Below are 141,861 nucleotides of genomic sequence, written 5' to 3'. Positions count from 1 at the left end.
CCTTATCTCTAACACATGGAAACCATTAACAGCTTTGCTCATTTGTTGTTATTATGTGCTGGAACCAGAATTCACTGCTTGCCAAAACCAGAAAAAGATGTTACTGATTCCGTTGGGTGCCAAATCATGAGTCGCTTACAAAGATAAATGATTACAGAGAATAAAACAGTTCTACAGCCACCTCTCTGGTGTTCTAATGCATGTGAGATTAGTACAGAGCATATCAGGACATTCCCTATCCTATGCCTTTGGGCCTCGACAGTCAGAATTTGAAAACTTGGACTTTCCTTGGAAAAAACCACTTGCAGCATCTGCAGGGTCTGATCACCTGACAGCTCGAAAGCCTTGCTCCCAGTGCTCGGGAATGTCAGAATTCAGCTTCTGCCGATGATTATTCTCGTCAAACTCCAACTCACCAGCTGACATAACCGGCCATCAATCCATTTTAGTGATAATATGCTGATTTCATGAGTAGGCGTAACGCTGTAGATCATATACATCACCCTGTCCACTCGAGCAAACACACTGGCTTTGGTGCGCTTCAATTCTTGAGCACAACCTGGGAGCGATGCTGGGCTGCTGGGTGCTTTTTTTTTTTTTTAATGGAACAATATTTTAAAGTGATTTGTTTCTTAGTTACAGGATGCAGATAACGATAATGCCGTAAATATCGTAATGTGCAGAAGACAGTAACTCAGGAAGATCCAGTCATCTGTATAAACAAGACATACTTTATTGCTGCCGTCGCTGAGAAATTTGCACCCGGATGCTGAAGCATCTTTCCAGGTCTGTTGTATGGGAGTTAATGGATGGAGTCGGATTCCCTCTGTGAGATTTATTTCAGAAGGCATCTGGTAGTTGACCTGTGTTTGGACAATTCTTCAGAAGTACCGCGTACGCACTCAGAACTGCCAGAGTATTAATATTTTATGTACATTGGCAGTCCAGATAGAACATCAGGGTTCATGTCTTTACCTGGTAGGAGCTAGTTTGTCATCCTACTGCCAGTCCAGCTTCTGCGCCGTGCAGCTGAGTAAATCATTTGTAACGAAGAAGTTCTTGGAAGGAGAACAGATTTGTTTTCTCTTTGCACATTGTATGCGAAGATGTGGCAATTTTCTCTAACGTGCTTGCTCTGGAGGATTATCCACACGCAGGATTTGAAGGAAAATTAAATTATCATGGACGTTGGAAATCAGTTACACACAGCCTTTGTGCCGATAGTGTCCACAGGGCTGATACTCATCCCTTGCACTAAGGATTCTTCAGGTCGGGGTGCCATAATATGTTTGCATGTGGTCGTTAAAAAAATGGTCAAGGCTGCTCTGCTGGGAGAGTTCTCTCACTTCTCAAGGATCAGCCTGAACCAAGCAGCTCTGAAAATGGAGCTGGTAAAGGATGAAGAAAATGTTGATGAAAGAGGAATAGTGAATTTGGGTTATAAAGGCAAGTTGGGCTAAGAGGAAATGCAGAGTAAAGCAAAAATTGTAATAACTCAGCTGGAAAAATGTATTGTTAGCTATTTATCTGGTTTATTTCATGAACATGGCAAGCACAATAATTTTCATTAATTGTGATTACAAATATAACTTGTCAGAAAACTAATAGACCCCAACATTTTCAGCATACCACAGTATTTTAAATACTCCCCACCCCTTAAAATTCTTTGTTCAAAGGACTTCTTTCCAATGAACTTTATTAATTATTCAAAGAAGCACTATTTCGTGGGGCTTTAGATTAGGTTTCTAAATCTCCAGCTATGCAAGAAAAAGAAATATTTAATTATAAAAATTGAATCTCCCCCAGTCCTTTCTCTTAGAATAAAGGTTGCGGGATAAAGGGTTGTCGTGGAGGAGAAAGTCTGAAACAACTTCATTTCATTTTCACTTTTCCATATTAATGGTATTCATTCACATATCTGGAAGTAATTACAGTCAGAGAAGAGGAATCAAGAATTTAAATAATAACTATTAACTTTTCGCTAGGTACATTAATTTTATGACAAGTCATTTGCCTATGATAATTAGTTTGGTGATACTGATGTACTTTCTTAATAAATCATACAAAATAAATGGACTTGAAAGTTACATTATTTCAAATTAGAAATAAGGTTTTATATGTAAATGGTGAAAAACGGTGACTTCTGCCAGATCAGTGGGAATGAGGACAGTATAAAACATTGACAGGGAGAGCTTTATGCTGTTCTTCGAGGGTCTCGGTCTGACACTAATGTTCTGGGGAAAACAGAAAAGCCTCCATGTGGCCTTCCTCGATGGAAACCGTCTTCTTCGAGCTGCCACAGTTCAGATCTCCTAGGGCCAAAGACAATTTTAAACGCCAACGTGAACGGCGTAACCTGGCTGAGCCCTGCAGGGAACTTGGGGGGGGCTGCCAGAGCGCGTTGTGCCCTGCGTCACGACGGGGTCCGCAGCGATGGAGGGGTCCTCTCAAATCATGCAGAGATGAAAGCCACTCTCCAGGGTTGACATTCAACGTTTTCTGGTGTCACCTCTCCACAGTCATCCAACCTCAGCTACAAAGCGCAGCGCATCCCGTCTGGGCTTTGCCCACGCAGAGCCTGCGAGCCCTGGCAGCATCTTCTGCGTCCGGCATGGCGGGGCTGGAGACGGACACCCCCAGAATGGAAAACTACCGGCACTGCAGCGTTCTCCCACCAAACCACCAATGGATTCACTGCCAGTTATTGAAGGAGGGATGTCAACTGAAGATAAAAGTAGTCAGAAAATTAAAAATGTAATGCTGGTGAGAGAAAACTGGGAGAAGGAGAAAGTTATTGCATCCTTATCTCATAAAAAGGAAAGTTTGAAAAACATTCTGGAGGTAAGAGCTGGGATTTTTTAGGGGCAGAAAGTGCTTAAATCCGAACTTCATCTACCAGGAGTTTGGTGGGCTTTTTTTTTTTTCTGTTTTATTTTTTCCTGTGTTATTTTTATCTTGTGTCTACATGAGCTGTTTTTAAATCATATAGATCATATGCCCTAAGGAAAGCTTATGGGCTAGAAGTGTCTTTGCTGAATTTTGCATTGCTTTTTGCATTTCATTTTTTGCCTATGTGAGATCCATGAATAAAAATAAGGAAAATGAAAACAGACATTTAAGGAATGTGAACAATCCTATTTACTCCGTTTAATTTGCCAAAGTCTAGTTATCAGCACTTTGCATAAATAAAGATGCTACATCAAGTCTCTCACTGGTTTACAAGTAAAATTTAGGATTGATTGTTACTGCTGCCTCAGGTTTGATGCTATATATTTACACACTTCAATTTACAGACAGGTAAAAGATGTGGAAATTTTTCCTTTCCCTTGTACCTGGAAATGAGTGGAGTTCACCTGGGCTGGTGCTGTGCGTGTTCCACGACACACGCACAATGAAATTTTACTCTCACAAATGCCCACAAAAAAGAATTTTAATCTCACGTGCTCCTTTGGCACTTTTGTTGATGAGAAATTACTGCAGTCGCTAGAATACAGCTAGCTGATCCAGCTCCTGTGTAATCACTGAATAGCTGTGGTGGCCTGCTTGCAATCCATCCTTGAGGAAGGGAGGGAAAAGCAATATTAAAAATGTGCAAGGAAAAAAAAAAAACGAATTAACGTATAACTCAGGAAATTCTCCATTTGGCAAATTCTCCGTATATGGCAAAGGGAACTGTATTTATCAACTGCATGCTCATTTAAAATTATTCACTTGGTCCTACTTACAAAATACTGAATGGTTATTACATTGCAAGTGTCTCCAATTCGATAGATAGCAAAATGCAAGTTCCACGCCAAGCTGCTTTAAAGCTGGCACCCGTAAATAAAGGTGCAACACCACGCGATGACTGGAACAGCCAGCGAGGGTTTACAAGGAGACAAGAATTAATGTGGGCAAAGGTACCAAGCCCCGTGCGCGCCGCTGCCTTCGCTCCTGTCGCAGGATACCAAAGCTTGGGGGTTAACGCGCCTTTCAGCTGCCAGGCACCTGCACTCCGAATTCCACGGCCAAAACACCACCTCGACGGAAATAAAAGTCAAAATTCCCCTTTTAATTCAGCGGGTCAGGATTTTCTCCTGTACTTTTTGCAGGTGTCAAAAGAGAAATGCAGCAAGCGCGCTTTAATATACCCCCCTCCCTTGGCTCATCCTTTTCCGTATGGATATCAGCATGGGTATCTTTATTTAAAATTAAGAAGCCACTTTTGGCATCCACAGATGGAAATAAATTCTCTTTGAAAACAGAAGAGCAAATCTATCAAACACTTCACACGACTAGGAAAGCCTGCCTAGAGAAACAAGCCTGGGCTGGCCCACGGATGAAAGCGGAGGAGGAGAAGCAACAGCGCAAGGGCAACATCGTGTGTGCTCTTCCCATTTCCCCAGGAAATCTCCATCCCTACAAAGCAAACAGAAGGGCCTTTGTTTCAGATGGTAAAATAGGATTAAAAAATGCAGCTTTCATTTCTATAGCGATATCTGGCTCTTTGTAGAGATGCCCAGGTACTCCTGGTCTGGCTGTGCTGGCACATCCACTTGTCACCGCTCAGAGAATCACAGAATCACAGAATGCTCGGGGTTGGAAGGGACCTCTGTGGGTCACCCAGTCCAACCCCCTGCCCAAGCAGCGTCACCTACAGCAGGCTGCACAGGACCTTGTCCAGGCAGGTCTTGAATATCTCCAGAGAAGGAGACTCCACAACCTCCCTGATGGCTCGGTGCCATGCAAAGCCGCTGGCTTGGACCAAGGAGCAATACAGTCACACTGACGCAGCGTTTAATCCAGCCTAATAAACCGAGTCACAAATCCTTACTGCAGCTCTACCGTGCCTGGCTCTGGACAAAATCAGTCAGAGACGGTCCAGGTATCTGCAAACGGCTGCTTTGCTCCATTTAGACGTGCCACAGCTGTCCCCAAACCAAAACGAGCAGCAGGTAATAACAAGCACATAAAGTAAAATAAATTTTGACTGTAGCAGCAGCCACCTTCTCCTGAACTATTTTTTTCAAAACTTCCCCAGACCCACAGGAGAAATTTGTCTAGCAAAACATTTTCCTAAGCCACAGAGTAGAGGTCACTGATTTTACAGCACGAAGAAGCCCTCTTTCAGGCTGGGAGAGCTGGGGCTGTTCAGCCTGGAGAAGAGAAGGCTCCGGGGTGAACTTAGGGCAGCTGCCAGTACCTGAAGGGGCCGACAGGAAGGATGGAGAGGGGCTTTCACAAGGGTCTGTAGGGACAGCACAACAGGGAATGGCTGTAAACTAAAGGAGGGCAGATTGAGATTAGATATTAGGAAGAAATTCTTCCCCATGAGGGTGGTGAAACCCTGGCCCAGGTTGCCCAGAGAAGCTGTGGCTGCCCCCTCCCTGGCAGTGTTCAAGGCCAGGTTGGATGGAGCTCTGAGAACCCTGGGCTGGTGGAAGATGTCCCTGCTGATGGCAGAGGGTTGGAACCAGATGATTTTTAAGGTCCCTTCCAACCCAAACCATTCTGTGATTCTATGATTCTAAACATCCAAGAAGCAGGCAGGTGAGACACTCGGTAGCAGTACACGCTGACCTGCACCAAGAGTGCGACCCCATCCATTTCTAGACGTGATGCAAAATCCGGCACGGAGAAGAACTTTGTACAGCAATATCACGTGCCCGCCTGGCTCCTCTTTCATCATTTGTGCTTGGCCTCCGAGGTAGACGTACCATGAAACACCAACAAATTCTTCCCTTTTTCTTCTTACCCGTGGCTTTGGCGGAGGGAAGGATATCTCTGACAGACAGAAACGTTGACGTATTTCGAAATGTGATTTGCAGCAGAGAAGTTCCTGCCATGGGGGAGAGATGGAAGGGGCAAGATTTGCTTTCACCAACTCTTATTAAAATGGAAGAAAGTTCAACGCGACGGAGAAGGCCACAGCGAGCCCTGGGCGACGAGGCATTAGGGAAAGGGAGCAGTAGGCAAGGTGGGTGATTTCACAGCTCCCCTTTTGACGGAGCGCAGCGGACTGGGATAGAAAACATCTCTCAGCGAAATGTAGAACCTGTGGGAAAGGAATAGGCACAGAGGCAAAGATTTTGCAACAGTGGACTTCCTTAAGGAAAAAAAGCAGTGGGATTCCGAACACCTCCTTGAAACCATTCACCCAGCTAGCACCAGACCTCGCAAAACTCACTTTTAAAATGAGTAAACCAAGTCCCAGCTAGAAGCAGCATGACCTAGTCTAACAAGGGAAAAATGAGATGGAGTAAACTTGCATGATGGAAACTCTGAATTAAATAGAGCGTGTGGAAAAGAGCACTTGATTTAGGAGTAGCACAAGCAATTTTTATTTTTCCTGCAACAGAAAATGGGATGGAGAATTGAACTACACAGCTACACAGCAAAGAGAGTATTAAAGAAAACCCTAAAAAACTGAACAAGATAAAAAGCTTTGGAATTTTTGTTCTCGCTTTGGCAGCCGTGCCCTTTGTAACATCTTCCTCGCCTGTTGCTGTTCACTCTGCAGAGGAAAGGAATTGAAAATTGCTCCAGCAGAAGCATGCATCACAAGGACAGATGTCAGTCGGGGAGAAAATACCAGGTGCCCGAATGAAAGGCTGGGGAGAGCTCTAATTTGCAGCAGGCATTGCTGAAGGTGCACGAGGAAGCATGGAACTCAACATATCGATTTGTTGACGGGGGCATCAATTTTTACAGATCAGAGCACAGCAGCCAGCGTAGCACAAAGAAGGCTAAAACAAGAAGTGCAGGTGAAGAACATGATGTACTGGCAAGTTTACAAGTAATGCATTTTGGCGGAGTCTGAGCATGGTTTGGAAAGTCACGTCTGGCTTCGGAAGCCCAAATGGACAAAGGATGTTTATGGTTTTTTTAAATGCTAGCCTTAGCGCTGAATTTAGGCTAGGCAATTAGAAGCTTCTATGCTACGGGGAAGCCTGGAATTGTATCATTTTTTAAAACAATAGACTGCTCTGACATTATTAATATAAAGCGAATATAAGCCAAAATAGAAATGATCAGCACAATATATTCTGTAATAAACCGTGCAAACCAGATGTTGGGTAAGCAACATACCACTTTGTTTTCAAAGCACTAGGACTGAGCGTTCCCATGTGAGAGGAATAGAACAGGCAGCAGGAGGGCAAAACTGCAGTCAGTCCATTGCATGAAAGAAGCACCTTCAAGGACTTATGTCATGTGCTGGTGGGGGTAGGAGAGTTCTTTACTTTGGGAGGGGGTGGTTTTTAAGAGGATATATGGTAAGGTCTTAAAACAACTGAAGACAAGATTAGGACTCCCTCTACCTGAGGAGAGTTAGGTGTCTCGGGATGGGATCCAAAATTGCCGTCCCTGTAAGACACTCTCAGCCAACAGCAGCAGCTGGCTGCTTCTACTCGGCCCGTGATAAATCCCAGGTAGCGGAGGGACTTACGGCCCCCGGAATAAGCAGGTTGGATTACCGTGTATCTGCGCTGCCTGAGCCTCAGGATCCTTTCACACAACCATTCGCATGCGGGTTGCGTCCAAACGCGGCTCTCCTGTAAGCCCGTTGTATCTCGGCAGGACATGTCCTCCCTACACTCCATTGCTAAGTCTGCTGGGAGATGGGAGGTCTTGGAGGTCTTGGAGGTAGCCTAACTCAACCCGTCATGGCATGCATCCATGCAAGGCTGAACCCTGGTGCATATTCTCATCTGCTTCTCAAATAAAAAAACACAGAAAAATTGCTTGGTTTGGCCATGAGAAGAGCCCCAGTCTGAATTAAACTGGGAACAAGAACCACAGAGAGTTTCAGTTTCAACAGGTCTGAGCCCGTTGCTTAGACCTAACACCCAAGCGTGGCAAAGGACAAAGCAGAAGAGAGATGCTCAGACAACTTCGACTAAATTGATTAAACCAGAAAATAACTGAGCTGGGAAAAGAAGTCTCTCAACATTTAGACGTATATAAGGTCCTGTAGGCGGTATTTTCTCCTACTCAAATGTGTTGCTTTTACCATGTGTTGCAATATACCATTGCCTGGATGCTGGATGCTCTTTAATTGACACTGAAAAGGTGGCACGTCAGGGGAATAAAATTTTTAAAAAAAAAACTTTCCCTTTTGAGAGCTGAGCAATAAAGACTTTATGGAAGAAAAGTGAAAAGTGAATGATTTTTTTAGCGCTGGTGAAAGACGCCAATAGGCCTAGAAACTGAACTCCTCAGTTCTCCATGGTCGGGAGAGTCTACAGCCTGGAAAACCAGGAGAGGCCGAGAGATGTTGTTTATTCAGCCTGAGAAGGGATTGTTACGGGGAGACCTTGTGGTCTTCAGTTAACTGATGGGAGCTGTTGGAGAAGACAGAACTAGGCTCTTCTCCATGGTGTGCAAGGGTAGGACGTACGGCAAAGGACCCAAGTTACAGTATAGAAAATTCCAGCTAAAAATAACGAGAAAAAGTTTCACCGCACAGATGGTCAAACACTGAAACGTACTAGAGTGGCTGTGGAGTCTCCTTCTTTGGAGATACTTAAAAATTGGCTGGTCAAGATTTTGAGCAACTTGATCTACTTGGAGCCTCTTGAACATGAGGGTGAACATGACGACTTCCAGCGGGTCTCTCCAACCTAAACTGTTTTATAATTCTGTATTTTTGTGCCATCTACCCAGCAATAGGATTGGGACAATGTAAGAAGACTCGAAAGTACTTACAACCTCAAAAACATGATTTTCAGACAATTTTGAATTAGGACATTTCAACAGAGGAAGCACAAGCCTTTCGCCACCCAAGGTAACACCACGCCAGGCTGCAGCCGTGACAGGACTGCCGTCTCCATGGTCCAGCCACTCCATCCATCCAAGCTCCTCACAACCATGCAGCTGAAATAAGATCTTGTCAGGGCTGAAAGCGCTGCTCTCAAGCAACTTAAAAGGCATCTTGCAAGAAAACACTCTGGGAAAAATTTATCGGGATGGTTAATTAGTTATGCACTGCCATGGTAACATGTCTACAGCACTTCTGATGCTGACCTCGTGCCTGTATTCCTGTAAAGCTCTACTCTTAGCCCCATTAAAAAAACAAAAAAAACCAACAAAAAACCAAACAAAAAACCAACTACACAAAAGTGTTTGCCACCTGAGGCAAATGACTAAAATTAGGCAAAATAGACATGTTTTTCCCCTTGAGATTTGGCTCATGTAGGATTTAGATGCCTTTATCATGTGCAAGTAATAAAGCAAAATTAGGCATAATTTTAACCCTGCCGTTTTCACATTTCCTGGCCAAAGGACTCACAATGGGTTTCTTTAATTTAGTGCAGACCACCTGAATTTGCAGAGGGTTCCCAGTCAGCCTACCGTGGGGTGATGGGCTGTCGTTATCTCTGCTGATTATGGCCCCTTCCATCACACCACACAGCTGGGGCCCCGCTTCTCTCAATCTTATGTTCCTCCAGAGAAAGTTCTGACTGAGCAAAACTGCAAATAAATGACCTTCATTAGCCATCTTTCTCACTCTACCTGTCAAGGATGACCCTGACAGGGCAGGCTTTTTGGAGAACAAGCAGCCAAGATCCAAAGCCATCTCCGGGTGCGGCGCAGGCAGCCTCTGCCTCACTGTTTACTTCAGCTCTATGACAAACTCTTGCCGCTGACATTTTCTGTGTCTGTGTGGGCGCGGATGGCGAGGTGGGAGCTGTCAACATGCAGCAATTCAAAGGGAAATCCAACTTTCACAATTCGTGAAGACTTCACTTTTCTTTCCTTTCTCTTTTCCGATAAAAAGCAGCCGCTTTGGCTCCCTCCTACTGAAAAAAAGGCTCATGACCTCCCTCTTCTCCACCGGTGTAAGGATGCTGAAAGACAGGACACATCTTTTTGCTCTGCGTCCTATTCCGAGGGTCAATCCTGAAAGCCTTCCCTTTTTCTTCTGCCTTTGGCAGCAGAGCCAGCCCGGCTGGTTTTATGGGAAGAGCCCTGCGTGATACACTTCTCTTTTAAGCAGCTTATATCCGTCATAAAAACTCCAGGCAGGATGTTGTTCCCATTTCCCTTTTATTAAATTTCATTGAAGTGCCTCAACAGCTGCAACGCAAAGAGAAAAGAAACATAAGCAAAGATGTCACCAAGCACGGATTTTAAAAAAAAGCAGTAGAGTATGAGGCACTATAAAATCTTCTGGTTTGTCAGTTATTACTTGGGTTCTGCTCCAGCCTACCTCGTTCCCTCCGATTTCATGCCTCAACCACGAAGAAAGTGGCATTTTCTTCCTCTGGGCCTTCTCTTACCTTCATTTCTTTGTCCAAAAATTCTTTGCATTTTGATTTGGCCATAATTTTGTGACCACCAGAGTAAAACTCCAGATAAGGAACCTTCTCTGGTATCCTCAGCGTTCCTTTCAGCAACCTTCCATCACTCCCTGTTCCCCCAGGGCAACAGAAGTCACCTGCTCCCTGCTTTGCCTTGGCCACCTAGCAAGGTGTTTAGAAGCCAGCTATGACTTCAGGTCTTACAAGCATTATTTCAAGTGTGGCATCTCCATTGTACAAAATGTCAATTTTTAAAAAATTTTTCACTTCTGGACTCAAAAGTTGTGCTAAATCGTAATGAAAAATGCCTTCTGGGTACCTGGCTGTAGTAACACAGATGCTAATCATAACAAAAAATGCCTTGTGGGTACCTGGCTGTAGTAACAGAGACCTTGATGACTGGTTCTGTCTGCATCTCCTTCCTGGTTCTCCGGAGCTTCGCTGTGGCATGGATGTGAAGCCACAAGCCCTTAGAGGCACACATCTTGCACTGTTTATATTGCAAATCCGGATGCTTTAGAAAAATCCAAAGAATAACAACGGACTATATATGAATTTAGTAATAAACTGATGCAAACTGTGTGTGTAATGAGTCATTTAGGGCCGTGGCGCTTTCTTGGATTAATAATCCAAATGCCTGAATTAAGATTTATATAATGAAACCTTAAGGGGGCTGTTACTGTCATTTCTGTTAAATAATTTTCTTCCAAGTTGTACAAATAAACATGTTTTTTGCATACTAAAACCTAATAGCTCCTAAGAAACCATTTCACTCATCTGTGAAATAATATGCATGTTTAAATGCATCTAAATACATTTTTAATGTATTTGTGCTATTCCAAGGGAGACCGTAATGTCTCTTGTGCCAGCAATAATGGTTTATTACGTTGATTTTCATATAAGCAAGCTTGTTTCTACCTTCCTAGTACAAAAGCAGTAAGAAATGAAGCCGCAAAATCTACACTCAAACAAAAGCATGGATTTCACCTAATCCCACAAAATAGAGGAAATTAAGACTATAAAATTACCGGGGGTTTTATCCTTGGCTCAGCTCATTTTGCTTGTAATTAAAGCAAGGTTTGCTCAAGGAGGTCGCCCCTGCCTTGACTCCAGAGCCAGGTGAGCAACATAGTGCCATCAGGTCAAGGGGGGGTGATCCTTCCCCTCTACTCAGCACTGGTGAGACTAACCTAGAGTAGCGTGTCCAGTTCTGGGCTCCTCAGGACAAGGGAGACATGGACATACTGGAGACAGCCCAGCGAAGGGCCATGAAGATGGTGATGGGGCTGGAGCATCTCTGCTGTGAGGAGAGGCTGAGGGAGCTGGGGCTTCTCAGCCTGAAGAAGAGAAGGTTTGGGTGGAACTTATCAACTTCTACAAATGTCCAAAGGGAGGGTGCAAAGAGGATGGAGGCAGTCTCTTCTTAGTGGTGCCCAGTGACAGGGCTAGAGGCAATGGGAACAAACTGGAAGATGCAAGGTGCCATCTGAACACCAGGAAACACTTTTTCACTGAGAGGGTGACTGAGCCCTGGCACAGGTTGCTCAGGGATGTTGTGGAGTCTCCACCCTTGGAGATATTCAAAAGCCTCCTGGATGCGGTCCTGGGCAACCAGCTCTAGGTAGCCCTGCTTGAGCAGGAGTTGGACCAGGTGATCTCCAGAGGTCCCTTCCAACCTTAACCAGTGTGTGCCTCTGTGATCGGCCAACCCTGACGGGTGATGTGAGCATGCGATTTTAAACAACATTACCTGAGAGTTTCCAGTTATGGAAAGTGTGTTGTAAGGGGTAAAAAAAGAATGCTTATTTCAGTAACAGTAGTTCAACCATCTGAAGTTCCACTGTTTCTATTCCTGTACTGAAAATGTCAAAGACCATGGCTGTACACGAGGAAACCCTCCAGGAGAGGACCACAAATAACTCATGCCATGACCAGAAAGGATTTAAAGTGCAACGCAGTAACATAAATTTAGCAAGTGGGTGATTAAAGCACAGTGGAGCCAAGGCCCAGTGAGATTCAACAAGCAGCAAACCTCCTCACTAACGAGGTGGAGCTGGAGGCTCAGAGGCAGTGAGGGACCAGCCATGGTGAAGATGAGCTCGGTGACTTCTCTCCCCAGATGAGAGGGTTTTAGAAATGGTAGGTACCCAACCAGCAAGCAGCCCATCTGGTAAAAGCTAGAAATAGAAGAAATTCATCAGCAAATAGTGGAGAACCCCAGAGCCACCCTGAGCATGTTTTCTGGTTGTCTGCGTTGTGTACGCTGCTCCCATCCCACCCTGGTCTGTGAATTGCTCTGCAGTCACGCCAAGAAGAACCAGGTCTGCCTGGTGCTTTCCCTCGTTTGCTCCTATATGAAACCACGTTGATGCATTGAAATAGAAATCTGTTCATCTGCCTAATGTGTATCTGCAACTAAATGATCCATCCCCACGGCCAGGCCATGGGCAATAACCCTGAGGTGATAACACAGTACCCGTGCTGCCTGCGCCTTCAGAGAGGGATTCATCCCACCTCTCCAGGGCACTGCTTCGGGATGATGTGAACGCAGCTCTGAAGCCACCCAGCTCTTTCCTTCTGCAGCACAGGGAGAGCCTGTGCCAAGTCTCCTTTTACCTAGTTTAAAAGCTGGCTGCTTTAAAACATGCTGTAGAGTAAAGCAGGATTTTAGTAGACCCCCACTTGACCAAAAATCTCAAGTGTGGGTGTCAGGAGGATGGGGCCAGACTCTTTCCAGTGGTGCCCAGCAACAGGACAAGGGGCAATGGGCACAAACTGAAGCAGAGGAAGTTCCAACTGAACCTGAGGAAGAACTTCTTCCCTCTGAGGGTGATGGAGCCCTGGCCCAGGCTGCCCAGGGAGGTTGTGGAGTCTCCTTCTCTGGAGATATTCAAGACCCGCCTGGACGCGGTGCTGTGCAGCCTGCTCTGGGTGACCCTGCTTGGGCAGGGGGTTGGACTGGGTGACCCACAGAGGTCCCTTCCAACCCCAACCATGCTGTGATTCTGTGATTCTGTGAAAACACAACTTCATTGTGTGCTTTAATGACAAAAAAGGTGTTTTGCTGTTGTCTCCATGCTTACCGTTATATCTACCTGCTTGTAATTTTCGTTGAGATCACTCTGTCCTACACGCTGAGTTTTTAATGGTTCAGGCATGGGATGTATCGCATGCTCGCAGCTGAAGGCATCTTCATCAGCTTGGTGTTCCTCATCACCTTGCACCTTTATGAGAAGTTAGAAGATCACTGTGGTTTCCGAGCCAGGGGCCTTAGAACCAGACCTTGACAGCACTGTGCTACGGTAACCAGTAAAAGATTTTCATCCGTTTGCACATGAGTTAATAATGTCTACTTCCCGGTGCATTGAAGAAAATCCACATCTTCATTCCCCTCCACAGCTATAATATAGCTAACGCTGACCTCCTTATTCCCCATCAATAATTCACGTCGCCTTGATTAGAGTAACATTCTTCGTGCCAACGTTACTGCCGCTCCGTGCTCGCTCTTTCCCGCAGTTGGACTGTGGTGGTTAGATTTCTGCCATGGACGAAAAGCACTGATTTGCAGAGCTTGCTTCTTGTGAAACACTATACTCCTCTGAGCTAAGGAGACTTTGCTAATCATCGCTAAGGAGACTTTGCTAATCATCGCTATTCAACACCAGAACAATTAAGCAGCCTTGAGGAAGCCACAAAACACATGGGGTATGAAGTGAATGACTGTGACTATGTCTCATGCTCTTCATTTATTGTTTAGGGCTGTCTTTCAGTAAAAATTATTGAAAATATCTTCTGTTAATGACCCCAGCCCCAGCTCTTACTTGCGCTGTAGTTCTGTAATCCCAGAGCAGCCTCACAAAGTTCCGTGCCTTAATGAAGGAAAGTCGCTGAAGTGTTTAACAGATCCGCAGAGCTCCCACTGCCTTTGTGGGACTGAACAAATGTAATTAAATGGAATATTCCCTCTCTTCCCCCAAGCCCTTCAGATGCTCCCCTGTGATCACCACCGAATCTTCTTTCACCAGGTCTGTACATAATCCTTCTGAGAAAGACTTTGAATGGATAAAATCCGATGCACTCTATATGCAGCCAATTCAAGGTTGCTGCTAAGTGGTTTCCAACTCATTCTGTTGAACATGAACATAAAACCAGATTTATTTCTCCTTCAGATATACTATCTCCTTCTGCCTATCTTCACCTTTCAGTCAAGATGTCCTTATCTCTGGTGAATTAAAGTGAAATAACAATATTGAGAAATTATTCATGTCTGGGTGAGTCCTGGTCCTACTGCTAATTACAGATATTTAAAATCTAGGTACCGTTCAGCCACAGAGGAAAGCCCTGCCGCTGACCATCGTTCCCCTTGTGCTCCCATTTCTGCTGTCGCTTGTACCTAACCACCACAGCTCAGCACAGGGCGAGGAAACTCCCAGGGAATACCTCCTTCTGGCTCCGTGGAAGAACAACTGATGACCCAAGCACGCGGAGCTTCCCCCAGCAGTTCATGTCCGTGAGAGCTAAATTATGGTCTGGATTTTGGAGACGAGTTTCTCCCTTCACGCTGCCGTAACACCTTTGAGGGCAATTTAGTGTCTAAGTGCAAGAGTAAGGCAAGAAGCAAATCAAGATGCTATCCCTTTCAGCTTGAAAGATGAGAGGTAAATATATAGAATTTTTAGATTAAAAACCTGTTAAAATAAACAAAGCAACTGCTGAGCGTACCTAATGTATCTTTCATATCTTTCAGCTACAGTGTGTACATTTGTTTAATATTTCTAAACCTTTACTTAAAAAAATTACTCACCAAAGAGACTTGCCCTGTATTTTGGTCAATCACTGCTTTTCCTCTTGGGGGTTTCAGTTCAGTTTTGCTTTCCAGGGCTGCTGGGAGCAAAGAGAACCATTAACAGAGAAATGAGGGGGTGAAACGAGTGCCAGAAGGACACGGGCTGAACTCCTGTCGCAGGGGTCTTAGATCACAAAAACACAATAAAGAAAGAACACTTAGGAAGGGTGACAAATCCTGAAGCCTCACCTCAGGTAAAGAGGAGATGCTCTGGCAGAGACGAGCACGGATCGGCCACGGAGCTGTGAGAGGCTCAACAGCGTCACGAGGGGACAAGGGGCAAGACACGGGACTCACGCCACGGTACCGGCTGTCCTATGAACACCCTGAAAAGATTAATTAGTTTGGATAGACAGCATCCTAATTATGAAAATGTGAACGTATTTCATAAATCGGGAAGTGCTCGTAATAGCTCTCGGCACAAAGCCTCCAGCGTTGTCAGACATTAATGGGGTGGGCTGAGGTCCCCAGGCTGCGCAGAGCAGGGCCAGCCAGGGCCCCCAGCACGATCTCCTGCTCCGCCACGGTGAGACGCAGCATCTGAAGGAGATAACGAATCTCCTTCCTGATACAGAAAATGATGCAAAAGGGCCATCATGGTTTAAGGGAACCGAACGGCGTAGAAAACAGGGGTGAGACAGACCGCTGCTGCGATAAACACACTGAGACCCACCAGAGCAGGACTCTTCCCCTGGAGCGTCTTGGTGCAGAGTCTTTATTGCTGCCTGCAGAATTTACCCTATTTCTGTTTGCAAATCATTTTATTTACTATAAAAGCAACAGCTGCTGATTTCCAAAGTTAGCTCCATCTCCCAGCGCAGAGCTGGGGAGTGTTAATCCACTCCCCCACCGAGCCCACAGTGCTCCACCGCTGACATCTAAGGACCTTTTCTACTCCTTCTTCACTCCCTACCTTGACTGCAGCCACTTCTGGACCAGCACAAAGAGCCAGATCCCTCTTGTCATATCCACGTAAGCACAAAGGATGCAGCAACCCAGAGGACGACTCACTGCTGTCCTTCAGGTGTGACTCCCCGCCCCACCGTACCTTCCTCACTCCTTCCCATGGCTTTTTCAGCATAAATTCATTTATTCGGAATAGAGACCTGGCAACGTGTACCAGCCAAAAGCTCACACATGCGAGCAGCTATTTCAGATTTGTAGTGTTCGACATCCTTTATCTGCCCCTCGACAATCCAAATTCTAATGGCTATGCCAAACACCTTGTTAAAACTTTTAAAACCGCCACGAAAACTGTCAGGGGAGATAAACAATCTTTAAATCAGAAAATAGCTTCTTGCCTGCTATCTTCTCAGCCGATACCACCCACTTCTACAGCAAGCGTGCCTGCTGAACTGCCTCTGCTGGGAAGCCATTTGCAGAAGACCAGGAGCTTGGAGACCTGCCCTGAGTAAGAGCCTGGCTCTCTTTTTTTGCAAATTTACAGCTTCTTTCCACGAGCTGTAGCCCAAAATGGTCCCTTTAAAGCCAGCCAGTCGCCATCAGGGGCCTTTGCAAATCTCTGCCTTTCACTGCCTACAGCTCCTCCTTTCCTCCAGGAAAATTGCTTTGTGCTTCCAGGTATTTCTTCTACTCCTTACACACACACCCCTCTGCTTTTGTTTCCTGCACTTCTGTTTTTTCCTTCTTTTCTTTTTTTAGTAAGGCTTCTCATCTGAAACGAAAAATAATCCCTTATTCTAGCTTAACTCCAATCTTCCTTCTCCCAAGGCTTGTTTTCTGGGGAAGAAAATGCACGTCTCTTCCTCTAACTGCAAATTGTGATGCTCATCGTTTTATAACTCCTGATTCAGTCTGCCTTTGGAAAATAACTGCTTGGCTGTCCATCAAAATATCATCTAAAGCTGGAAGCTGCCGCATAAACTGCTCTTGCTGATAGGGGGAATATTTCAAACCCAGTCACACAAATAACAAGAACAAATGTATCTCGATAAATCATTCAAAGCCAGGTTTTCTTCCATTGCCGATAGCAGCGAACGCTAACAGGTACAGGAATACATTTTAGCTATGGAAAAGAAAAACAGATGCGCAAGAAGTCAGCGTTTTCAGACCTGCAGCCCCCCGAGGTGAGCTGGGGCAGCCGACCTGGGTCACAGCTTTGAAGAACAACTGGCCATTTAAGCATCCGATGGACGATACTTCGGACCCGGCGTTCCGACTCGTTGAGATTCATGCACGCCCGCTCCCAATGAATTACTCAGCACCTTAGAAAAATGGATTCAGAATTTTAGGAGCGAAAGTTAAAGCCTGTGCTTGGAAAAAAAAAAACCACAAATAGCTGTTAAACCTCTGCATCCCTGCTCGCTTCCCACCGAGGAATGGCAGCCCTGATCTCCCTCCTAGTGGTGGATGGCGAAAGAGCAAACCCAGAGATAGAAATTGCAAAAAACCCGCAAAATATTGGTGTTTCTTCAGGAAACTCTGTAGTTTAGTCCTTTATATTTGCACGGTAGTTACAGAATCCAAGTGCTGCCAGCGAGCCAAGGTGTCCCACCAGTCCCGGAACAGTTCCCGCTGAAGCCAGCACAGCACTGGAGCGGGACTGGGCACCAAAACATACCCATTGCCCCAGGTCTCCTTTAGCACGGCCAAAAAACCTAGTGAGTCCCTGCCCCTGGTCCACAGGGACACATTTTGGAGATTAATCAAAAGAAAAGGCTGCAAGGAAACTTGGCAAAGAGTAGTCTGGGAATCAAACGTGACAAATCAGCAACCGTGGTCTGATGGTACACGGAGAACTCACGGGGCGTACAGGAACTCGATGAAGACCTTGATGATAAAGAAAAGTTTAAGGTATTTAGCTATCACAGATTGGAGGTAAGAAAACAGACATTTGGGCTATACTCAGAGGGCAACTTTTCTCATGGATCTACAGAATTTGGAGCAGTTGCTTGAAGAGTAGCAGAGATAAAAGGGCGGTGGGGTGGGGTCTCCTGACAAGGCTGGAGGTAGCTCTAAAATGCAAAATGGAGGACTAGGTCCTGCAACATCGGACGGACGAGCTGACAGCCTGTCATCCCCAAGGGCTTTTCAGGACAAAAGAGTTTAACCTCCAGCTGGGCAATGGCCAAGATCCCGCTGCAGCAGCGGCAGAACGTCCATGGTTAAACGAGATGAGAAATGGCCAATTCTTGTTCCCCTTCCAGACACCTCCTCCATTCTCTGTTTCTCTTCTTTTCTTTCTTTTCTCTTTAAACACCTGGGAGGTGCCCAGCTCTTCACTTAGGTACTCCTGTCTCTGTAAAGAAACTTCTTCCGTTCCCTTCAACGATAAAACTTTCAGAAAAGTTCTAAAGCACTTTAAAGCCTATAACCTTACAAAGTTATAAGGTTCTCCTGTCCCTAAGCTACACTGTAAAATAAGTCCACTGCACAAGCTCGTTTCATTTTTAATAATTCTATAGTTATTGCCCCATAACTTTCCTGGTCATGAACTCCAAGCATAAAACTGAAAAGAACGAGAAATCTGAAGACTTGTTAATAAAGCGCCCTCACACAATTTCTTCACTCTCCCTAATTTAGGGACAGATTCACCCCTTGGGTGGACGTGAGCAGACCCTGTCGGCGAATGGATTTGACCTCGGAAAACTCCAGGTGAGGTGTCATGGCAGGGAATTGGTCTCCCTACCGTTACTTTTAAGAGGACGTAAGACTGCTGATGCATCACAGGCACACACAGGCCCCCTCTTCAAAATGCATCAGAGGGTAAAATAGGCTGTGAGTGCCAAAGGAACGAGATATTGTCATTTTCAGAAACAAAAAGAGCACTTTTTGTAGCTTTAAATGCAGAGAGGAGTCTATGCGACCCGGTGCTGGGATTCAAAGCGCCGTGCAGGAGAGCAGCCCTTACCAAGCCGTGCCGTGCAAACAGCTCCAAGGACTGTGCCGGGGTCCGTCAGCGCCTGACGAGCTTCTACCCCCGAGCAGCGGCGTCCCGAGGGTGCCAAGCCCCCCCACTGGCGGCGTGTCCTGCGTGGGACTCGGGCACTGCCTGGGCCAGGGGCACGGACTGGCCCCCTCTGTTTGCGCACCTCCGGGCATGCTCCACAACACCTCCGTTCCACTCCCATTCCATTCCATCCCATTCTGTGCTATTCTATTCTATTCTATTCTATTCTATTCTATTCTATTCTATTCTATTCTATTCCATTCCATTCCATTCCATTCCCTCCCATTCCCTCCCATTCTATTCTATTCCCTCCCATTCTATTCTATTCCATTCCCTCCCATTCCATTCCCTCCCATTCCCTTCTATTCCCTTCTATTCCCTTCTATTCCATTCTATTCTATTCTATTCTATTCTATTCTATTCTATTCTATTCTATTCTATTCTATTCCCTCCCATTCTATTCTATTCTATTCCCTCCCATTCTATTCTATTTCGTTCCCTCCCATTCCATTCCCTCCCATTCCATTCCCTCCCATTCCCTCCCATTCCATTCCCTCCCATTCCCTCTATTCTATTCTATTCTATTCTATTCTATTCTATTCTATTCTATTCTATTCTATTCTATTCTATTCTATTCTATTCTATTCTATTCTATTCTATTCTATTCCATTCTATTCCATTCTATTCCATTCTATTTCGTTCCATTCTATTTCGTTCCATTCTATTTCGTTCCATTCTCGTCAATAAATCTCCAGAACAGGTGATCTGCAGCATCCAAGACTTGCTTTTGAAATTCCATAAGGAAAAGTCTAGAATAAAGCAGAAAGATTTAAGTCCTCTACTAAATTTCGAATTTGGGTGTTAAAAAACTGCCCGTGAGAGACACCTCTGAAAGGTTTCCTGGGGTTTAACTGAAAAAAATGTTTTTGCACATCCACATCCGTGTCATTTTCAAAATTACATTTTACATCATAGCATTACAAAAATTGGGTTCACACTTATTGATCAACCAGCTATAAAAACAGCAAGAGATTATAAAAACCTCTACGGGATTTTTCCATCCGAATAAATGTTTCACACTATTCTGCATTGGGAACAAAGATGACACAAGCGTAACTGTAAGCACTGATGGAGCAAACATCAGGCTCACACCAAAGATTATTTATTACATTAATTACATCTTGCTTGAAATGCATAGAATGAGAGATATTGGGAAACATTATTTTCCTTGGAAATGCAAAACATTGACAATATTGATTCGTTTTAAGTGTGGCGATAAAAATTCTTCCGTCCCCAGAAACCTGTTCTGCTTCCTTCTCTTTTTTTCCCTGTTATCTTTTCCACCTTCTGATTTTAACATTTTCATTTTAATTCCATTCTTCCATTAAAAGCAAAAAAATGTAAGTCGCATTTGTTTTGGCCCTTCCGGCCCGACCCTCGGAAAAGCAGAGCCGGCGGCTTTAGCGGTCGCTGTGCAGGCAGTGAGGTCCGGGCGCGCTCATGCACGGGGAGCTTTCCCAGAAGAGATCTGCTGGAATAATTGTTGGAATAATTGTTGGAATAACTGTTGGAATAATCGTTCCCTATGAGTTATTTCGGTATACCCCGGCGTGAACTCTCGCAATACTGAAATCCTTACATTTTTCCCCCATCTGGAGGAGGATTGAGCTAAATAAGAAAAAAATAATCATTACAATCCGGAATAAATTTCCAACGGGGGGCTTCCATCGGAATAATTTTTCGGGAACAATTAGCCCGCCTGCTGGCAGATTTCCAAGCACAGGGAAGCTTTTCTTTAACGTATTGCTATTTAATTAATCGATTGCTATTTAATTGATTTGCCAAGCAGCGCGCCAGTCAGGGATGCAATGCAGCTGCGGGGCGGGGGTACCCAAATGATGCTATTGAGGATTTGAAGAACATCTGGCGTGTATTTTGTGCACTTTGATAAAAACCAGTGGGGCTGTGTGACATCCCAGCAGGTCAGATGCTACAGAGGGCTACGAGGATGAGGAGGGGGCTGGAGCAGCTCTGCTATGAGGAGAGGCTGAGGGAGCTGGGCTTGTTCAGCCTGGAGAAGAGAAGGCTGAGAGGGGACCTAATAAATGCCTCTAAATAACTGCAGGGTGGGGGTCAGGAGGACGGGGCCAGACTCTTTGCAGTGGTGCCCAGCGACAGGACAAGGGGCAATGGGCACAAACTGAAGCAGAGGAAGCTCCAGCTGAAGATGAGGAAGAACTTCTTCCCTCTGAGGGTGACGGAGCCCTGGCCCAGGCTGCCCAGGGAGGCTGTGGAGTCTCCTTCTCTGGAGATATTCAAGGTGCGCTGCGGCCCGGGGACACGCGGGTGCTCTGCGACCCGGAGGGGGGGTGACATGGGGGGGACGGACCGGGGGGGGGGGGGGGGGGGCGGCGGGCGTATCGCTGGGGCTGCAGCGCACTCTAGCGGCAGCGGGCTGGTAGCGGCCACAGCGGGGGAGGAATGGGGGGAGAAGGGGGGGAAAAAGCGGGGGGTGGGAGAAAGCGGGGGGGGAGTAGGGGGGGAGAAAGGGGGGGAAGCGGGGGGGGAAGCGGGGGCAGAAAGCGGGGGGCAGAAAGCGGGGGGAGAGAAATAAAGCAGGGGGAGAGAAATAAAGTGGGGGGGAGAAATAAAGCGGGGGGGCAGAAATAAAGCGGGGGGGCAGAAATAAAGCGGGGGGGAGAAATAAAGCGGGGGGAGAAATAAAGCGGGGGGGAGAAATAAAGCGGGGGGGGAGAAAGCGGGGGGGGAGAAAGCGGGGGGGAGAAGGGGAAAGGAAGAGGGAAGAGGGAAGAGGGAAGAGAAGAGGAAGGGCAGGGGAAGAGAAGAGGAAGGGAAAGGGAAGAGAAGAGGAAGGGCAGGGGAAGAGAAGAGGAAGGGAAAGGGAAGAGAAGAGGAAGGGCAGGGGAAGAGAAGAGGAAGGGAAAGGGAAGAGAAGAGGAAGGGAAAGGGAAGAGAAGAGGAAGGGAAAGGGAAGAGAAGAGGAAGGGCAGGGGAAGAGAAGAGGAAGGGAAAGGGAAGAGAAGAGGGAAGGGCAAGGCAGGGAAGGGGAAGGGAAGAGGGAAGAAAGAGGGCAGGGCAAGGGGGAAGGGGGAAGGTGAGGAAGGGGCAGAAAGAGGGAAGAGCAAGGCAGGGCAAGGGGAAGTGGAAGGGGAGGGAAGGGAAGGAAAGGGAAGAGGGAAGGGGAAGGAAGGGGGGAAAATGCCAGTCCTACGCCCGCCGTCCCCTCGCCCCGCAGAGGCAGTGGGTACGGGAGCCCGCGGCAGCGCCCAGAAGGTGCTTCCAAGTTTTGTGGCACAAATTGGGCAACCTCTAAGACTCTGGTAGGGAAACCGAGGGACGGCCATCGGCCTGTGATGCCGCGTGTGCCTGGTCACCTCGTCTGGCCAATCTATTCATATCATGGTGGAAAAACTAGGTCCCATCCCTACCCAGTCACCCACAATGTGTTAATCCCCTTTTTCCAGGCTTTTTTAAGTAGATGTCTAGTTGAGACTACTTGGTCATGAACAGGTCACGCCGGAGCGCGGAGGGTAGCAGCGAAGCCGGACTCCTCACCCAAAGCTGCACGAAGTGCCCGAACGGAGCTCCTACGGCTGGAAGCGAGCTCAGCTTTCATGGAGAAGCCATCCAACTTTTGACAGAAAACTAGGAGAAAGCCAAGCTTTCCGGCGTAGAGATAAAAATGAAAGCTGGCGCCTAGGTTTTTTCTGCAGCCGATGAGAAGGCAGCTGCTCATTTCACCCAGGTGTGCTCAGCAGAGAATTTTAGCACCCTCTACTATAAATTCACTATAAATATTGCATTTGACATACAGGGTGATGGTCTAAATCAATCGGCGCATTTGAGTTCCTCCAAGGGCTAAATGTTAATGCAGGGAATGCAAACGACACCCAAATAACGGCGGAGGGGAGACGCGGGTGGGCTGTGGTCACACAGTTCTGTGGTCAGCAGCCACCAGCATCTCCAGGGAAGAACTACCAAGGGAAAATGGAGGAAACTGGTTAGATCCTCCTTCAGTTAAGGATGCTGATCTAAACTGCTGATCTCAGGTTTATATTTAAAAGGTATCTATATTTATAGGTATATATTTTTGTAGGTATTCCATGAAGGTACCCTTAATGGTTTACTTCACAAAGCAGTCATAGAATCGTAGGTTGGAAAAGACCTCTAAGATCATCAAGTCCAACCATCAACCCAACACCACCATGCCAGTCCTCGATGAGGTCTGGGGAAGAGGCAGGAGGAGGAATCCCAGCAACTGATGAAGGGAACTGACTCATATATACACGAGGAAGAACTTCTTCCCTCTGAGGGTGACGGAGCCCTGGCCCAGGCTGCCCAGAGGGGCTGTGGAGTCTCCTTCTCTGGAGATATTCAAGACACACCTGGACAAGGTCCTCTGCAGCCTGCTGTGGGTGACCCTGCTTGGGCAAGGGGTTGGACTGGGTGACCCACAGAGGTTCCTTCCAACCCTGACCATTCTGTGATTCTGCGATATTTTTAAGGAACTGTAGTAACTAACATGTATGAGATGCAAATCGTATTTACTACCAAAAAGTTCAGCCTAAAAAAACATGTGAACACGTCCCTGCTGGACAGAAAATCGGCAAGGAGCATCGTAGGGAGCGTTCCTCCGGGAGGAAAACCCTGCTTGCACGGAGAGCTGCAGTAACTCCCGTGCCGACGGCTGGCAGAAGGCTGAGCGCGACCGAATCGCACCCCACCGTTCTCCGCGTACTTGGTGGCAGAGGGAGAGCGAGCTCTACGCTGAGGAGAGCTCGGAGTAAGGACAGAGAACTTTCATGAAGCAAATTTAGCGTTTGCCAAGCCTTACCGTACGCGAAGGGAATCGCGGCTCGCGCGGTGGGATTTCCAAATTGCTGTCTGCATGCAAGAGACGTGCTCTGCCCGATCCCACATGATCCTGGAGGTACCTTCACGCTCGGAGACATCGTTTTGTTCCTTGGGATACGACGTGGTTGTGGTGGTTACATCGGAGAACGCAGCCCAGCAGCCAGTGACACCGATTTAGTGGCAGCAGCCTGTCAGGAGAACCCAGAAGTTCCCTTCCCCGCCTTGCTGCAAGCAACGGAGCTGCCGAGCCCTTGGGTCCTTGGGTCCAAGCAGTGCCCTGGGTGTTCTTGTTCCGGTGAATGCTGGAAAAAAATAGAGAAAAATAGTGGTTCCGAACCAGTCGTGAGCTTGTTTTATGAAAATGGCTGCCAGGCCTGTCAGTGTGCAAGGGTTCTGCACTAGGTCGGGTGTCCGAGCCCTGCACGTGGTGAACTTCCCGAGTTCTTCAGATAAGAACCTCTGGGTCCTTCCACTAAGACCAAAATCATTCACCTCTTCTTGTTTTGATAGCTGCTTCTACATGAAAAAAAAAGCTAATAACTAATAATAAAGCTAAACTAAACCAAGAGGACTAAAGCATCAGCCAACATGATTAATAAACTACTTTTTAAAGAGTGTAAGAGACGGATGAAGGTTGTCACTGACCGACTGAAGTTCAGCTGGACTACGGCGAGGTACAGTACCGCGAGCGCGTCCTCCAGCAGCCTGCCCGGCCGAGGCGCGAGGGAAACAGGCTTGCAGCAGCGAGGTGGCCAAGGAACCTGTGAAGTCTTTTCACCTTCTCCCTCCTGCGGTGACAGACTGTTGGAGTTAGCACATTGAGCAGAAAAAGTAAGGTCACCTTTAATCCAGTATTTTCCATTGAAACCGGAAAATCATCCCATTCTAAGATGCTCCAAGGATCACTAAGCCATCACTACAGTGGATTAATATCCATCTTTTTAATACCAGACCACTATCTCACTGCCAACAGGTGGAAGAAGGAGGAGGGAGGTTCTTCTCCTCTACACTGCCCTAGTGAGGCCCCATCCGGAGTATTGTATCCAGTGCTGGGCTCCCCAGTTCAAGAAAGATGAGGAGCTACTGGAGAGAGTCCAGAGGAGGGCTATGAGGATGAGGAGGGGACTGGAGCATCTCTCCTACGAGGAGAGGCTGAGGGAGCTGGGCTTGCTCAGCCTGGAGAAGAGAAGGCTGAGAGGGCACCTTGGAAATGCTTACAAATATCTGCAGGGTGGGGGTCAGGAGGATGGGGCCAGACTCTTTCCAGTGGTGCCCAGCAACAGGACAAGGGGCAATGGGCACAAACTGAAGCAGAGGAAGCTCCAGCTGAACCCGAGGAAGAACTTCTTCCCTCTGAGGGTGACGGAGCCCTGGCCCAGGCTGCCCAGGGAGGTTGTGGAGTCTCCTTCTCTGGAGATATTCCAGACCCACCTGGACGCGGTGCTGTGCAGCCTGTTCTGGGTGACCCTGCTTGGGCAGGGGTTGGGCTGGGTGACCCACAGAGGTCCCTGCCAACCCCGACCATCCTGTGATTCTGTGAAGAAAGGCTTCCGCCAGAGCCACGATTCCGGCAGAGAGGTGATGGAAGCCATTAGCGGGAATCCTTTTGTCAAATTTGAGTTCAAACTCTGGCATCTTCTCAGGTTTTAATACCCAGCTTCCCAGTTGTGACAGAGAACACGTTTCCATTAAAAAAAAAAAAAAAAAGAGAGGCATTTTCCTCCCCCGAGGCTTTTCAGCTACCTTTAGTAACGGCGGTTACTCACTAAAAAAAGTGGTGAGAGACATCATTAGGAAATAAAACAACAGCACATTAAAGAGCGCAGCAACATCTCGCAGGAGCTACAGCAGCCGGCACAGCTTTCACAGGACAACCCCAAGGGCACTAAGTGTTCATATTGGTGTAATAAACAGCAAAAAAAACCTACAAGGCACAGTTCAACAGTTACTACTGAGAGTAACCTTTCTTCTGAAGGGGTTGTATCTGCTCTTACCTGAAATGTTGTACTTGTGAAGAGCCTTTTAGAGCCCCTCCTGCGCTGGTTTTATCGCGCTTCAGCACATGATCACCCGAAGAGCCGTGTCCCGGCATTTCCATCCCCCAGCCATGACCGCAGGGTAGAGCTGGGCAGAGGTCGCTCCCAGCCCTGTTCACGGGCCCTTCGGTCGGTAATTAAATGATAACAACCCCCCCAGTTAGAACAAGCATCGACTGTTCTGAAATTCAACTGATTATCAGCGCTGACGTGCTTTCACCCATCCTCACCCCAGCTCCGCTTTCTGTCAGCCTCTTGTCTTCTCAGAAGTTACTCGGCGGTGCAGCACGCACACATTCCCCAAAAGCAACCTTCATGAAAGTCACCAAGTAACGGTCATTTGTCGGGAGCATGGCTTCTCCCCAATTTCACATTCTTTTCTCGAGGAGAGAGTTTGATCGCTCCCCAGGCTGTGACCAGGCTGAAGACCAGGACCATTCTCTTCTACTCTGACCAATTACAAACTGGAGGAAGCTGCTTGGGAAAAAAGACAGTTGGTCTCGATTCCCAGCCCAAGAAACCCTGCAGGGAGATCGCCCGTCTCCCCGCTCTCCCTCCGGTGAGCACAGCGGGCAGACTCCGGGAGCGGTGGAAAACTTCTCCCACCATGGGCTGCAGAGCGGTCCGACACATCGCTACTCATGGAGACGCAGACCTTACTCTAACCTCGGAACTACTCCGACCCACCAAGCAATTTCAAGTCTCTCCAGGGATGTTCAGCAAACCTGCTCAGTGTTTTTGATTATTGCTGAGCTTCCTGAGGAACCGTGCAAGACCCAGCGCGCTTCGCAGCCGGCTCCGCAGCCGCAGGCCACCCCCATGTCCTCCCCGCTTCGTCCTTCACCCTGCTTCGGCAGGGGGGTTGGACTGGGTGACCCACAGAGGTCCCTTCCAACCCTGACCATGCTGTGATTCTGTCTCGGCAGACAGAAAGCAGCCAGAGCTCCGGCACCCACCGCGCTCTGCGCTGAAGACGCTTTCTCTACCGTCTCGCGCTCACCTCAAAGCAGAACTCTGTCAAGCCACGCTCGCTGCTTATTTTCAGGAGTCTTCTTTCCCAGAGGCGATACACAATCATGCTTCAGCTCGGCTGAGAAACCCACAGCTGCTCCTGAGTTCAGGCTCGCCGATAGACCCCCTTCCCAGTCTACCCAGTATCTGGCCACGGGAACGCCGGAACACGAGCAGGGACGTTCTTTGCTCGCTCCATCCACAACACAACAAGTTTTCAGCTGCTTGGAATATAATCATTTATTTCTCTTTACAGTGATGACGGAAGAATGTACAGGTGCTTTCACCCATAGGTATAAAAATCTGTTTATATACAGAGTCACAATAATCTTTAATTGGGAAATCATTCTGTTCTCCTGATCCATCCTTACCAAAACCACAGGAAAAACAACTATTTAGTACAGGCAATATAATTCCAGTAGGTTTGCAACCTGGCATCAAAAGCTCAGCTTTAGATTAAGGGTAACGTTCGATACTTAAAAAAGGACTTTAAGTCATAGGACACAAAATAAAGTTGCTTTTCAAATAAGATATATACATCAAAAATAGGAGTCTAAAAAAGGCATTGGTTTTAATGCTATTAGAAAGCTATATAAATGTGCATGGGTCCGTTTCTTCTTATAACGAAAGACCGAAGGAGAAAGTGCCTCTGTCTTTTAGGAAGCTCCTCCTGGGACAAGTCAGTCAAAAGTACCTGTAAAAGAGACAGAAATAACCCCTTTTGGGTGAGTAAAGGCTGGTGGCTGCATCAACTAGCACGACTTGGTTGGAGCAGTCACAGCTGGGTTTCGGTTCCATATCAAGAGCGCACCATAAATAGCTCGTAAGCGGGTAACAAAAAATTAATACGATTTAAGTAGCCACTTAAGAGTCCCACAGATGTCTAGTCACTTCTTCATGAAGCACAACCCGCATCCATACGATGCTTTTAACATCCAGCCACTGGCCCAGGCTGCCCAGAGGGGCTGTGGAGTCTCCTTCTCTGGAGATATTCAAGCCCCGCCTGGACAAGGTCCTCTACAACCTACTGTAGGTGACCCTGCTTCAGCAGGGCGTTGGACTGGGTGACCCACAGAGGTCCCTTCCGACCCCGACCATTCTGTGATTCTGTGATCACCCAGGCTTCTGCGGCGCTTCATTACGGCCTTCAATCTCTTTCTGAATTCTTTTTTTACATACAGCATAACGCGCACATCAAAAGTTTCTTCACGTAAAAAGACCCTACCGGAACTTCAGTCCGTACAAAGGAAAAAAACCTTGCACCTTTCAAGCTGTTTTAAATTAACTGGTCTGCTGAATCTACCAGCTGAACCCAGGACAACCTCACAGATCTATCTGCTGAAGTGTAACTGCTCTGTTACATCTAATAGTTCAGTTACACCGAAAATAAAACAGTATTTTTATCCTGAAGTTCCTCAAGCCTAGTACAAAAAGTAAGAAAACGCCAGCATGTCCCAGTTTGGTCTGGACATCCAGCCTGAAACATTACAAATGCTGCTTTACCTGGACCATCTGGAACACAGCAAAAAGAAGACTAAACTGGACTTTGGAATGTTGAAAATTAGTTGGAGGAATAATGATTGACAAGACAAAGCCTGGATAAGCTTTGTTAAATTCTGGATAAGTTCTTAAAATGGGCTGGTACGTAGTCTGTACAAAGGAAAACAACCTTGCACCCTTCAAGCTGTTTTAAATTAACTGATCCACTTGCCCAAAAATCTTGTTCAAGTCCTCAAGCAAAGCCACTGGGGCAAAAAGCAGTTTGACAGAGCACAGCCAACACATTTACATGCACGTTGGCGACCTACACGCAAACGGGTAACGAGTTCACAAGCTGATGAAGCTCAAGGTCTACCGATCCAACTGCTGTCTGCCAAGAACCACCGTGCCAGAGCAAAAAGAAGCACTTCTCCCAACGGATTTACGACTCCATCACAAAATCATTCTTTTGTGCTAATTTAAAAAATTCAGAATGACAATTTGATTTTCAAATGGCAACAGTTGGAAATTTCACATCTTAAAATAATGTTCTTCCCTGACTTCCTTTGGCTGCCAAGAAAGCCAATGGGATCCTGGGGTGCATCAAGAAGAGTGTGGCCAGCAGGACGAGGGAGGTTCTCCTTCCCCTCTACACTGCCCTGGTGAGGCCTCATCTGGAGTACTGTGTCCAGTGCTGGGCTCCCCAGTTCAAGAAAGATGAGGAACTACTGGAGAGAGTCCAGTGGAGGGCTACGAGGATGATGAGGGGACTGGAACATCTCCCCTACGAGGAGAGGTTGAGGGAGCTGGGCTTGTTCAGCCTGAAGAAGAGAAGGCTGCGAGGGGACCTTATAAATGCCTACAAATATCTGCAGGGTGGGTGTCAGGAGGATGGGGCCAAGCTCTTTTCAGTGGTGCCCAGCGACAGGACAAGGGGCAACGGGCACAAACTGAGGCACAGGAAGTTCCGTCTGGACATGAGGAAGAACTTCTTCCCTCTGAGGGTGACGGAGCCCTGGCCCAGGCTGCCCAGGGAGGTTGTGGAGTCTCCTTCTCTGGAGATATTCAAGACCCGCCTGGACAAGATCCTGTGCAGCCTGCTGTAGGTGACACTGCTTCGGCAGGGGGGTTGGACTAGATGACCCACAGAGGTCCCTTCCAACCCCTACTATTCTGTGATTCCTTTAAAGTTATCCATCATTAGACTTTTATAGGAGAAGTACTCAGGGACTAAGAGTCTAATAGTAAATAGCTATAACTTAAAGTAATTAAAAGCTTCCAGTAACCTGGAAAACATCGAGATTACTGGCCTGTCAAGTGGCCAGTAGACAGCACTGGCAAATAGCTCGTCTGCAACTTTAAAATCAAATTTCTCTTTATGTTGGTTGCACTGACACTACAAGTAATAAAAGTGACCGTGCATTAGAAACATGAGTATTCAGCGGTCGGTGGGTACATTATAAATACATCTTTTTTCTAATAATTTACTGAAGCAACTTGCCCTTGTATCTGAAGCAGTAACCCAGTGCACAGTGCAGATACCGAGTGCACAAATAACACCTGGCTGTGGGCTGCACCAGGTGAGGCCTCATCTGGATTACTCTGTCCAGTTCTGGGCTCCCCAGTTCAAGAAAGATGAGGAGCTGCTGGAGAGAGTCCAGCAGAGGGCTACGAGGATGAGGAGGGGACTGGAGCATCTCTCCTACGAGGAGAGGCTGAGGGAGCTGGGCTTGTTCAGCCTGGAGAAGAGAAGGCTGAGAGGGGACCTTAGAAATGCCTCTAAATATCTGCAGGGTGGGGGTCAGGAGGATGGGGCCAGACTCTTTCCAGTGGTGCCCAGCAACAGGACAAGGGGCAACGGGCACAAACTGAAGCAGAGGAAGTTCCAGCTGAACACGAGGAAGAACTTCTTCCCTCTGAGGGTGACGGAGCCCTGGCCCAGGCTGCCCAGGGAGGCTGTGGAGTCTCCTTCTCTGGAGATATTCAAGCCCCGCCTGGACGCGGTGCTGTGCAGCCTGCTGTGGGTGACCCTGCTTGGGCAGGGGGTTGGGCTGGGTGACCCACAGAGGTCCCTTCCAACCCCTGCCATGCTGGGATTCTGTGATATAGGGGAAGAGCCAAAATGCCATGGAATTACGGCTCTGTGCTACAGGCTGAATACCAGGCTGAAGGGCTAGCAGTCACGCTAAAGCAGGTCACAGCCTGGAAACTTCCATCCTATGTCTACAAGTTACCCAAACTCTTTGTAGCTGTATAAAAGTTAACTCCTTTGTATCTGTCAAATCGGAAATTCCTTCCCCTTGTGGGCCGCAACTTCAGAACACAAAAATGAAATCAGTTCCCTTAAAACTACACAACCATCTCCAGATAGAATTCTTTGTTAGAACTTCAGTTAACTCCTCATGAAAAGGTCACATCTCAAAGCTGCGCGCTTCCATAAATGAGCACAACGAGCTCAATGGAAACAAGAGTAGAAATTACCATTCTTCTGCAGATGATTAAAAAAAAGATTTTTTAAGAAAGTGTTTGGCAAATCCACAGAGCAGTGCTGTAAACAGGTGTAAGATACAAGATATCTTGGAAAAATAATTCGTAGGCTTATTATCCATTTAAAAATAAACAGAAAAGTTTCTGGAAATTGTTATGTGATTTTACTAAATTAAATTCTGCAGAACAGAAAAAGGCCAGTTACTTTGATTGCTTTATCCCAGTTTCACGTCAAGTCCGCCGAACGACTGCCAGCAGCTGAGACAGGTAAATCCCAGCGCGTGCCTCCCGGAGACCCGACTCACCTGATTTCTTTTTATGCTTCATCTCCGTTATCCATTTCTACATCTATGTCTTTTGTTGTATCAGCCGCTCGTGACAAAATGTCTGCCATTAGTGCTTCCTCCAGTTTTTTACGCACTTGTTGCACCCGCTCTTCTTGTTTTCTGCAGGGAGAGAAGGGCAGAAGGGGCAGAAACGTCAGTCCTTCAGGCATGCTTGTAGGCTGGGAGCATCAAACTTGCATAAGCAATGACTCAGGACTGGTTTCTCAACTCTTCTTTTAACCTGGAACAGAATACGATAACATGCTTCCAGTTGGAAGGGACCTACTCCGATCATCCAGCCCAACTGCCTGCTTTACTCCCCTTCATATGGAGCCAGAAGGAACGAACGCGACCCACCATCTTCCACTCCCAGACGAGCTACTTGAAAGGACCAAACAGAAAGCTAACGGAGCAGTATCCCACCGGACTATCTTTGTCACTCCAGTCTTCAAAAAGGGCAGGAAGGAGGACCCAGGGAACCACAGGCCGGTCAGCCTCACCTCCATCCCGGGAAAGGTGATGGAGCAGCTTATCCTGGAGGTCATCAACAAGCAAGTGGAGGAAAAGAAGGTTATCAGGAGTAGTCAGCATGGATTCTCCAAGGGGAAATCATGCCTGACCAATCTGATGGCTTTCTACAATGGCACAACTGGCTGGGTAGATGAGGGGAGAGCTGTGGGTGTTGTCTACCTAGACTTCAGCAAGGCTTTCGACACGGTTTCCCATCACATCCTCCTAGGGAAGCTCAGGAAGTGTGGGCTGGATGAGTGGTCGCTGAGGTGGATTGAGAACTGGCTGAATGGCAGAGCTCAGAGGGCTGTCATCAGCGATGCTGAGTCTGGTTGGAGGCCGGTAACTAGTGGTGTCCCTCAGGGGTCAGTACTGGGCCCAGTCTTGTTTAACTTCTTCATCAATGACCTGGATGAAGAGTTAGAATGTACCCTCAGCAAGTTTGCTGATGACACCAAACTGGGAGGAGTGGTGGACACACCGGCAGGCTGTGCTGCCATTCAGCGTGACCTGGACAGGCTGGGGAGTTGGGCAGAGAGGAACCTGATGAGGTTCAACAAGGGCAAGGGCAGGGTCCTGCACCTGGGGAGGAACAACCCCAGGCACCAGTACAGGCTGGGGCTGACCTGCTGGGGAGCAGCTCTGCGGAGAGGGACCTGGGTGTCCTGGGGGAGGACAAGCTGACCACGAGCCAGCAGTGTGCCCTGGCTGCCAAGAAGACCAATGGGATCCTGGGGTGCATTAGGAAGAGTGTGGGCAGCAGGTCGAGGGAGGTTCTCCTTCCCCTCTACTCTGCCCTAGTGAGGCCCCATCCAGAATACACTTCCCCACCCTTACAAAGGATGGATCATGGATGAAATGTAAATGTTCCTTGAATGTGGTTCTGGTCACTGAGCATTTCAAGTGTATCTCCTGGAAAAGCCCTGGAAGCATCACATATTTAGTGAAGATAAGGGAAATCATCAATCCTCTTTTTGTCAAAAGTCACAGGGCATTTAGATGACCTTGCCCACTCAGTAACCTGAATTCAGCCACCAAGAGCTGAGCCGGGAGAGCAAGGAGGCCTGTTCCAGGCTGTGAATATTTCATAACGTCAGCGTGTATCAGAGAACGCACACAAGAAGTTCATCTGGAACATCTTTTCTGTCTTGGTGCTACAAGGTCTTTCCCTGCTTTGCTCTTCAGTGAGCCTGGGGTCCAGAAGTACAATGTAACATAAAGGCCAGCGAGTATCTTCTACAGCAACTTTGAGGAGCTGGGCACAAAACAATCATAAGCTTTACCACCTTGCTCAGCTCCTTTCTTTGAGATCTTCTTTTAAATGTGTTTAACTGTGCTGATGAAGTTTTGAAAAAAAGTACATTGAAGCATAAGCTCAATCTGTCCCAGATTTCAGAGCCGTTATCCTGATTTCTAACGAGCCCCTTCCTACCACCTCGGACATACGACTGCAGTATTGAAATCTCACAACACACAGAAATGACAGCCAGTTTTCTGTTATCTCGGACTAGCTGCCGTTATTTCGGGCCCTACGTACAGCATATGTGTCCTTCTCCAGAGGTTACTCCTACGTCTCGCCTCCCAAACTCACGTGAAGACACAGCTTTCCCCAGTCACCTCGTCTCCAGATTTTCAGCCAGCTAGTTGCTCTCCCAAGCAGTACCAGCACAAAAATAATTCACAGCACTCCCAGGCCTGAAGAGTCTGGTCTTTCAGCAAATGCAGTTTTTAAATACTAAAAACTTGGCTCTTTTTACACAAGTAATAGGACTTTTAAAGCACATGAACTGCCAAGACTAAACGTTTAAGAACCAACAGCAAGAAAACTCTACTAATAAGTGCTCACCTTTATTACTAACTCAACTCTAGGATTTAAGAGTATCTCCATTCCATTTGATTAATCTGATTTCTCATGCTAGTTTATCACAGCAGCGTTCAGGGAAATACTTCAGCCCCTGAGGTCAGCAGGGGTAGCAGCACGCTGCCCACAAGTGCTCGCTCTTCACCCTCAGCCCTTCAGCTCCCCGGCACCATCCCAGCAATGGAGCTCCCCCCCACCAGCAGCCTGTGCTGATCCTTCTCACCTCCATCGCTGGCTGCTAAGCAGCTCCCTGGCCACAGGCTCTTTGCAGCCTTCCTCCCAGCAAGACGCAATCCTCATCCTTTAGTTTAAGTGCTATGGCCTTCAAAAGCAAGCTGAGATTAAAGACACCTTACTCCTAACACAGAAATCCACAAGGCCCTAATTCCAATTCTAACCTTTTTTTCGGTGGGAAGCTGCTTTATCCAAGATCGTGTGCAGCTCTGCATTCGGATGATTCCCTTAGTGCTGAGAACAATTTTATTCGTCCTCACTACTCGCACTCTTCTCAGCCCATGCAACCAAGTGATGTGTGCGTGCTTTAAAGACATGTGTGAGGCCACGCTACTGTACACAACCCAGCCATGAAATTGTGCCAGCCTCCCCTATTTTCCTATATTGTTAAAATTATTTGATTTAGTTCCTCACGTTCTGGCACTGCAAGATCTACTCTGTCATCCAAATAAAAAATTGCGTATAGCTCTAGTAATAACATTTAGCTGCAGCAGAAACACAAAGGTATCTTTACATATAGGACTGGTGTTGGATTAGATGGTAAAAAGCCACTGAACCAGCTTGTCCTTGTCTGCACACCAGTTCCACCTCCCTATATGTCAGGAGGGAGGTAATATCCCTTTTCTGCTGCTCTGCCAGCACATTCAAATACTGTATTTTCTGGAGACACTCTAATCGAGAGCCGTCACCGTCAGTGCTTACAGTAATATTTGTTCTGTTTCTGTGAAAAAACATACTCTAGAGCTTCTCAGCAGCAGGGATTCCAGGTGTCTTCCACTAACCAGATCTGAGATGCACTGCTGAAAGGAGAATTCATTACCAGTACGTTGCCTGTATTTGCTGTATTCTGTTAAACTCGGGTTTAGAGGCACCTGCTAATTCCCCCTCCCCACATCCACCTCTCCAACACACCACTTCCAGTAGCTCTCTCCCATCCCTTCCTCCCCTCTAAGCAGAAATTCGACACTGCTGAGACAGCATGCTCTAAATGGGGATTATGGAAATTCTCAGCTGCCTAGTTACTGCGCTTTCCTGACGTACTCTGTATTAAACTGGTCTTTAGGTCTGGGGTCAGAGAGTTTCTCTCGTAGCCATGACTGATAAGCATTACTGAGGGATTTGCCTCCCTGCAGCACACGTCACTTTACCTTAGAAATCACAGAATCATAGAAAGTTTTGGGTCAGAAGGGCACCCTAGAGCTCATCTAGTCCAACCCCCCCGCAGCGAGCAGGGACACTGCTAACTGGATCAGGGTGCTCAGAGCCCTGTCCAACCTGGTCTTGAATGTTTCCAGGGATGGGGCCTCCACTACCTCTCTGGGCAACCCGTTCCAATGTTTCACCACCCTCATTGTAAAGAATTTCTTCCTTATATCCAGCCTAAACCTACCCTGTTTTAGTTTAAAACCATTACCCCTCATCCTGTCACTGCTGTCTCTGCTAAAAAGATTGTCCCCATCTTTCCTGTAGTCTCCTTTAAGCACTGAAAGGCTGCAATCAGGTCTCCCCGCAGCCTTCTCTTCTCCAGGCTGAACAAGCCCAGCTCTCTCAGCCTGTCCTCATAGCAGAGGTGCTCCAGCCCTCGGACCATTTTTGTAGCCCTCCTTTGGACCCGCTCCAACAGTTCCATGTCCTTCTTGTGCTGAGGGCTCCAGAGCTGAACGCAGGACTCCACTTACAGGTTTCTTATTCCTGAGGAGAGCTCAGACTGCAGAAACATTCTCCATCTCTCATATTCTTCCTTTGGCACATTATAGTACTTGTGGCTTTGGTCTGTCATACTGAAAGTGAGATTTCTATAGGCTATTGAGGAATATTGTGAGGGACTAAGCTACAGCTGACCAGCTTGGATCAAGGCTCATATAGTATAAGATTAAGACCTTCTTAAACCCATGCCAAACTTAGAAAGCTTTAAACTTGAATTATTCTCCATTCCTGTCTCACAGCAAGTACAGCTCAGTTTTTGGACAGATTAACAGGTTTCGTAGCCACCACTGTGCAGAGCATGACACAGCCAGACATACTACATGAATTGTTATGCTTTGGTAAATTTAGCAGGTGATGGCTACCAAGAAGGAAAAGCAGAAGTCCCATTGCCATGGTACTTGAAAAGGGCAATTGCCAAAATACCCCAGAAAGCTCAGGTGATGGTAAGTGCTCAGCAAAGAAACTCGGCTGAGCAAGAGAAAGGGCTGTTGAAAACCAAAAGGTGGGATTTTCAGAAACTACTTACATGCTGTAGGAAAAGAAATTCCCTGAAGACTCTAAGCTTTAGAAAATCTCACTAAAGACAGAGACAATTGAAAAGAATGATAGACTGGACTATGAAGCAGAACGGAGCTGTGAGTCAAAAATGAATTTTAGATTATATTGCAAAACCTCATCCACCTAAGCACTACTAGAAAAAACAATCCACTTCCTCGTTCTTTTCAGAAGATGCCATTTCCCCAGTTCATCCCAAAAGAGAGAAACTGGTTAAAGCATTTATCCAGCAGAGACACAAAGGATGTCACCCTTAGCCTTTGATGGAAATGGAGGCAACTCAACAGTGCAGAGAACACAGGAGGCTAAGATTTGGATGTGAACGCCACCGGGAACCACACCAGCCTCTTACGTTCTTACCTTTCACAGGACCAGCATTGAGAAGCCCAGAACTAGGCAGAAGGTGCAGCCCACAAACAGGAAAAAAAAAACAGTGCTTGTCCCTAGTGATGAGGGACAAGCACTAGTGATAGTCCCTAGTGATAGTGATTTGGGTTCCCCAGTTCAAGAAAGATGAGGAGCTACTGGAGAGAGTCCAGCAGAGGGCTACGAGGATGAGGAGGGGACTGGAGCATCTCTCCTACGAGGAGAGGCTGAGGGAGCTGGGCTTGTTCAGCCTGGAGAAGAGAAGGATGCAAGGGGACCTTATAAATGCTTACAAATATCTGCAGGGTGGGGGTCAGGAGGACGGGGCCAGACTCTTTGCAGTGGTGCCCAGTGACAGGACAAGGGGCAATGGGCACAAACTGAAGCAGAGGAAGCTCCAGCTGAAGATGAGGAAGAACTTCTTCCCTCTGGGGGTGACAGAGCCCTGGCCCAGGCTGCCCAGGGAGGCTGTGGAGTCTCCTTCTCTGGAGATATTCCAGCCCCGCCTGGACGCGGTGCTGTGCAGCCTGCTCTGGGTGACCCTGCTTGGGCAGGGGGTTGGGCTGGGTGACCCACAGAGGTCCCTGCCAACCCCGACCATTCTGGGATTCTGTGATAAGGAAGCACGGCTGTTTCTTAGCCATGCATTTACAGGAGGTTATTTTATGTTTTCCCACTAAACGTGCTGAACCAAAAGAGGAATTTTTGCATTTTACTCCGATTATGAAAGAGATTTACCACCGTTACATGACCAGGAACACTTCAAGTTAAACATGAGTCAAGCTGCCAGCTCTTTTATTAGATGTAAACAACTGCTATGGTCTCCCTGAAGAATTTACAGTACAAAAGAACATACGCTGGCACCGGACCAGCTATCCCAACGGTCAACCTTTCCTCACCATTCTGCAAGTTCAGAAAGCAACTGCACTGCTTCCCTTCGTGATAACAGCTGCCTTATTCCGACGCTGCTTCATGCAATGGGTTTTCTGGATGGTCTCAGAATGAAAGCCAGCTTCACATTGACAGTAGGAAAAGGTAACTTCTAAGAATATTCAACCCTTTTGTAGGGAGCTGCCTACATGGACCTGCAAAGACACTGAAAAGGGAGCAGATTCGCGGAGGCAGAGCTGCCCCAGTTCAGAACCTGTATCCTTCCTGACAGCCAGTACTGTCTGACATCAAATTCAGAATCTGCTTTGTAAAAACAACTGAATGACTGATAAGACTCCAAAGGAATTTTGTTTCCAATAAATAATAAATATTGTCAAATATGCTAAGAAAGTTTCTCATCCTGCCCTGCCACTTCCAGTGACAAAGCCAGAAGAGTTTACGTTTTAAAAGCATTTCAAGCTGATGTTTAAGAAAATAAAGCAAAGTAAATCCCTAAGCAAAGGGCTGGGAATCAGTTAATTCTATGCCTTAATAATTCTATACCTTAATATTAGCTCTGCAGAAGCTTCATCTGGCCATCTAGGGTTTAGAAAAGAATGTGACAGTACTGGACTTTGGTGTAGGGTGAATTCCACTAAGTGGCAAGATTCAAGTTTGGTCCTCAGATTCCCGGTGCAACCCAGAATTTAACCAAAAATGTGATACTGCAGGCAATGTTAATCCCACATGTTGATTCATGCTAAGTAATACTTAAAAAAAAAAAGAATAAAAGACTGGATTATGTCCCATGCCTTGCTACACTCTGGAAATTCGTCAATGCAACAAGAAATCTCTATCTTCACTCAGTCCTAGCCTTGAAACTCAGTGCTGAAGCCCCTGCTTTTAGTGCCCAAAAAAAGATGAGCCTTTCTTCGAAAACAAAATTAACAGTGCAGCTATTAAAAAGCAAAATCTTTACCCATATGTGAGTATATCTATCTATGCTCTCCATATTCTATCCCAGTCTCCCACTTCAAGACAGTGTATGTGCTATAGGGCAATATTGTTATTCTCCTTTGTACTGTGTCCAGTTCTGGGCTCCCCAGTTCAAGAAAGATGAGGAGCTACTGGAGTCCAGAGGAGGGCTACGAGGATGAGGAGGGGACCGCAGCATCTCTCCTACGAGGAGAGGCTGAGGGAGCTGGGCTTGTTCAGCCTGGAGAAGAGAAGGCTGAGAGGGGACCTTAGAAATGCCTACAAATATCTGCAGGGTGGGCGTCAGGAGGACAGGGCCAGACTCTTTCCAGTGGTGCCCAGTGACAGGACAAGGGGCAACGGGCACAAACTGAAGCAGAGGAAGCTCCAGCTGAAGATGAGGAAGAACTTCTTCCCTCTGAGGGTGACGGAGCCCTGGCCCAGGCCGCCCAGGGAGGCTGTGGAGTCTCCTTCTCTGGAGATATTCAAGCCCTGCCTGGACGTGGTGCTGTGCAGCCTGCTCTGGGTGACCCTGCTTGGGCAGGGGGTTGGGCTGGGTGACCCACAGAGGTCCCTGCCAACCCTGACCATTCTGTGATTCACTTCTTAACTAAGATCAACAAATTAACTTAACCAAACCAGAAATGGGAAGGAAGAAAGCCAGTACTGATCATGACTATAGCTTAATGTTTAGGACACTCTCTTGGGAAAGAAAATGGGGATTGTGACTCTTACCTTAGTGAATATTTTATATCACCATATTGACCACAAAGAGAGAACTCAGGTTTTCATTTTTTTCACATCACTGAACTAATCAATAGGTGCAAGAAACATGTTCACACTTCTCTTTCGTTATCTTCCCTCATCTCCAGGACTGCACTGAGCCAGGAAGGAATCTACTTTACTTGAACTTGCTTTTCATTTATCGAAGACTTTACACAACTCACCTAATGTCATCATCCGTGACGATGAAAGCTTTGCAGAGGGGTTGAGATGTATTCAGCCAGACGGCTGGGTTCTTCTCGACAGCTGCGGAGAGCTGCCCCGTGATGGGCGCGGAACTGGTGTGCAAAGCACTAGCAACAGCCGATAACAGGGTATCGTCATTGTTACCTGGGCCAACTCCTACAACAAAGACAACTGAGCAGTTACCACTCCCATTGCACATGCAACTTCCAGTGGCAGAGTTTGTAATATAATGTAATATAATATACATCATTGTATAATCTAAATAGCTAAATGCAAGCTCTTAAAAATGGCTTTGAAATAGCACAGTTCTCATTTAAGCGTAAGTTCGCGTTCCAAAAGGCGTCTCGTCTCTAAAATTGGCTAGGTTTTTTTTTGCTTACACTAGCAATTCCAATATCACCAATTTTTTAATAAAGATGATCCCATCATAAATTTATCAGTCACATATCGAAAGAGTTTCTTTGCAGCTTCATGGTCTTAATCCACACCAGCACAGCCTTTGCTTTAATGCGACAAGGTATTAAATTAATTCTGGAAAATAAACACTGGAGATTTTCACAACAGTCATATTCCCAAGAAAATCTCCCAAGCAGTGGAAAAAAGTTGCTAATTCTGAACTACGACTTGAACATTTTTTAGATCAACTTTCACCAATAAGAGTGCGGTTCTGAAGTGTGGTTTATATAAACTACATAACCCAACTAAAAATAAACACTGTTCTAGAGACTGAGGTATTTTGTCAGCAAGAACGTTTACAATTTGAAGTTCACTTCATCTGACCGCAAACCCAAAACTTCTTAAGAGCATCAAAAACCCTGTCCTTTTTAAGCACAAACAACTCTGTGGACCTGAAGTAACTGCAGCAAGTGAACAGAATACCTTGAAGACCTTTAGGTAGCTCCATGGATTTTATGATTTGTTCACTGACATCCGACGCGCTGAGGCCTTGTAGCCTCTTCTCCCAGAAAAGCTGAAAAAGAGAAAACAAGATTGCTCATTAGAAAGAATAAAGAAAAAAAACCTAAATCAGCTCACGGAATAAACAGCATTCAGAATTCAAAAAGCATCAGAACAATAAATGACAGACAGTGCCTAGCACCTTACAAAACACTCCACCTAGCAGTCGTGTAAGCTGCTCAAAAGGTAATATCCTATCTGCTGATGGAGTCTTCGGCATCAGGAACGTGCTCGTACGGAATGACGCCGCATGCCTTGAGACCCCAGAGACGGCTCCGCGGGTCGGAGCGGTGCAGCTGCAGCCCCGCTCATGCTAACCAGCAGCTGGACCACTTCAGACCCGTCCCATTCCGATGCTGTAGAGATCTCTTGACTTCTCCAGCATTAAAATCAAATCTTTTCACTTTTAGGAAGACACACAAACTAAATTCACATTCATTTCACTTTCTGTTGCTATGTTTACTAGCTGGGAACGTGTTTCCAGTTCTCACAGAAACCAGTTTCTTGGCCTAAAAGATTTCTGTTTAACGATACAGATTTCCCTGCTCACTCCTGTCTTACTGCTCTGAAGATTCATCCTGAAGCTCCATCCCGAAGTTCTGGGCTGCAGACTGGCCATGCCTATTCTTTAAAATAGGCCTTTTCTACTTAGCAAGATAGTGGTGAAAGCTACTGAAAAAGTTGGTTTTCATTCCACGGGAAGCTACATGTAACAATCTTAAGAAGGAGGGAAGCAAGAATGCAGCTATGCGATTTCCTGTGGAAAGGGTATTCAGAAATAGTTTGATTTTTCTGCAGGACATGAGGGACGAGAAAAAAAAAAAATCTATTTCTTTACACACCTCCAAAGCCTGAGACAAAAAAACGAGACTGTAATGAGTGGTGTCCCCCAAGGGTCAGTACTGGGCCCAGTCTTGTTTAACTTCATCAATGACTTGGATGAAGAGTTAGAGTGTACCCTCAGCAAGTTTGCTGATGACACCAAACTGGGAGGAGTGGTGGATACACCAGAAGGCTGTGCTGCCATTCAGCGTGACCTGGACAGGCTGGAGAGTTGGGCAGAGAGGAACCTGATGAGGTTCAACAAGGGCAAGGGCAGGGTCCTGCACCTGGGGAGGAACAACCCCAGGCACCAGTACAGGCTGGGGCTGACCTGCTGGAGAGCAGCTCTGCGGAGAGGGACCTGGGAGTGCTGGGGGACGACAGGGTGACCATGAGCCAGCAGTGTGCCCTGGCTGCCAAGAAGGCCAAGGGGATCCTGGGGTGTATCAAGAGGAGTGTGGTCAGCAGGTCAAGGGAGGTTCTCCTTCCCATCTACTCTGCCCTAGTGAGGCCCCATCTGGAGTACTGTGTCCAGTGCTGGGCTCCCCACTTCAAGAAAGATGAGGAGCTACTGGAGAGAGTCCAGCGGAGGGCTACGAGGATGAGGAGGGGACTGGAGCATCTCTCCTCCGAGGAGAGGCTGAGGGAGCTGGGCTTGTTCAGCCTGGAGAAGAGAAGACTGCGAGGGGACCTTAGAAATGCCTCTAAATATCTGCAGGGTGGGTGTCAGGAGGATGGGGCCAGACTCTTTCCAGTGGTGCCCAGCGACAGGACAAGGGGCAACGGGCACAAACTGAAGCAGAGGAAGCTCCAGCTGAACATGAGGAAGAACTTCTTCCCTCTGAGGGTGACGAAGCCCTGGCCCAGGCTGCCCAGGGAGGCTGTGGAGTCTCCTTCTCTGGAGATATTCCAGCCCCGCCTGGCCGCGGTGCTGTGCAGCCTGCTCTGGGTGACCCTGCTTGGGCAGGGGGCTGGGCTGGGTGACCCACAGAGGTCCCTGCCAACCCCGACCATTCTGTGATTCTGCGAGACAAGCAGTTGTCCTCATTCCTATGAAATCCTTCATTGCAGCTGGGTACCCAAAAGCCTCCATTTATGACAGGGCTTTTGAATGTCCCACTGTGTTCTAAAACTGGAAGCGAAACAACTGGAGCATCCTCTTTCATCTTCTGTGGAAGCTATCTTGCTAGAGTCAAACTGCATCGTTACTGCAGCACCATACATCAGTGACTCTTAGTCCGAAAAAACCTGACATTTTTTCAGTTACAGAGGTAGTAAAGCCAAAGAAAAAAGCAACAAAAAATATCTACTTCATCAGTAAGAGTATCCTACCAACTGAAAATAAAACGTGGTTATGATAAGAAAAATGCAATACTCTCCACAACACCTCTCCATAGCTTTATGATTTACTTAGGCTGAATGATACTTGTGTTGCCTGAGAGATTACCATGTCATTTTATAGAGATCTACATACTTAAGCACTCTTCTGTGGACAAGAGCACACATTGGTAACTCGGTTTGGATCTAAGTGCCTTAGAAAACCCACACAGGATCACTTAAGCTCTTCAACTTTTTTGCAAACTCCGACCACATTTCACACGTTCTTGACAACTCCGTGATTCGACAGCTTTTTGAAAATATCTGTTGCTACTTGTGTCTCATTTTACTAGAGCCACTTCAACGTCAAGTGCTTCCTGTAAAGTGACTCCTCGCTCTTAACTAGTATTAATTGTCACCATTCCAACCCAGGTTTGAGCTACGCTCTTGGTTGAGTATCAAGGCACCTCTTATCTTGTTAAATGTTAAGTATTCAGTACCTCCAGTCATTCACTCCTGCTGTTCACCACCATTGCCAAGCCCCCACCCCAAGCAGGCACTCTAGGTGTCTTGTAGCAGTCCTTGCAGCTCCACAGGTGAAGTGGCAGTGCCTTAAAGCTGTCTGGAATGCTAGAGAAATCCTTCGGTACAAAGGCAAAACCAGCAACCCACTAGCCAAACTCTAAAAGGAATATTAGGATCCAGAAAAAATGAAGTCAAGGTAAAATCCTGTCAATTCAGTATTTCAGTAGTGGGTTAGCTTCTTATCTTGGTAAAGTCTCTACAAAGCTTATTCATGTTTTTCACCATTTAAAGAATTCACCATTCATTCCCCCTTTCCCCCTCCATTTCATCGGCGTTTATAGATAAAGGAAACCAAATCCAACACCAACCCCAAATCCAAGCTATATTTTTTATACCCTACAGTTAAACATAAGAACAGCCTCTGTTTATTCAAGATAAAATTAATTGGTCTACACAGAAAATACATCACCAAATCCAATCAAACATTACTGGGTTTTGATTCTGCAGTTCCCTACTGGAACCAACCCAGGAGGAATCAGGAGAACGGGGTGGCTGAAGAGGGTGTATAGCAATGCAAATGCCTGTGCAGGAGAAAGAGGTGCTTGAAAAAGGACATTTAACACATCTGAAAGCTAAGAAGACTTCGAAAGCGTAGCGCAATATTGACTGTGTGGAGCTTCCAACCCCAGTATTCGCTCAGCTCTTTAAGCACTAATCTCAAACGCAGGAAAGAAGTCTACACAACTGTCAGCTCCTCGCCTGATTTTGGGGTCAATGTCAGGTAGAAAAGGCACTTGGCACTTCGACACGCCTTTGAAAACAAGACTGAAGCAAAGCATATTCCGAGCACAAAGCTTCCAGCACCTTTACACATAATTATTTGCCAACTACAATGACTGTGCTCCAAATTTTTGTCTCCCCAGATCTCCACCGAGACTGCACAAGTCACCCTTACTATTTTTTTGCTGAGAAACGAATCACATTCCTAGAGTTTTACTACAAAGTTTGCTTTCCAACTCTTAACGGGTTCTTATGAGTCTCCTCTGAATCTCTGTATCTTTTCCTGGATCTTACCAAAGAGTCTGAGCTGGACCAGACCTGGACAAATATTTGCCTATCAGCTGCACCAGGATTAGCTATTAAGGGACAGAGAGAGAGGGAAGAAGCTGCTAATATAAATTCAGAAAAAGCTTTTCTGTTACTCCACTTACATGATGAAAAACCATTCCACAGCAACGGAAGTCTGCATTCAAGTAACGGAAAAAAATCATTCAAGTCTCGATGTGCACAATAGCTGCCTCTGAGGTTACAGTCCTGAAAACAGCTTACACTGTTTAACCTGCAACTCTCTCAGCATCAGTGAGATGGGGAATAGAAAACGAGAAAATCAAGCTCAGGTTCACAGGCTTCGTGCCCCGCTAGGCAGAGAAGTAGGCACCTAAATTAGGAGCAATTCATAAGAACCCCATCTCAGGCATCAGCATCCACAGAGCAGGGCCTAGGCAGGCTGACCCCTGGGCACTCGTCTCCTGCCCAAAGCCACCTGGACTTCATAAAGCAAGCAAGAGTTCCATGCACAGGGCAGAGGTCTGCAGATACAGCCACTCAACTGCAACAAATGACTGCCAGCAACAGAGCCCACCTTCTGCATCACAACCTTACAGCAGTTCACAATTTGTGGAGAGGGACCTGGGTGTCCTGGTGGATGACAGGGTGACCATGAGCCAGCAGTGTGCCCTGGCTGCCAAGAAGACCAATGGGATCCTGGGTTGCATTCAGAGGAGTGTGGGCAGCAGGTCGAGGGAGGTTCTCCTGCCCCTCTACTCTGCCCTAGTGAGGCCTCATTTGGAGTGCTGTGTCCAGTGCTGGGCTCCCCAGTTCAAGAAAGATGAAGAGCTACTGGAGAGAGTCCAGTGGAGGGCTACAAGGATGGGGGGGGGACTGGAGCATCTCTCCTACGAGGAGAGGCTGAGGGAGCTGGGCTTGTTCAGCCTGGAGAAGAGAAGGCTGAGAGGGGACCTTAGAAATGCTTACAAATATCTGCAGGGTGGGTGTCAGGAGGACGGGGCCAGACTCTTTCCAGTGGTGCCCAGCGACAGGACAAGGGGCAATGGGCACAAACTGAAGCAGAGGAAGCTCCAGCTGAACACGAGGACGAACTTCTTCCCTCTGAGGGTGACGGAGCCCTGGCCCAGGCTGCCCAGGGAGGCTGTGGAGTCTCCTTCTCTGGAGATATTCCGGCCCCGCCTGGCCGCGGTGCTGTGCAGCCTGCTCTGGGTGACCCTGCTTGGGCAGGGGGTTGGGCTGGGTGACCCACAGAGGTCCCTTCCAACCCTGACCATGCTGGGATTCTGTGATTCATGCCTCCGGGAAAGAAGCAATAGCAAACATGAGACCCTGTTATTCAGTAATGAGAACTCTGATCGGACCAGGATAGGAAGGAATGAGAGAAGAACCGGCTTTCAAGATTCATCATTGTTATGATGTGCTATTTCATTACTAACGCAAAATGAATAACCATCCTGAGGATTCCTCAGTCCGTCATGGGTACTCTTCCTGTTGGAGGGTGAAAAATGGCTCAATTTCAGCTGTGCCTGAAGTAGTGGTTTGGAAACACACACTGAAGAGAGCCTAAAACCCAGGGCCTTCATTTACCGATGTCCAAGTGTCCCAGGTTCAGAAAGATCCAGCAGCCAAGTACTCAATTTGCTAGGAAATTAATCAATATGCATTATGCCAAAAGTGACCTCTTACACAATACCCTCCTGCTGAGCAAGAACCGTATCCCTTATCGTTCAAGCTCACTATCCTAAGGGCAACCCTGTTTTTTTCCAGTGACAGAAGAGGCAGCAGGGGAATGCAATGCCAAGGTCCCTGGGGTGGAGCAGAATTTTCACTTCCTTGTTGTTCCGAAACTCCGTAATGGCAGAGCTGTAGCACAGCCGTGCTTCTGCAGCTCTTTGTTTGGAGCGTTATAAAATATTGCTTCCTCCATAATTGTTTCTTGTCCAAGAAAAGCTATTTGTGACTAATGGCGAACTATAATCTAGCCCATAATCTCTGCAAAAACACAATCTCCTAAGCAACTGTTATTTCTCATTCAGACAACAAAGAAATGATAGATTAGCCTCGCTATTTCAAAACCCACCAAATACAAATATATTACGAGCCGCTCCTTTTCCTTAGATAAATAACAGTTTGTTTGCAGTTGGTCAAGCAATGGAAGCCTACAGGAAATTTCTGCTGGAAAGGAATCCATTCCAATTCTATTACTTTTAAAAGAAAAGCACGTATGTTCTTAACATGCAAACGTTCTTGGAGGGTGACTGATTTATACATAAATCAATCAAAAACCTCTAATCTCATCTGCCATTTCCTACGTACAGAGCATTGAAAACACTGTAGATATCAACAGAACAACGTACTTGACTGGACACAGAAGAAAGAACAACGGATCTGGTGTTGGTGAGTCCAGAGATTTGTTTACTGAGGCGGTTTCTTCTATTCACACAGCTACAGATACCTGCTCTTAACTTGCAGCAGTAGTGGGAAAAAGCACACATCTAATTCAGAAGTCTGATGGACGCAGCCAGTTTAACAGCCCAGTCACAACTCCAGGTAGCTGCCTCGGCATCTTCGCAGCTCTCTGGAAGCACTTTTATTTCCACGCTGCTTGCGGATGCATTACAACCCGGTGTGAGAGTTGCTCAGCTCTGCTGCCTCCGTAATTGCCAGTCAAAATTAGAGTGTTCCTTTAGTTGCTTGGGAGAGGGAGACGAAACTTCATCTCACTGGGTTCCTTCCATCCCACTTTCTGATCATTCTAATGGATATTAACCAAGAAGTTTCAGTTTTCCAACCCTAGCTAATTTTAGATTCCAATCCTTTACCTTGATCCACAGGAAATAAAAATCACATCTATTTGACAAAATACGAAGTGCTAAGAGCTAAAAACGTCTTTCTTGTTAAGAAATGTTCACAAGAAGACATATATAAAAAGAAGACAAATAAGAATCACATCTATTTGACAAAATACGAAGTGCTAAGAGCTAAATATGTCTTTCTCGTTAAGAAATGTTCACAAGAAGACATATATAAAATGACATCCTGCAATTTTTCTCACAAATTAGGCCTTTCAGACTGCAAATGTCTCTTGCCAAAAGCGACTATGGTCAGATTTAATTTGTCATATATAACCCTATTCAATAATCCATTACAATACAATCCGCTGCAAATATATATGACATTAAATATAAAAGAGACTTTCAAATCAATTTTAAAGAGTACTTTTGGCCTACAGATAGATGATGTTGTAAGTAAATACAGCAGATATATAAAAAAAAGGTGTTTTTTAAAAAGTAAATACCGTCAGATTTATCCTAGGGTTGTTTAAGGTGGCTGTCTGCCACAGAACTAGAGGAGTTGGATCACGTAATACTGACTGACTACTTTATTTTCTCAAAACGAGCTTTGAAGAGCAGGATGGCCTTCTTTTAAACATCTGAGGTATGTTCATGGAATGTTTTCAGGCAAATGTATCAGGAAGATACTGAGGTCAATGCTTTGCAAATTCAGCCTTATGATTAACGTCAGTTTTAAGAGTATGGTTTCAAACACCCTTACCACCACAATCAACAGTACACAGCAGAATTAACTAGTCATCAGTGGGTCCTCAAAGCTCTCTCAAAGCAATACCTCAGGTACCACACATTTGGGGCACAGGGGTAAACAGGTGAGTTTCGTATTAACCCTGAAAAAGGTCAATAAGCGTGGAACAGTGTGAACCAAGCAGCTCTAACACATGAAGAAGGGGTTAAGTGCTCCACACAGGACACAGACCTGGACCTTTTGGAGGCACCACATGAGCATAGGTACAAAAGGCAGCGATCCATAAGAAAGAAGTTTGATTTGCAGCACCATTCCATTTGATTCAGTTGGGTAGAGAACACTTGACAGGCAAGTAACTCAATTTGAAGTGATTACATGAAAGATTTACTGCCTATAATAGTTTCAGATAGTTACAGGACTTCCTCCGTTTCACACTGACTCTTCTCAATGAGGAATACTCAAATCGAGATGCACAAGCGGAGCATTAATGTGCCCTGAAGCACTGCTACATCTCATGGTCTTTCTGCTAAACAGGAAGGAGGGAGAAAACAATGTGATTTTAAGACACTACTCAACACCACCTGAGAGGAAGAAGACAGATATAGTTGCCTGACTTTTTGATTGATTATTCATTCCAGTTTCAGCAATGCTAATTTGACTTTTTAAAATCCAAACCATTACCCTTAAATTCATCAAGAATGGATCATACCTTATCAAAACATACTAACGGTGGAGAGGAGGCTAAAACAAGGGGGTTTGCTGGTTTTTTTTCTTTCCTTGCAGGGCCCACTAGCAATCTTTCAGGATTCTTTTTCTTACACTGGTTTATAAGTGGACCCTGCAAGGGAAAGAAACCCCAAACCCACAGAAATAGCAAGAAAACCTATCTTAAGTAAGATTATGGAGAGTCAAAATATTTTGAGCAGGCTGATGCTTCAAAAAGAGACACTAAAGCACTGTGAAGAAAACTGCAATGGAGGCTACTAGATTTGCTATTTAGGAACCTACAGACACTCCTATCATTTAATGAGATATGAAGAAGACTGATAGTTAAGAGAAGCCTGGTGAGTACCAGAAGACCCTTCAGAGCATGCATGCATACACACACAGCTCAAGTTCTGACACCACCTACTTCCAGGATTCTCCAGAACATTTCCGTTCTTCTTTGATAAAGTTCTCCACTCTGATAATCAGCAATCTATTCAACCTTTAAGAAAGGCTCTGAAAGCTTTAAGATGCTGTCTTGCAGAGCTGTTGCTTGAAAAAGGCTTAGACAGCCTCGTGACCCTTCCTGCGTGCAACCAGCTAGCACGCTGAATATACGGAACCAGCAGTGGCCACAAAGATCTGTTGGTCTAATTCACAGATTTACCTATAGGAAGACCACAGGCAAGCTGTTATTAATTTATCTTTCCAAGAATTACCACAGAGTTTACTGCTTAAAGAAGAGCTGCTGCCAAATACGTTCCCTGCCAACGCCAATAAGCATGTCTTCTCACTCACAGGTCATGAAGAAAACTACTGACTGCCAAGGAATTACACTAGTTATTTATTTTGATCTCTACATAAGGAGGCAGGCCAAAGAGAATTTTCAGGGAATTCTGGTTAGACTGTCTTTTGAAAAGGGAGATACAACAGATATAAGCAGAGAAAGCTTTCAGAGACGGATATCTAGAACTACAGAAGCAAGAATCCCTTCAGGGATTTGGGCCAAGGATTGAAGAATCGGAGAGGAATGACACTGGAAGTGGTAACTGAATAAGCTTTATATAAAAATAGGCAATATAGTCAGTGTTTCAGCATTCACTTGAATATCCAACACTGATATATTTACAGTCTATCTATGTACAGGAAAGTTTGCTCACCTGAGTAGGGGAGAAGACTGTGATACATGTAGGGATGATTTATGTAAGGAAAACATAGGATTTATATGCAGAGGAAGAGAATCTGAATACATTTGCAAGGCTGCATTTGTCCAACAATTGTATCTCAAGTCACAGGTGCTCCACATGGTGCATGCTCTACTAAGAATAAAGTTTTCTAAGCTAATAAAGCTTAGAAATAATTAATAATAATTCTAATAAAGCTTCTCTACCTTATCTCAACAGATGGCGTCAAGAAAAGAATCGGTGCCCTTTGAAAACCAAGCAAAGATGGTATCTATTAATATTTATACCCAGCTAGTGAGAAAAACCTCAGAATGAACTGCATGCTATGTTCAAACAAGATGAACATGTGCATTTATGTACGTGTGTACGAAGGGTGCACACACAATCAATGACTGGAGTTCCTCCATACTTTTGCTTACTAATACCAAAGAAATATTGATAATTGTATGATGGAAATCTGCGTGTAAAGCAAACAGATCACTGGAAATTGTTTATGAAAGCTGTCAATTTGCTTAAGATTCTCCAATCAATGACAGCATACTACCTACATTATTTTGTTTCAGATTTTTTAAAGGAAAATTTTACTGAAAACTCACTCAAATTTTACATAAAAACAGCTGTAACAATCTATTCTCTCCCTTCCCCAAGTCTCCCACCTATGCTAATCATCACTACTCAAAACAAAGAAGACAGCTCAAGGCAACACTCTAGCTTGGAGAAAAGCAAGAGTAAGACACACCAAGATTTCCTTTGCAGTTATATATCTAAGATTAACTATTTTACATTCAATGCACAGAGCTAGCATATCTTCCAAATGAAGTCTGTCAATACAGAGTAAGAGTTGTGTTTAAAGTGCCCTCTTCCAAAGATGCACTGCTGCAAGCAAGGAGAAAGGAATTTGATCGTAAAAGAATGCTGACACAACGATCAGCAGATGATGATCACTTGAAGATCTTGCTATAGCTTAATCCGTTACAACCTATCTTAAGGAGGCAAAGATTTAAGTTGGGTAGGTTTGAAAATAGCCTGTTTTGCAAATCTTTACTGGATAGTCATCCGCAAGCGACAAGAGATGCATTCCCAAAGATTTCAGTCGCTAGGTATTTGAAGAAAAGATTCTGGAAGAAAAAAAACAGGGAGGAAACAGGCAAGCACGAAAGAGTTTAGAACCCATCACGATGCGAACCACCAGACCTCCATTTCTCCTGCCACAAAGGTGCCATAACTTTCCTGTGCTTTGGTGATTACTACTCGTTTGGCAGACATGACCAAAAGGAAATTCCTGGCACACAAAGTGCAGTAGTTAAAAGGAAAACCCGAGGAACGTGAAGAGAATCAACAGACAAATGCAATTATGCATCTTTTAGATCTGAACGTCATACACTTACATGGCCCCTGTTGAACTTCACGGGACCAACAGTGAGCTGAGGCCTTCAAATCTTGCTAAAAGACATCTCAACAAGATGCTCCAATACGGCTCGATATTTCTTCTTTTTCTTTCTCACCTGAATTTAGAGGATGCAGAGTCTAAATTCCTTGTTATTTCTTACAAGAACAGCATTCAAGATGTTTGAAAGTGCAATATCAGAGACAGCTTGCGTTTCAAAGGAAACGTTGTTAAAAGCTGGTGACATACGAGCGTACAAAAATTTGAACGTGCCTCTGCATTTTCTCCTCATCCCTGCACTCCTAAGATAGAATAATTTGATGGTAGTAGAGCTATGACTCCAAAAATACAAGTCAGACTTCAAAACAAACACCTCAATCCAATATACACTACATTATCCAGCCAATCATTCATTCATTAACCAGATCTCCGTTTCTTCTCAGCACCCTCCTCCACATAAAAAACAGAACCAACAAACCACAGTGTGAACAAGCAGTCTGTCACTGATCTAAAGAAAAGCAGCTAAAGGAGAACCTGTGTAAGATGAGCTTATGTTACTGTGTTTTCTATTTACAGTAGTATCGTAGTGAAAAAGAGGGATTTAAAATACAATTTTTTATTGATTTTTCCACAAAGTTGTTCCATATAAAAGAGATATTAGATGATAATCGTGTATTTTATGGAAACTTCTACTAAGAAGCTGCACATGACTTTTTTTTCCCCCACATTTCATGTCCAGTTGTGACAGTACAGCGCATATCTGCATTTCAAGAGCCATACGTTCACCAAATATGAATGGAATTTTGGAGTAAGAAAAATTAATCTCCATATGAACTCTAATTTGTGTATTTTTTTTTTTAACTTGTATTATATGCATTTCTAGAAGTAACTTTCAAGATAGGACCTCCCACCCGTCACAGAATGGTCAGGGTTGGCAGGGACCTCTGTGGGTCACCCAGCCCAACCCCCTGCCCAAGCAGGGTCACCCAGAGCAGGCTGCACAGCACCGCGGCCAGGCCGGGCTGGAATATCTCCAGAGAAGGAGACTCCACAGCCTCCCTGGGCAGCCTGGGCCAGGGCTCCATCACCCTCAGAGGGAAGAAGTTCTTCCTCGGGTTCAGCTGGAGCTTCCTCTGCTTCAGTTTGTGCCCATTGTCCCTTGTCCTGTCGCTGGGCACCACTGGAAAGAGTCTGGCCCCATCCTCCTGACACCCACCCTGCAGATATTTAGAGGCATTTCTAAGGTCCCCTCTCAGCCTTCTCTTCTCCAGGCTGAACAAGCCCAGCTCCCTCAGCCTTTCCTCCTAGGACAGACGCTCCAGTCCCCTCCTCATCCTCGTAGCCCTCCGCTGGACTCTCTCCAGTAGCTCCTCATCTTTCTTGAACTGGGGAGCCCACAACTGGACACAGTACTGCAGACGGGGCCTCACTAAGGCAGAGTAGAGGGGGAGGAGAACCTCCCTCGACCTGCTGCCCACACTCCTCCTAATGCATCCCAGGATCCCATTGGCTTTCTTGGCAGCCAGGGCACACTGCTGGCTCATGGTCACCCTGTTGTCCACCAGGACACCCAATGTGCTGTCATTGAAGCACGGCTGAAAACAAGCACATTCTCAGCTCGTTTCAGCTTTCTGAACAGCAGCAATGGAACCAGACTCGTTCTTACCTGTCGTGGCTGCTCCGTCACCCGCTGTGGATCAGATCTGACTTTGTTACTCGGATGATTGGTAACTTTGGTGACCGGTTGTTTGAAAATGGATGCAGTTTGTCTGATGGGTAAAGTTGTGTTTAAGTCTGGTTTTCCCTGTTAAAAAAAGAAAAAGGCGAATTAACAAAAATTAGACAGAAAAATTACACAAATTTAAGTTGGATTCACACTCTTCTACAGATGTGAAAAAGAAGAAGGCTTTTTTCGGAGTAAAGACTTCCCTTAAATGCTGCACTGAACTAACCTTTGCAGTCATCCTTTTTAAAGAAAAATATAGAAGTTAACTGGTTCCACACATTTTCACTTTCTTGGGAAGACTCAAACTGCTTGAAAGTCCATCTTTTCTTTTGTTAAAACATGTATGTTCATTGTGCACGCGACTTACATTCTGAAAAGAGACAGCTTCACCATCAGATGTCAAAATGAAACTCCAAAGCTTCATCAGAGTCTGCAGCCAACAGTTTAGAGAGTTCCAAGTCTTAAAGAACAGCAACTTCCTACGTAACTTTGGTCGCAAACTTCCTAAGCAATTCCTGCATCAAACAATTCTTCATTAAATGCAGTCATTTATTCTGGAAATATTCTTGGAGATACCAGTGCCTGCACCCCTCACCGCAGCAACCACTCCTGAAGTATTTGGGGTGGGGGAATGGAATTCTCCTCTCACCCCCAAGACTGCTGAAGAAAGAAAAAGACGTGTCATCACCTGTACACCATTCTGGCTTTTCTAAATCTGGCTCTCTATCCAAAAGCAGACTGCCAGCTTGAAGTGCCGTGCCAACAGAGCAGCATCTTTTTGTTCATAATCCCATTTCTCCCAAATCCTGCAGACATACTTTCAGTCTCTCCTGCTCTTGCATTTTGTCTGGTATTTTTCTTAACAACTGAAATCATTCTCTTTATTTTTTACCCCCAAGGATACAAAGATGTGACTGAGAAGACACGTGATTCTATCCAGAGAAGACAGACACTGAAAATAAATATCCCATGATACATATTTTCCCAATGAACATGCATCAAAAAGCACGTTCGCTATTTTGCAGGACAGTGCTAAGCACTTTATCAACAGCCATATCTAGTTTCCGACAAAGAAAAATGGTTAAAGTTTACTTCTACTCATTCAAAAGGCAGAAAAAAAAGTAGTATTTCAGATCTCAAAGGTTTTATAATTGGCTGTGAGATCATAGCTCTAAAGATACACAATGCACATTGATATTAGACTCCATCCAAGGATCACGTTAAAGGAGTCTAAGTAAATCCTAATGAAAAACTCGTGATTTTGCAACAAAAACCACGTCTTGGGCTTAGAAATGGGAATTCAATCTCAATCTTCAAATCCTCCATATTTACATTACGCAATTTGGACCACACACCTTCATAAAAGAGACGATGTTAAGAACCAGAGAACACACGCTTGTTTGAAAACCGCTGCAAGCTGAACGCTCTGGAATTCCAGCTGACCACAGTTAGAATACTGACTACAGACATTCTGTAATGATCTGCATAAAAATCAATTTTAAAAAATGGCGAGAGGCTTCGGCTTATTAAGCAATAAGACTTCTCTTCAATGCATCTGTCTCAGATTAAATTTTATTTTAATAGTATGTGTCCCTCTATCAGAGTTTTGCTGGAGTGTTCCTGTATTTGAGCACACCTCTGTCATCGCAAGGCCGATGGCTGATGAGAAAAGGAGCGTGAAGTCATTCTTCCTATATGCACACAGTGCATCATCCATGAATTAGCAATAAAAAGAATATAATCTCCGCACTCCACAGAAAGTAATTTTCATTATGAAGACCATTCTACAGCCAAGCTGCTCAATCCCAAAACAGACCCTTACACACTACGATGGTTATGAGACTGGCTGCTCTCCTGTCCAACTATCTGCTTCATCTGCTGGGTAGGTAGGAGCCTCTTTCCACAGCCTCTCCAGGATGACACGGCACTGCTAGATCCATCCTGGTAGAAAAAAAAATGAGGAATTCCTCCACGTGATTCTAAGGAATGGAATCGAGAGGAGGGACCAACAGAATAACACTTCATATTTATCTAGGCAACTCAACACAACCTAAATGAAGGGATAATTTTAAATTCCAGGCCTTGATTTTTCATGCACGTGGCAAAGGTGATTTATCAAGGATGCCAGGCATATTCCTAGCTATTCAACAGTACGACTCAATTCATACACTCATTTATAAGCTGGCACTGTAGCATTTTGGGAATCCTTGCTTAATACAGATTTACTCACCCTCTCAAAAGAGCCAGAACAGTTTTCCAGACCAACAGAAGAAACATGCCAGAACATACAGGTGAATTTGGAAAGAGCTCTAGAAATCTGTTCTTTTCAATAGAAGCGATTCCGATCACAGGTCTCTCTTCCTACCTTTAAATATACCTTGCTACTTTATAGGTCCCTTTTCTTCATCATTTCCAGGTAGCAGTTAACTCATTAAAATGTAATAAGGCTAAACCTACAAATTCCAGTGGAAGTTTTCCTCAGAAATTCAGGCACTTATCATTTATGGTTTATAAACTCACAGCCAGAAACTAACCAGTCTCTATGTCTTGCAATATTTACTGCTTTCAAACGGGAAAGGCAGCACATCTTCAGCTCCATCCCTAACGCACTGTTGATTTCTTGGCTAACTAACGTCATCTATCTGGATTTTTGTAAAGCCTTTGACATGGTCCCCCACAACATCCTTCTCTCCAAATTGGAGAGCCATGGATTTGATGGGTGGACCTTTCAGTGGATAAGGAATTGGTTGGATGCTCGCAGCCAAAGGGTAGTGGTCAACGGCTAAATGTCCGGATGGAGACCAGTGACAAGTGGAGTCCCTCTGGGGTCCGTACTGGGACCGGTGCTGTTCAATATATTCATCAATGACATGGACAGCGACATCGAGTGTACCCTCACCAACTTTGCAGATGACACCAAGCTGAGTGGTACATTTGATACACCAGAAGGACGGGATGCCATCCAGAGGGACCTGGACAAGCTGGAGAGGTGGGCATGTGTGAACCTCATGAAGTTCAACAAGGCCAAGTGCAAGGTCCTACACCTGGGTCGGGGTAATCCCCGCTATCAATACAGGCTGGGGGAGGAAAGGATCGAGAGCAGCCCTGCTGAGAGGGACTTGGGGGTACTGATAGACGAAAGGCTGGACATGAGCCTGCACTGGCAGCCCAGAGGGCCAACCATGTCCTGGGCTGCATCAAGAGAAGCGTGGCCAGCAGGTCGAGAGAGGCGATTCTGCCCCTCTACTCTGCTCTGGTGAGACCTCACCTGGAGTCCTGTGTTCAGCTCTGGAGCCCTCAGCACAAGAAGGACATGGAATTGTTGGAGCGGGTCCAAAGGAGGGCTACAAAAATGATCCAAGGGCTGGAGCACCTCTCCTATGAGGACAGGCTGAGAGAGTTGGGCTTGTTCAGCCTGGAGAAGAGAAGGCTGCGGGGAGACCTGATTGCAGCCTTTCAGTGCTTAAAGGGAGCCGACAGGAAAGATGGGGACAATCTGTTTAGTAGAGACAGCAGTGACAGGACGAGGGGTAATGGTTTTAAACTAAAACAGGGTAGGTTTAGGCTGGATATAAGGAAGAAATTCTTTACAATGAGGGTGGTGAAACACTGGCAGAGGTTGCCCAGAGAGGTAGTGGGGCCCCATCCCTGGAAACATTCAAGACCAGCCTGGACAGGGCTCTGAGCAACCTGATCTCGTTAGCGGTGTCCCTGCTCGCTGCGGGGGGGTTGGACTAGATGACCTCTAGGGTGCCCTTCCGACCCAAAACTTTCTATGATTCCATGATTCTATAACTGGGATCAGGGTTTCCATAGCCAGAGCAAACAGCAACAGAGCACGAGTACTTCTAGCTTCATCGTTCTACCCAACCAGAGAAACTACCACTCAATTAGCACGGAAGTCGCAAGACCTTTTTATACGAAGCAGAAGTGAGAATCTAAGCTTATAAATAAATCTAGAGATAACACTTCTAATGTTTCACCCAGGTAGTCCCAAGTCCACTAGAAAAATGCTGTCAGACACTTTGGTCATTGCTTTTAACACGTGTGATACTGGTTCTGGGCTGTATTTTTCTTTCCCCCCACTGATAATGACAATAGTAAGTCTAATACATATATAATGTATTAGACTTACTGTAAGTAATAGTGAGTCTAATACATTATATGTAATACATATTTTCATATACAATTAAAGCATCTCTGATGAGCACAGAGCCACCAACCAGAGCTAGACAGCAATAGCATGTACTTAAATTTGCACAAAGTATTTTGACAATCAACTTTTCTCACATCATGTAACTCAAATCACACCAGAACCTTGACAGACCTTGCCTATCCCACAAGCTTCGCATTCCCAGATCTTGTGACATCAAGTTCAAAGTAGTATTTGAAGCTTTGAAGTCCGTGCCCCCGGAGCATTCTGCGCAGTAGCATCAGCATTAGTGGTAAAATAGCTATTAAAACTGACAAAAACAATAATAGCCCCCCCCCCCCCCCCAATCTGCCATATGGGGGATAAATCTGGTTTAGCAAACATTTCTGGAACAAAGGTCTCCAAAGGCTGGAGCACATCTCCTACGAGGACAGGCTGAGGGAGTTGGGGCTGTTCAGCCTGGAGAAGAGAAGGCTCCAGGGTGACCTTAGAGCAGCTGCCAGTGCCTGGAGGGGCTACAGGAAGGATGGAGAGGGGCTTTTCACAAGGGGGTGTAGGGATAGGACCAGGGGGAACGGCTCTAAACTAAAAGAGGGCAGATTGAGATTAGATATTAGGAAGAAATTCTTCACCTTGAGGGTGGTGAGGCCCTGGCCCAGGTTGCCCAGAGAAGCTGTGGCTGCCCCCTCCCTGGCAGGGTTCAAGGCCAGGTTGGATGGAGCTCTGAGCACCCTGGGCTGGTGGAAGATGTCCCTGCTGATGGCAGGGGGCTGGAACCAGCTGATCTTTAAGGTCCCTTCCAACCCAAACCATTCCATGATTCTATGATTTCAAGTTCAAGAAAAATATGTGCAGGTTCCATTTGGCCTGTAACGTGACTTAAAGAGAAGTTCAAAAATAAATCCATTAAACTTAGAAAAATAAAGTGGAAGATTCCTTCAGGCAGCATGAGAACTTCAGAAAAGTCAGCTACATTAATGATACAGCCCCCAGAATTAAAGCAGAACCCTGGCAAGTTATAAACTCTGCAGGAAATACAGGTTCCAGGGATAAGTGTCCCATAGACTTTTTATCAAGGCTACATACTAGAAAATGGTCATTAGGATAAACTGTTTAAACTAAGCACAGATCCATTTCTAAGTACTGTAATCATAATCTTACTACTTTCCTGCTTTATTTCCTTTCTCATCGTAGTTAGGTCTGGGCATTCTGATCTCATCCTGAATAAACAGTCTCTTCTTCGTGGCACTGAGTTTTGAACAACAGAAATAAACTCGTTAGTACAGAAACTTGTAAGCTCACCCATCGCCAGCACCTGCAAGTCTTCAGACGTACAGGGGAAAAAAAATCATCCCACGATAACAGGAAGCGACTGATGCTCAGAGAAACTCTTTTTCACAACAGATCATAAGCCAGCCACACGTTAAGATTTATTCACGGCAAAGCAAGAGCTTCCAGTACTTCCTAATAGAAATAAGTAACAAAGATGCCTACAACCAACTCCTCTCCTGAAGAACTGAAATCTCTTTAGAGCTTTCCAGATAGAAGACCCTATCCACGTCTTTCCAATGGTCAGGCACAGATTACTTCACCTCAGACGGTGGTTAAGCCCACAATACTCCGTTGTAGGCACACCTACAAACTCCAGCCTTCAGAGCCACAGACATACTGTGGGCTTTACTTCACTTGCCTACCACCACCAAACACAATCTCTTCCTGCTCTGGGAACTACAGCAACGGATCAGCTGGCAGAAACAGCAGTGTTCCCTGCTCGTCTTTACTCCGTAGGAGGACTTTATGCTCCAACAGCAGTTTCCAGAAGAATTTCAGTCCACTATCTTTCCGAAGACGTGTATTTCCAGAAGCATCAACCAGGCAGCATGTTTAACCTGCAGTGGGATGCATCAAGAGGAGTGTGGCCAGCAGGTCGAGGGAGGTTCTCCTTCCCCTCTGCTCTGCCCTGCTGAGGCCCCATCTGCAGTGCTGTGTCCAGTGCTGGGCTCCCCACTTCAAGAAAGATGAGGAGCTGCTGGAGAGAGTCCAGTGGAGGGCTATGAGGATGAGGAGGGGACTGGAGCATCTCCCCTACGAGGAGAGGCTGAGGGAGCTGGGCTTGTTCAGCCTGGAGAAGAGAAGGCTGAGAGGGGACCTTAGAAATGCCTCTAAATATCTGCAGGGTGGGGGTCAGGAGGACGGGGCCAGACTCTTTCCAGTGGTGCCCAGCGACAGGACAAGGGGCAACGGGCACAAAGTGAAGCAGAGGAAGCTCCAGCTGCACATGAGGAAGAACTTCTTCCCTCTGAGGGTGACGGAGCCCTGGCCCAGGCTGCCCAGGGAGGCTCTGGAGTCTCCTTCTCTGGAGATATTCAAGCCCCCCCTGGACAAGGTCCTGTGCAGCCTGCTGTGGGTGACCCGGGTTGGACTGGGTGACCCACAGAGGTCCCTTCCAACCCTGACCATTCGGTGATTCTGATTTTCTTTTCAACAGAAAGAATTGATAAGTGTATTTTTATAAGCACAACCGTATGCTGTACCTACTGGATTTATATTCAGTTGTATTCCTTACTTCATTGGCTCTTCAAAAGCACTTCAAATAAAGTAACTCAATTTGCAAGTGAAATGTAAAAACGCTTACACAGAAAAGAATGGCAAGATTAGTACAGGCTGAAGCAAAACTCCTCCTGCCGCTCTACCATAAATAAACCTGTCAAATACAGGCCTTTATTGCCAATACTGAAAGGTCAGGAAGAATGCACCATGCTAAGACTGGAGGTAAGTATCTTGTGAGAAGAATATTTCCACGTCATTTACACTGTTGTACATTAACATCACAAAACGAAGAGCATTCATTAGCATATATTACCCTCAGTCCCATTCCAGGTGGCATTAATATGTCAGTCTTGACATGGAGTCCTAGTCTGCTACTGATGAGAATCTCAAGTTAGAAGTGTGGCAAGACAGCATTTCCAGCCACCACCTGCACAAATCTAACTGCCTAGACACGTCCGAGAAAGAAGGCTCAAGTATATTTTGGTATTCCTTCTTGAAACATAAGGGGAGCCAAAGAATTTAGAGACATTTGTGGTAAATTGTTTGTAGAAAACTGAACAACCCACAAAACGGCAGCAAGTTTATACACAAACTTGCCCGTGCGAGTCTGTCTTTCACGGCCCCCCCCAGCAAGGTGGACTGGAAGACGACCACAACCAACCTCTTCCAGCGTCTGTGGAAAACATCAGCTACAGGAACAAGCTGAGATCTCATTTGGAACTATCACAGGAATACTGCAGAAATTCCTGAAAGCTCACGAGGTACAGATTCAGTCACTTAGCAATAATAAATCTCATCTACCTGAAAAAAGCATTTTTTTCTAATCATGTATTTAGGGCAGCATTCAAGTAATCTACGATCACAGGAATACAAAGTGAGCACAGACTCCTCCAGGTTTTATATACCAATTTTTGTAATTTCTGCTCATGCAAAAAGCCTAACTAAAACCTTTCCTTAGACTACCCCCAAGTTTTATATTATTTGAAAGTCTCATCTCTGTGGAAAGAAAATATTTAATAATCTGAACACATGCTTTAAATAAAAAGAAATCAGCATGAAATGTGTGGTTCATGCATTACAAACAGCAGATGACAAAAAAAAAAAATCAGTGCACAGACACAGCTATAACTTGTTAGGTATTTTCATACACTACTGTAACTTATGAAATCCTAAAGAATAAAACCCTTTCAAAAGAAAACATTTCAGGTTGTTACAGAAATCCTATCAAACTGTTGTATGAGGTTTCTAAAGCTGGTCCAGGAATATATTATATGAGAGTCAGCTAAATTTACTCGTCACGTCCCTATGTGCTCTGCCAGTTATTTCACTTCTGTACGCTTCAGCCTTTTCTTTTTCACCTACTATACGCATTTTCTTCAGTATTCAAAAGGACACACTGTCGTTCAAAAAGAAATAGTGAGAGAGCAATCGGATCAACTGAGAAAGGCCCAGTCTCAGACAGAACAACACCCGGCCTTGCCAAGCTACGTAGCTGCACGCAGACATCCAGCTTTGTACAGATAAGTGCATTTGCCTCCGAAAACAAGCTTCCTGGCACATAACACGAACTATTTCATCTCAGAACAGGAAGATGAACGTAGCAATCTGAAGCCTTTCACAGGAGAATCTCTTGGCGTCAACAGTCCTAACTCCTCCCACTTAGAAGATTCTCGTTCAGGAAGATGACTAGCACTGAGGTTCTCCAAGCCAACTCCTGAATTACTCCAACTTTTGAGTCACACTTAACCTCACCTCGGTATTTTCTTGGTAGTAGCAGAGCATTCCTTCTAGTTATAAATTTACATCTCTACCACTACTCAAAATTAAGCATACACGTACATCTTAGAAGCGGACTGCTTTAAGCAGAAAAGAAATTGCTAAATGAACTACAGGAAAGGAAATTCTTAGGATATCCTTAAACACAGTATTTACTAACAAACCTTATTTTGATTGAGAGAATCATTCCTTAGTCTCTGTTTGTTCTTCTGCAATTTACTGGGCATCATCTTTCCCGTTCTGAAGTCAAAACTGCTGAGATCAACAGTGTTTCCCAGGTATCTTGCCAACTGAGGCTTGCTTCTGAACTTCTTACCACTTGGACTAAAAAGAAGAAAACACTTTAGTATGTTTTGTTGTACAAGAGGATACAACCTTGACTTCTTATAACAGGCTTTATACCTTGTTAAATAACTAAAAAGTTTCCGTTATCTTTACTCCATGTGGCACGTTCATCGAGGTGTCGGTCAGTGCTGGTACACCTGCCCAACCTCTGCACCTCCGCTCCCGTCCTTTGCCCAGGATTTAATTTACGTGTCAAGCTGTCGGATGCTAGGATGCACTACACCTTGGGAAGCTGGGTTAGCAGCACAGCTAAACCAGACTCCAGTATAAGCAGTATAAAACGGAATGTCAGGCTGTGGCCTAGTGCCGGAACCTCTCTGCGCAAACGCAAAGACCATCTGCAAGGTTTAAACTGATGGCTAAGGCCAGCCTAGACTCATCAGCAACCCTTCTCCGCTACCAAACAGCAAGGCATTAAACAGACACACAGCACTAGGGTTTGAGGGGACACGACACCGCTTAGCTAGTCAGTCACTAAGACCGGTGAGCAAAGCCAGGTAAGTAACTGAGCAGCAAGCAAGCAAGCAGCAAGCAAGGTGATGCAGAATATGAAATAGGTACCTGCTGGAGAGCAGCTCTGTGGAGAGGGACCTGGGTGTCCTGGTGGACAACAGGTTGACCATGAGCCAGCAGCGTGCCCTGGCTGTCAAGAAGGCCAATGGGATCCTGGGGTGCATTAGGAGGAGTGTGGGCAGCAGGTCGAGGGAGGTTCTCCTTCCCCTCTACACTGCCCTGCTGAGGCCCCATCTGGAGCCCTGTGTCCAGTGCTGGGCTCCCCACTTCAAGAAAGATGAGGAGCTACTGGAGAGAGTCCAGAGGAGGGCTACGAGGATGAGGAGGGGACTGGAGCATCTCTCCTACGAGGAGAGGCTGAGGGAGCTGGGCTTGTTCAGCCTGGACAAGAGAAGGCTGAGAAGGGACCTTATAAATGCTTACAAATATCTGCAGGGTGGGTGTCAGGAGGATGGGGCCAGACTCTTTCCAGTGGTGCCCAGCGACAGGACAAGGGGCAACGGGCACAAACTGAAGCAGAGGAAGCTCCAGCTGAACCCGAGGAAGAACTTCTTCCCTCTGAGGGTGACGGAGCCCTGGCCCAGGCTGCCCAGGGAGGCTGTGGAGTCTCCTTCTCTATTCAAGACCGACCTGGACGCGGTGCTGTGCAGCCTGCTGTGGGTGACCCTGCTTGGGCAGGGGGTTGGACTGGGTGACCCATAGAGGTCCCTTCCAACCCCGACCATTCTGTGATTCTGTGAAGCTGCAGCTGTATACATAGATCCCACCGTAACAAACGAAATCAGTTGTAGGGAAGTTATTGAAATCATCTTCATTTGGAATTCTGGAGTTATTATTACCCCAAATGTCCAGCTGATGTTTTTGAGTAACATCAGCAAATATCCAGCTCCCAGTTCTCCTGCGGAAGTGGAATTCCTACCCATCTTTACTTCACAGAACTCGCTATCCCCTCACCTCCACTTTGTTCTCAAGCATCCCAAACACAGTCACGCACCTTGTGCACGCACCGTCTGCACTAAACATACATTTAATCTGTGCATATATTCACTGACATCACCGGGGCTTGCTGTAGACTTACCAACCAAGGCTGGTAAGTCTACAGCAAGTCGTTGCTCATATGCAGCTTATTGACCGTAAGGGACAACGCTGCTGCCCCGGACGTGGCAGCAAATCAAGGATCAAGAACCACTATGTAAAATTCAGATTAAAACACCAGTTTGTGATAGTGTCTCAGTATAGCTAGATAGCCATGAAAATGGCTACATGGCCGTCACGCGAAGTCAACAGCCCCTGGGTCTACCGCAAGCTTCTGCCCAATGAAACAAGCCAAGCGTCAACCCTCCCCACTGCCGAAATCCAAAAGGTGAACTGAGCTCAGAGAGTTTTTCACACATTTCCTTTCAAAAACTACTGAAAATTTTTGTCTTCTTCACTTTTCCAAAGTGTTGGGGTTTGGGTGTTTTCTTTTTTAACTTCAAAACACCTTGAGGCAAGAACTTCCCCACTGAAGAATACGTATTGAATTCTGGGAAAAATAGCTAATTAAGCCAAACATTTTTCAAAGTCATTTAAATGAATGCAGAAATATGGAAAGACTTAATTAACAAGAGGTAAAGGGTGGGAGAAAAAGACTTAAAACAGATCACAATCTGAAGCTAACCTCCTCAAGGATGGGTGTGGGAGGGGAAAAAAACCAAAAAAACCCCGCCACACATACGTATACACACACTTCACCACAAAACTCTTTTCTGCTCCTCAGAAACCAAGAACTGGAGCTATGCTATAAGCCAAACTAAACCCAACACCAGTTTTATTTTAGACAGTGGAGATTAACACCCCGGCTTGTTAGCAGTCAGAAAAATTCTGCACTGAAGGTCAGAGGCAGAACAAGTCTTATGTGGGGCAAGCACGTTTACTATTAAAATAATCTGACCCGTTGTCTTTCATTCCTACTCAGGCACCTAGAAGAAAAGTGCAGGATAAAACCTTGTCGAGCATCGCTGGCTGCCTGGCTAACCGTCCCCGTTTCCTAACGGAGCAGAAGGGCTGAATTTACTCAATACAGCCTCCTGGTAGGAACTGCTTTCCCCCAGCTTTGCTAACGAGCGTAAAACACAATGAAAAGGAGAAAACAGTGACTATAAGCAAACCCTGAAGTTGGTGTTACTATCCTCTTTTTTTTCTTTTTAATTAAAACCTGCATACACTGAGTCATTTTAGCTCACAGCTAACTACTAAAAGGATATAGAAATTTTGACATCGTACATCTTTTTCTATGATATCCTAATTTTGGTACCCAAGATGAAACACACGACCTTTAATCTTCCTCAACACCACCACCTTCTGTTGTCCTCTAAGAAGCTAACAGACTGTGTTAGCAACACAGCACTCTTTTTAGTGGCTTTCCTCCTCAGGTTCCTTGCAGAGAAATGCTTCACCTAACACCTCGAAGGAATCCCAAATTCCAGCAGTGAGCAGTTCTCAGCCTAACATCACTAAAAATTCTTCCTGTAGAACTCTGGAAACAGATTCGACGAATAAAAGCAAACTTTATAAATATATCCAACAGTCTTAAACTCCGTTATTTACACATCTAACATTTTGGGGGTCTTGTTTGGTTGGTTGGTTCAGTAATCCAAAAGCAAATCAAAGCATATGGTCCAATATTCCATATTACCATCCGCACGGATCGTCGGCAGGGCTGGTATTAAAGGCTATTTCAAAGCACAAAATCTACCATTTAAGTTACCAGTGAAACACTTAGCTGGGACAGACTGTAATATATTAGCAAAATATCTAGTTTCGCCTTCATTTCAGTGTTAACAAGCACTGCATTTTTGTGCCTTGATCCAAAAATAGAAATTAAAAAATAGATTAAAAAATAACCTGAGACAAAAAAGAAGCCACCAAAAACCAGGCACTTCTTTTACTACTAAGTGTTTGACATTCTGCCCCATAGCTTTTGCTCTCGTGTTTTCCCACACCGGTGGGAAGGATGAGACTCGTTCTATCTGTCCTTGACCTGACATGACAACAGCAAACAAAAAAGGTAGGCAGAGAGGAATCTGTCTGCCATAGCTTTGGTTGCCACTTCAGTCAAGTCCTTCTTCTGGACTTTTTTTCACATTTCCCTTACTCCACCATCCATTCTCATCATCCTACTCCTGTTCCAGATGTCGGCGTCTCCCGTCAGCACTCCCTGTCTCCGCAGAAGTACGTCACTCCTCTGCATCCCACTGCCTTCGTATTGCTGTCACCGCATCTGTTCCTTCCACGTGCGGAACCAGCCAGCTGCCCTCTCTGACAAAGAGCAGAAATTGGGTTTTTTAGTCCTTAAGTGCAGTCTTCTATTCCTTATTATTTTCCTCCTGAATCATCCCGTCATCCCTGAAGCCATTGAATTTCTCCTGATTATTTTCTCACCCTCACTTGTTCTGGTGATGCCTCAGGTACGCTCATGAGGAATACGTAGCACACATCACTCGTGCTTCCAAGTCAACAGATACCAATAACAGACTGGTTCCAAGAACATCGTCCATGCAGCTCCGCTAGCACCTTACGACAACCAAGCAGCCCTCGTTTTATCATAACCTACTCTTGTCTCCTCTTCACCCCATGCCTTACTCATTTTACAAAACCGGTAGTATTTTCCATTCTCCAGCTTCAACAAAGTCTACTGACACACAACTGAAAGTGAAGCTCCCTGAGGTCCAACAGATGAGGTAGAATTCCTCCTGCTTACTTCAGAACATTATTTTGGCACAAACTTTAAAATCTGGTGAATTCTGCTATGAAACTACATTTCATTTGATTCCATTTTCCACAAAAGCTCCTATCCTCAATTGTTCTTCACTGCAGAGTTTCAACAAGTCCGTATCACATCACAACACTGGAGGAAGCACGCGCTCCGTAAGCCTTCCGGCTCAGCCTCTGGAGCTGGCAAACAAAATCCCCATCGGTCTTACGTTCAGTTGCAAGGCTGCACTATTTTCTAACACCATCCAGGCTCGTCATTTCCTACGCCAGACCTTCCCCCTCTTCGAAGAGGGAGACAAAAAACGTGAACTGGAAGGATCTGAATAAACTCAAAACTTTCCACCCCACCTCTGTTAGCTTTCGCATACATTCATTTTTTCACTGCCAGCCCTGTAGCTGTAGCGTAGGCTGTCAAACCACTCAAGTGACGCCTTCTTTTCTGAATCAGTCCCAGATATCTTCAGTCTCTAATCTGCTCCTGCTGTAAAGCTTTCTCTTCCTTGCCGAGAAAGGTCCACGAGGCAAAAGTCAAATAAAAGGCCTATTTGCAGAGGCTTTATTTGAACATCTACTCAATAATTAGCATGCACTAATGGAAAAGAGTGAGGTTATAGAGCCTATTTAAACCAGTACGTCTACACAAAAGCCTACTACTGGCACATCCTGGCTGAAACTAAGAAACAGCATGGTTGGGTTTTTCTCCCTGAAGGTGTTAAAACCAAGTTTCAGTTCAAACTTCGTTTCAAGTAGAAAAGCAAGGCGGAAGGAGAGGTATGAAGGTTTCTTCTCTCTGAGAAGGCATTCTGGATGATATTCTGGAGAGATCTTCAAACTCAAAGTGAAAGGGACGCTGAGCAACGCTCAGAATTTGAAATCTCGGTGCAGAAGATTTTCAAAATTCATTGCTCTGAGTTCACATACTCTAAAATTTCAACTGCTACAAAAGTCAGAGGCATGGACTACTACGTTATTTGAAGGAAACATTACACAGCTATGGGAGAAACCAGTAAAATTTGCCCCCATCCGCATGTTCTGGACATTCATTAATTTTACACTGACTTCTTTCATGCAACAAGAAGCAAGTGAAAGCGTTCTTTCAGGGTGCTGTGACACAGCGGAGCCTCTGGTCTGACGAAATTGCAGCACGACCCAGCATCGAGACAATTAAGAATAGCAAGATACATGTGGGATTACACAGGAATATCTCCAAATATAATTTCAGCACTACATTGTTGTAAGGCTGTTATTTTTATAAGCATTAACTCAAAGAGGGTTGGACTAGATGACCCACAGAGGTCCCTTCCAACCCCTACCATTCTGTGATTCTGTGAAATATTTAGTCTTACCTAAAGACAATGAACTTTCTACAGCTTTTTAGAAAATTTGCTAACTTCAATTAGAAGTTTCTGGGGTTTTTTCCAAATAGAAAAATTATATTTAGTGCACCCGAGAGACTTGGTTCTACCAGAGCTGACATGCATATCAGCACTTAAACCTCATCCTGCCGAATTAAATGCCATACAATGTTTTTTGTCATAACCAATTAACAAAACTCAGCACACCTCCAAAGAGGTGACAAGCAACACCATCTAAAAACCACTATTCCAATGACATTATCAAGGCTCAAATCACTTTCTACAAGGTTAACTGCAGAACACATCCCTTCACCTCCAGCTACACGCTTGTGCAAATTCACATGCCATACAAATTGAAGTTCTTCACGGGCTGAAGGCGATTACGGTATATAATGAGCTTGCAAGGAACTTTATTAAAAACTTTATTAAAAAAGACACTTTTCAGCTGTTTCCTGTGCAGGAGCAGAGCAAGCTAATTAATGTACAAGGAAGTTACCTTGAATTTTACCATACAGCAAAACCTACTTGATACCAGCCTGTCTGGCCATCTCCCCAGCTCAAAATGCACGGCAGGTTTACAGGCAAGACAGTAGCGTGGCTTATTAAAGCAATAACCTTGCTGGCAGAGAGGTCTGGGTTTGGTTGCTTTCAAAAACATGTTGGCAAACCTCCTCCTTTTTTTATTGGGAGCTTTTGCTTGCTGGCCCTCCCCATCAAACAGATTTTGGAGGAAAGTTTCACCCACAGCAAGCTAGACGCTCCAACAGCGGATGAGAACGGGGAAAACACACTGTCTTCTCCAAGTTTAAAACGTCTTGCCTTCCAAAGCGGACAGTTTTGCAGCGGTGGCTAAAATAGTAAGAAACTGCAGAAAGAGAAGGTGTGATTTCATGGCTAGTAAAACTACAATTCATTCCCTTAATTTGGTATTTACAGCGTCTGCTGCAGCACCGCTGGGTCAGCCTGGACAAAGCCGTCGTGCCACCTAGCCCGAGGTGGCCAAGAGTTGCACAGTGCCTGTTTGCTCAGGATCCCGCCTGGCTACAGCCACACAGCACCCCAGAGGAAGACAAACGCCAAACGCTTCAGAAAAGGCAATTCAGATTGAGGACATCTTAATTTGGCTACCTAAGAGGCATGGCAAGACAAAGTATTTCTATGCTGGAGAGAGTCCAGCGCAGGCTGCGAGGATGAGGAGGGGACTGGAGCATCTCTCCTACGAGGAGAGGCTGAGGGAGCTGGGCTCGTTCAGCCTGGAGAAGAGAAGGCTGAGAGGGGACCTAATAAATGCCTCTAAATATCTGCAGGGTGGGTGTCAGGAGGATGGGGCCAGACTCTTTCCAGTGGTGCCCAGCGACAGGACAAGGGGCAACGGGCACAAACTGAAGCAGAGGAAGCTCCAGCTGAACAGGAGGAAGAACTTCTTCCCTCTGAGGGTGACGGAGCCCTGGCCCAGGCTGCCCAGGGAGGCTGTGGAGTCTCCTTCTCTGGAGATATTCAAGACCTACCTGGACGCGGTGCTGTGCAGCCTGCTCTGGGTGACCCTGCTTGGGCAGGGGGTTGGGCTGGGTGACCCACAGAGGGCCCTGCCAACTGCAACCATTCTGGGATTCTGTAATTCTATCCATCGCTCCCCTCCACAGGTTGGGAAAGAAGGCCAGGAAAGTAAGGAGACTGAAAATATATCCGAGCGTTTCACAGTGTAACGGTAAATAAGACCACAGAAATCCCACAATAAAATTGCTTGTTTGATCTTACGTTCAAGAGGAGCCAGTATTGGGACAGCCATGGCCTACAGCTACGTAGCTGATTTCTTAGGGAACACGACAGCTTCGTCCACCACGATCTAAAAACTGCTCTGCAATTGTTAGAGATACCTTTCCGCAAAGATCTGTTTGCAAATACTCAAGCACACACTCCAGACGTCCAAGGATTTGGTAAAGAAGTCGCTACATGAATGGCATAACATGATACATTTTTATGCTTTCAAAGGAACTCTGGTATCTAACTTCACTTGCAAAAAAAATACACTTTTTACACAACAGCACACACAGTTTCTACCCCCACACTAAATCACCAACAGCGATTGACACCAATAAACTGTAAAAGGTGATTGTCCAGACTGTTATTTAATCTTCTATTTATGGAAGTATTTTGGATTCATTTCTTATTACATTGCTATGATTCCTAAATGACCTGATCAGCTCCTTCGCTGGGACCGAGGACTGATTCATTGTGCCCTCACAAAATGAAGTCAGAGTTACCACTATGACTTTGTAATAATCATTATTATCATTCAGTACGGGGGTGACTTCGCCCTATACAGAAAATAAATTTATTTTACATACAAAGACTGCGCTAGCCAGCATGGTTCAATGAGCATCCCTCATGCTGCCCCAAACCCAAGCAGGGGAGACCGATCTCTGAAAACGCCTGGTAACGCTGCGAGTAACTGAGCCATGGAAATACAAAATAACACCCGTCCCACTTCAACTTTGTCATCATCAAGCAAGTGGAGGAAAAGAAGGTTATCAGGAGTAGTCAGCATGGATTCACCAAGGGGAAATCGTGCCTGACCAATCTGATAGCTTTCTACAATGGCACGACTGGCTGGGTAGATGAGGGGAGAGCTGTGGGTGTTGTCTACCTCGACTTCAGCAAGGCTTTCCACACGGTCTCCCATCACATCCTCCTAGGGAAGCTCAGGAAGCATGGGCTGGATGAGTGGTCGCCAAGGTGGATTGAGAACTGGCTGAATGGCAGAGCTCAGAGGGTTGTCATCAGCAGCGCTGAGTCTGGTTGGAGGCCGGTAACTAGTGGTGTCCCTCAGGGGTCAGTACTGGGCCCAGTCCTGTTCAACTTCCTCATCAATGACCTGGATGAAGAGTTAGAATGTACCCTCAGCAAGTTTGCTGATGACACTAAACTGGGAGGAGTGGTGGATGCACCAGCAGGCTGTGCTGCCATTCAGCGTGACCTGGACAGGCTGGAAAGCTGGGCAGAGAGGAACCTGACGAGGTTCAACAAGGGCAAGGGCAGGGTCCTGCACCTGGGGAGGAACAACCCCAGGCACCAGTACAGGCTGGGGTGGACCTGCTGGAGAGCAGCTCTGCGGAGAGGGACTGGGAGTGCTGGGGGACGACAGGGTGACCATGAGCCAGCAGTGTGCCCTGGGTGCCAAGAAGGCCAATGGGATCCTGGGGTGCATTAGGAGGAGTGTGGGCAGCAGGTCGAGGGAGGTTCTCCTTCCCCTCTACACTGCCCTAGTGAGGCCCCATCTGCAGTACTCTGTCCAGTGCTGGGCTCCCCACTTCAAGAAAGATGAGGAGCTACTGGAGAGAGTCCAGTGGAGGGCTACGAGGATGATGAGGGGACTGGAGCATCTGTCCTACGAGGAGAGGCCGAGGGAGCTGGGCTTGTTCAGCCTGGAGAAGAGAAGGCTGAGAGGGGACCTTAGAAATGCTCACAAATATCTGCAGGGTGGGGGTCAGGAGGACGGGGCCAGACTCTTCTCAGTGGTGCCCAGCGACAGGACAAGGGGCAACGGGCACAAACTGAAGCAGAGGAAGTTCCAGCTGAACACGAGGAAGAACTTCTTCCCTCTGAGGGTGATGGAGCCCTGGCCCAGGCTGCCCAGGGAGGCTGTGGAGTCTCCTTCTCTGGAGATATTCCAGCCCCGCCTGGCCGCGGTGCTGTGCAGCCTGCTCTGGGTGACCCTGCTTGGGCAGGGGGTTGGGCTGGGTGACCCACAGAGGTCCCTTCCAACCCCGACCATTCTGTGATTCTGTAACTTCTCTATTACATTCTCCTTCCAACAGGCAAAACAAAAGGCAGCCAAAACATCCAAAGAAAAGCCTAAAGCTGATCCTACTGCCCACACTAGAACTCCGCAGGCTGAGCTAACCTGTTTGTTATTCTCATCGGCCTCGTGATTGTTTTCATCGAAGTTTGGAAAAGCGGTACAGTTCTGAGCAGGGAAGGAGGAAAGGTGCAGACTTTCAGAATGGACGAGAAGATGATCTGAAAACTCTCCCCAACCTGAAGTGGGTGCGCTGCAGAAAAAAGCTATAGTAGGAGCAGCATTAACGAGCAGCTAACGGCAGCGATGTTTCTTCTGGCAGAGAAGGTGAAGTACATTCTCCAAATTTTGACCTCGCTATTAGGACTTGTTCTATGCTCTAATCACCTTTGGAAACAAGAAAAACCCCAGTAAGCCTATGGGTAACATAAGCACAACTGAGCATCACTCAGGGAGTCGTGACTTGCTCGCTTTTAAAGATAAAGGTCTCCCTAAAAAAAAAAAACCACCAAAAAAAAGCGCAGAGAATTAAACTAATCCTACTGTCACTGGAAACTCTCCGGCATTTACCTGTCAAACCACAAAACAAACTTCAAAGGGATGTCTGTTTGCCCCATGGGTACAGCTCTAGTGGAAAAGCTTTTGTAGTTCAGCTTAACAGCCTGCTGGAACCCACCGAACGCGCTGTCAACTACTCGGCTTTTTTCATCTGGACTAGAAAAAAAAGTAGAGTAGCTCTCGCTTGCTTTTTTCCCACGAAGAACAAATGCACCAAACCAGAATATTCACTCATTGCTGCTGTGAAAGACGTCATCTCACGCCAGAGTTTAAGGAATTATTTTCAACAGGTAAGCGCTCTAGGGGGTTATATACACCAAAGGGATTTTACTGATAAAAAGAAGGGGTAAAGAAAACAGGAGCTGAGATACCCACGTTCAAAACTCCCGCTGTGCTCGGACTCCTGCAGGACTCTGGCAGCACGACTGAGTCTTTTTGACAGGACAGCAGCACCCCCTACCTCAGAGCACACCAAATAAATACGTAAAAAAAAAATCATTATTCCAATTTGCTACAGTATTAGGCCTTATATAAATAGGGTACTGCTAGGAGAGTCACTAAAAATGCTCTTTGTGTAGGCAGTTTCTCAGATAGCTTTGCTTACAGTTATTACATATATATATACATATATATATTACAACAATTATGACAAATTTGAAATAGGTTCATACAAGCACAGCAGCTTGATTTAAAAGAAAAATCTGATTCATAGCCCTAAATGTAACATCCTGTCAGCAGACACGGTGAAGAAATACTCTCAGATCATCACTCTGCGGTTACGGGGAGGACGCTATAAAGGACTTTGTAGCAAAGACAGACGAGCCATTCAGAAAGAGGGTTTCTTATTCTTGAGGATCAACCAAAATTACCTTTCAGCTCGCCTTTGCTCTACGTCGAGCGTTCACTTTACGGTATGGACAAGACGGTCATCAACAGAATTCCTACCTTCTTCCAACTAGAAAAGATCACGTGCATTCCTGGAAGTCGCTACGTACCTCAGACCAATTCAGAACATCTCTGTTTTGTCTCAGCACCATCATAATCTTCTTCTTTATTTTAATCCGTACCATTCTGGGGTGCATTAAGAGGAGCGTGGCCAGCAGGTCGAGGGAGGTTCTCCTTCCCCTCTACATTGCCCTAGTGAGGCCCCATCTCGAGTACTGTGTCCAGTGCTGGGCTCCCCAGGTCATGAAATATGAGGAGCTACTGGAGAGAGTCCAGCGGAGGGCTACGAGGATGAGGAGGGGACTGGAACATCTCTCCTACGAGGAGAGGCTGAGGGAGCTGGGCTTGTTCAGCCTGGAGAAGAGAAGGCTGAGAGGGGACCTTAGAAATGCCTCTAAATATCTGCAGGGTGGGTGTCAGGAGGATGGGGCCAGACTCTTTCCAGTGGTGCCCAGTGACAGGACAAGGGGCAGCAGGCACAAACTGAAGCAGAGGAAGCTCCAGCTGAAGATGAGGAAGAACTTCTTCCCTCTGAGGGTGACGGAGCCCTGGCCCAGGCTGCCCAGGGAGGCTGTGGAGTCTCCTTCTCTGGAGATATTCAAGCCCCGCCTGGCCGCGGTGCTGTGCCCCCTGCTCTGGGTGACCCTGCTTGGGCAGGGGGTTGGGCTGGGTGACCCACAGAGGGCCCTTCCAACCCCTACTCTACCACAATCATACTGTCACTGCGAATATTCCTTGCTCTTGAGGCAGAACATCTGCATTCCCTACACCACGCGCTCGAGCTTCAGGCACCTATTGCACGTCCAACCTTCCAGGACGCTGCCCGAGGTGCAGATGAAAGCTTAAAGCAAGTATTTATCCTGAGAACGCTCTGCTGGTTTTACATTTGTCCTACATTCAGTATGATGGTTTTTAATGCATCAGTCCCTAGATCAAATAAGTTCATATTACTAAATATAGTAATCGTCTCCTCCCTCCAACGCGGCTCCAGAAGAACTAGATTTTTCTCCGTCACCATTAACAAGGATTCTGCAAGCCAAGCCGGGCCTCTGCTGTCACCTGCACAAGCCTACTGCCCTACCCTCAAATCAAGACACGCCTGGAAATCTATTTCTTCCAACTGTTTGTATAAAAGTAAGCAACTGGAAGTTTACCTGCACGATTCTGAAGATGTACAAACTTAGAATGCAATGTACACTGTCGTCATCGTCCTACGGTTGCCAAAAAAGCGTGGCATTGCTCTTTAAGTGGTCGTGCCAAATCCTGACGATAAAGGCTTTGAGGGAATATTATTCATCTGTACGAGGCACACAAACCAAAACCCACTTTGTACCCAACTACATATTTGAACAACTTTGCGTTTATTAACATTTTTCTCCCCAACAGAGCTAGACTGACATAACTCTTTTGAATGTATTTGGCCTGCTCTACTTACTGGATCAAAACAGATTTTCATTTGTTTTAAATATAGCACTGCTGAAATCTGCCTCACAGCTACAACAGAATGAAAAGAGGGGAAAACAAAAAAAAGATAAATTCCCTACGCCAGTCCTGCCTCCAGGCACAAAAACATTTTTTTTTTTTAATATATGTTTCCCTTTGGTTCAGTAACAGGACTACTTCTGCACAACCAAAGTTAGTTATTTCTCTAGACATAAATGACTACTTTTTCCAAACCTGTAATCTGCAGTGAAATCAACAAACTCGAAGCTATGAGCTGCCTGCTAAGTATTTTTTTGTTTCAATTTTGCGGTTGTTTGGCAGAAGCTCTGCATCACTGCTAACCACGCTGGAAGGCGTCCTCAAACTCGAAACATTTATTCCTACCACTTTCCCACATGAAAAAGAATTCCAGAGTCGGCGATGAGCAGATTGCAGTCTCGCATCTTCAACAAAAATCCTGTTAAGGGGTTTCTTAACAGGGTTTTAGGCAACAGCAGCAGCAAAACCTGAAGGATGAAGGCTCAGATCGTTACGCAGAAGGGGATAACCTCCAAAGCTGGGTTTTGATCTAGTATAATATACATGAAGTATTTCCCTTCTTTCCATAGCTTTTTTCATGCTAATCACAAAGGCCAGAAGACCCACGGATATATGCGGACAGGGGCAAAAAACATCCTGCCAGAAACTACTGGAAGTGTTTTACTTTACCTGAGCAACCGGTTCGCATCTTCCTAAAGCAGGACACGTTAAAATAGCTTCAAGCAGTCCTGAAACTAGCAAGTTTCAAAATGCAAATAAGGTGGATTGCAACATGTGTTAATATTGCAAGAGTTGTTCCTAATTACTACTATTTTTTATGCCATCATGGTAAATGAAGCTTCGTCCAATCCCTTTTTGTTGTTGTTTTTTTCTAGCCTTAAGAAATCATAAAAACATAAACCTCAGGTTTTTAGTCAGCTAACTAAGGTGCCTTAATGAACTTAATGAGGTTACATACCATTCTTTGCAGAGCAAAAGGTAAAACCTGGAAACACTAGAACTGACTGCATTTTCCCCGTGTTTTCATGGTTTCATTAAGGATCTGCAATACCTAAAACACCGACAACCCTATACGCTGACGGGACAGACACATGGCTAAACCCAAACGTTTTTAAAACAGGTCATTCTGAGCAAACAGCTGAAGTTACTTGGGCTTTCGACCTTAAATCTATTCCAACACAGTCAGCAGTGACTGGCTTGAGAAAAAAGTCTGGCATTTCACTCTGGAAAGAGCAATCCTACGCAGAGAGTTCAGTTCAGCAGCCTACAGGAAACCAGGACCCATCCAGCAAGCAAGGCTTCAGCCTGCAGACTCAAGAGCAACCCCTCAGGCAGGCTTCCCGAGGCAGCACCGCGGAAAGGCGAGGCAGGCGCAGAGAGACAGACAGCGATGGCAGATGCTCCCCGCTCGCCCGCCGCAATATTAGCATACGGGTGGGAGCGCGAGGCAAAGGCGGCAAGGCAAACCCAGAACTTGTCTCAGAAAAAGTTTTCGATCAGATTCATTCAAAAAGCTGACGGAGAACCAACGCTCCCCCTCCTCCGCATCTAGTGATCCTGTCCTCAGAGGTTTCGTTTGCTTTAGTGGCAACATGTGATGGGTCAGACGATGCCATGCTCGACACCGACAGAGCCCGACTTTCCCATGGGCTGGTATCTGAGAGGGAGTGAGCATGGCTTCCTCTCTGCTCTGCCCTAGTGAGGCCCCATCTGGAGTCCTGTGTCCAGTGCTGGGCTCCCCAGGTCATGAAATATGAGGAGCTACTGGAGAGAGTCCAGCGGAGGGCTACGAGGATGAGGAGGGGACTGGAGCATCTCTCCTACGAGGAGAGGCTGAGGGAGCTGGGCTTGTTCAGCCTGGAGAAGAGAAGGCTGAGAGGGGACCTTAGAAATGCCTCTAAATATCTGCAGGGTGGGGGTCAGGAGGACGGGGCCAGACTCTTTCCAGTGGTGCCCAGTGACAGGACAAGGGGCAATGGGCACAAACTGAAGCAGAGGAAGCTCCAGCTGAAGATGAGGAAGAACTTCTTCCCTCTGAGGGTGACAGAGCCCTGGCCCAGGCTGCCCAGGGAGGCTGTGGAGTCTCCTTCTCTGGAGATATTCCAGACCCACCTGGACGCGGTGCTGTGCAGCCTGCTGTGGGTGACCCTGCTTGGGCAGGGGGTTGGGCTGGGTGACCCACAGAGGTCCCTTCCAACCCCAACCAGTCTGTGATTCTGTGATTCTCGCCCCTCCAGCTGGCAGCGGAAACACCGAGCCCATCCACTGCGACAGCAGCAGACGGCCAGGCCTGCTCGGCAGCAGGGAGAGGTTTCAGGTGTGGCTCATCAGATGCGCACGGAGCTATAAATAGAGGTGCTGTGGGTAAGAGGTTGGCCGCTGCCGGAGACGGCTTCCTCCGCCGCGCGGCAGGCTGGACGTACAGCAGCGTGACCTAAGAGCAGGACTGCAGAATTGATTCGATTCCTGCCTTAAGAGCTACCTTTTCAGTTCCTGCAAGCAAGCGGGGAGGGCGAAACAAAATTAGGTTGCTGTCGCTTCTCTGGGTTTTAATAAAACCTGAGCAGTAATAACGAGAGCACTCCGCAGCGGCAAGACTTCTCTGATTTTCACGTGCTTTTAAATTTGCTAAAATTTCAACTGTCATTACTAATGATAAGCTTCCTAATTAAGTCGGGGGGGGGTCCCGCCAGTGACCCAAGTGTTTTGGTAGGGTGTCTTGGGTACAGATTAGGGCAACTCTGACTTGGTTGAAATGCGGGGAGGGGTCTCCTTAGGCTGATTCTGCTCTTGGGGAGGGGGACGGGACTGGATTGTCGGGGGTCAGCGCTCACCTCCCGCAGGCAAACCGGGCTGAGGGCCCCCCACCAGCCCAGCCCGGGTGCCAGGGACCCCCGGACCTCCCCCCCGACCTCCCCGGGGCCTCCAGCCCCCCGGCTGCCAGGCACGGGTGCCAGGGACCCCCGGGCCCCCCCCCTCCCCAGCGCTGCCGGCTCCCCGGCTGCCCGGCCCGCCGGTGCCAGGGACCCCCGGGCCCCCCGCCCCGACCTCCCCGGGCCCGCCGCCGGCCCGCGCCCACCCCTCCCTGCCCCGGGGCGCGGGGAGACGCCCGCCCGCTCCCTCCTCCTCCTCCCGGTACCGGCGCGAGGCGGGGGGGGGGCCGCTCCCCTCAGCGGGCCCTGATGGGAGGGAGGGCACCGGCCTCACCCCGGAGCCATGACGGGAGGGGACCGGCCCCTGACAGGCGGGCGGCGGGAGGGGAGCGGGGGTCCCCGCCGGGGGAGCGGGCTGGCAGCGGGCCCCGCCGAGCTCGTACCTGAAGTAGTAGACATCGCTCTTGCCGGCGCTGAGGCCCGATTTGCGGATCACCTCTTCCTTCTTCCAGCCCGGGGGTAGCGCGGGGCAGTCCATCCTGCCCTGCTTCTCCATGCACCGGCGGCGGCGGAGGGACGAGCGGGGCCGGGGCTGGCCGGGCGCCGGGCCCCCGGCTCTCCCGACGGGAGCTTTGTCGTTCCCGGACGCGGCCGGGGCCCGGGACCCCCCCTGGCGATGGCGGCCGCGGCGCGGGGCTGGGCGCCAGGAGCGCGGGGCTGCGCGCGCAGCCGCCCGAGCCCTCAGCCGGCGCCCGCTTCCGCGGCCGAGCCCCGGAACCGGCGGCGGCGGCGGCCTAGAGGGGCCGGAGCTGCCAACCCCCCGCCGACCATAGAGAGCAGCGCCGGAGGCGGGGCAGAGCGGCCGCGGCGGGGCCGCCGGGGCGGGCGGGGGCTGCCATGGCCGGCATCCCGCGGGAGGGAGGGAGAGAGGGAAGAGCCCACCCCTCCCCGCTCGCTGCCGAGCTTCCCCGAGACCAGCTCTCCCCGCCGGCCACCCCGCAGCGCAGCCCACGTCTCCCCCCGGGGGGGTTCCCCGCTCCTCGGAGCCGGCCGCCCTCCCGCGGGCTCCCCCGGGGCGCCGGGCTCGGCGGGCTCGCAGGCCGGCGCTAGGACCTGCGCGGCGGGCGGGCACCTCCTCCTCCGCGGGGCGGGCGGGGCCGCGGCCGGTGGCGCCGGCGGCTGGGAGGGAGCGGCCGGGCGGCGCGGCGGAGTCAGCCCCGCGGCGGCATGGAGCCCGGCCCGCCGGCCCCGTGCGGGGACGAGGGGAAGGAGGAGGAGGAGGAGGAGGAAGACTGGCTTCGCCCGCAGCCGGCCGGCGGGGCCGCTCCGCCCGCCCCGTGTGAGCGCGGGCCCCGGGCGGGGAGCGATGGCGGCTGAGAGGAGCCCGCGGCGGGGGCCTGGGAGAAAAGCTCCCGTGGAAGGGGTGGGCGGGGGGCTTCCCCTCGACAGCCACGACCTCGCCTTGTTCCTCCTTAATTAATTATTAATTAACGCCGTGCTCCCACTTGGCTTCTCCCCTCGAGACCTCGCCATCAAACCCACCGCCCCCGGAACAGCGCAGAGGGAGCGGGGTGGCATGGGGACGATGGCGACTAATCGGGTTTTGTTTGGTTGTTTTTCCCAGCTTAAATAAAAGCCCTTTTTTAATTATTATTTTCTTTTAACTGGGCGGGTTGGTTTGGTGGCGGGGGGTGCTGTTGGCTGCGGCCGGTGTCCGGCAGAGCTGTCGCAGCAGAGTTAAAACCAGAATATTTTACAGAAACAGATTAAAAATAAGTCTCAGCGTTCCGCTGCGGAATGGTTTGTATCGGCAGAGCGACGTCCTGAAGGGGTTCAGTGAAAAACAGGTAGAGCTGACCCCAAAAACGGGCGTGTTTTGGTAGTAGGAGTTTTTTTGTGTGTTTTTGTAGTGGCCACGGGTAGCTTCCGCTCCTAAGTAATCCTAGAATGAATGCAGCGTTGAATTAGTAAAAAACTTGTAAATTTTATAGTCTTCTTGTAATATCTGTTTATTAGTATGGATTAATTTTTTTAAAACATTGCTAAATCACACGGCGGGCGGGTAGTAGCTTTTAATCTGCTCATTTACTCTCCTTGCAGGCCACAGCAAGCCCGTACCGGCCAGGAGCGCAGCGCGCAGAGTGATCGTGCACATCGACTTGGACTGCTTTTACGCCCAAGTAGAAACGATCCGTAATCCCGAATTACGAGACAAGCCTTTAGGTATGAGTTACCTTCCTGTTAATCCGGGGATGATGTGTGTTCAGGCAAGAGAAACTCGGGACGTGCCTGCGCGGTGAGCTGGAGGCCGCCGCGCCGGAGCCGCGACCGCATCGAGAGCGAGCAAGGGGCAGCCCAGGCTGCGTGCGACGGCAAGATTAGAAACTCCTCTTGGCACAGAGGCACTCGCCGACGTGTCTGAGCAGTTTCTATCCTGCGTGGGCATAGGGAGGGCTGAGCTCCCCAGGTGAGCAGGGGCCTTCTGGCAGAGTCACGCTCAAAGCGTGCCTCGCTCCGTCCAGAAGCAAGGAATGAACGCGCGGCGGTCGGTCATGGCTGTGATCCGTGGGGAAGGCACAGCGTAAAATGGTACGTAAAGAGCGCTTTCACGGGTAAGATTGCCTAAAAAGGCCCAAAAGTACGGGTGATATTACAGTGGGAAAAAATATCTATAAGGTTCTAAAGTCTTCTTATCATCCAGTAACCAAAATCAAGAGATCTGTCCTCATAGTCTTGCACAAGACTGCTGGGTTGGTTCAGCGATGCTGCGTTCCGAGGAAAGCTTGTGCTCCACAGTCTTTGCAGTGGCACGAAAGTAGCGTGGTTTTCCGTCAAGTACCAAGAAACCTAAACTTTAAAACGCATTTGACCTTTATTTTCAGGTGTGCAGCAGAAATACCTCGTAGTTACCTGTAACTATGAAGCCAGGAAACTGGGAGTGAAGAAACTGATGTCTGTGAAGGATGCTAAGGAGAGGTGCCCTCAGCTGACACTGGTTAATGGAGAAGATCTCACTCCATACAGGGAAATGTCGTACCAGGTTACAGGTACAGAATTGGCAGTATCTCATAATTAAATGTTACTCTCGTTGATTGTCACTGATTACTGCTTTTATCATCAGCACTGTTAGCAGGTGAAATAGTAATAACTCAAAAGCGAAAGCCCACCTAGCTGGGAAACAGATTTCCTTAGGAGGAAGTACTGCAGAGGTTAAGAACTGTAACTTCAAAAAGAAATGAGGAAAGAAAGAAGAGATTTGGGGAGAAGAAAAGCAAAAGATGACAGAGGTAGTGGTGGGATGAAGAAATATTCCTCCTCTTCACCTTTGCTAAATAAGTGCCTTGTCCATAGGAACTCAGCTGTGGATTGATGCAAACGTCAAAATCTCAGAGTATTAGTTGCGTGCATATTATCCTTGGGTATCTTTTTCCTCCTAGAGTTGTTGGGGGAATTCAGTCCCCTGGTGGAAAGGCTTGGGTTTGATGAAAATTTCGTGGATATCACAGAGATGGTCGAGAAAAGACTAAACCAGCTCCAGCAAAGTGGGTGCTGCAGAGTCTGTGTGTCTGGCCATGTGTACAAGCACCAAGGTGAGTGAAACATTCTCCACGTTGAAAACTACGGTAAATGTTTGTGAAGGTCCGTGCAAAGTATCTGTCTTCTTCTGAGTATTGTCCAGAGCTGAACAGCTGGCAGCCTGGGTTGCTCCGTGCTTGGCTGCTGTGTTAGAAGAGTACGCGTATCGCAAACGTGAATCAGCGTTCTAATTAAACAGTACTGAAAATAAATCTCAGCGGTAGATAAGCATGTACAGTGATTTGGGAGAACAGATTTTCATTGTCCTTTATTTTTTTTTCTTTAGAGTACTTTTACTGTACTAAGACACAGAATTTTCTTTGAGCTTGAATGTCTGGCAAAATTGAATGAGTTTTTCAACGAATGAAAACAAAAACAACGTTGCTGTAGCCATTAGGTCAGGAATAGACTTACTGAGACCGAAGCAGCTGACTGAGCTGCTTCATCCATCATCAAACGTGAACACAGTAGCTATGCCGTGCTGCCCATGTTGTGCACTGGGAAGGAGAGCAGTTGGGTTTTCTTCTGGACTTTGAGCTATTGCGATGGCTTTGAATATGGCTCGGAGAGGAGGGAAATGCCTGCACAGCCCTTTTCCTCACTTGGCATTTGCGTGTGAGTAATAAAGGCTTAGCTGCAAGGCAGCCCTCCAGTAAAGATTTGTGAATCTCTACTTTCGTTACATCAGTACAAGAGTCTGTCATATTTAACACTTTTCTCTGATACTGTATTTTATATTTAAAACACTCCCTAAACATTATGCTTCCTGGACAGTATGCCCCTGGTTTTGGACAGCAGCAGTCTCCCTTTTACCAGGGTTTTTGGGAGGTAGCAGCGAGGTTAAACTTGGATACAGAAGCTGTGGCAATACCACTTGACCCATGAGACCGTACCTTCTTGTACTGCTCTAAAGCAATGTAAGAAACACCTAAATCTAAAGAATTAGCTAACTAGGCGACCGTTTACATACTGAACACTGCTTTCTTTTTCCTTTGCAGCTATCAATTTGCATGACACAGCGCATGTAAGACTAGTTATTGGATCTCAGATTGCAGAAGAGTTCAGGGAAGCCGTATACACGAGACTGGGCCTCACAGGCTGTGCGGGAGTGGCCTCTAACAAACTGCTCTCTAAACTGGTATCTGGGACCTTTAAGCCAAATCAGCAAACGGTTCTTCTGCCTGAAAGCAGTCAAGATCTCATCCGCAGCCTTGAGCACATCCAAAAAGTGCCTGGTAAGCAGGGTTCTATGAGCATAGACAAGGAGAGCACACTGACACTCTTAAGATAAGAAAAATTACTGAAAAAATTCTAGCTGACAATTTTAAAATCTTGATCTCGCAGGCAGGCAGTGGGGTGTGCAGGTATGTGTTGAGGGTGTGCTTTTTTATCATAAATTGAGTTTTGTTTAGCAGAAGGAATTAAAGGACTTTGGTTTTCTTAATTTTCGGTTGACAGAAATGTGTTGCAACAGTCTACAAGATACCTTCAAAAATACTAAACTCTCAGTTTAATCTTATAGAAGTCCAAACATTGTGGTTGATACTAGGTTTTAAATATAAACTTTTCTAAACTTGCTGATTGCAAACCTACTGACAGTTATTAAAACAGCCTACTGGAACCCGACAGAATACTCTGAGGAAATACTTCTCCTAATTATTCTACACTGACACTGTGCTGTTGGCCAGGAAGCGCTGTTGCAGGCTTACAGGCAGATCTTTGCAGTGTCCCAGGATGGCTTTTCTAATGGCAGAGTCTAAAACTCCAAGAGAAACTGACCAAAAGTGTTACCAAAACATCTGCACTGCAGTAGTGAAAGTGTTAGTACTATGTGGGTGGGCACTTTTTATATATATATATATACATATATATGTGTATATATATTCAGTTTTCTGTGTATTTTTACTACACATTTTGTTTAGGCATTGGCTACAAAACAACCAAACATCTTGAAAGGCTGGGTGTTAGGAACGTGTGTGAGCTCCAGGCATTTCCGTCTGCTGTGTTAGAGAAGGAACTAGGGGTTTCTGTTGCTCAGCGTATCCAAAAACTCAGCTACGGAGAAGATGACTCCCCTGTGACTCCGTCAGGCCCTCCTCAGGTACAAGTATTGTACCGAAATACTTTTTATAAAGAGCAAGAAAAATGGCTTTTAGTTTTATGCAGCTTTGCTGGACTAACCAAAACAGTGCACTCTTGTATGTGTTCTCTAGTACAACCCAATTAATGTATAATTCTCCTGAAATTCAGCTGAGCTCTGAGTGTCAAAGATATCTTGGTGTTAATTCTACACACTTAATTGTGATACTTCCTCTTCAGAATTTTGAAGTAACTACAAAACTGAAAGGACTAATGGGTTTTTTTAGTCCTTTAGTGATGAAGATTCCTTCAAAAAATGTTCATCAGAAGCAGAAGTTAAAGAGAAAATTGAAGAACTGCTTCCTAACCTCTTAGACAGGTGACTGTCCTCAGTAGCTCTTTTTGATGCCTGAAATTGTGACCTGAAGGGACTTGAAGCATATGTTAGGTTTGTCTCGTACTCTATACTTGTTCTCTCAACAAAATGCATTTATAGCAACAGCACCTGCATGTCCAACTTCCCCTTTGGTCTTTGTCTCCATTCATGGACTGTCCTGCTGTATTGCCCCTTTCCTCTTGCCCTGTCTCTTGGCTTGCCCCCAGCCCTTCCACTCCTATGCAGCTTCTCTGATAAAGATCTTTGCATGTTCCATTTGCTGATCCCTGTTGCTTTGGTTGCACATCACAGTATTTAGTGCATCTTCACGCATCTCTGTGAAGGATCCTAGGTTTTCCTTCTCTTTCCGTAAGTGACTTTCTATTTTCAGACCCTTGGAGATCACCATTTATGCATGTCTGCTGTTCCACAACTTATTTTTCTGTCAGTCTGAAAGAACATTTTCATTTCTTCCTCCTTCCCCTGCCTTGTGAATCCAGGCAGTATCCAAGCCCAAGATACTTGAGAAAAACACCAGCACAGCAGGAGGATGCATTTACTCATGTCTTGACTACTGTGACTTTCCTATCCTCCCTTTCTCTCCTATGATTTTCTTTACTTAATAAAAAGTAATGAAAAGGAGTAATATTCTAGCAGCAGTGAACTGTGTTTCCTATTCTGCCATGCTTCAGCTTCTGATTTTTGAAAGCCTCTTTGCATCAGCCCTGAATAGCCTTTGTGTCCTCTGTTAGTTCTTGATTATTTTTTTCCTCTAAGTATTTTAGTATTCTCTGCATGCCTCTCCAAGCCCTAACATAACCTAGAAGTCTTAAGGTTTTCTGTCCCCACGTCTATGTAAGTCTCACGATAGATATATCCATATTAGTTATATTAACATTGTGGGCAAGCAGTATTTCGTCTGCATCTCAGACATTGCTCGGTTATCACAAAAGTGAGACTGTGTGTCCTATCTTGTTTACAACTTGTAGAACTGAGAAATTTTTTTTTTGTAGGGAAAACACCTTCCCCAGTGGCTTTGGAGAGGGAAACAAACAATTGCATACTTTGTTTCTTACCACTCTTCCAAAAGCCAGTTAACCTTTTGCTGCGAAAGTGGGGATGTTTCCTTGAAAGGCAAAAAGAGCAGCTAAAAGCTTAGGATTATACAGGATGTAACTACAAAGACTATATTACTTTTAATATATTAAACATTGAAACGTGGCAGTATTGCAGACCGACCCACTTAATTTTCCCCTTCAGTTCAGCGGAAGACTCTTGGAATTGTATTGAACTTCTAACTTACGGGTAATTAAGGGAACCAGCTAGGACCCAAAATTCCCTGTATCATCAGCGGAGTAAAGCCTGAATTCGGGAGAGATCTGTAACGCTCAGTTTGACTGTCTAACCTCGGTGCTGTGACAGTTTGCACAGACTCTCTGAGAAATGCTTGTAGTAATGCTTATTGCTGCATGCACATTCACGCTCCGTAGGATACACAAAGATGGAAGACGACCACACACAGTAAGACTGACCATTCGCCAGTTCTCCCCAACCGATAAATGGTTTAACCGGGAAAGTCGCCAGTGTCCTGTTCCACCTCAACTCATCCAGAAATTTGGAAAAGGTAAACTAAGAATTTTTGAAAGTATCAGCTCTGTGCTGCTGCCACCTAACTTCTCTGTAAAATTCTGTTACTTAATGTCATGATAATATTCCCTACACTTAATATTTGGAAACTTTTCCATTACTTTTAATGGATATAGCTTGATGAGATATACTAAAAATGTCTAGAACTTCACTGTAGGAATAATTTCTATGTTACTACCATGTTTTAACCCAGTCTGGCCGCATTCCTGGCAATAAATTTCTTGGTGGTGTGAGAAAGGGTGACTGGGGGTTGCTTCCCAGATTAATAATCTGCTTTTCTCTATTAGGGATTTGAATTATGTTCTCAGTTTTATTACGTAATAAAATGGATGTACCTCTGAAAATTAGTAACATAATGGCTCTCATCCTTCTGAGACCAACCCGCAACTGCAATTCATTTGACACTTGATTCAGATTGGGGTGAGGAAATAAATCTGGATCACTGCTGTGTCAGCACACAGAATCACTGTTCCCTGACTTCAGGGAATTACTTCTCACAGTCCTAGAGAAGCTATCGAAAGTCTGAGTAGCTTCTCACTTCTCAGTTGCTACTGGACTTCCACATCAGAGGAGACTAACAATTACTGTCAGCTCATAGAGTCACGCGAACTCCAATAAACCGTGTTATTACCAATGGTGGGGTAATGTTACATACCTACGTGGCCCTATAAAGGCCCTTTCTGCTAGAATTAGATCATTTTTTACATCTATTCCGCTTGGCTTCTATTCTGTAATTCTTTTCTAATGTCACAGGTGTGACATTTTTACTGAAGGGTGAAAAAAAGTCTGTTAGTTCAGGACATACCTGACAGGGCAGAATGAACATCTTAATGACTATAAGGATAGATTATTTTGGAAGCCTTTCGCAGTGCTTGCCTTTGTACTTTGCTATTTAAATCAATCTTATTCAGCCAGTTATTCTTTATTATATATCGGGTTTTTTCAACCTTTTTTCTTTCAGAAGGCAGCAACATTATACCCCCATTGGTCGATATACTAATGAAACTGTTTCGAAAGATGATAGATGTAGATCTACCATTTCACCTTACCCTTTTGAATGTCTGCTTCTCCAACCTCAAAGATCTTCCTAGCAGCAAGAAAGGATCAATTGGTTTCTATCTAAAGCAGATGTCACCACCATCAGGCTCTGGTAAACGTGTCCGGGTAAGCTGGAAGATACAGAAAACTATTTGCTGATAAGAAAGTTCTGAGATATTTCTGTCTTTATTATACAGATTTAAACGTTAACTGCTTTGGAATTTTTAGGATCATAAAAGTCTTATTCACCTGGTAAAAATGAGTATTTAAGTGGGGTCTTCTGAGCAGGTTTTACTTGTTTTCTTTCATTAGACAGACTGCTTCAAAGAGATCTAACACTGTCTTGAATGGGACAGCCGGCTAGGTTGTCAAGCCCCTTAACTGAAGGCAGCAGAATTCACTAAGGGAGAAATCCAAACTTGTGTCTTCTGAAAAATAATTTCCAAATTTGACTGTTCATTTCAGCAAGATCTGCCCGTTATTAAGCATTTGTGAAACAACAGGCCCCTTACTCGGATATTGTCATACTGAAGCATCTTTTACCTTAGACTAAAATCTCCTTAAAGTTGCTTGTAATTTACCTTGTTGCTTTTATTCAGATACTTTCACAGTGATTATTTCCCTTCCTATGCATTCTCAAGTCTCCCTGTTCAGACCAGGAATGAATCAAAGATTTAATGCTGTATTGGCCACTAGCACTAGCTTCTGATCTAGTGGGCTTCTAATTCCTGCTTGGAACTGAAGCCACCTGCTGCCTCCCAACTGCATGTGCTACACAGCGCAGGAGCTGTCTGTGGAAACACTGACAAGGATCTCCACAAGATGCTTTCAGCACATAATACAAAAAATTACTAACTTCAAAATTATGTTGTGTAATGAATTTACTAGTTTTGTCTTGACATAGCAATTTTGCATGTTAATACACTTGGCTGATTCTCAGCTGCTCAGGAATATGATGGGTAACATCATACCATGTACTCTAAAGCAGTTTTAAAGCAATAAAACATAACTTCAAGGTATTTGCTACTTTAAAATAAGAAAACTATTCCTACGTGTGTGTACTTTAAGGTCTATGTTTGAAAATTAGATTTTAAAAAACACTACCAATCATAAGGAAAAAAAATTACTGTCTGTTAATGAACAAATCTGTTGGTAAAGTAGTGCTTAGTAATTGGTAGGATACACAGAACATACTTATGCTGTTATGTACGTTTTTTGCCACAGGAAGTAGATGATGTCTCCCAAGGTGAGGGAAGCGCTTCTTGGAACCAGAACTGCAACAGAACTGGAAGTACAAAAACTAGGAAGCTTTCAGAGGAAAAGAGCAGCAATATAAAAAAAGCAGGAATTCCCGACTTCCCACTTCATTTGTCTCTTGGTGATATTGACCAGGAAGTCTTCAGGGAACTTCCAGAAGATATTCAACAAGAAATTATTTCTCAAAAACCAGAAGCAATCCCTACTGAGAATGTTTCGGGGCAGCCACCGGTGTGTTTTGCAGAAGAGGTGTACAGCCCTTGCCCAGATTCTAAGGGACTAGGCAGCGATACGCGCTCTGCAGGGTGCGGTACACATCTCGCATCGGCTCCTCAATCAGCAGCTGCTCTGGCACACAGCTCCAGGGCCAGCTGCTCTGCCGAGTACCCTGGAAGCACACTGACAAGCAGCAGTACAGAAGAACAACCTAGAGACTCTCTGAACTTCAGAGGGAGAGATCTCTCATCTCTGGAAGCTGGTGGAACTGTTCTGCGTGTCCCTGTCTTGGATAAAGATGAGCAGCCCTTTGAAACAACTTCTGAGGATAAAGCCTTCAGCAGGCAAGCAGAAATTGTGTTTCCTCCTAATGTTGACACAAAGACTTTTTATGAACTACCTGCAGATGTGCAAGATGAACTGCTAGCTGAATGGAAGAATCTGCAACCTGTGTCCAAAACATCGACAGATAAAGCCCCTGAAAAGCCTAAAACAAATAAAGGAAGGAGGAATACAGCACCATGTTCATCACAGTCTAACAGTTTGCTAAGATATTTTAAGCCACAATGAAACACTTTCCATAATCGCGACGCTGTAAGAATCAGCACTTGAAGGCACTTCAGTTCTGAAAAGTTTATTGTAAATTGTAAAGACATGAATATTAAAAACTTATTTTGACAACTTTTGACATAAAACCTGCTGGTGACTCTGTTTAAGTAGTAATTAGTTTATCTTATTTTTCTTTCTTATAAATTGACATTTATCTGATGAATCTTTAGTTCTCCTAAACATATTACCATGTGCAAACATATTTTAGTATTCAATATTAATACCTTAACATGCTGACTGGGGGGAAGGAATTTTTACTTGCATTTGCATTAAGTTACACTATGTATGCAGTTAATTGTTTCTAACAGCTTGGGAAGGGATTGAGCAGAGAAGATGAAAGCAATTTTCACACTGTTCTTTAATTTGCACCACTGTTTCTATGATTGCTAATGGAAACTACTATTCACCTGGCTGTCACGATTTCCTCCAGTTAACTCGTAACTAGAGGTACCAGAAACACTAAGGGGCAATGGAAAAGATTACTTCCAAATGAATCATATCTCATCTTGTTCCTGGAAATTAGTCAGCATATAAAAATTGTTAGGTTTGGTGCCCAGGATTCAGAAAATGACAAACAACTCAGTGTAGAAAGAGCAGCTTTTAATGAGATGCAGTATACAAATTCATCCAGCTTTTCAAATATTTAATTCCAAAACAGTGAAATAGTTGCTAATTACACTTGCACACTTATAATTAATAAACATGGTTAAAGTTTCTAGTACACAAGACGTTTGCTTGTTGCAGTCGAGTACATAATTGAGGTAAGAATTTATCAAAGTGTGTTTAAAGCTACAACAAAATATTTTACTACTGTATTTTAACATTGCTATAATTCCTATCACCAGATTCTCATGTGCATGTATATATTATATTCCCTGCATATAAAGTGCAAAAATATTACAAAACATCACCTGATTACATTGAAAGCGACATCCTGTGCTTCGATGGCACTTTAGTGTAAATTCTTGCATGATTCCCAAGAACAGAGAAAGCCAACATTCACCATTTGAACTGTTAAGCTTTACACGTTTCCACATAAACCACCATTAAAGTAAACTTCATCATCTACTTTAAAAATGAATCCAAGTAAAAGACGCATGTGATTTAAGTGGTTATTATTTTCCACTTACATTTAATTACGGTCCTTCAAGCCCTGCAGTCCAGCTCTCGTGTCAGTGATTAAGTTGATGAGAGTAGCAGGTAATGCTGTCTCCACTACAGAAGAGGGAAGCATTCCTCCTAGTTGTGGCTGAATAAATACAACCAGCTTAGAATGCTCTGGATTCCTGGGATGAAAGGAGCAAAATCCTTCAGTTAGCACTTGCTACTCTTGCTGTGAAACTTACTGAGATGTACAAGAGTTTACAGTTTATAGTTCATCTCTGTTGAAGTTACTACTGTGGAAAAGTGGAGGATGTCCAAGTTTAGTTTGTTTCAAAAGACAGTCTGAGTTACAAAACTGATCTGCACAAAACTCTAAAGATTCCCCAGAATAAAACTGTCCAAATAAAATTTAAAAACCCCAACTGTGTGGTCCAGTAAATTTTAAGCTTTTTATAGAGAACTGAGTAACCAAAGATGCTGTAAGGGGGCTTTAAATACTTACTCAGGCAAAGGAGAACACACATATCCACAGGGATAGTTATAGCCTCGGACACAAGAGGGAGCTGGAGGGCAGCTGGAGTATTCCACGCTGACAGCTTTTAAGTCACCACACACAAAGAGCAAAATCAAATTAATTATGCTTATGTACGTCGATCGTACGACTCAAAAATACCTTTTAAAAACAAACTACTCCAACTGCTATAGGACAGTAAAAGATCTCACAGTGTGGTCACTCGTGTGTTTAGCAATTGTATGCAAAACACCTAAAGGACATTAAATATTTGTGTGAGTAATTCAACACATGTAAAAGTTTCTATAGATGTTTGGGCAGGCGTACCCCAACATATTATCCTTGAGCCGTAAACACACATACCTAAGTGCTGAGGTGTGGCTTAGTTCTGGACAAAGAAGTCAAGTCAGTTCGTCAGCAGATGTCATTAATTAATAAACTCAAGTGCAGAGATGATGAGGAAACAGCTGCACACATGCACAGTAGTAGTTGGGAGGGGTTGTTATCTATTATATTTGCATAATGAAAGTCTTACAAGGCCATGGCATCAAAAAAACAATAAGGCAAAAAAGGTTCAAGATGAAGAAAGTTTTCTTCCATGTACTAAGATCCCCACAAAGGAAAAAGATGAGCACAGAAATTAAGTAGCCCTGAGATATTTTCCTGTCTGGCCACAGAGTTGTAATATTAAATCATTTGACATTTTGTGTAAGTTCACAGAGCCAAACTCAAAGGGAATCAAAGATGGGGCAAATTAGCAATTCCCTCTGAGAATTCCATACTAGGCAAGTAGCTTTTGGCCAGGAAACCATCTAAATACACAAAATTGTTACTAAATAAGCACTGAATTTATAGAGTGAAATAATAAATTCTAGCTTCCTCTTACTACTACTACATTTTTTCAATTTTTCAAAGACATAATAAGAGAATAAACAAAGAACACAGTATTTTCTCTGAAGATCAATGTTGATAGTTTCAGTATTAAAAAAATAACTCTGTTTTGGTGATAAACAGGAGGGGACTGTTCACATCAGTAAAGCCACACACAGAGCAAGGTACTCTGTGCTGGGATTAGGCTGCAGAACTTACTCTGCAGCCATTCACTTTAGGATTTTCAGAAGGCAGCCAAAAAACGAAAGCGGTAGTTACATGCAACTTACAGTTAGTTGTAAAGATACCCCCAGGGTATTGTTTAACATGCAGCAGGTCAACAAAATCCCTTGATGAAATCAGTCCCATACCATAACTGTGTGTTACACTGTGGTATATACCAGTGTCCTACAAGTAAGTAAAAGTCATCTTTTTAATTAATACGTAAGAAGCTAAGTTTTATTTAATTAGCAAAGCAGCATTCCATGCTGAATAATGAGAATAACGGATTCCTATTTGTTAGCATAAGACAACGTTCGCATATCCAGTTAGTGCTGAACTAATGAAAGCCATGAAAGGGATCTTCAGTGACACAGCACAGGGATTCACTGCCATTCCTTCTGGCCTAGATTTAGGCAGGAGTACAGTTTCTGTGCGGAAAAACTCAAAATGTGCACCTTTAGTATCCACATTTAGTGGAGCTAGAATGCCCGTTTGCATTAAAATACAGATTGCATTCTAGGACAAAGGCATAGAATCTGTCAAACTAACTCAGCTCCAAAAACAGCAAAGAAGATACGGATGGGTGTACCACTACATACTAACATCTGACCAATTCGAGTGGATCCAGGCAGAGGAAAGAGAGAGAGGTTCAGGGAAGACAAAAAGGGGAGCATTTTTTTTGTGGTTTAGGGAGTACTTTATACACTTGAGTCATTCATACGTGTGTAATACGTTCCAAGACCTCTCTCTCTACACAGGGCCATCTCTCTCCAGTGGTCAGCTCACAGAATCACAGAACAGTAGGGGTTGGAAGGGACCTCTGTGGGTCATCTAGCCCAACCCTCCTGCCGAAGCAGGGTCACCTACAGCAGGCTGCACAGGACCTTGTCCAGCTCAAAGCCAGCTAACACAGAACTGATACTCTTCCCAGGAATTCCGAGTTCTGGGTTTCCAGAGTGCCCAAGACAAAGCCCAGAGCAACTGGAATTCTGAACACACGACACTCCACAGCACCAGCACAGCATTAATTCAACTTCCATGCTGCCCTTGACTTTGGTGATTTTTTTGCATCCGTATAAACCACGCTCACTGTGAGAGCGGAGCTTTCCCTGCCTGTTGTTGGCATTGTGTCTCACCCTACTCTTGGTGGAGACTTCTGTTGTTTTCCACAGACCGAGTTCTTGGCATGCTTGAGGACATTTATTTCACAATAAATATTTAACTCCTAACAGGAGGGACGCATTTTGTACCCATTTCACTCAAGTGGCAGATTTAGAAGTTATTAGCAACATACAATGTATTTCATATTTAGAGCTTTCTTTGTCCCAACAGAGGTCTTTTTAGTCACCATAACTCATGCAGGAAGATTTAAAAAATCTTTGTATTAAATTATTGTATTACCTGGTCAATCTTTTCCAACAGTTTGTAAGATTGCAATGCTTTGTCCCATTTGTTTCGATGTTCAGGGAGATACATAAAAGGAATAATCTTATGAGGGACTTCCTTAATTATCCCTTCTCCACGGTATCTAGATTGTGTAAGAAACAGATATTGAATTCACATTTATGAGCTGGAAAAATAAGTTATACGATAATAAGCATCTAGCAGTTGGAGATGTCAGGCTATAATGAGGTAAAGCACATGAATGTAACTGCATTTGATGGATTGATTAAAATTCAACTAGTAATAAAAACTGTTATTCTGTAACATTTTTTTGAGACCATTACATTCTTGACACCGCACATTTTAAGTGAATTATTTGTGAGCGATTAGCTAGGAACCTGCTAATTTAAATAATCTGTTATTTTTTCTATATAGATGCTTTCAATCCATTTTGGCACTGATTGCAAATCTTCTCACTATTTAAGAACTAGCACCTCCTGGCATTCCTCCAACCTTTGTTCATAACCTTCTGAGGAGTTCAAGGGAAAGTTCACAGAGGGGAAGAGGGGCCTCTCACAAGGAAATAGGAAACTCCTCTAACGATGGGAACCACTCACTAATACTGGTAATTCTCACACCTAGTTCCTGGAGAAACTGTGAATCACTACGGTAGTGATTGACAGCAATCAAATCAAAGGTGAAGGATGCTGCGTGACAGCAGATAAGCTCCAAGGAGACTACGCTTGCAAGCAGTTTAAGAAACATGAAATCAGATTTACAGACCCTGATGATGCATGAGCATAAGTCAGAAAGAGGAAAGATAGCAGAGTGCAAACACAGAAGCCCTGCAAAATCACGGACCTGTTTCTTCCCGCTGCAGCAGCAGCTCTTGTCACCACTTACTGCCCTGGTGGAGCGAGCACAGTGTGGGCGTCTACGACTACTCCAGAAACTTGCTTCTCCACTAACTGGGTCCAATGGCGATGGCAAACATCTTAATGGCAACTCAAAAACAGCTAATGTAGGCTGTGGCAGGACCAGTTAAACCCAGCATATTAGTATCTGGATACACCCTTTATTTCCATAACTCCCATGAACTTCTGTTTATCAATCTCCTAAGCAGCTCTCGCCTGCATCCCGTAATGTCTTCTCTCCTAAACTCAGTGCGAGTTGTTAATCAGGAGGACTTTTTCCAGGCAAGGCTTCTGAAAGACACAGTTGCTAGAATACAAGAAAAGGCACACTTGTGCCAAATCTCAATTTCCAGTTTTTACAGGGGGTTATTGGGAACACTGGGAAAAGAGGAAGTAAGCCTGGTAAAGATCGCTTGGATCACCAAATCTAGTCTCACTATCTTAGACAAACTGAAACACATAGCCTCATTTCTTGAGCTTAGGTGACACAATTCCAAAAGAAATCCTATTCAGCCTTGAACAACCACCTTAATGCCTCCCTGAACTCTGCTGAAAATACTTCACCTGACCAAAGCAATGACCTCTACTGCTTTTAACTACCAGACCCCACACTGATTTCTTTTAGCGAGTAAAGCAAAACGTTAATACTCCTGCCAAGTAAAAAAGAAACTGGCATTTGTGATACACTTCATAAATATTCAATGTCAAACTGTAAATGGGAACACCTATACTTTTGCTCCTACAAACAGCTAGTATTCCTTCACAAAAGATGCTACCGACCAGTGCTGCTTGTTAATGGGACAAAGATTTGTACAAAAATAAATGAATGAAAGATTCTGGCTCCCTGTACCAAACAGCACAAAGCACGATAGATAATGCTTTTCCTGACTGCAAAGAATTTGCTATATAAAGATCTGAGTATAACTGAAAATGGCTTCATGCCTGACAGACTACAGCGTATCTTTTCTCCTCCACAGAAACATCAGGCACGTTCTCATGAATTCTAAGCAACCAGACTCTCACTCCCTCACACGCACCTGTACTGAAATAAGATCAGAAATATAATAATAATACTACATACAAAGTATGCAAATTCTTATTGAGAATAGTACTTTTGTCATATTCTAATGAACTATTATAGCTATTTTCCATGACAATAGAGTAATTCTTCTGTAACACTAGTGATACAGCATTGTCTTCTGAAATTAATACCTTCTTTGCTCAAACCTTCAGAAATAATTAGACAACCATGCAAGACTTCTGGATTTAGAATACCACTAATCACAAACATCTCATCATAGTCGGAGCAAATTTTCTCTACTGCCTATCTGTCTAGACTGGCATTTAATGTAATTTCATACCCATTAGGCATTTAAAAAAAAAAAAAAAAGAGAGAGAAGCTAAGGACATGTTGCAAGTGTCGTCTTTTCCTCCAATTTTGCACGCTTCTCTTAAGTGATTTTTTCCCCCCCCTGCTTTAATGATCTGAATCAGCTTGTAAACAACCAGCTGAGTACCACAGCCACCACAAACAAGGGTGAGGATTGCAGAGCCAGGAGAGGAGGAATGCAAAGAGCAGAGCCAACTCTCTCAGTGACAGTAAGCTGTGACATCAGGTTAGTCTGCCTCGCCTAACTCCACCCTTTGGGCCAAGTCTAGTTGCTTAACAACAGCGCTGAACTCATCACTCAAGAGCAGGAAGGACAGGTGAAGTTGCTGCTGTGGAGATGATATAACCTTCTTATTCTCAGTACAGTTAACTCAGTTTTGGGTGCCAGAAAGAAAAAGGTACAAAGGACTGATAAGGCAGAGCAAGAGTGAAAGCACACCTGCATGTGTGAGTATCAGTCAGATGAAGGGGTGAAAAGCAAAGCCCAGCTGCTAAGATGTAATGGCTTGAATATTTCACCAGGAAGAGTTTCTGACTTCAGGCCAAAACTGTGATGCCATATCTACTTATGCCATATTAGTGTTATACAGTATTATATAATATTTAATTTTCATAGCACATTTGAAAATTGCTTTGGAAATCCATCTCTTGTATTCCAGCCCTATTGCTGACCCAGTGTAACTGTAACACAAAAATCTTCGCTACAGCTACCAAAGCTAAAACTTCACACTTTCACAAAGCACAGAACATGATCAACTTTTCCATTTCAATCTTGGGTGTAGCTTCTCAAAGACGAGGTTGTTATTCATTACAGTGACAAACAAAATGTAAATACTTACATATTTCCTTCATACTCTTTTGAAGGCTTTGAAGAAACGGTAACATTTTTCTCAAAGCAGAAAAAAGAAAATAAAAACTTAGCAGTTGATAAAGAGTTGTCAACTATTTCTTAAAGGAAAACAGTTTTAAACACTTTTTGCAACAAAATGTAGTTAATAAAAATAACTTCATACACAATATTAACTAGTATTTTCTTACTGAAACTTTAATCACTCTCCATCCTGAAGTATCTTGACTGTACAATAAAATTTTTTCCGCAACTTCATCGGCAGCTTTCTTATAGTCCATTTACCTGTAAAGATTTAAAAACAGCTTGCTGGTATCTGATAAAAGCACTCGTTAAAGAGCAAAAAAACACAGGGCTCACTCCTGTGTCCTTTCCACAGGGTTTAGTGTACGTTAACTGGGTATTTCTATGAAATTAACTCCTTCATTATATTGAATTTCAGAAAAATATAGCCATTATTTAAAGAAAGTTCTTTAACAGACTTCCAGTCTGGGCTACCAAGAAGTAGCTGCTGATGTGGATCTTGAGAGTGAACTGCAGCATCCGTGGAGACACACCAGTCGCCCCAGATGAAAGCCACCATCGCTCCCCAGTAAAACCTCCCCTCCTCACGCAGTTTATCCCCAGCCTCTCGCACCAAACTCGCTTCGCACCTCAGCCTCTGCGGGGCCGGCCTCTGCCACAGCCGCCCCCGGGACCGGGCCCTCCACCCCCTGCAACCCACTCGAAGGCCTGGCCGGAGGAACCCCCAGCCCCGCGGAGTCAGCCCTGAGGCGAGGGGCGGCGAACAGCCTGCCTGGCAGCCCCCTACCCCATCTTACCCCACTCTCTACCGGGGCTCAGGACGCGAGAAAGAAGAGACAACGGCAGCTCGCACTCACCTCACCGGCGCGGCACCGACTGAAGGCACCGGTCCCGGCCCCGCCCCGCCTTCCCGCCTTCCCGCCGCGGGGCATGCCGGGAGATGTAGTCCCCGAGCCCGGCTTCGCCTACAGCTCCCGCAGGGCCGCGCGGCCGCCCCTGCGCCTGCGCGCCGCCATTTTGCCAAGGGCCGCGGTCCCTTCAAAACCGCTGCGCGGGAAGAACCTGGAGGAGCGGCCGTTGTGGGGTGGGGATGGCCGGGGCTCCCGGGCAGGGTGGCGGAGCTGGAGCCACGCAGCCTCATGGCAGCGCGGAGGGGCTGTGCTGCTTTGGGCGCTTCTTTTCGCCGCGCTGGCTGGTTCTGGTGAGGGAAAGGGGGCCGGGGGTACCCGTGAGGGTCGGCCCTGCCTCTCCCGGGGGGGGTGTGTGTGGGGATGGGGCCCCCGGAGGTTTCTGTGCCGGTCACGCTGCCCTGGAGCCGCTGCCTTGCCTGGTTCCTCGGCTTCCTGGGGAAAACCCCTTCGGCCTTGGAAAAGCTGGTCCCCACCGCGCCTTTCCCCATAAATCGTTGTGCTGCTTTTGCGTGATGACCCTTATCTGCAAGTGATAATTGGTTATAACGGAGTTATTGGTCTTTGTTCCTTGTTAACAACGCCTGTTTCCTTAACAAGGGATTTCTCGAATGGTATTTTTACCTACAGAGCTGAAATGAGCTGTTGGGTTTTTTTTCTGGTGACTTTGATCATCCCAGTTATAGAGTTTGGAGCAAGCCGGCGCTTCTGTCTCTTCAGTTTACGGTTTGTGGGCTTGCAAAGGTGGCTTGGATGAGGCTGGCTAAATTGACGAGATAAGGCAATGCTAAGTGCTCCCACGTGGCTTGTAAAATTCTTTTATTGTGTGTACCCGTTCTGGTGACCTTAAAATACCTGCAAGGGTAATGGCCTCCTACTCTTTTTACACCGAATTACTCAGTTTTTCATGCTAAGCTACGTTTCCTGCTGTTTTTTTGTCCATGAACAGTATTCTTCTGGGCTGGTTCTGAAGTCAAAAGTTATGATACCTCTGTGTGTCTTTGATGAATCGCCTGTTTGGTGACAAATGTCCGCAATTCTTATGTGAAATCCTGTTGTTGCCAAAGCAGGGTACTGAGGTTCCTCTGGAGCTAGTGAGGAGCCAGATTTTTGTGCTTTCTGGTTATATTTTTTTCTCCTACTGAAGTTTCCATATACAAGAAGTTTTCCCTGTTGTTATATTTTTCTCCCAAAGCCCTAATTTTCTGCCTTTTACTTTTCTAGTGGTGGCGAATATATATGACAAACTTATTTGAAAAGCAGCAAGCTGAATAGGTAAACAGTAATTTTTAGGAAAATAATAACATGGCATAAGTAAAAAATCCTAGATACATTACAGTTTTTGTGAGAAGTCATTTCAGTGTAGATGATCACTTGCGGTGTTCTTTCTTTATCTGTTTAGATTGATTAAAAAGATGAGTGAAGATTCTGATAGAAATCTGGATAAAAACCATGACAAGCTCAATAAAAGAAAGCAGTATCACCTCTCCTGACTCGACAATATCTTCTCTTCTAACAAGTTATAGCGTTGACAGCAATAATCCATACTCAGACAGTTTGATTCACTACAAGGACAAGCTTTACAGCTCTGCATCTGAAGCTCTGGAGGCTTATATTGAAGATTTTGATCTAAGTCTGACATCTTCAGAAACAAGCACTGGAAAAATCTGCATATTTCAAAGCACTCCCAAACAAGTGAGGTTTTCAAAGCGCCTTGCCAGAGAAAAACATGGTATGTCTTCTGCAAATATGCCTTTTGGTAAGTTCTGGTGTTTGCTGTTTTTCGTGGTGGTTTTTTTTTTTTCATTGCCAATAGTATTGCATCTCCTTGTCTCGCACCAGTTGTGTTTGGTTGAAGGAATGTTCCTTGCACAACTGCTTTCAAGTCTTTATGGTATAGTAAATGATGCTTGGCTATGTCTAGCAGTATTTGTCATTATTTAATGCTTTTTTGTAGAAGCTTGGTGGATTGGTGAGAACTCGTGACCACGCTCATAAATGCAATAATAAATTCCAGAGTATGGAATAAACTTGTATTTTCTATATGTGAATATATGCTAGAGATAGTGTAAATCCTTGCTTAAACCCAAGTCTTGAAAAAAAATCTGTTTCCTTTCCAGAGTAAGTATCAGAAGCTAATTAATTGAAGGAGTTCCTTTAAACACTGCTTTGTCTTAGAACAAAATTTGCCTCTCATACATTTGATTTTTATGGAATGTACTTTTGGGTCTGAAGTCTAACCCAAATGATTAATGTATATGGGCTTGAATTGGTTTTTGTCACTATTAGTGAGCTTGAATACGTAAGCATTTAAGTGATAACTATGCTTGAGCTAATTTATATTGCAAATGGTTTGGCCATTACATTGAAAATAATTAAGTCCCAAGTACAGGCAAACTTTGTATCAGAAAAAGGATGCTTGCCTAGGTTGTGTTGGCATGGACAGTTATGGTAGTGTATCATATTATGAAGGGCTTTTTTTTTTCTTCACACCTTTCTTTTCTCTTATTGAGACGGGCATTTTTTAGCTGGGCTATATCGGGTTATGTTTTTCTAATACAAACAATCTTCTACTGATGTTTAACTGATTTCCAAAACAAAAATAAGAATTCTGATTATCACTAAAAGAAAATGTGTCATCTCATATTTTACTTTGAAATTTCTCCATTGCTGTTCTTTGCAGAAGGCTCATTAGCTCCGTTCACGTGTTAGCTATTCTGCATGTACGTTTTGTATGTTATAATAGTCTGCAGTATACAGATTTCGCTTACTGATATTACAGTGAAGGTGAGAAAAAATAACTTCCAGGTGCTAGCTGAAGAAAACCTGTTTTTGTGAATCAAATTGCTTCATAGCTGCAGTAAAAAAAAGGGATTTAATGCTGTAATTCTTCCTGGAAAAACTGCCCAGTCAAATCTTATACAGCATAAGTTTCTGCAGAATCACAAAATGGGTCTAGAGGCCCATTATCTGGTTATCTGCCTTTCAGGCTATTGTTTTTAGACTTTTTTCCTAGTAAATGTGCTTGATGTCAATATGAGGGAGTCATCCCTAACATTACTGTGTGGAGGGAGTGTCGCTACTAGGACTGAAATGCTTGAAGACATACTTGCAAAATATAGAATTCTGAATGTGCAGCCAAGAATGGAATGTAGATTTCTTTCTTCTCTTCAAGAAAAAAATAAAGAAAATACACAAAACTGTAAATGCTTTGTGCTATGAAAGGAGGGGTAGCTTTTGACCTGTAAGGTTTTTAGCAAGCTTCTGATTAGAAATGGAACCACTCTTGTAAGAACTGTAATTTGGTACCCACTGGTAAATAACATATTTCAGCTTTAAATTACTACTTCATGCTGGATCTTCCGAATGTATCCTTTTGGTATGCTTGAAGTTTAGCAGCTCATGTAAAATATCTTTGTTTTTCAGCACTGGATGATTTTGATCAGCACGTAGGATCGGGTTCTCTTGCTTCACCCTCCAGAAGGCAGACGGAGTGTGACCTAGACTTGATGAGTCTTGCGACGGATGATCTGTTAGCATTTCCAGCAGATGGATCGCTGCCCGTTGTCCAGCATAGTCCTTTTAAATCAAGGCATCGAAGTACTGAGTGGAGCAGACAGCCACTTAAAACATCTTTCTGCCCTTACCAAACCTCATCGCTCACAACTGAAAACGGTTTCAGTCTCCAGGAGAATGGGAAAGCTGTTGCTCACCAGCATCCAGACAAAGACTTCCGCAGAAAGAAACACAATGTGTCTACGCCTGATAAGTACGATTCTGTCTCCTCTAAAGGAAGTTTGAGACCCTTGTCTTTTGAAGAGAACTCTAACGCTTTCAAGAATTATCCAAGGTGGATTACCAGTCAGAAGTCTGACTTAAGTGTATCGGGGATAAGGAGTATTCCCAATTTTCACTACCCAGTCTGGCTCAAGAGTTACAACCTTTTTTCTGATCCAACTAAAGAAAGTGATGGTCAAAATTTTAATACACAAGGCAAAGCTTCCTCCTCACAGAATTCTGAGATCCTGGAAAAAAGACACTTTGTAGATAAAGACAGTTCTAATTTTTTTGAACAAAGTGGTTGCCTGGATCTGAGAGGTGAGAACAAAGTAAAAGGAACTTGCAGCTATGGCAGTCCAAATACATGCTTCCCATTTGCTAACTTGTTTTCCAGACATGCTAAAAAGCGGTTCAGAGGTAACTAGAATTGATACAACTTGATTTTTTTCATTTTGAGGGTATGTGTCTAAAGACATGTACATTTTTAAACCAACACTCTGTAGCTATGCTAGTCTGACTGCACTGTCCAGTAGGCTTATTCATTTCCATCTTTGACAAATGACTCAAAGCACTTACTAGTAGTTGACCAAGTTAACCAGCTTTAATACTGTAAGTTTTCATATATAAATCAATATTTAAACATCCCTTTTACAACAAAGTCTTTATTAAGTTGGCATATTTAGTACTTTACTGCAAGATAATGACAGTAATTCCATAAATATTTTAATAGAATTTCAAGCATTAAATCACACAGTGTAACCTTTGGGGAGAGAGTTTCCTAAACATAGTGTAAACAAAACTGTCAAATTGGTAAAAAATACTATTTATTGTGCAGTCGTTTTCTCAACTTTAAACAGTCAGCAGCAGATATTTATAACTAAATATATAAATAATAATATTTATATACTTAGGTTATGCAGTGCCTTTAGTTTATGTAAAGAGTTTCTGTGGCATCTGTCATGTAGCTACTCTTTGCAGCAGGCCATCACCCTGCAGAAGCAGAGAGGTCCTCCTGTGGTGAAGCACCATCTTTGTTTTATTAAATATCAGCAAGATTTACTTTGATATGAGATTAACATTTCAAAGGGTTAATTACCTTCACTTCTGTCTAAGTTTGTTTATTCAAAAAGAAAAATATTTTTTCTTTGTCATGCAAAGCATAAATAATGATCTGTCCCTTTTTCCAAGAGGTTATATGTAAAAACTAAGTGAAAATGTTGTTTATGTTGTGAATTCAAAGCAACAAAATGCTGGGTATACAAACATCTGTGAATAGCTTTCTGATGTATACGCATGATGAACTTTAAATATAGGGTTATAGCTTTTTCTTCCCCCTAACAGAAAAGTTTACCAATAATGAACAGGCTAGGTATGAAAAAAGATATGTGAGACTGTGCCTGTCATTTTGAGTGTTTGTCTCAACCTGTTTTTAAATGTGAGTCCTGTATGTGATTGTATGTGTGATTTGTGTGTACATGTTGCATGATTTCTCTCCAGGTGTCTGTAAAAGCAGCTATTAGAAGAACCTGTACAAAATAATAGGAACACTAACTGAAGAACTTGCAGTATTAATAAGTAATATTTAACATTGTATTGTGAATTAATATTGTGTTTTTCTATAGCATGAAAGCACACTAAAAATGTTAAATAATCTTGAATGCTGCATATGATACTTGTTTTACCTAAGTTAGGAAAAGAAATGCTTGGCTAATTTAAATACTCTCCTGGCTAGAACCTTGCAGATCCCGTTTGATACTGATGAGCCACATGCCATACTGCCATACCAAGCTAACCAAAGGAGTTGTATTGAGGCTATGCTCTCTGTAAAATATTTCCAGAGCTAATTCATCTGTAGTGATTATTACATAAAATTGAAAGTAATGTGGAAATAATGCCCTTGAAGACGGTTTCGCACATTGTGCCCTTGTGTTTCAGAAGCCCAGCTTGAGCTACTTATGTGGAAGGCTGACAGAGGTCTGGAGAGTTCACCTGAAGGTTTGTCAAATAATCTGGAAAATGATGGCAGTCCTTCCACAACAGATATACTCGGAGCAGAAAGATCGTGGGAGAATGCTCCAGGTGCTTTGTAAGTAAACATGTATGTGTTTTCACAAACAAATTAGTCCAAAATAATGTATTTAGTTGCTTTTGTGTATAGGTTCTAGGTAATGGTGGTGTGGCATGTACATAAAGAAGGGATTTACTGTTAGTTTTCTTGCTAGTGCTAAATGTTTGATATTTCTAGGTCAGGGTATTGGTGCACTGCTTTCCGTTTTTCATTGACTTGCAGAGAGTGCTATCACTATTACTTATTACTGCCTTTTAATAATATATCTTATATATCATTGATATACAAATATATTTCAAGAGAAAAATTATGTAATGGAACTTAAGTGGACAGATTTAATAGTTTATGAAAAACAATAGTAGGAAGTCCATTTAAAAAAAAAAAAGTGGTGTGGCCTTGGGAAGTTTTGGAGCAGCCTTGGGAGTGAATTTTCAATTGTTCAGGAACTGAAAGTTTATTTCACAGCATCAAAGAATGCTAAAAATCAATACTAGAATTTCCTAGTTTCCTATATTTCTTAAGAAGCTAGATGTATGTGGGTCTGGATGTTGTCTGTCAGTTGCCCTTTACCCCAGAAGATTTGGAACTATTGGCTAATTCCACCAATATTTAACAGATGAGTAAGTCTCAAACTGCAGCATTCTGGCATGTGATAGTAGGACTGGTACTATTCATGCTCCTCTAGACAGAGGCTAATAACCTGACCTCCTGCTAGCCACCAGAATACCCACGTAGGAGAACATCACTGGACATCAGGCTTCATTACTGTATGTTTCTAGGAGACTACTACCTTTGAATTAAAATACCTTAGAGACTTTAGAAGAATTAGAGGTCAGTAAGCAGAAGGTAGCTGTTTAATGCTGAATATTAATGGAGGAGTGCCAGGTATAAGAAAAATACCCATGTATAATAAATTATAGCTAAGAAGTCCTTGTCTTGTGGAGGTTTTTTAGTTGATTTTTATGGCTGCCCAGGTTTTGATTATATTGACAAAACCTGAAAAAATAGTTACGTGTTTCTCTGGCATGCACCAAAGTGCTGACAGGACTCCTCAGTGCCCCCTTGGTGATGCAGTGATGCAAGATACCTGGTTTCATACAATGACTATATCCTGAAACAATTCTTTTAGTTTATAAACCTGTTGTTATTCTTCATTGCATGTTTAATGTTGGTTTAGCAAACCACCAGTGCCTGTGTGCTGTGAGGACATGGAGAATGCTCTACCGTTCCCCAAGGCAGATATCATACATAAATTCTTGGAAGACTGTTTAAGTGACAAAAATAAGGTCAGTAAAACTGAGTATTTATTTCTGAGAGTGCCCGAAATATGTAAGGCTGGTAAATATTAGAAGGGGGAATACCTGCAAATTGCTTTATCTTGTATAATATATAAAGTAGGAAGTCTAACTGCAGTAGTTTAGTCATGTTTGAGCACGATGAACTGATACAGTTATTAAATCACATAATCTAACCCTTGGTCACAATTATAATGAAGAAAGCATCTAACTATAAAATGCTTGGCTTAGTAATAGTTTGACTTTTACACTCCATGTTTTGTTTAAAAAATAATTTTCCTGTTTTGAGTAAAGGAAGAAATTTTTTTAGTACTGATGTATTAAATATGACTAATTTCCTAGTCTGGCTGATGTACTGTTGGGTATGAGTCAAGTTCAAGAGCTAAGCAAAGTAACATATTTCTTATTATTTAAACTGTTGCACTGGAATTGGATCATGGATTGAGTTTAGTGTTTTGATTATTCATTATTTTATACCCATTCTTCCATATCAATTGCCTTCTTGGCAGTCTTAATATTGTTCAGTCTTTCATTTTGATTATCTGATTATCTTATTTTTCAGCAAGGGAGATGAGCACTGAGCCCAATATTCTAGTTGAAAGGCATACTATTAATTTATGTACTGGTATGCTTCCTTTACTTTCTGCCTTGTTGTCCTTGAATCTTAACTGCTCTCAGATTCTGTTTTCCCATCTTGTAGTAAACAGACCATTACTCTTGAAGTTTTTCCACTGTGGCGCATACTTGTGTTTCCCTAAGGAGTTAATTGACACAGAACCTAACGAGGGGCATGACTAATTCAAATTATTCTGTCTGAATGGTGCTTCACTGAATTTCATCCTGCGTGCTTCCCATTCTCTTGGTTCTGCTAGATCATCAGACATTTCTAGACGGAAGTATTTCTAGATTATCCACAATTTTTTGTCACCTTGACTTCATCTGCTTTGTTGATTACAGAATGAGCAGATATCATATAGATGCTAATTGAGTCAATCTAGGTTTATCATTAAGGAAGCTTACTTGCTCTGTCAGTTCTGAAACGTTGACACATGTTCCAGCACTGCTGTCATAGCATTCCAAGGACTGACAGTCTGAATATTCTTGAATTATTTTACACAAACCAGAGCTGAGGCCCTTCTGTGTTGCTTCACGTCTTCCTCAATGTTTGTATTTACAGTGACTTCACTGACCATGCAGTGGCGTAAATGAAGATGAACCAGTGTAGCATCATACATGTACAACTCAGAAACAGACCTTTAAAGAACAGATAGAGGCAAACACTCGTAGAAATTAGCCTTTAAATTGTCTCTGGGAAATGTCAGAGGTTGTTTATGTTATTTTGTTTTGTTGTATGTGCACTGCAGTACACTGCAAGATCGACACATTCTTTGGCTTTTCCTTTAGGAAAATATGTTTTCTGGAGGTCATCATCACAGGCCCCTGGAGGCTTTGAAGCAAACGTTGTTTAAACTTCAAGCAATTCAGGGAAGTTTAAGCCAGAATGAAACTGCTGAGCACCAGCAAGAGCTTGAAAAAGTGAGTAGTCAGTTTCCTTGTGTTGCATCTTGTCAAAATCGATGTGCTGTGTACGTTTCTGAGAAAAATGGTTAGTCTTTTTATAGACTTGGTTTCCAGTCATCTCAGAAAGAGCACTGCCAGCAGATGCAGTCCAGTTTGCACTGGGAGCACACGCTGAGGCTGCGGTGCCCGAAATGCCGGGTGTCTTGTTGCTGCTGCAAGCGGGGGTCCTGTGCTGCCTGAGCTGCAGGCCCCCTGTTCGCAGGGACGCCGGGGTGGGCAGTAACTGGGTGACAGTGGCCTCGGGTGCTGCAGCGAGCAGGGCTGGCGAGCCAGGAGGTGGCGGCATTTCGGGCTCTTCTGCTCCCCTCTGCTGCTCTAGCTACAGCTGTGTTCTGGAAAATGTTGGCTGCTGGTAATATCCCCGGTAATTCTAGGCTTTCGGGGGCATGTACTGAATTTTTAAGAAGCGGGGCATTCTCATATGCTCTACCCATGCCTCCTTTGCCATCACTGAGTTGGCATTTTGTGGCACTTTTGTTTCACAGTATTTTCATAGACTTTATTATCTCTTTTTACCTTTTTCATCATGTTGCTTACATACAGTTCTTATACCCAATACTCAGTAGAGAATGAAATGCTCCATATATATCTGGATCGGGCAGACTGGGGGAATGGGCCGACAGGAACCTCACGAAATTCAACAGGGGCAAATGCAAGGCCTTGCACCTGGGGAGGAAGGAACCCTTGCAGCAATACTGGGGGCTGCCTGGCTGGGGAGCCCAGGGGGTCTTCGTAGGTCCAAGCTGAGCATGAGCCCTGGCAGCAAAGGAGGAACAGCAAGACCTGGGCTGTGTGGCCAGGAGCACAGTGAGTGGATCAAGAGAAATGATTGTCCCTCTGTATCCCCCAGCACTTCTTAGACCACATCTATAATATTGCATGCAGATTTAGGCCCCTCGCTTCAGCAGAGACATCAATAAGCTGGTGGAGGGGCACCTAGGTGGTTGGGGGCTATGGCACTTGCTTATGGGAGGGAGCTGAGAGAACTGAGCTTGTCTGGGCTGCAGAAGAGGAAGTTTTGGAAGACCTAACAGAAGCCTTGCTATGAGGAGGGTGTCGAGAAGATGGAGCCAGGGTCTTCAGTGATGCATGTGGAAGGATGAGAAACAGGCATAAAATGAAACAGGAGGTTCACGTTGGACATTGGGGGAGACTTTTCAATCCTGAAGACAGCCAAGCAGTGGAGCAAGTTGTTCAAGAGAGGTTGTGCAGCCTTCATTCTCAAACAAAATTTGTCTGGATAAAGCCCTGAGCAACCTGCTGTAACCTCGTAACTGCCTCTACTTTGAGCAGGAGCCCACCTCCTGAGGTCCCTCCCAACCTGAATTACTTTATGATGCTATGAAGTTGTTAGTAATACTTTCCAATGCAATGTGCTATAAAAATTCCATATTTTATGTCATATTCAGATGCTTTTCCTTCTCTCAGTTAACATTTTTTTGCTTGTTTTTTTAAAGCTTTCTGAAAAAGCAGAGGCTGAACTAAAACTGAGTGACAGTGAGATAATCCCTCTTACTAATTCTATTCAGAAGTAAGTGACCATTGATCTTCTGACTTTTCACTGTTTTTGGAAAGTGCAGAACAGGAATGATAAATTAGCTGAGAGAGTGGTCATGTGATCTGAAAACTTTAAGTTGTTAGTGAATAAAATTAAAAACACGGCTGTTCATGGAGCAGAGAAATATCTGGTGATATTTCAGAGATGTACTCTGTAAATAAACATTTGTATTTCATCTAAATTCATAGTTTAATTATTGCTGCTCACAGATGGACTTTAATCAGACTTATAGAAATTTGTAATATGGGACAAAACATTTTCTACTTTTATTCACTGCAGTGGAGAAAATGCTAGAAAATATTTCATTAATGAAATCAGCAGAGTCCTACTGAACAGTTATAAGTGACTAAAGAAATAATAAGTTTGAGAAAAAGCAGAATCAAAAATGGTTTCATTATGTAGAACACTTGTTTCAACAAAACTCGGTGTTACAATATGGTTTTACACTGTAATATAAAATGAAAAGATTTTATTTGAAACAAATACAGCAGCTTTCAGTACTGATATGCTATTTTATGACACAGTGTTTTGCAATGTTTAATATCCAGTGTTAAATACCCATTCTGTAATATTTTAATAGGAGCTGCCTGTTTGTGTGAGCACCTGTATTTGAGAATACATATTTAAAATTTCAGTTCCAAAAAGTACTTTCTCTTTTTTAAAAATAACTTAGTCTAATTTATAATCTCTAAAACAGACTAAGTGGAACAGTTAGATGTAGAGCTGTAAGCTGTACATAAACCATTCAAACTGTTAAGCTGTTTGTAAGAAGTCAACATCATTTTGTGTTAAATGCAAATAGTAATGTGTACACTGTTGTTAAAGTCTTCATTTTTCCTGATCTAGAGCCTTACACCATTTGTCACGTCTGAAAAGTCTTGTTGAAGATAACAGTAACGAACAAGAGCAGACCAATAATCACGAAGAAGATAGACAAGGAAAAAAGTGTCATCTGTGAAGCTGATATCCAAGAATGTTTTAATATTGTGTAATTCAAATAATTTGTCAACCTGACCACTGGTCAAAGTTTTTCTGAAAGCTGAACCAGTGCATGTTCTCAAAAATGTTGTATTCAGTATTTTTGTACATATTTGTTCTCTTCATTAATTACTTGAAAGCTTAATTGAGTATTAGTGCTTCCAGTAGGATCTAACAATATATGACCAGAGATACTACTTTTTAAAGAATATTTAATTAAAATAATGTGAACGTTTTCATGGAAGAATTTCTGTGTGTTTATAAAAACTTACAAAAAATTAAATTATTTGGCCAGTTCTAGTCATCACATTTGTTATTGTTGGAAACGGGGAGCTCAGTATCACATGTAAAGTTAAGCAGTAAGGTTTAGCAATAATATAATTACGTAATATTTTCAGTGCTGTTCTTTCTAACAGGATTTGAGTTGATGTAATTGTACATCCCTTGTTCCCTGACCGCAAACTTGCCAAATATATTATCTCAAAAAGTGTCTGAAGTCCTTTCCAAGTGTCCCCCTGTCACAGCCTAGTAAAGCCTGGCTCTTTGGGGAGAGAAGGCGCTCGTTTAGAGGTGTCATAGGATGTTACAGCTGAACTGATCCGATAGCTGGTTGTCACTGGGAAGACCTAATCTCCCTCCTGTTTTCCTAATGTTCTTAGCTTTAGAGCATATAAAATCCTTCAGTGGGCCTAAATAGGTAGAGAAGTAATAGAATATTTTTTTTTTTCTTCCAGCATAGTTAAACAGAATAAGCTTGTGAAAGCCACTGATAAGCACTGGCACTTATGCAGGGGAGAGAGGAGCAGGACTTACCCCATTTGGCAACAGCAAGTTGAGAGACAAAGAGAAAAGCTGTAAGTAGTCATTTGAGTTCTGAATTGAAATATATTGACCAAACATTTTGAAAGTAGCCTTTTGTACCTCTTCTGAGGCTTATATAGTGTAGCCTAGTGTTTTATGCTGTCAGTAAACAAAATACGTATGGCAACATGCCTTTCTAGTGATCTGTTTCCTGTTAATCTGGATATTTATAGGTACAGATGAGAAAGCAGGTACCTGAGCATGTTCTGATTCTGAGAAGTGAAACACAAACCAGAAGAAAAAAGTACAAGGAAGATTAGCTACATATTTCTCCCATCTTCCTGTTAAGAATTAGTAAGTAGAGACATAATAATAATAATAATAATAAATGACTTCATTTTATGACTGCCATGGCATTGTGAGAACATACATAGGTCATCAGTGATACGGAATTATGTATTTCAGACAGATTTTATTGGTCTTTCTCAAATGCTGAGAGCTAGATCTGATATCAGAGTACAGAAAATGAAACCACTCCTCTAGAAAACTTTCTGGTAGAAGCTTTTATAAAGCATTGCACTGCTGAGACGTAAATGTTCAAACCCACTGACACTGTGGGTAGAACTGCTGTCTGCATTAAGACAGTATCTGTTTCCCAGAGGTCATTTTATCAAAGGAATTCAGAAGTGCAAGGAAAGATGAGGTTTCTTCCCTGACGTCGTACATGTCTGATTGTGGATCACAAAGAATTTGCTCCACTTCTGCACTGCTCTGGATGCTGTGTGTAGATAGTTACACATAGTGTGGGTATGCTGCATCGTTTGAGTTAGTACACCTCAGACTCTCAGCACAACTATTGTGGCACTGCCAAAGCTGTCGTAACTCTCCTGTTTCTGAAGGGGCTTGTGCATACAGAGCTCATGGTGGAAACGTAGATTTATTCATCCACGTGTATAGATACTCCTTGGGGTGCTGGCAGCACGAGCAAGGTGGACTCAAAGCAAGACTTGATGCCCTGAGAGTACTTGGAGGTTGTACCACGTTCCCCTTGTATCCTGCTTGCAGGGGTGCATAGGACAAATGTAAAGCACCCCCTAGTTCCTTAGAACTTCTCTTGATGGTAGGGCAGAGTTTGTTTGCTATTTGGAAAGTCTTTCATCAATTCCTACTTGGAGAATCCTCATATCTATCCGTATTTGTGAGTTTCCTCGTTCTTTGGAGGTTTTTTTATTAAAAAAAATAGAGATATTTCTGCTTTATCACTTCAATGTACTTTGGAGAATTTCAGCACAACTTTTTTTTGGTTTTTATGGCACACTGACCTAGGTGACAACTGAAAGTATTGTTGGTGTTGGATATTCATAGATACTAACTTTGTATTGACCAGGTATGAAAGGCTTTGATCATGGATAAGGCCCACTGTGTGAGGTATTGTACCACACAAGATAAAACTACCTGAAGTGTATGAAACTAAGCAAGAAATGAGCGATGCTTTCTAGTTGTAAACAATTGACATTCAAATAAGAATAGAGTAGAATAAAATAAAATAAAAAATACTGATAAAGCACTACACAGTAAGTGGAGACAACTGGTTTGACGTAAAAATATTTTTTTTTAAATGCTGTCAAGATTTTTATGGCCATTAAAGAGTATTTTAAAGAGTGATTTGATCCCTTATGTATCAATAGCAGAAAAGTAACTTTTGGTTGCATAGACTGGTCAGTTATAGCTGGAATTTAGTTTGCTTATAAGTTAGAACAAAGAAGTTGCCACTCAGGAAAAACAGCAGAATATGTAAATCAATTACTAAACAAAAGTAATTGCCATATCCAAGATGTCAGTGATGTTCTTGTCCTAGAGGCTAGATCAGGGAAAAGGAATTTTATTGAACTACAGTCTTCTGTAGTGACAGTGCAGGAAAAACAAAAAGGCAGGCACAGAGTCCAGGACTTGGAGGAAATACTGAAATAAAATAGCAGGACTAGATAGAAGGAAAGTCACCACTTCTCAGCACGTTACAAGAACTGTTTGCTGAGGATGTACACTAGTATTTGTGATCCTATGTATTTGCATATACAGGAAATCTTTTATGAGGAGGGCACTTCCTGAATTACACTGTATATATATCAGTAAAACAGAGCTGAGGGAAGTCAAGGCTTTGATGAAGACAAGTATTGTGCTCTGAGATCTTGTGAAGATCCTGTCTGTGGTAAGATAGTGCCTTGGCTTGGTGGGAGGAAAACTGAGGGGATTTTTGCCCCTCAAGGGCTTAATGAGAGGGTCCATTGTGATCCCAGTCTTGAACTGGAATGACTGTATGCTGCAGTTATCTTTTCTCCTGTAACAGTCCATTTGTGTTGCCCATCTCTCGGCATCATTATGTTCGTGGGGACACAAAAGGGTGCTGGTATAGGAAAACTTAATTTCAGACTCTGGGTGTCATAAAGATGAGCAGTGCTGCCAGCAGAGGGTTTGAAGTTGACTAAATGAGTTTATACCCATTTTAGCCTGAAAAGGAGGATCTGAAAAACTGCAAACCCCATAGTCAGTCATTATCAACCTATTAATGCTTTTGCTATGTAACTGTGACGCTGCCAGAGCAGATGGATCTGTTTTCTAAGAGATGCTTTTGGATTCTGACGTGTATCTGGAATTGTGAAACCCTTGAAAATTATTATGTCTATTTTCTTTCTTGTTGGTCGTGGATTTTCTGATTTACCATGAGTTTTAATTTTTGTGTCTTTACTCAAAATATTTGGTCAACTTTAGAGTTGGTAGGTCTCTCACTGTGCAGAGAGAATTGCTGTTCAAAGGGAAATGAGAAAAAACTTTTCATTAATTCTGATTGACCTGATCCTACTGTTGCCAGTTGGGATGGCTGAGCTTCCACAGCTCTTACAGAAGAGAAATAAGGACTGCTGAGGAGAGATGGGCTCTATTTGATGAGCTTGGAGGTCTTTTCCAGCCTTAATGATTCAATGATTCTATCTCATAAGGAAAAATAAGTGCGTTTTTAATTTTAGGCTTACCAGCTTAAGAAGGAAGGTTTTAAACTAGAATTAATGGGGACTGATGACAAAATAATCTAAGTGTTATTAGTGGAAAGGTGACTAGAGGCATAGTAACCATGGATGTACGTTTTTTATAAAAAAGATTGAAGCAATATGGAAAACAGCATAGTGAATCTGTCTGCTTGACATCAAGATATCTGTTCTAGTGCAGGCTGTATGGAAACTAAATGGAAGAATGTACACAGTTCTATACAAAGTTGTGATTTAGGCAACAGAACTGTTTACTTGGGATATTTCATCTGTTTAATGAATTAAACAGAAAAAAAGCAGAGGTGGCTCCTGAAGAAAAGGAGAGGGAAGACATGTTTCTCCATGGATGTTTACCTTTGTATTGAAGTCTAGAATATAGAGGGAGAGAATCTGTTAAAAGTTTCTGTATGATAATAAAAGGAGAAAAAGCCTGAGCACTGTTACGTTGAGGACCTACCATGAAGACCACCAAACAAAGAGCATGGAAAGAACATTTTTGTAAACAACTAACAGAATAATTTGCCATGAGGAGGTATTAGTCAACCAAATATTTGTTGGGAAAAAACAAATTGAATGCAGTTTATACAGGATATTTTTAAACTAGGATCATGTCAGTGTTTGGTACGGAAGGTGAAGGTTAATACAAGAATTTACTTACAAAGTTTCAAGATTTTTAGAATGGGAAAGAGGAAGAACAGAAAAAAAGCAACTACATGAAATTCAAAGATCGCTTTGCAAAATTCTACAAATGTAGTCTAGGAAAGAAGTGCTCAGGAGTTTAGCAGTTCATAAAAATACATATATTTAAGATATAGTTGCAGGATATCCTAATATGGAACAGTGAAAATGAATGTAATTTGTCTTGTAGTCCTCAACGGTCTTCAAGAAGGAAGCTTAACGGAAATAGCTAGAATTGTCCCTAAAGATGAGTATTCTTGGACTTCTGTGCTTTTTGGGAAGTCCAAAGCACAAAAATGAGAAACAAGGAGGAAGAGCTGTCGAAGATAATAAAATAACTCGAAAGTTCCTTATTGCTTATGCTAGTAAATGTTAAGGCCGTTAGTGATACAAGGGAGGACCAAGGAAAATTTTGGTCTGTGACTTCCCCGTAGAGAGTAGTAAATGATATCAGTGAAGATATAATGTTTACTTAAAAGATCAAAGGCAACGGGGGGTGGATAAACCTTGGATTACAACAGGGAAAACGTGATTGATAGCTGTTACGCAAGCTACCTGTGTTCAGTGGACTACGCCTGCCAGCATTAACACGAAGCTCTGGGAGAAATGGCTGAAGCTCTCTTTGAGTTAGCAGTAATGTTTAGAGCTCAGCACAGTCCCGTAATGATCTAGAAATGGGACTAGCAGAGTAACTTCTAACAAAGTCAGCTAAATGATACCAAAGTATTATATGGAATGAAGCTTAACCTCGGTTTCCTAGAAGTTCAGAAGTACATAATGAAACTTGGACTATATCAAGGAAATTGAGGATGGGAAAAAAGAGAGAGAGGTCATAAACACTGTGTACTGCACAAACCTCGTTTCCTTTTTATGACTGGCTAGCAACATTTAACATTTGTCTGCCTCAAAACAAGGAATCATAGTCTATATTAAATTAGTTTTAAGGAAGTGTAAAGGTGGATGGAAAACAGTACTTCGAGAGCAGTTAACAATGAAGTCTATTGCTGTTCTTTATTTTTATTAATGTGAGAGTGTTCGAGAAGATCCAGAGGAGAGTGACTGAAGGCTGGACTAGATGACCCACAGAGGTCCCTTCCAACCCCTACCATTCTGTGATTCTGTGAAATGATGGTGGAGATTCAAGAGCTGCCTAACAGGGAGAGACTAAAAAGGCTGGCACCTTCAGCTTGGAGAGGGGAACGTGGGTTTGGTGTTGCTCAAATCCTGCAAAACAGAAACACAGGAGGCCTTAAAGGAGCTAGCAGGAGATCTGCTTAGACCTGAGAGGTGCTCTTTGTTTTAACCTGCAAGCGGTAAATTTAGGAGGTCAGGGAGTATCAGCAGGTTCAGAAAGGACTTAGACAAAGTCATGGAGCTCTTCATAGAGTGAACTCTAAAGGGAAGAGGCTATTCCCTCTAGCATCTCTCTTCCAACAGTTCTGTGTGCTTGTAAAGTATGAAAGGTGTAACCTGGAAAGAGTCACCAGGCTATGCTCTTCCTTAGCGTTTCTGAAAGTCCTGTCGGAGAGGAGAATGCTGGGCTGGATGTGCTGTTGGCCTTGCCTAGTAGGGCAATTCCTGCCTAGTTAGTTCTGTTGCAGGAGGGTAAAATGTAATGCTTCTGTTGCAGCAAGAGTGGTTCAGGCTTGTGGAAACCTTTTTATCGATAATAACATGTAAGCAGGGAAATGAGTTGCCAAAGCAATTCTGGAACCTCAACCGTTTTTGTGGTTATAAACGTAGATTACACAACCAGCCAAAACTACATTAGATCCTTAGCATAGGTAAAGGAACGAGATGACCTCTGCTTTTTCTTTTTTCCCCAGGTATTTGATGGTTCAGACTCTGTCTCATTGTCATGTTGTGTCTTAGGGTTCATGTGATGCGTGAATAATGTGAAGTCTGGATGTGGAAACTGGCAGACCTTTCTGTTGTAGTTTAGTGAAGAAGAGGAGGAGTTTTTTGTGTTGCACCACACTTCTTCACAGCGATACTGCACTAAAGGCCGTTAGTGTTGCTGTGCAGAAGATGAGTCACTTCCCTAGACTCTGTAACATAACTGAGCACATATTGGAATTAACATTCTTTTGTTTCAATGTTTTCCAGGTCTTCTGTGGGCTAATCTATTTCAGCTTTACGAAATGGATAACCAGGCATTTGAAATGCATGGAGAGAGCATACAAAGTTCTTCAAAAGGAAAAGAGTGGCTGAAGAAAGAGGTACCAGTCATTTTTTTTTACAGTGCAATCAAAACATTATTAACAGAGTCAGTCTGTAGATTAAACCCCTTATTTTGTACGTATGGCCTAATGCTATACTATTAAGAAGGCCCTGAATAAAATCAAAGCTCTGAAGGGCTACAGTTGCTAAGGTCCTTGTGCACTAGCTAGATCCGAACTGAGACATCATTCCCTGGCCTCACTTAATAGCTAAATTCTTTATCCTCTAACTACTGGACAAAATAATTATCTTGGGAGGATTCCCCGTTGATTTTAACAGAAAGAGCTACTTAAAAGCTCATCTTGTGGTAATCTTTAGTATCTACTGAGTTACACAGTAGAGTACTGTTTCATCTTTTCTTTTTTTTTTCCCCTTGAGAAAAGTAATTCTCTATAATTTTCCCATTAAAGTTTTTGCTGCTTGGGATTTGAATTAACTTCATGCAATAGGAGTTGGCGTGTTGCTCATCGGCCGTTGCATTTGTTTGCAGTCAACACAGCGCTGCTTCCTGGCAATGAATATACCAAAGCCTAGTGATTTCCTCACAGCGTAACTCACTCCACGCCGTTGTGCTGGGGTTGAATGTTCTACATTAGTTATTATTATTATGCAACACATACAGCGTTCTTTCGACTTCAAAAATAATTGCTGAATTGGTGCCACTGCTGTGAAAATGCTGTAAATTAAAGGTCCTTCAAATCTGGAAAATGGGGATTTTGAATGCGTTTAACTTTAAAGCCTTCTTCTCTGATGAGACTCTGTGGTCTGAGCACTACTGTTGTGATATTTAATTGAATACAAGCTTTAAAAAATGAGCCATTGAAAAGCTGAAGAAAAGGTTGTTACCGAATAGAATAGGATGATATTTTGAGCGCTCTTCTGCTGGCAAGAGAAATGTATTTGTAAAGAGCTTTTGTCAAATAGACTTATGAAAACAGTCATTTTGTTAAAATCAGCAAGTAATCCTCGATTTTTTTTTTTCATTTCGAATTGTCCAGCTTAAGAAATCAACGTTCATAGCTTCTTTTCAGGCACTCACCATCTGAAAAATCAGGCTTTTAAAGGTCGATCAAGCTGTGCACCCACAATCACTAAAGAGTTTTAAAATTTGGGCCAGAGAATGCAGTCTCTATTCATCTGAAGCTGCAACTTCGGCAGCAAAAAAGGTCAAGGGACAGGAAATGCTGAAAAACCTCACCAAGGTGATGCTTCATGGTGCCAGAAGCGCCTTGGCTTTCTGCAAAGAACTTGTGTGCTTCTGTGTGCCCAGCTGCTTCTCCCCTGCAGCCTCCTCCAGAGGCCTGAATGTCCAGGAAGGAAATTTTCTGTAAAGAAATGATGCCCAGAGCAGTTAGTAGAGATGAAGTTTTCCCCATTCTGGCCTGTCTTCTCCTCTGCCAGGGAGGTGGGCCATGCGAGATGTGATGTAAAGCAGAGGCAGCATTTCTGCCCCAGAGGCAAAAGTTTGCCATGAGTTGATGCTACAGGTCTTCAGTGTTTTGTGATATAGATTCAAAACAGCAATGGAAAAAATCTTTAAGCGTTTGTAAGACTCCAGGATGATGAAGACGTGCTTCTACTTGATGAAATCATGAAAGGACAGCAACAATCCGATAGCATACTCTACTGGGCCTAGTACAGGGAAACCTTATAATTTGGCTATACCTGTGTTTCTGAAAGGCATACTGTTTTGTTGACAAAAGAAGTTAAATCTAATCAAGCTTTCTTTTTTGTTTTGGGGGGCTTTTTATTAATTTCAGGAGAGAAAAGGCAACTGGTCCCTAATGAAAGTCTTTCTAGTTTGCCTGTTGGCCTGTGTTATCACCACCGCAGTAGGAGTGCTGGTCCTGTCCTTGGTCTATGTACAGAACACGGCCTTTATGAGAGCGGTGGGTGTTGAAGACAACGGTGCATCTTCCCCGAAACCAGATGAAAAAAGTGTGGATGTCAAATTCCAGTTCCTGAATCATCTGGGAAACTCAAAGGTAAATTGTTCAACTTGTGCAATAATATTCTAGCATCATATATAAAAGTTTAATGAACAAATTTCCCCTAGATCTTTTCCAAGCATTAGGTGATCAGTCTAAACTTCTTATCCAGGCTTCTTTTATAATCCGTGGGGAGAAACACAATCTTCCTGACAGTGTTTCACTCCAGTTCATAACAGATGTTGGAGATGGTAGGGATCTCTCGAGTGCCTCTTGGAGAGGTAAATAATTGCTCCAACAAATTGGGCTTGCAAGACAAGGCAACCATTTTATGCATGATTCTGAAATTAGAGTATGACATGCCGAGAAACAAAAGTAGAAAGTTCAAATCTTAATGTAAGCGGAGTAGCACACTAACCTTTTCATTCTTAGGACTGGATTCAAGCAAATTCTTATACTGCAAGAAAAAATGAATTCCATGATCTTGTTTCAGTGAGCTAAAATGAATTAATTGACAATGTAATAAAGCCCTAGGAATGATGTAGGTTTCGTTTAGGTGTATTTTGATACTTAGAGAAACGTATCCTTTGAGCAAACTCTAGAGACATTTTCCATCTTCTAAATATATCTTTATACAAAAAGTAATTCCTGATAAATTTTTGCTTTTCAGCAAAAGAGGGAAAAGGATAGATTAGATAGTAGGGCACTTGAAACTGGCAACAGCCATTCTGGCACTCTTTCATGTGAGACTTAACTGCGGAATTCATTTTCAAATGAAAAATGTTTTTAAGAATTCAAACAAAAGTGTTTAAGAGGAGAGCAACCCTTTTTACATGTCCTTCCTCAGTGCAAGATGCTGCTGCCAAGTACAAAACATGTTCTGGAGGCAGTTCAAATACTGGGGAAAGGACAGATTCAGGTGCAAATATTTTGCAACTGTAGAAATTCAGGAAAATGCCCTACTTGTGGCATGTTCTAAATGTTTTTAATCTAAAAGTTTAAGCGTATATGTAACTGATTTCTCAAATCAAAGTCCAGAATTTTGTTCTTGATATCACTGTTTCTCTCATTTGTAGAAAAAATACTATTACATCACGACATGAGGAAGTATATAAATGATTGTGACAAGTGACTAAAATACATACAGAGAGAATCCTCAATGAGCAAACGGATAGGTCCCTTCAGTATTGCCCAGACCGAGAATTTTCTAAAATATTTTTGGAATCTTTATGCACTGCTGTCCACAATTAATACAATTCTCCCCTCTCACTAACTTTACAGGTATATAACTACCCAGGTGGTGAAATTCAGTGGGCAAGATTCAGGAATGATGTAAACGAATATCAAACTGATGAAGAAATGGTATTTGGAAAAAGTATCAATAACCATCGCTCCAAAATGACTTTTGGAACCTTACGGATCAAGAGCAAAGGGCTTCGGGCTCCCCACTGGCATTTTAATGCCAATGAACATGGCTACCTGCTACAGGTATTGTCTGATTATTTCAGCTTTCGCAGCTGCTCTTGCAGTTTAAAGCATCATGTATATATAGAAGATGTATGTATGTGAAAAAAATTTCATAATCATTATATAAAAGTGTTAACAGGTAATGAAAGCAGAATTACCATTGATTGATGTTTGTCATTAGTTTTCTTGCTTGAAATAACATTTTCAAATGGAGATGCTTGAAATATGCTGTTTAATGTTATTACTTGCAAGAGGACCACACACCTGCAGCTTCCAGTGAAGCGTAAAAACTGAGGTCAGAGGAGACTTTGGATACCTGAAAGTTACAGAATTTTATGTACTTATCCAAGTGCTTACAATGATTAAAGTAATTATATTATGGAGCCACCATAGAATCACAGTGATTAAGGACTGTTAAGGTTCTGAAGAAAGCCTCTGGCTCCATCCACTGTGGTGATGCAGGGTAAGAATACCTAAAGCACATCTGAGAGTTGTGTTCAGTTTTTTAAAATCTTCAACAAGGGAGCTATTACAAAATCAAAAAATAGTTGTCTCCCACGTTTCATCACACGAACCATTAGAAAGTTTGTGCTGGTACACAAACCACACTTTATTTTATTGCAAGAAAAAAAAATCATCCTAATTTCTCCTTGTTTATCCCCATTGGCTGTGGAGACCCTTGGATCATCTTTCTTTCACACAACTTTTTGTACATGGAAGACTGTTTTGTTCTCATAAAGTCTTCTCTTTCCTAGACCAAATACCCCTGCAATCAGTTTTCTTTGAAAAGGTTTGCCCTATCTCACGTGAGCATCAAATTTGTAAAAACAAAGAAAATACAAGAGATAAACAGAAACTTACTGTAAGGATTCCAGTTAGTATATTAATTTGAAAACAAAATTATCTTTATTTGGAAGCATAGGTACTTAGATACATCTCGAGCATTAGTTTATTTCTAAGAATAATTATTCATATTTTGATCAGCACAGAACTGAACAGCCCCAGCTGGATGGGGGATCATCCTTGGAGTAAGGCATTCCACAAACACCTGGTCTTCTCTCCAGCAGCTTCTGGTCAAAGATGACTCCTTTCTAGCTGTTCACAGCCTCTTTAATAAGAAATGGTTTAAGTACGAGCAGTGCAGATTTGTCATGTGTTCCTTAAACCTTCTAAAATTTTGTCACTTAAAATGCTATCCTGGATTTAAGTTCACAAAGGCTTGTTAGAGAGTGCATGAGGAACTGTTTTCTCCTTAACAGCCTTCATCTTATTTGAATTACTGATTTGCTGCGTATAGATTAAATGAGAAACCTTTGATGATGATAAGTTCTGATTATGTTGCAGGGTACTGCCTGGATTGGAGTAATTGGTGCAGATGACAGTGTGGTCACCACATACAACGTCACAGCTGGTCAAGTGATCTTCTTCCCTAGAAACACCGTGCATTGGATAAAGAACGTCGGATCAGAAGACTGTGTGTTCTTGCTGTTTTTTACGACACATGAAGAACTTCAGACCTTGGATGTAGATGACGCCTTTTTCTCTACCCCAGAGGATATAGCAGCCAGAGCATTAAAGGTCTGTATGGTAGGACAGACAGCCTCTGTCCAGTCTTCTACACACTAACGTGGCCGTGCAGGTGCTCTCTGTATTTCTTGGAGAGGATCCTCCCTACCTCAGCTGTCCTCTTTGCTCCCATGACCACGAAGGATGTACGCATGTCCTTTGTGTCACACTGTGCCATCCTGTCTGTTCCTTTATACACAAGGAGAAAGAAATGATGGTGTACTCACCAAGAAACTTTTTCTCCTCCACGTTTCGCTTTCATCCTCAATTCATGGAGGATCCCTCCGTATTTCCAAGGGTGGAAGGGAAAACACCATAGTGAAGCCCAAAGCTAATTTCCCAATAGCCCCATGATGAATTCTGTGGTATGAGCAGAGCTCATAGGAAACTATAGATAAGTCCATCTCCTTGTTGAAATGGAGCTTATTTGAACTGACCAGTTGACAGTGTCCCGTGAGCAAGAATATGGCCACAGAGTTTCTGCTGAGCCTCAGGAATTTGCATGTTCAAACCACAGATTTGTGATAGACCTTCCCACCCTGCAACAGTTTGATGGGAGATGGATCAGATTTCCCTTCTGCTCCAAGTCTCTCTGGTAACTGAGAAGGAAGAGCAGAGCAAAGGAGTGGAGTATTGGCAGGGCGAGGCAATCAAAGAGATGAGGTATGTCCACGAGGCAGAACTTGTCTACCACCGGGTACTGAGGTGGGATATTCAACGAAACAAAATTGAATTTCCTCAGTTTGCTGTGCGTCTCTGTCAACTTCGTGTGCATCGTGTGTCCCGCAGCCACAAGGTGGAGTCAACTTCATCAGGACATTCAAGAAACAAGCGGAAGATCAAGCAGTTAACCTCCCGCCCAACTTAGATGAGCTTGTACAAAATGCCACCTACGTGCAGTCTCCGGACAGCCTTGTATGGCAGTACTTCTACAATCTCAAAGGTAGACATCTAGGAATTTTGTGTCTAAGAGCTCGCTGTGTTTCCAGAGGGGGAGAAGAGACCTGTAATCAATTCACTGAAATGGGAGTTAAAAATTATATAGGGAAATAATAAGAATTTAAGGAGATAAAATGAAAAATATATTGGTAGTACATCGAATTACTGCCCTTTGAAGATGTCTAAGCTGATTCTTTATCTCAAAGTAGTTTACCCTTTTGATTTGAATCACAGAATCACAGAATAGTAGGGGTTGGAAGGGACCTCTGTGGGTCACCCAGCCCAACCCCCTGCCCAAGCAGGGTCACCCAGAGCAGGCTGCACAGCACCGCGTCCAGGCGGGGCTGGAATATCTCCAGAGAAGGAGACTCCACAGCCTCCCTGGGCAGCCTGGGCCAGGGCTCTGTCACCCTCAGAGGGAAGAAGTTCTTCCTCGGGTTCAGCTGGAGCTTCCTCTGCTTCAGTTTGTGCCCATTGCCCCTTGTCCTGTCACTGGGCACCACTGAAAAGAGCTTGGCCCCATCCTCCTGACACCCACCCTGCAGATATTTCTAAGTATATATTAGGTCCCCTCTCAGCCTTCTCTTCTCCAGGCTGAACAAGCCCAGTTCCCTCAACCTCTCCTCGTAGGGGAGATATTCCAGTCCCCTCATCATCCTCATAGCCCTAAATGTTTCTATCTGCCACAGTAGATAAGAGAGCAGGATGCCAGTAAGCAGCAGGGCATGAACTGAATACCTTCCCGCTCAAGGTTCTCTGCTGATGTGCTGAACTAGGACTGGTGTGTTCCCTGCTACAGCAAAGTTAAGCAATAATCTAAACCCAAACTTTTCATTCAGAAATTAAAATCTTATAGGCCAGGAAGCCCTGCAGCAGATTAGCTGGAGAGTGACTGGTGCTGAGCTGCTTAGAATATCTCGTGTTTGCTTATGAAATGCCAATGAATAAGCACCTTAACATATACCTAATTATGTGCTGCCTTTTCTTCTACAAATACAACTTCATAAACCGCCTGGAACCATATTCACTGTTTGGTTTATCAATGATTGTATTAACCCTTTGTACAGCCTGGATCTAGTGCTTGTCAGTGTGCAGCTAATAAACATAGATGGCAAAACTTAATTCCAAGTAGTACAGTCCGTTCAAAAAGCTATAAAAAGCAAATATGGGCCCTGACCTCCACACGCAGCTGATGGAGGTCATGAGAAACAGATGTGTGACCGAAATCTTTGCTCTTGGACCAAAATGTTCTTCTGCATTGGCAGCACTTTACAAAATATTGTCAGTGCTGTAAAGGTTAATGTGGATTGAGAGACTGAAAGCATGTTCTTTAAGTGTATTGTTATTGATAGCAATTTGGGATGGAAAACATCTAGCCACAGTTTTTCATTATGATTATCTGGCTACGGAAAAATACAATAAAGGAGGTTGCACAGTGTTTAATGTATAGGACAGATAAGCTAAATGGGCTTTCTTTTTGATTCCAGAGGCTGGTAAGATTGGAGGCCTCACGTTTAGTACGTAGTAGTGACTTGGGGGTGGCCAGGACACAAACAGGCAGTGTTAACCCAGGCTTGGTGGCAATGCTCATTAGCTGTCTCTGCTTCAGGGTCGGCCGAATATCCTTTTCCCGGAGGAATCTTCCAGTGGGCTCGCTACCGCATAAATGGCACTGGACTAAATGAAACAGAAAAAATTTTTAGTGAGTCACTGAACAAGGTATGTGCTTTGCTGGGTGCTCTAGCTGTTTGAACATAAGGTGCAGCACGCAATTCGTGTGGGTTCATCACTGCTTTGTCATGTGTAACAGGCATAAATCAAACTTGCATGGTTTTCAGAACATTTTTGTTCTGCTTTTCAGCATGAAAATACGCTTACCTTAGCAACCCTCCGGATATTCAGCAATGGACTGGGGCAGCCGCATTTCCACTTCAACGCTAACGAGATGGGTTATGTCATTAGTGGCTGTGGACAGGTAATTTGGTACATGGGGGAGGGCTAAATCAGTGGAGTTCTGGCTCTGAAACTGTTACAGAATCACTGAATCACAGCATGGTTGGGGTTGGAGGGGACCTCTGGGGGTCACCCAGCCCAACCCCCTGCCCAAGCAGGGTCACCCACAGCAGGCTGCACAGCACCGCGTCCAGGCGGGGCTGGAATATCTCCAGAGAAGGAGACTCCACAGCCTCCCTGGGCAGCCTGGGCCAGGGCTCCGTCACCCTCAGAGGGAAGAAGTTCTTCCTCGGGTTCAGCTGGAGCTTCCTCTGCTTCAGTTTGTGCCCGTTGCCCCTTGTCCTGTCGCTGGGCACCACTGGAAAGAGTCTGGCCCCGTCCTCCTGACCCCCACCCTGCAGATATTCAGAGGCATTTCTAAGGTCCCTTCTCAGCCTTCTCTTCTCCAGGCTGAACAAGCCCAGCTCCCTCAGCCTCTCCTCGTAGGAGAGATGCTCCAGTCCCCTCCTCATCCTCGTAGCCCTCCGCTGGACTCTCTCCAGTAGCTCCTCATCTTTCTTGAACTGGGGAGCCCAGAACTGGACACAGGACTCCAGATGGGGCTTCACTAGGGCAGAGTAGAGGGGAAGGACCTACCTAATAACTGATTCCCAGCCCTGATTAATATTACTACGATCAGTAGCATTACGGAACGTTCCGTGTCCACACTTCCCTTCTCCGTAGGAAATGTTGATCTCGGTTATGTTTGTGGAAGCTTCTCTAGTCAAGGAGTTATGCAAAGAGCAGAACTTGTCCATCTTAAGTCGTTCAGCAAAACCACACGTGCTTATTACAGCAACCCCTACTCTCCTGAAAGCTGGGGGTACCAAATAAAGTAATAATAAAGTAATACTTTTGATTTAGCACCTGTGAGGAACAGATAAATGAGAAAATTTAGTGATTATTAAGATTTAGAGTACAGGAATTATGTGTTGCACTCCGTGCAATTTTGAAGCACAGGAAGTTCCGTCTGAACATGAGGAAGAACTTCTTCCCTCTGAGGGTGACGGAGCCCTGGCCCAGGCTGCCCAGGGAGGCTGTGGAGTCTCCTTCTCTGGAGATATTCCAGCCCCGCCTGGACGCGGTGCTGTGCAGCCTGCTCTGGGTGACCCTGCTTGGGCAGGGGTTGGACTGGGTGACCCACAGAGGTCCCTTCCAACCCCTACTATTCTGTGATATTCTGTGATATTCTGAAGTGGGGAGATAATTGAGACGGAATGATGAGGCTCTGTAGTAAGGCCTTACCACGTTCTTACTCCGGAATTTGCCTCGGAGCCCTCTGCCTTTCTGGAGCCTCAGAGAACCCACCGACGCTACGCTAGCTGAGTGAGCGCGGTGCCGGGACCAGCACTCTGTATTTATCCAGTAACAGCGCGCCGGAAACTGTCGTGGCTGCATATTGCTGCTTTGCTTGCAATAGGTCGGGGTCATTCTCTCTGGAGTCACTGCCAACTTCAACATCGGCATTGGAGACGTCATATTTTTCCCTGTCGGAACCCAACATTACATCAAGAGCGTGTGTGACGAGGATTTGTTGTTGATTCTGGCCTACAGTACAGGAGACCAGGTGAGAATTCATACGGGCAAAGGGAGTAAAACAATGTTCAACTGCACGTAATCTCATTCTTGTCTTATCACAGAATGGTCGGGGTTGGCAGGGACCTCTGTGGGTCACCCAGCCCAACCCCCTGCCCAAGCAGGGTCACCCACAGCAGGCTGCACAGCACCGCGTCCAGGCGGGGCTGGAATATCTCCAGAGAAGGAGACTCCACAGCCTCCCTGGGCAGCCTGGGCCAGGGCTCCGTCACCCTCAGAGGGAAGAAGTTCTTCCTCGGGTTCAGCTGGAGCTTCCTCTGCTTCAGTTTGTGCCCGTTGCCCCTTGTCCTGTCGCTGGGCACCATTGGAAAGAGCTTGGCCCCATCCTCCTGACCCCCACCCTGCAGATATTTGTAGGCATTTCTAAGGTCCCCTCTCAGCCTTCTCTTCTTTCTGCGCATAAGCTTTACGCTTTGGTGCACACCTCAAAAGAAATTCTGAGAATTTATCAGTACACTGGCAGAGCAGATTCCCTTCTGGTGTGGACGGTTGGCGTACAGCACCTATCCGAACTCCGTACGCGGAAAAAGGAGGTGGGGAAGCCAAAGGAAAGGTCTGTGGTAGGGTGTGACATGGCCCCGCGTGTGTAAGAGAAGGAATTCAGGTCGTGTTTGTGCATGAGGGACTTGTCCTTGAGCAGACAGGAGAGGCTGAGGGTCTGCAGGGAGCAAGCCCCGTAAGCCTTGGACAAATCTGTAGCCTGGGAGCCAGAGCAAGGGGTGTTTATCTGAGGTCACGCGCTTGCTAGCCCAGCAAAAGACTTCTCATTCATTACAGACTTCCATAGGAATTCATTCTCATCTTGGATTTGAGGTGCACTTTAATATTCCATATTAATGGCGTAAATAAGATCGGATAGCTATGACTGTTCTTTTTAAAATATTCTTTTTTTTCCTCACAGCTGGAAACTCTGCGTATGAACGACTACTTCCACGCGACGGCAGATCACATCCTTGCTCAGCTGTTTCTCAAGGAGCAGGCCGAGTTTAAGAAGTTCCCAAAGCCTGCCAAAAAATGAGGCAAGCGACCTCTCACAGCAGTCGATGGCTCCCAGAATTTTTCGCGATCGCCACGTCTCTAGCAGTACATTTTGGCACCTTTCTCGCTATTTATCCAGATGTGTTCAGAGAAAAGAAGGATTTGAGGTTATTAATTGTAAAAAGTTATTTCCTTTTTGTATATTGTCATGTTTTATTTATAGTGCACCGTAATTTGATTGTGTATTAAAGTCATTTTTACCATTGCTCTGTATAACCCCTGTCGTCCCGCCGTATCGTATATAAGGCTTGGTCCTTAGCAGCACGTGGGCTCGGCAGCAGCGAAGCTCTGCGTTGGGCAAAAGGGGGGGAGAGAGAAGCCAGAAAAATCGGGCTGAAAAGAAGCAAAGAAGATTTCCCAGACCAGCATCGGTGCCGTTTTCTTGTGATCCTTCTTCTGTAAATATTGAATTACAGCCTCCAGGATGGCTGCAACGGGGAGGCAGGGAGATCTTTCTCCGTTTCCCAGGTGTTAGGGTGTATTTAGGTTTTCTTGTCTCACAAAATTCTTAGTTCATGGGGTTTAAATCGAATTGGGATCAGAGTGGTTTACTGATTTATTATCAAAACATCATAAACAAGGATCCCGTGAAATACATCGCTGGGATTCAGTTCCACTTCTTGTCAAGGTTCTCGGTAGTGCCCTGGCCACGCTTTGACCCAGCTGAAGGTCACCTTCCTCTCCAGATCTTGGAGTTTGGGGTAAATACTGCATCCCCCTGGGGTACCCCACTTGGTGCTGCCACGCTCCCCCGCGGGCCGGGGCTGTCTCGGCTGCTGGCAGGGCCCAGGGAGCGGCTGTGTGGGTCCCAGCTGTGAAGGTTTTGGGGGATTTTGCAGGGATTTTGGGAGGCTGTTGGCAGCCGTGCTCAGGCTGGGCCTGGGAACATCCAGACCACACACCCAGCAGGGCTGAGGCTTTGACTTGTTCGTTGTCTTCGAGAAAAGACATCCAGGGGGAGAAATGTTGCTGTCACATGATGAACCCACGGCCCAGCGTTGCTTTTAAAGGCCAGAAACCACGCCTGAAATGGGAATTGGGCATAAAAGGCTTGATAGGACCTTGCTGAGGACACCACGATCCCAGAGGGACCTGCCCCCTCCCCTGTCCCACCACAGCTCGCTGTCCCAGAGGGACCTGCCCTGTCCCACCAGAGCTCACTGTCCCGGAGGGACCTGTCCCACCACAGCTCACTGTCCTGGAGGGACCTGCCCCCTCCCCTGTCCCACCACAGCTCGCTGTCCCAGAGGGACCTGCCCTGTCCCACCAGAGCTCACTGTCGCAGAGGGATCTGTCCCACCACAGCTCACCATCCCAGAGGGACCTGCCCCCTCCACTGTCCCACCACAGCTCACCATCCCAGAGGGTCCTGCCCTGTTTCCTGTCCCACCAGAGCTCCCAGGAGCAGTATTTTTTCTGGTCCATGTCCTCACTGGTCACCACCCAGCCTGGCCTTGACCCCAACCTCCCAGACAGTACCAGGGGCTGGGCCTGCACCCCAAGGGATGGAGACCTGGCTCATGATTAGGTCACTAAGCGCTGTCAGGTGTTAGGAGAGAGACCAGCTGGTTTCTCAGGTGCTGGAAGTCAATGAGCCCAAGGCTCCGGTTTAAAATAATTCAGCTGGGAAAAGGATGGTTTAAATGCTGAGTTCTCAGTGGAGATGCTCCTTAGGAGGTCCAGAGGCACCCACCAGGTAAGGGAGATGCCCGTCTGGGAGAGGGGAAAAGGCAGCGTGCTGAGGACGGGGGATGTGGGGTTTGTTCTGCTGTTGGCATGTTCCTGTGCTGGGATGACAGCCTGGAAGCTGTGGTCTCTTACCTCGATGGCAGCGATGTCCCCTGAGCCCTGCAGTCCCAAGGTGTGGGGCTCAGAAGTTGCTTGTAGGCACCCACCAAATATTTTGGTGCCTGGTTTCAGCCGGTGTTCTCAGCTGGGAGCTCCTAGGGCTGGCTCTGACCTGCGACCTGCTGCTGGAGTGGCTTGGGTTGCCTCTTGTGCCTCTTTTTTTTGGCATCTTGCTTTTATTCCATGTTGTGTTTGACTGTGAGCTACTCCTTAAAACCCACCTTGATAGACCTAGGTCCTTGACCCAGCTGGGTGCTGTTATTAAGGGTGTAGAGCAGGACAGTGACTGTTAGTACAAGGGGGTGATCGTGTTGATTATAAAAGAAATATTTAAAAGTATGAAAAGTCTGGAATTTCTTATGTGTGTTTTGCCAGCTGATCTGTGAGTCCCCAGACTCTGAGAGGCTGCAGATCTATGAGTCCCCAGGCTGATGCCATGAGCTGATCTATGGAGTCCCCAGACCCTGAGAGGCCACGGAAGGCTGGGATTAGCATCTGCTACATAAGCAAACCTGGGGAAATGTTCATATTCTACATTTCTTCAATCTATTTAGTGCTACCAGCTACTCCATTAAGACCCCCAAGCAGTGGGGTTCAGGTGCTGGCGCTTCTGTAGGTGTGTTGTAGGCTGTCCAACAACCTGTTCCTCTTTGGGCAGAAACATCTCGGTCCTCCTGCTTTGCTCCACGCCGGTCTGCTCGAAACCCCATCCCCTGTGAGCAGGGTGAGGGCTCTCTGGAGAGCTTCTTACCTGAGGTGCCTCGGTGTGCTCCCACCCAACATGGGGGAGGTTGGGGGCTCAGGTTCGCCTCCCCGTGCCCTGCTCCCTCGTGCTGCGGCGGGAGCCGATGGAGAGAGACGTGCTGGGTGTCTCAAGGTCTCAAGCCGTAGCACAGCATTAAAAAACCCCCAAATTAAAGGACATCCACGGGCTAGGGGAGAGAGAGGGTGCTTTGACTCATTGATACAGCAACGTTAGGTGGAAAAAGATGACTTTTGCTCCTTAAATAATAGTAACTCTTATTTATTTTGCTATTCTTCGCAGACTAAAAGGTAAAATATATGTTGAAGGGTTGAAAAATTGTTGTGAAGCCACTCAGATTGTGCACGACCCACAGCATTAATGGACAAAACCCACGGCTGGGCGCTTGCCCCTGCTGCCCCGTCCGCCGGGAATGGAAATATTCCTGCTGCCATCTCCTGGGAACCCTTTGGCAAGGACCAGCCATAGGGGCCAGTGACCCCGGCACAGGCTTTGCCATCAGCCCTGCTCTGTGGGATGGGGGTTAATTAGTGATGGAGGATGGGGGTTAATTAGCGATGGAGGATGGGAGCAGTATCTTAGATATCTAAGACTGCCAGCCAGCCTGACCGGTCGCCGGCGTGCAGGGTCCGGCTGCCTCTGCCCGAGCCTCGGCAAACCAAGGGTGCTCGGATTCCTCTCCCCTTCGAAAATCAGCTTGTTGGGAGAAAAATATTAAATTTCTGTAGCTGGGAAACTATTTTTTGTTCCCCCAATATATGACTAAAGCACTTTTTGGTAGGAAAGCAAAAGGAAATGAGCATTGAGGAGTTTTCACGTGAAATTAATTCACAGGGGTTTCATTTTTTCCCTGTTGGCGCGTGAAGCCGGTAGCCTGCCGCAGCGTAATCGAGCCTTTCTCGGCACAGCCGGACTATTAGGAAAGCAAAGCTGGAGCTGGTGTGCACCCTGTACCTCCAGGGTGATGATCAAGGGGTGTGTGTTGTGATTTCGGGGTGTCTGAAGGCTTTCTGCTATCGCAGCCGTGCTGCCGGGGCCCCTCGGTGCTGCCATCCCCACCAGCAGCACCCTGGGCTATCGCCTGCTTCCGTTCCCTCATCCCTGATCCCTGCCTCCTCGGCGATGGTTTGGGGGAATCGCCTTATCTGGCTTTGTCTTGTCCAAGTTGGCACATCTGTGGTTAGATTCATCCTCCTGCCTTGAGGAGGAGGCTCTTTCAAACACAAATTTGTTTTCCTCTGGTGCTGTGAATTTATTCCCACCTTGCGCTCTGCCATGCGGATCAGTCCCGGTGCTCCCGCTGTGCTGCCAGTGAGTGTTGACCCCTCAAAGCCAGCGAGACGCTGTCTCCCATCACATCCTCCTAGGGAAGCTCAGGAAGTGTGGGCTGGATGAGTGGTCGCCGAGGTGGATTGAGAACTGGCTGAATGGCAGAGCTCAGAGGGTTGTCATCAGCGGCACTGAGTCTGGTTGGAGGCTGGTAACTAGTGGTGTCCCTCAGGGGTCAGTACTGGGCCCAGTCCTGTTCAACGTCTTCATCAATGACCTGGATGAAGAGTTAGAGTGTACCCTCAGCAAGTTTGCTGATGACACCAAACTGGGAGGAGTGGTGGATGCACCGGCAGGCTGTGCTGCCATTCAGCGTGACCTGGACAGGCTGGAGAGCTGGGCAGAGAGGAACCTGATGAGGTTCAACAAGGGCAAGGGCAGGGTCCTGCACCTGGGGAGGAACAACCCCAGGCACCAGTACAGGCTGGGGCGGACCTGCTGGAGAGCAGCTCTGTGGAGAGGGACCTGGGTGTCCTGGTGGACAACAGGTTGACCATGAGCCAGCAGTGTGCCCTGGCTGCCAAGAAGGCCAATGGCATCCTGGGGTGCATTAGGAGGAGTGTGGGCAGCAGGACGAGGGAGGTTCTCCTTCCCCTCTACTCTGCCCTAGTGAGGCCCCATCTCGAGTACTGTGTCCAGTGCTGGGCTCCCCAGTTCAAGAAAGATGAGGAGCTGCTGGAGAGAGTCCAGCGGAGGGCTACGAGGATGATGAGGGGACTGGAGCATCTCTCCTACGAGGAGAGGCTGAGGGAGCTGGGCTTGTTCAGCCTGGAGAAGAGAAGGCTGAGAGGGGACCTTACAAACGCTTATAAATATCAGCAGCGTCTTGGTTTGGGTGCTGCTGTTGCACAGCCAAAGGCAGTCCCCATGTCCACGAGTAGAAGATGTCACGAAGGGTGACACGCAGTACCGTGACCATTATCCCCTTGATTTAATCTAGTGTAAAACAAATTATTGTCCGTGTGCTTCAGTTCCGCCCGTGCTGCTCTCCCACCTCGCTCCTTCTCGGTCTCTCTTATAGATGAGCACTTGCTTTAAATGGACTTTTTATCTTAGCTGTTTATTAAAAACATATAAAAAGTTTATATAAAAAGTGACCACTTCTGTTCTGGGCACGGGGGCTGCCGTGAAGTCTAGCTGCTGCCCAGCTCCAGCTTCACCAGCAACATCTGTCATCTTCTTCCATTCATCCATCTGCCATTAATTATTACAATTAATAGAATACATTAATTATACAGTGACCAAGCGCTGTTCCACTCTATTTTCCCCGTCAACGTCAGCAGAAACAAGGTGTGGGTGGTTCAGCTTGGTGCCTGCCGGGGCGACACACGAGTCCCCAGCCCTGGGAGGGCCATGGGGACCAAGCACCGACGAAGCCACGGGTGAGGCTCTGCCCGTCTGGCTGCGGGGAACCGGAGCTGATGGAAAACACACCGTGTGTAGCCATGGGCAGAGTTAATTAGTTAATTGTGCCTGGAAATCTTTCGGATGAATTTCTGGCTCAAAAGGCTGGAGGGCATGGTCGTGGTCAGGAGAGGACAGACACAAGAGCTGCTCCTGGCCGCAGCGCGGGGTCACGGGGACCGGGACGGGCTAAGAACCGGAGGGTGACACGCGTCGCAGGAAGAAGCTGGTTTATGGGGACCTTTTTTTCATTGGGGTGAGCTGATCCAGCTGAAAACCCCAGCGTGGCGCTGGGATGGGGATCTGCTGGCCTGGCGAGGGGAGCAAAATCCGTTGGATGCGCGGGGCGAGCAAGCAGGTTAATAAATCTAGTAATTTTTATTTTTTTTTCTGCCTTGTAGATCTGTAAGTCTGTAAATTATTTGCTTTGAGCAGCAGGGGTCAGACACAAACCTTGGCTCCTTTTTCCTTTACCCTTATGCTTCATGCAGGGTCAGAAAGGAGAGGATCGGGAGCCTGGGCTCGTCGCTCCTCGAGCGGTCGGTCTCCGCAGCTCTCCAGAAGGACGGGGTTAAAGCCCTGGAGTGGGTTCTGCGGGTTTTTCTATGAAAATACAAAAAATGTAGGGAGTTAATTGCTTGTCTAAATGTAGGAAAGCTGAATATTTCCGTGGTGCAGTTATGGCAGTGTGATCATACTCAGACACTGCAGTGTCTTCTCTCGAGGAACAGCTCTTATTTGGGAGGAGGTTTTTCACCTTTTATATAAAGGACAGGCAGTTTTGCCTGAATTTTCATTTACAAACATGTGTCCCCCCATCAAAAAAAAAAAAACAACCCAGACAAAAAGCAAAAAAATCCTAAGATTTCTCAGAGTAACTGCTCTCTCTTTGAGCTAGTGAGCACTGCAGCATCATCCCTAATTTGTTTTTTCTCCCTATGTGTCCCTCTAATGCCGAGAAAACCACCAAGGTAGGCTGGAGCCTGTTGTGGGCTACATTACGCTGTCTAATTAATCCTCATAATTCTGCGTATTAAGAGGAAATAATTACACTCCTTTAATTTCTCGTGCAGAAGGGAAGCTCAGGAAATGGTAGAGGCATGCCACGACTCTGAGAAAGGGGGGGGAAAGATGTAAAGCCCAAATTTAACAAGTTCTTGTGGATCTATGCACAGCTGCTTCCCCACCCTGTCTTTACAACGCGCTTAAATGCTAAAAATCCGCTTGTTGGCTACACGGCCCTCTCGTATAGCACAAATCCAGCCTGCTCAGCCCTCATGCTGGGGTAGTTGGCATTCAATGGGGGAAGTCGTGCCCCTTAATTAATGCCTATATTTAATGAGCTTGTACGGGCCAGGCCAAGAAGAAGCCAAGAGTCTCTCTGCTGCGTGCCCTGACCGGCCAGCCTGAGAAAATTGGGATTATCGGGTCGCTCGCCGCTCACGCGAGGCATCGCGTCCCCTTGCCAGCCTGGGCAGTGGGCTTGGAGTGGCTTCCTCAGAGAAGAGGCAGTTTGGGGGTAATAAAGGCATAATAAGTGCAATAAAAATCCAAGATGGGTTTGATTAGCTGGCTGTCCTCTGTCCCGGTCTGGGCGGAGCAGGAGAGGTCAATGAGAGCGGCTGCAAACCCGGCGCAAATTGCCAGGTTGGGAGCGTAGTGGGAGAAGAGGGGAAATCGATAGGGAAATGAGTGCTGAGCAGCCTGCCAGGGAGGATGGAATCAATTATTAACGGGCATCTGAGGAAAGGGTTAAACGAGCCTCAGGTCTGCTGTGAAGCGGCTTCTGAGCGGCTCCGTGAAACTCGTCCTCGGCGTTTGCCAAGCGAAGCAGCGCTGGGAAGGAGAGGGAGGATGAAACGGGTGGAATTCATTTCCAGAGACCCGAGCGCTCTGTTGGGTGTTTGGGTGACGGATGGGGAGCAGGGGGGGGCCTGGGGCAGCTTCCCCCTGGGCAGGGGGGAACATCCCCCTGCCCTCGGTGAACCCCTGCTGTAAAAGTGCTCTGCAGACTTCTGATAGAATCATCGAATAGAATAGAATCATCGAAAGTTTTGGGTCGGAAGGGACCCGTAGAGCTCATCCAGTCCAACCCCCCTGCAGCGAGCAGGGACACCGCTAATTAGATCAGGTTGCTCAGAGCCCTGTCCAACCTGGTCTGGAATGTTTCCAGGGATGGGGCCTCCACTACCTCTCTGGGCAACCCGTTCCAGTGTTTCACCACCCTCATTGTAAAGAATTTCTTCCTTATATCCAGCCTAAACCTACCGACTTGCCCAGTGCTGGCGATGAAATGTTGGGCTTGCTCATCACCAAGTGAAATCTGGGATGGAGCAGGGATTTTTTTCTAGTGTGGTTCCTTGCTTGACTCCTGATGTGAAGGCTGGGAGATGTAAAACGTCCACAGGTCACATCACGGATCTCCTTCCTCAGTGTGGGATTGTTATCCACCATCATATTTTGCTAATTAAAACTTAATTTTAATTTCTGTAGCAATGAAAAAGGATAGATCTTCAGTAAATATCCTCTGTGCGTTAGCTTATAGAAACACAGAATCACAGAATGGTCGGGGTTGGAAGGGACCCAGTCCAACCCCCTGCCCAAGCAGGGTCACCCACAGCAGGCTGCACAGCACCGCGTCCAGGCGGGTCTGGAATATCTCCAGAGAAGGAGACTCCACAGCCTCCCTGGGCAGCCTGGGCCAGGGCTCCGTCACCCTCAGAGGGAAGAAGTTCTTCCTCATGTTCAGCTGGAGCTTCCTCTGCTTCAGTTTGTGCCTGTTGCCCCTTGTCCTGTCGCTGGGCACCACTGGAAAGAGTCTGGCCCCGTCCTCCTGACACCCACCCTGCAGATATTTAGAGGCATTTCTAAGGTCCCCTCGCAGCCTTCTCTTCTCCAGGCTGAAGAAGCCCAGCTCTATAGGCCAGACCTGCAGCAGCAGGAAGCAAAGTAAGGATTCTCCCAGGAAACCGTTTCTGTCAGGCTGTTTCCAGAGGAGCAGGAGGTGCTTCTGCAGGCGCGTGCTGTGCAGCGGGGGCCAACCGCTGCGACCACCGCAGGCGGGAGGCAGCGGGCGTCCCCGGGCGATCTTCAGCGCTGCCTCGGGGCAGGCACCTCAGGGGCTCTGATGGAAGTGAGGATGCTTTGCAACCTCCGAGCTCCCCCAGCCTTCTGAAGGAACCCATGCAAGAGAGTCCCCATGCTGGAATTATTTTTTTTTTTTTTAAAAAAAGCAACACATTTTTCCCTCTCTTCAATTAAGCCAGCAGACTTGCGTGCTTGATGCTTACTCTTGCATCAGAAAGTGGAGGCTGTGCTGGTGTTCACAGGCTTTCCCCAGATATTTCCTTTCTTTCACACAGAAATAGATCACAGAATCCCAGCATGGTCAGAGTTGGAAGGGACCTCTGTGGGTCACCCAGCCCAACCCCCTGCCCAAGCAGGGTCACCCACAGCAGGCTGCACAGCACCGCGTCCAGGTGGGGCTGGAATATCTCCAGAGAAGGAGACTCCACAGCCTCCCTGGGCAGCCTGGGCCAGTGCTCCGTCACCCTCAGAGGGAAGAAGTTCTTCCTCCTGTTCAGCTGGAGCTTCCTCTGCTTCAGTTTGTGCCTGTTGCCCCTTGTCCTGTCGCTGGGCACCACTGGAAAGAGTCTGGCCCCGTCCTCCTGACACCCCCCCTGCAGATATTTAGAGGCATTTCTAAGGTCCCCTCTCAGCCTTCTCTTCTCCAGGCTGAACAAGCCCAGCTCCCTCAGCCTCTCCTCGTAGGAGAGATGCTCCAGTCCCCTCCTCATCCTCGTAGCCCTGCGCTGGACTCTCTCCAGTAGCTCCTCATATTTCTTGAACTGGGGAGCCCAGAACTGGACACAGAACTCCAGATGGGGCCTCACCAGGGCAGAGTAGAGGGGGAGGAGGACCTTCCTTGACCTACTGGCCACACTCCTCTTAATGCACCCCAGATACAGCATTGCAATAAAGTAACCAGCGATAGGACGAGAGGCAATGGCCTCAAGTTGCATCGGGGAGGTTCAGACTAGATATTAGGAAAAATATCTTTACTGAGACAGTGGTTGGGCGTTGGACCAGGCTGCCCAGGGCAGTGGTGGAGTCCCCATCCCTGGAGGGGTTCAAAACTGTGTAGATGTGGCACTTGGGGACATGGTTTAGCAGGCATGATGGTGTTGGGGTGATGGTTGGACTTGAAGATCTGAGAGGTCTTTTCCAACCTTGATGATTCTGTGATGCTCTGGAACAGATGCGTTATACAAACCGCTCAGCAAGATCTGCACAGCACTCTTGGGCAGCTCTTTACTCCTGGTTTTGAAGGTTCTCTTGCCGGTGTAAACACAGCTCAGATGAGCAGGTAGCAAGGCGTGGCTCTGTCCCTCCACCAAGACCTGGTGGTTCTGCGACTTGCTCCTCTGCTCTCCAGCTCCATCTGCCTGCTCCCTCCAGAGAAGAAGATCGTTACTCCCAAAGCGGGGACGCTGGCTGTCGGGAGGACTCCTGCAGCCCAGGGTGCCCATCCAGGCTGGCTTATTTGAAGGACATCTGCCTGGTGGTATGTACTGACCCCCATCCTCGATGGAGGCAGGACATCTGAATGGATGTTCTCCCACTGTCCTTAACGTGTTTCTCCTACGCAGTGAGGTAACCGGGTATATTCCAGTTTGCTTCAGAAAGCTTTCCTGTGATCGTCCTCGGTGACTCGATGTGCAGCAGCGGTTTGAAACGCCCTTGCCGACATTTCTGCGTGTCTTAATTGACTCGGGAGATGTAGGACACGGAGTAAATGGCAGGTTTTAAATAATTCAGGTGGTGCTAATCCTCAAGAAATGTCAGAAAGTCCCAAAGAGATGCCACGTGAGATCCTCTTTCTTGTGAATTGGCTAATTAAAGGGATCCTCCTCAGTGAAAATAAACACCCGGGTGAGGCTGTCGGCTACAGCACCCTCACCGTGGGGAAAGGCGGGCGGTTGGGAGACGAACACCTCTCCCTGAAACACCATCTTGGGATTTGAGAGGTGAAAATACCTGGATATCAACCCCATTTTTGCAGTAACGCCAACGATGAGCGGCGGAGCCTGCGTTTGAAAGCTCGGGATGGACACGAGAAGGTCTCGGAAGCTGCTGGCGAGCTGCGGGTGAGCGCGGACCGAGGCAGGGGTTTGGGAGACCCGCGGTGAAATAAGGAGCGGCGCGTAAGATAAGTTCGTTAGCGCTGCTGAGATGCCTGCAGGCTGTCAGGGTGAGCCCCCAGCTTTGCACAGCACAGGTAGAGCTCAGCGGGGTGTAAATCGCCTCTGCCTGTGCCTCACCCACCACCCTGCCCGCTTCCTTCTGCGTTCTTCAGGAGCTGCCTCTGTTTATTGATAACGCCAAAAAACGCTGTTGGGGTTTGAATATTCTGTTCTGGCAATGATGGCTGTAAAGTGAGTGGAGGGAGCGGGCTGGGAGCTAACAAGTGGAAAATTTTAAACATGCAGAATAAGGCTAAACAAAAAAACAAGCAATTGGAGAAAAATGCATTCCCTTTAAGGTTAATTTTTCATTGACAGAAACAAAAGGCTTTTCTAACAGAAATCTGATGCCTGTTCTGCCTTGGAGTTTACAGAAGCGAATAGATGCCAGGGAGAAGCAGATTGCATCTTTCCCTCAAGGAATCCTGGGGGGGGAATCTAGGTTGTGCCAGACGAGCCGGTCGGGCAAACGCTCTTCTCTGAGGACTGGAATATGGTAAAGATCAGAAAGAAAGAGGAATATGGATGGTAAAGAGTATCTGGAGCCTTGCGCGTCCGCAGCGAGTCCCTAACGCTGGGCTCTTCCCTCCCCTGGTGCCTCCCAGGCTGGTGGCTTGGGGTTCTCAGGAGCTCCCACCAGAAGCCGGTCTCCAGCTCCATGGGTCCAGCTCCCTGGTCAGACCGGGATACTGCTGAATCCACTCCTCTGACAAGCGGGTGGTTGTTTTAGGGTGCGCTGGCGTCAGCGACATCCCTTTCCTAAAGCAAAGAATGGAAATGTTAATTCTGTACCGGTTCCCCCTCTTTTGGTGGAGGAAGCTCTCACGTCACGGTGCTATAACTGGAACCCGGATCCGCTCCATCTGCTCAATCCGCTGGCGTTTTATTTGCAGTCAAAGCTGTCTTTAAATTCTCCCGGTCCCCCTGCGTGCCACTGCAGGGTGGTGGATCTACTGTGGTCAAGCCTGGGCAAAAAGGTGTCCTGGAGGTGAGAGACCAAATGCCCAGGTCAGGAGAAGAGCAGAAGACAAGGGACACCGCCATGCCCCGTGTGCTTCTGTGTCTCCTGTTTTAAGAGAAAGAAATGGCAGATTTGGGGCTCATCCAGTGTTTGCAAAGCACAAGATGCCCTGGCTGCAGAAAGGGCGAGGGAGCCGGTGCGGCCGCTCCTCCCGGGGCGAAGGCGAGCTTGGCTTTGGCCCCTGACCCAAAATCTGCGTTATTCAACCCGCTCCCCAGTGTGACTCCCAGAGGGAGAGGCTTGGGGAGGGCGCAGCACCCAGCTCCCCGCGCTCTGCATCCTTCCCGCTGCCCCGCTCCTGCCCGAGAGCAGCGAAGAGATGAACCTGGGGAGAAAGGAGAGTGGAGTTGGTTTTTTTTCTTCCCCCCCCCCCTCTGCTTCTCTCACACAGGGTTTAAAATCCTTCTGGTGGAAATTCACAGCAGGGTTTGATATCTTTCCATAACGGGAGGTATGAAAACGCTACAGCCTGTTTAACTCTTCTCTCCCCGACGCAAAATTTATCCCTCAGCCACCCGAAACAACAAACTGGCAGCAACATCCGACGCGGCGTTCAAAGGGATCTCCCGACAAGCTGTAGCCTGCCCTTGCAGGGAAAGCATCGCCTTCTGCCGTGGGGTGGATTCCTCTGCCAGGAAGGGAACAGCCTGTGCAGGAGCCCCGGCGTGGGGGGCTGGACCACAGCAGCCCCCCGAGCTCTGCCGGCGGCCCCGGCTCCGTGTGCGTGGTGCTGGGAGGCATCTCCCTCGCCCTGCGCCAGCCCAGATGCCACAAATCGGGGCTTTGAGCCTTCGTGGTGCTGAGGGGGAGCAGCACTAATGGGACACGATTTAATGAGAGCCTGCAGAAATTAATAACCAGGCAGGAATTGGGAAATGGTACATTCAAGACCTTAAAAAATAGGGCGGTGCTGCAGGCGCTGGCTTTAATATTTCATATAGCAGTGGTAAATTATTGCTTAGAAGCTGGGAACCAGCAGAAGGCAGCAGAAGGATTAAACTTGAGCTAGATCTCCAGTAAGTCAATTCATTCTGTTTCTTTATGGTATGCTTTAATATTTTGTTTATTAGTTTGGATTAATAAGAAGTTTCTTGTCTGAGGAAGATAAACAGGGGAACGTTCTATTAAAATTGAGTTGGTGGTTTATGATTTTAACCTTGGTTTCTATTCTGCAGTGTAAGTAGTTTGAAATGTATCTTTCTCACATCAAAAATGTTATTCTAGGGAAAAAGTGAACGCTTGTGGGGCGAAGGGATGTGCTGGGGGGGCTGCGCGGGGTGTTTATCGGGCTGTAGGAGCTCTGCTGTCACTTGCTTACCCAAGCCAGCACCTATTATTCCACAATCGCTCCCAAAAGCCCCGTGCCAGGGATGTGAACCACTGTGTGTGCACACGTGCTGCTGGTTCGGGCCGGGGAGTCAGCGGGGGACCCCGTGCAGGGACCCCCGGGGCTGCGACGCGGGCAGGGGGGAGCTCGGCAGGGAGATGCGGCTCTGAATATCGCGCTGTGCAGCAGTTAAAGGCTTTCAATCTTCACCTAGGAAAAAAAAAAAAAAGGTGTATATTAATTTTTTTTAAACTTTAGGTGATGTTCAGAAGTCCCTTCCAACTTCAGTTCTCCTGTAACTCTGCTCTATGCAAGAGAGAAGCGGTGAGGCAAATCACATTATCAGACTCCTCCAGCAGCACCAGGATAAAAATGAGCATGTCTGACGTATGCAACTGTTTTAAAATAGTGTCTTTCTCCTAAACTGGTGAATGTGATTCTGAATCACGATTTTTTCATGAATTTCAGGACTTATTTTCTCTGTCACCCCCCACCTCTGCAAAGCACAGCGGAGAAGCACTGGCGCAAGGGGGCCAGCATCCCCCGTGGCATCTTAGCCCCCTCCCTCCTCTGCTTGGGGGGCTCTTACCGAACCTGCAGGAGCAGGATTAATTGAAGCCTGTCTTTTTCTGTCAAATATAACTGAGTTGGAAGTAGAATTGGGGAACTAGGGTCATTTTTTTATTCATTTAATCTCAAAAAATAGGACTGGAGTGTCCAGGTGGGTGATGGTCCCTCGGGCTTGTCGGTCCCCGCTGCGGCAAGGCAGCATGCAGACCTCGCCGCTTTTAACCCAGACCTGGAAGGTTTGTGTTTCCCCTCAAAAGAATGAAGTTTTTCTATAAAAAAGCAGAAAGCAAACCTCGGCTTCACGCCTACGAGCAGAGGTAGTGAGTTGGTTGCCTACAATTACACACACGACTGCATTTCCAGCCCCAGGGGGGCCCAGGGAATTTTACTTAGGAAACCATTCATTGAGAGGCAAAGCTTCTCTATTAATGATAAAAAGGGATAAGGCTTATTAACTTGGAGTAATTAAAGTCATTTGAGGAGCGCAGCTGGGTTTATGTGGAATTCAGGCCAACAAATTCCGTGTAAACGATCACAAAACCGCCAGCGCTGGCTCGGTGCTGGAGCACGCTTCCACTATATATTTTTTTTTTTCTCAATAGCAAAAATGGAAGAATCACAGAATCACAGAATGGTCGGGGTTGGAAGGGACCTCTGTGGGTCACCCAGCCCAACCCCCTGCCCAAGCAGGGTCACCCAGAGCAGGCTGCACAGCACCGCGTCCAGGCGGGGCTGGAATATCTGCAGAGAAGGAGACTCCACAGCCTCCCTGGGCAGCCTGGGCCAGGGCTCCGTCGCCCTCAGAGGGAAGAAGTTCTTCCTCATCTTCAGCTGGAGCTTCCTCTGCTTCAGTTTGTGCCTGTTGCCCCTTGTCCTGTCGCTGGGCACCACTGGAAAGAGTCTGGCCCCATCCTCCTGACCCCCACCCTGCAGATATTTAGAGGCATTTCTAAGGTCCCTTCTCAGCCTTCTCTTCTCCAGGCTGAACAAGCCCAGCTCCCTCAGCCTCTCCTCGTAGGAGAGATGCTCCAGTCCCCTCCTCATCCTCGTAGCCCTCCGCTGGACTCTCTCCAGCAGCTCCTCATCTTTCTTGAAGTGGGGAGCCCAGCACTGGACACAGGACTCCAGATGGGGCCTCACTAGGGCAGAGTAGAGGGGAAGGAGAACCTCCCTCGACCTGCTGCCCACACTCCTCCTAATGCACCCCGGGATCCCACTGGCTTTCTTGGCACCCAGGGCAGATTTCACGCCCAAGCCCTGTGTTCCCGGTGTTTCCCCTCTCCCATATGGCTCTGCTGGTGGATTCTGGGCGAGGCGGTGTCTCGGCTGGCCAGGGCTGGGTGCTGCACCAGCAGAGTTTGTCGTGCCTGTGGTGGTCTCCCTTTCCATAGATTTATTCGGTGGGCAGGCACCGAGCCGCCCGCTCCTGCCTCTCTCTGCTGGTGTGACCCCATGTATGGGTGCTGGTTTGTTCCCCAGCAGCAGGGTCTGACCCTGCTCTGCCTCTCACCTCCACCTCCGGGCTGCATGGCATCGGGGTACCCATGCTGTGCCCAGTGTGGGGGGGGCCAGGTGGGACCCCCGCAGCCCAGAGTTAAACTGGATCTCTGCTGAGGGCTCTGCAGCACTCCTGAGTCCCAGGGCGTCCCCCAAAACGAGGAGAAGCACCTGGCTTCCCCAGGAGCTTTAAATACATATATATATACCCTCTTTTTCATGAACGGAACCGAATGTCCCCATGGGGTGTGGGAAGGGACACCCGAACCGGTGGCAGGTCCCCAGCCCTTCAGCATCTCCCACCAGGTGCTGGCCTGGAGCTGAAAGCGCTGTGGGGCAGCAGGAAGCCATCTCCTGCCCAGCTTCAGCTCTGCTGGAATAATTAATAGCACTTCGTTGCCTTTTTTCTGCCCCCCAGGGGTGATGCCACCCAGGGAGGGCTCCATGGGCACCCAGCAGCTTCCCGAGAGCCTTGATAATATTTTGCAGCTGAGCACGGAATGAGCTGGCCAGGATGCCCACATCTCTCCATGGATAATGCCACAGCGTCCCTCGGAGCGCGGGCAGTTTGGGGTCACCTGGGGTGTGATTGTGTCCCTTCCCCTCGTCCCCGTGCTGCAGCCCTTGGTGAGGATGAGGAGGGGCGAAGCTGGCCTGCCCCTGCCTATTTGCCGTGGTGAATTGTACAGCTTGGTGCTTTCTGCGGCCGTTTGCCTGCTCGTTGAAAGGAACAGCGGTATCTTGGGTAGAGAAACAGCCAGCTCCAGGTTTGGGGGTTTAAAATCATCTCAAAGATGTAAAGAAAACCAAAGGGCTATCGAGATATTAACTTTGCAAATTATTACAGGGTTTTTTTTCAGTAGTGTGTTAATTAAAATTAAGAAATGGGGAGAGCCGTTCTGAAACTTTTCTCAGACTATCATTACTAAATCTACTATTACTGTATCTGTTGCTATATCACAGAACCATCAGGATTCATCATTTTTAATGCACTTGATTTATTGCCCTAAGAGAGCAAAGCCAACCATCGCAGCACCCTCTCCTCCTCCCTGCTTCCATCATCCGCCCTCCTGCCAGGGCCAGTCTGAGGGCTGTGATTCCTCCACTGATCTATTTTATTTTTTTTTTTTTTTTGGCATATAAAATATTTGAGTGATTTGATTCAGAGAACCCAAGTGTCTACAAGCCACGCAGATTTCGGTGAAACCCTAGCATTTGTGTCAGTAATTTATGAACTGGGTTTTTAAAAGCCTGCTGGACCTGTTAGCAAGTCTTTTTGCCACTTTTTGCCCCTTTTTTTTTTATGTACTTTCTCTGTTTAGACTGACAGTTGTTCCATCAAATATTGGGACATGAATTTTACTCCTCTATGCTGTCAGGTATAATTTTCTTTGTGAAAAGCTTTGAGGGTAGGAATTACCTTCATTCTCAGTCTTATTGGTTGTTATCACTCTCTTTGGATCCATCCTCCGTGGTGGCTCAGGTGAGGGCAGAAATAACCCCTTTCTCAACACTGTTCCTCGTTTGCAGTGGGAGTTTTTTGGCTGGTATGGCGTTTCGGGGAGTGAATCATTTCGAGGAATATCCATATAGGATGTTGATAACAGGACATCAAAACTTTGGGAGCGTAGAACGGGGCTGGGAGGTGCAAAGGGGTTTCCAGCAGCTCATTTCATGCTGTAGTTTAACTCAACCACGATGCAAATGCGAATCAGATTAGCAAGGATCCAGTCTGTAAGGGTTCAGATTAAAAGTAACTCACCATCGCAACAAAACAGACAAAAAGAGATCGAAGCAAGTTCTGGGAAATGCAGCACTGGTTCCTCACGTATTCGGAGGAAACCAAGGTGTGGGTTAGAATCGTAGAATCACAGAATGGTTTGGGTTGGAAGGGACCTTAAAGATCATTTGGTTCCAACCCCCCTGCCATCAGCAGGGACATCTTCCACCAGACCAGGGTGCTCAGAGCTCCATCCAACCTGGCCTTGGGCACTGCCAGGGATGGGGCAGCCACAGCTTCTCTGGGCAACCTGGGCCAGGGTTTCACCACCCTCATGGGGAAGAATTTCTTCCTAATATCTCATCTGAATCTGCCCTCTTAGTTTAGAGCCATTCCCCCTTGTCCTGTCACGACACACCCTTGTGAAAAGCCCCTCTCCATCCTTCCTGTAGCCCCTCCAGGCACTGGCAGCTGCTCTGAGGTCACCCCGGAGCCTTCTCTTCTCCAGGCTGAGCAGCTCCAGCTCCCTCAGCCTGTCTTCATAGGAGAGGTGCTCCAGCCCTCGGATCATCTCTGTGGCCTCCTCTGGCCCCGCTCCATCACATCCATGTCCTCCTTATGCTGGGGGCTCCAGAGCTGGACGCAGGACTCCAGGTGGGGTCTCACGAGAGCGGAGTCAGGGGGCAGAATCCCCTCCCTTGCTCTGCTGGCCACGCTGCTCCTGATGCAGCCCAGGACACGGTTGGCTTTCTGGGCTGCAAGTGCACATTGCCAGCTCATGTTGAGCTTCTCCTCCACCAGTACCCCCAAGTCCTTCTGCTCCTGCGTTTGAGAAGCCGCCACTGCCCCATGCATTGCACCGGCACCATGGCCACCGGCCACCACCTGGGGAGCAGCCGTCCCCTCGGGCTGCCGGGAGCCCGTTGTCTCCACTCCGTGCGTTGCTCCAGTTGAAAATCTATGGGTATCTGTCATCTTAGAGCAACTCATATTGGGTCTTTGCAGCAGC

At 45.7% G+C, this 141,861-nt stretch overlaps 5 protein-coding genes across 7 annotated transcripts; 3 read left to right on the top strand and 2 right to left on the bottom strand.

Moving 5' to 3' along the window:
- Positions 1-27,172: 27,172 nt before the first annotated feature.
- On the bottom strand, positions 27,173-77,281 carry LOC142365559 (methyl-CpG-binding domain protein 2). Its single transcript, XM_075446429.1, has 7 exons — positions 77,077-77,281; positions 61,172-61,331; positions 52,469-52,606; positions 40,177-40,267; positions 39,276-39,453; positions 31,230-31,370; positions 27,173-27,652 (listed from the first exon to the last, which is right to left on the bottom strand). Exons 1-6 carry the CDS (start codon positions 77,187-77,189, stop codon positions 31,241-31,243), a joined length of 810 nt encoding a protein of 269 aa, XP_075302544.1. The 5' UTR covers positions 77,190-77,281; the 3' UTR covers positions 27,173-27,652; positions 31,230-31,240.
- Positions 77,282-77,874: 593 nt separating this feature from the next.
- On the top strand, positions 77,875-87,538 carry LOC142365584 (DNA polymerase iota-like). The gene is made up of 10 exons (XM_075446482.1): positions 77,875-77,972; positions 78,734-78,856; positions 79,516-79,680; positions 80,071-80,223; positions 81,208-81,444; positions 82,132-82,310; positions 82,576-82,667; positions 84,155-84,288; positions 85,273-85,475; positions 86,574-87,538. Exons 3-10 carry the CDS (start codon positions 79,584-79,586, stop codon positions 87,390-87,392), a joined length of 1,914 nt encoding a protein of 637 aa, XP_075302597.1. The 5' UTR covers positions 77,875-77,972; positions 78,734-78,856; positions 79,516-79,583; the 3' UTR covers positions 87,393-87,538.
- Positions 87,441-95,609, bottom strand: LOC142365585 (stAR-related lipid transfer protein 6-like). The gene is made up of 7 exons (XM_075446483.1): positions 95,554-95,609; positions 94,864-94,957; positions 94,665-94,714; positions 91,540-91,666; positions 90,207-90,324; positions 89,038-89,131; positions 87,441-88,717 (listed from the first exon to the last, which is right to left on the bottom strand). Exons 2-7 carry the CDS (start codon positions 94,951-94,953, stop codon positions 88,564-88,566), a joined length of 633 nt encoding a protein of 210 aa, XP_075302598.1. The 5' UTR covers positions 94,954-94,957; positions 95,554-95,609; the 3' UTR covers positions 87,441-88,563.
- Positions 95,610-95,716: 107 nt separating this feature from the next.
- Positions 95,717-107,328, top strand: LOC142365586 (lung adenoma susceptibility protein 2-like). Of its 3 annotated transcripts, XM_075446488.1 has the most exons (9): positions 95,726-95,897; positions 96,829-96,879; positions 97,007-97,363; positions 99,031-99,702; positions 101,320-101,470; positions 102,630-102,738; positions 104,152-104,283; positions 105,786-105,859; positions 106,733-107,328. In XM_075446488.1, the coding sequence occupies exons 3-9, from the start codon at positions 97,057-97,059 to the stop codon at positions 106,842-106,844; spliced, it is 1,557 nt and encodes a 518-aa protein (XP_075302603.1). In that variant the 5' UTR covers positions 95,726-95,897; positions 96,829-96,879; positions 97,007-97,056; the 3' UTR covers positions 106,845-107,328. The 3 variants fall into 3 exon arrangements, with proteins under 3 accessions (XP_075302604.1, XP_075302603.1, XP_075302602.1); XM_075446489.1 differs by lacking the exon at positions 96,829-96,879 and having other exon boundaries at positions 95,717-95,780; XM_075446487.1 differs by lacking the exon at positions 96,829-96,879.
- Positions 107,329-107,950: 622 nt separating this feature from the next.
- Positions 107,951-124,223, top strand: LOC142365639 (uncharacterized). The gene is made up of 10 exons (XM_075446646.1): positions 107,951-108,019; positions 113,517-113,603; positions 115,365-115,589; positions 116,814-117,020; positions 118,344-118,577; positions 119,355-119,508; positions 121,114-121,223; positions 121,366-121,479; positions 122,917-123,063; positions 123,994-124,223. The coding sequence occupies exons 2-10, from the start codon at positions 113,526-113,528 to the stop codon at positions 124,108-124,110; spliced, it is 1,386 nt and encodes a 461-aa protein (XP_075302761.1). The 5' UTR covers positions 107,951-108,019; positions 113,517-113,525; the 3' UTR covers positions 124,111-124,223.
- The last annotated feature ends 17,638 nt before the right edge of the window (positions 124,224-141,861 follow it).

This window comes from Opisthocomus hoazin, chromosome W (genome assembly GCF_030867145.1).
Source record: "Opisthocomus hoazin isolate bOpiHoa1 chromosome W, bOpiHoa1.hap1, whole genome shotgun sequence".
Taxonomy (NCBI): Eukaryota; Metazoa; Chordata; class Aves; order Opisthocomiformes; family Opisthocomidae; genus Opisthocomus; species Opisthocomus hoazin.
Note: the sequence above shows the minus strand (reverse complement) of the source record. Positions and strands in the feature narration are given on the sequence as shown.

Bases quoted from the DNA above. Each gene is read 5' to 3' on its own strand.
- LOC142365559 (XM_075446429.1), bottom strand. From the start codon at position 77,189: ATGGAGAAGCAGGGCAGGATGGACTGCCCCGCGCTACCCCCGGGCTGG. The intron at 40,268-52,468 runs GTAAGAACGAGT...TCTCTTTTTCAG, and splicing joins TGACGGAGCAGCCACGACAG to CTTTTCTGGGAGAAGAGGCT. The intron at 39,454-40,176 runs GTATTCTGTTCA...TCTTTGTTGTAG, and splicing joins GCTACCTAAAGGTCTTCAAG to GAGTTGGCCCAGGTAACAAT.
- LOC142365585 (XM_075446483.1), bottom strand. From the start codon at position 94,953: ATGGACTATAAGAAAGCTGCCGATGAAGTTGCGGAAAAAATTTTATTG. The intron at 94,715-94,863 runs GTAAGAAAATAC...TTCTGCTTTGAG, and splicing joins GGAGAGTGATTAAAGTTTCA to AAAAATGTTACCGTTTCTTC. The intron at 88,718-89,037 runs GTAAGTATTTAA...CTTTCATCCCAG, and splicing joins GTGTGTTCTCCTTTGCCTGA to GAATCCAGAGCATTCTAAGC.
- LOC142365586 (XM_075446489.1), top strand. From the start codon at position 97,057: ATGACAAGCTCAATAAAAGAAAGCAGTATCACCTCTCCTGACTCGACA. The intron at 97,364-99,030 runs GTAAGTTCTGGT...TTTGTTTTTCAG, and splicing joins TTCTGCAAATATGCCTTTTG to CACTGGATGATTTTGATCAG. The intron at 101,471-102,629 runs GTAAGTAAACAT...ATGTTGGTTTAG, and splicing joins GAGAATGCTCCAGGTGCTTT to CAAACCACCAGTGCCTGTGT.
- LOC142365584 (XM_075446482.1), top strand. From the start codon at position 79,584: ATGTCTGTGAAGGATGCTAAGGAGAGGTGCCCTCAGCTGACACTGGTT. The intron at 82,668-84,154 runs GTGACTGTCCTC...CACGCTCCGTAG, and splicing joins CTTCCTAACCTCTTAGACAG to GATACACAAAGATGGAAGAC. The intron at 85,476-86,573 runs GTAAGCTGGAAG...TTTTTGCCACAG, and splicing joins GCTCTGGTAAACGTGTCCGG to GAAGTAGATGATGTCTCCCA.
- LOC142365639 (XM_075446646.1), top strand. From the start codon at position 113,526: ATGGATAACCAGGCATTTGAAATGCATGGAGAGAGCATACAAAGTTCT. The intron at 117,021-118,343 runs GTATTGTCTGAT...ATTATGTTGCAG, and splicing joins AACATGGCTACCTGCTACAG to GGTACTGCCTGGATTGGAGT. The intron at 118,578-119,354 runs GTCTGTATGGTA...TGTGTCCCGCAG, and splicing joins TAGCAGCCAGAGCATTAAAG to CCACAAGGTGGAGTCAACTT.